Source organism: Drosophila miranda, chromosome XR (genome assembly GCF_003369915.1).
Source record: "Drosophila miranda strain MSH22 chromosome XR, D.miranda_PacBio2.1, whole genome shotgun sequence".
Classification (NCBI taxonomy): domain Eukaryota; kingdom Metazoa; phylum Arthropoda; class Insecta; order Diptera; family Drosophilidae; genus Drosophila; species Drosophila miranda.
Window position 1 is genome coordinate 19,615,536 of NC_046674.1, and position 144,179 is coordinate 19,759,714.

Below are 144,179 nucleotides of genomic sequence, written 5' to 3' on the forward strand. Positions count from 1 at the left end.
TTAATTTTATATTTAAATCAAATATTTTCGTATTAAATGTCAGTGAAATCCGTTTCTTATTCCAACTTCCAGTCCCGTAGCAAGTCTATTGGGATACATTTTCAAATGTAACTGCAATTTATAAGAGTATCAGTGTTTTTTTCTCTGAGTGTAGCTTTGTTGTTTGCGGAACAAGCGAAACAAATGTATTTGGTTACTTCCTTGCTGCTTCATAAACACCCTTGGGACCACATGACACCGAATAACAGTCCATTTATTTTAATTATTATTGCTATTATTGCCATATACTGAGCAACTACCAAAAAACAAGGGCCTGCAGCAGCAACAATGAAGCAGAGAATGAAAGCCACTCTGCATGCACGTAAATACCGAGAGTTCTCTCTCGGAGAACAGTCTACAATAAATAAAATTTCAGAGAATAAAATCTAAACAACTGAAATGAATGTTGCCAGGCGACTGAAACAATAGAAGAACGGAAGGGGAAGCGGCAGAGGGAGAGGGACAAGGAGAAGTAGAAACAAGCAAACAAATACATAATTCCATGTCACACAATGATGAAAGTTTTGTAATGTTTGATGTTCCTTTCCCTCCATGTCCTCCATGTCCTCCATAGCGCTCCTTCAGCACCATCCCGCGCTCTCGCTCTTTCTGCTTGCACTTGCAGAAAATTAAGCAATTTAATTTAATAGATACAGGAAGGGGTGTGTGGGGTGTGGGGTGTGGCGTGTGAGCGGAGGGGGGGAGAGCAGAGCATGTAGCTGTAGCTGTGCACAACTGGAGCATGTCCTCGCCATATTCTGCTGCTCCTTGCTGCTGCAGGACAATAATTCAACACGTATTTAAATGCATATCCCACTCCCTGGGAACACTGGAAACACTGGGAAGCGTCTTGCAAATGAAAATTTACTGTGCATGTACTATCCCCAGCCCCAATCCGCCAGAAACAGAAACGGAACCCAGAATCACAGCCAGAGACAGGGACCGAGCCAGAGCTCTCCTCTGGGCGGGGCACCGCTCGTTCTGAAATATTGTTTGAGCCAGTTGTGTGTGTGTGTGTTGGTGTGTGTTTGTGGAAAAAGTTGGGCCAACAAAACGGAACTACAATTGCAGGCAGAGAGTCCAATCGAAAAGCTAAATCACAAATGTTTTTGCCCCACCACGAAGTCCGACTCTAAACAACTAATTTCAGCTTAACCCAGTTTGGCCGCATTTCCAAAGCAATTACCGAGCTCGGGGGCTTGATCTCTGATTTATGAGCACAACAATACCGAACCGAGCACAATACATTTTTGTCATTTAATGCAAGTTGAAGATAAATTATGGCCGATTATCTGTGGGGGGCGGTGGCTGTCAATGGGTCGGAAATCAGGCAACATCCGCTCCATGAACGGATATCCGGTTTGTTCGCACGTTCACGCTGTACTGCGTCCCCGAACGAGGGAAAAATCAACTTCGGCATTGGCATTGGGGAGCTTTTCGCGATCTATTCATGCTTTCGTAATTTGTTCAATGAATAAACGAATGGGGTAGAATGATCCACAGCTTTAATGAATGATTCACAGCTGCAACGAGTAGCGAGTAGTGGAATTTGAGCGAGTAAAAACCAACGAGCGCAACGCGTGCAAAGAACGACTGCCACCCACACAGAAGGCAGACCACTTTCCCTTCTCTCTCGCATGTTTAATTCAATTCCATGGCAATTTCTATTAAGCCCCAACAACATGCTTGAGACGACACTCATTGAAGTCAGCATTCATTCATTCAGTCATTCATTCCCTCAGCTTGTCATTCAGCCAGGGAGACACGCCCACTCTCAGCACTTCAATTTTGGATATATTTTCCTTTCCTTTTCACCCAACCAAAATGGCAAACAAGCCCGAATTGCGAAGATACAGACTGAGACTCTGGCACTGGGGGGCTGAGTTATTACGCAAATTTAGCATTTGAATAGAAAATCGAATATTTCAAGTGGCTGGTAATGACATTTCTGCTCCTCGAGCATTCAGGCATTCCAGCAGAAGCTTCAGTTGTCAGTCAACGGCATTTTTGAGGTAAGCATTTGCACTGGGCTGGGCTGTGGCTGTAATTGAAGCTGGCATGTGATTTATTAACTCAATAATGGCACAGATAGCTCTCAGCACAATCCCATTCCCTCTCACCCCATCCCATCCCATCCCTTCCAATACCATCCAATACCATCCCTTGCTCTTCGCGACCTCCCACCTCTTCCTGTTGTTAATGCAAAGAAAAATTGATGCAAATTTTCGCAGAATTTCTCGCTCACGCCCCTCGAACCGAATTCCACTTAAATTCCGCGCATAATTCGATTTTGCATTCAAAAAGAGGGAAGCAAGCAAATTTGTATTAATCGAAATGTATTCAACTTGAAGGCGACGCGACCCCCAGGCATATGCCCCGGGATTCTGTTTTGTGCTGCTGATTTCTTTTGTGGTGAGGCGTAATTGAAAGATCTACAGGGGTAGTCTACGCTGCTGACTCAGACTCCGGTCCGACTCGCCTGGAAGGAGTCTCCTCCTTGGAGATTAGCATAGGACAACTCACCCGCCCCACCCCGCCCCACCCCGTCAAGGGATATAGCCCTGGACTTTCTGGACTTGTGACAATTTATGGAGCCCATAGCCCCTCGCATTGGACTCGCTTTTGTCGCTGCCATTAGACAATTACGCCATAAGCTTTTTGGCTTACTCTCCGGCTGGATTTTCTGGCTATTTTTGGGTTAATTATTTCTGAATGTCGAGGCGACTGACAGAGAGGCAAAAACATTTCCGTTTCCGTTTGTCAGCTACGATGTCGCCATCATCAATCTATATAAATGTGCTGGTACACACAGAGAAAAAAAGCCCCACCTCTGGAAGAGTGGAAATTGTACAAACAAAAAACAGTTTTCACTTTCATTTTAACATAAATATGAAAATATTTGATCAAAATAAACATATTTCCTACCAACTTACTATATTTGATTTATTTTATAGACTTTTTCATAGTTTTATGTTTAAATCAAAGAGAAATCTATTCAATTTCATTACGTTTGGGCTTATTATTGTTTCTTTTTGTTATGGGACTTTTCTCCGAGTGTAGTGACAGCGTCCTCCCACTGTCGTTCCCCTGCCCAACGCCATTCCTTAAGGCCTCGTCTAATATTTCAAATGGAAAGGCTTTTAAGTAGCTGTTGGCATTTTCGATTTACGACGACTAACATGTGCATTCAAGCAGCCCCATCTTGGCCCCTCTCTCTCTCTCTTCCTCTCACTATGTATATATATTGTATTAGCTGCAATAACAACCATAACAAAGCACTTCCGAATGTACACAACTGGAGGAGGGAACGGGAGTGAAGCCCTAGTGGAGGGCACAAGGACCAACTAGGACAATTGGTTAGCAGGCTGCACTTGCCCTGCACTTGGGAGAACAAATTACAAATAATTACATGGGAAAGGCCATGCAGGTGCAGGTTCAGGTGCAGGTGAAACTCCCCCCCAGCCCTGTTGCAGGTGTAAACTGGCCCGCTTTGTTGCATGTGTCGCTTGCTCTTAACGTCGGTGGTCCGCCCACTGATGCTGGTGATGATGATGATGATGACGATGACGATGATGGTGGTGGTGGTGGTGGTGGTGGTGGCTGCTCTTACGGCTAACTGGAACTGACTAACTGCCCCATTGGTTAAAAGACCCAACCTCTACCCCGGACACTCCCCTTACCACATCTCACTACCTCTGCTGCTCAATCTGGCCCTCACCTAATCATAAATGCAATTATACGGGCAAAATGATATTGCAGGCGGCCAGAAATGGCTTTCAGTTGAAATTAGATCATGGCTCTTGTAAGATATACGTTTATATGTGCATATAAGTGGGAGAACCAACCAGTCAGAGATCCCCCGAAAACTCACCCAAGCTGGATAGTAGATTTCCAAGGGTGTCGGCATTCTGCCAGGCAAAGAAGAATATACCAAAGAATAGCGTGATCACAGCGTCCATCTGGGAGGAGGTTATAATCGCATATATCTGACTGATCTGGGTGAGATAGGTGGCATGGGCGGCCCACATGGGGGCAGCAAACACGCCCAGCAAAATGCCCGCCGGAATGAGTGTGTAAAAGCTGCACGCAAGAGATCCCTCAATAAGTAATAAAATGATGGTTTTTCTGGGACCACATACCGCGAGTACAGCTGCAGGGCTATATAGGGTATGAAGCAGACCTGTCCGACGACCAAGGTCCACTTGCAGGTGACAAGACGTATCATGATGGTCGGCAGGAGCAGACAGGATATGCCCATGGAAAGGTAGATGCAAGAGAGGGCTATAGTGCCCAGCCCCTCCTTGGCATTCAGCGATGACTGTAGATTGAGAGTGCCCTATGGAGATATAGGGGTATAGCGAGTGTTACGTTACCCCATCAGATTGGTGTCTGTGTGTTGTTACCTGATAGGCCACATACTGTATCGTCATGGCCAGGGATATGACGGCCACATTTTTAAGTATGCGAAACTTCTCCCCTGAACTGACGATAATTTTATCACGATCCGCATGATCGGCTGGATGCTTTGCTTTGTAATATTTCTTGGGCCTCACTACAACCTCCAAAAACTCTGTGGCCGCGGAGGAACGACGCCTCTCGTTGCTATTCATTTCCAAAATATATTGTAGAATTGCCTTTTGTTATATTTCAAATAAAATTTTCAAACTGTTTAATCGCATTGTTTGTCGTTCGATAAAGTAGAATTCAAAACTAGCTTGATCAAAGTAATTTTTCTTCCAAATTTGTCCATGATTTGTACACATTTCTCGGCTGCTCGGCTGCTCGTACTCGGACTCGTACTCGTACGAATGCGAGTTTAATGTCCTGTAACCTGTGCCACACTTGCATTGTCTGCATGTGAGCTTCGTTCCTTCATTCGCTTCTCTGTTTTCTGTTTGATGATGATGATGTTGTTGATGATGATGACAATTTTGTCGTCCATTGTGTGGAGCCATTGTGGAGGCCCCTTTGTTTTTGCGCCTCGCGTGTCTAATAAAAGCGCATCACAATGTGGGTCATTGTACGGTCTACACGGACGGGCCAGTCGGCATCATATGGCTTTGCATTTGTCAGGCAGCATGGTGGTACAAACATCACCAACACTAACGAATAAAGCGCTACTAATTGCAAACACACACACAGACACACACACACACACAGACTGTGAGTGGTGCTCCCTCGTCAGAGGAATAGGCGCAGTGGCTCTGTCATCTCCATCTGCTCTTTGTGGCCCCCACAAGTCCGCAACAGCTGCAGGAGCCGCCGCAGAAGAAGGAACAATGGCTGGAAAATGTGTCAGTTATGGCAAATCGATATGCTGGGGTATGGTATGCGATTCTGCATAATTAATATTCGGATTAATTGTGGCGGTAGGCGGTGCCAAAGCCAGAGGTCCTTGCTCCTTTCAACCGCCGTTTAATCAATGGAATGCATATAGATTCGATATTGAATTGATAAAATATGATACTATATATCTATGCATCCAACGGAGAATATTTCTAATTAAAGATATAATTTAGAGTAAGCCCTCTACGATGTTTTTTCAACCGGATTTCTACCGGAGCAAACAGAAATGTTTTTCGCCAAAACCCCAAAAGTATGCCACAAAAAATATTGAAAGTTCCAACCGAAATCTATCTGTAAAAGAATGCATTCAGAATGCTGTTTGGGAGGGTGATGCGGTTAGATTTTATTCGGGCACTTCTAGTCATTGATCAGCTTAAGTTTTGTAACCAAATTTTTAAACTTTATAGAAAAAATTTACAACATAAGTGACTCTACAAGCAGGCTATTCTCTATGGAAATTTCTCTGACACAAAAATTCAAGATTGATGAAAGTCAAATGAAACTATGTATATGTGATAGCACCTTGATAGCAATAGTGTCACAAAACAGCAGTGTCCAGAAAATAAGTTAAGTCGGAAACCCAAGGAGCGATAGCTTACTAAAACAACTGATAAAGCATATTGTAATTACGGCAAAGTCCGAAAGTGGTCAGAGTAGATAGAAAGACCGAGTTAAAGATGAAGAGAAACAGAGGACAGAAATACCAATAGGACAAATGAGGGCAGTGGAAGAGAGAAGTTTAGCTTTCAAGAGAGTGGAGCTCCCTTAACAAGGAAGATGTCCAGAAGTGGAACCATTCCGCGAAGTCCGAGGAAAAACAAGAGAAACATAAAGTACTTTAGTAAATTCCATGGACCATCTAATGATAGAACCAATAACTTCTTTGGCTTTATTTGAAATAGCGGATAATGCCCAAAAAGGTAAGACTTGCTTAGATGGAAGGTCATTACGGGGACACGGGATCACTATAAGAAAAACATAGCTTGACATAATCAGCATACAGTAGGACTCGGGAATGAGTTATAACTTGGCGAAGATCATGGATGAACACGTTCAATAACAAGGGACCAAGATGCGAGACAAAAACAGGTTTAGAGAGAGAAGAATTAAGTGCCATTTTAGTGTAAAGATGAGGGAAAGATGACTTCACCAACCAGAAGAATGGCTGAGAATCGCATTTTAATTTAAGCTTGGACTTAGCCAAGTAATTACTGTAGCATCGAGGAGTAACTAGAGAAATTGAGTATTAACTAGAGATTTAAGAAAAGGGAATATTTCCGTCTTTGCACTTTTCACTTTTCGGCATTCTCACAGTCAAACTTTGACCTCCATTTTCCACCGAATGTATGCAAATGGCAGCCCCAGCAGTTCCCCGTTTTGGGCTGTGCCTTTCGGTCAGCCAGAGTATTCCCCTTGCCACTAATTAAGTGCCATTTCGAAAGTAAAATCAAAGACAAACGAATGGAGAGACAGACCGCGGCTGTGTCGTGCCGTGTCGTGTCTGGACTGAGTTCGCTGCAGATCTGAGTGCGGTGATAAATGCGTTTGGAAATTTGTCGAGCTTTGGCGAATGCAAATGTCGTCTCCTTGGGCGCTTTTGAGACAAATTTCCAATTTGTAATAAAACAGCTGCGGGCCATGGCTGCCTCTACTTTAGAAAGTATTCCGAAAAAAGGCTCATAAACAGAATGGGAGCTGCTTGCCGCTGCTGCCGCTGCTGCTGCTGGTCAATCAAGTCTTGGCCTTTTTATAGGCAGAAATGTGTGGCAAAAAGAAAGGCCCGCATGCAGCAGAAGAAGTGATAGATTTTCAAGCTCATTGAATCAGGTTACGGTTACCCAGGCCGGGCCAAGCCAGGCCAGGCCGGGCCAGGCATGCCAGGAGGACCGAAACCGAACCAGCTGCAAGTTCTCTTCTCCTTCTTCTTCCCCTTCTGCACTGTGCCTTTCACTCTTTCAGCTCCAGTTGCCGGACCGTCGATTTCTTGGTTACAATTTAATGGCAGGCAGTGCCAGCGACCGGCAACGGTCGATGCCAACAATGCATCGCTGATTTCCATAGCCCGAGGGGTTATGATTACCACAGAATCATGCTCATGTCAGTGTCTGAGCAATGAAGACATATTATGGCCATCAAATTGGTGGATTTAAGCCGTCCCTCCAGCACTGGGTTAGTTTTATCTGCTCTCAGACCAGGGCCTAGAGATTACCTGCATTTCAGGGGACACGACAAATGCCACGTCTGCATCTGAGTTAGAATTTCACCTTCAATAGATCGTCTACTTGCAACATTCTTGAACTATTCTGTTGTTTGGGTCTCTCCACAAGTAATTTCCATTCTTTATATTCTTTTTCTATTGCTACAGACAAGTTCTGGCCTTCGTAGTGCTGTAAAGCATTCCAGAGATATATCTACTGATGCAGAAATGGGGCACAGGCACCCGTATCCATGGTAGGAGGATACTACAAAAATATTAATAAAATAATTACAAATGCCTAGGGAGGCAGAGGATGCTTAAAGTCATAAGAGTCTTCCTGTTCACATAATAAAAAATATGTATAGACTTCTGATCGATAGGCTTATAGTTCTGTCCACTAGGCCAAACGATCCTTGGACTTCAATAGATAGTTCTTGATGGGTTCTTTCCCACATTTCCCAAAGAGAATATAATTTTCGTAGAAATGATTTTGGAATTAGTAAAAAAAAATCAGAAAATATTACTTTTTGCATCTTTTTGAATGACAATTTTCCATGCAGCAGAGCGCAAAAACTTTTCCACTGCGACACACACACACACGCACGCACACAAAAGTTTTCCCTTGCAGTTGGAGAATACTCGCAAGTTGATGCCACGCCCAGTTATACTCTCATTATCTTGGCATGTAATTCCCAACTCCCTTCTCTCTCCCTCTCCCTCTCTCTCTCTATGTTTCGCATGTGTGTCAGTTTGTTGCTCGCGGACAATGGCAAAAGTTTCTATTTCGGCTCGATAAAGTATCTGTTAGATACAATTTACAATATTTTCCGCTCAGCTCCTTTCCGCCCGTCCTTGCTCGCACACACACAGCGAAACAGTCACAGAGGAGTGAAAGTTTTTTGGCAGAAAAGTATGGCATGGCATGGTATGGTATGGCTTTAATGATAATGACTTTAGCTTCATGGGCAAAAAGTAGCGCCAAAGTTTAGAATACGCCAACGTAACGCTTTTGGGGATGCTTTTACCCAAAAATTCCAAGTGGTTGGCACAAGTTTTCCCCTCCCCTCCCCCACCACACCCCTTCCACTTCCACTTCCCCTTTCCCACGACTGTTCAGGCGAGTGTGTGTTAACTTTTTCTACGTGCTCTCCCGAAGAGTTGGCCCAACGAAATTGATAAGAAAAGCAGAGGAGGATGCGAGTATGTGGGACAAGGACAGACTATGTTCTGGCAGCATTTGAATCCAAAGTAATTTGATATCGATGATCTGGGTCTGGTTCTGGGTCTGGTCCTCGTTTTGGTCCTGGTCCTCGAGGGCCTGCCTGATCGTGTCTCAGTGCTGCTGCAACGATTTACTTTTATCACAATCTCTGCAACAACTTTCAGCAATGTCGGCGATTTATTGCATCAGCAACAGCCACAGCAACAGCAACAGCAAAAACACTTGGTTACGTTGTAATCGACCAGACCAGGCCAGAGAGATACCATGAAGAAACAAGCAACCTCAGGAGCCCATGGCTACCACTCTCGATCTCCCCCCCCCCTCCCACCATCTCCTTCTCTCATCAACGCGGCTAATCTCGTTGTTGTTTCTGCTGCTGCTGCCGTTGTCAACTTCTTTGTCGTCGTCTCCTCCTCATCAACATCATCAGCCAGCGAGCGCCCCGAAAGTCTTCTCCCAGCCGCAGCCACAGCCGCAGCCGCAGTCCCAGTCCCAGGCTGTTAAGAGTTCAACTCGTGATGTTTAAGTGGTTTAAGCCAAGGTAACGATTTCCTCATTGGTCTACAATTCTCTGGTTCAGTTTGCTGTAGTTGTGGCTGAGGCAGCAAACTGTTGTTGTTGCTGTTGTTGTTGTTGCCGGCGACATTCTGTCATGCCACGATCACGAACCATTCGTAACACATTTGTTGCAATTTTCGTCGCTATTTGTTAAGGTTCAAACGAGGTTGCAGCAGGAACCCAATGCAAGGGTCCGCAGACGGGGGTCCGAGGCTGTAAAATATGTACTAACTAAAGGATAAAGATTGATTTGGAGAAGCTGCCAGAAGGAACATACATTTTCCAAGACGAGTGCCACTCAGAGTTCTACAGAGGAACTTCAAGTAGAGCATAAACAATTCCGTTCGATGCACTATTTAATGGATAATTGGTCAATAAAAAATAATTGAATGGCTTAATAAATGAAATATTCGTTTTTTAAATGCAAACATATTGAAAATAAATATATTTTCCTTTGATTCAAACATAAAGCACTTTAAAGTAAATATAATAATATATTCAATTAATCGGAAATATATTTAATCGAAATATGAAAATATTTGATTTCCATATAAATGAATTTATGTGTCTATTTTTATATGAAATATGAAATATGTATATTTAGTTGAATTATTTTCGTATTAATGTCCACATAAGCCTTTAAATACAGCACACACATACATATGCATTTAGGTATATACATATATACATATGCACATGTGAATGGATGTCCTGTCTAAGGCTGTTAATGGGCTTTTGCTAAAGCGGTTATCCAAATTGCGTTCGCATTAAATTCACTTCCGCTTCCAAGAGGCAAGCACTTCCGGTGCGGACGCACAATGGTTTGTGGTGGTAGGGGAAAAGGGGAATGGAGAAGGGGGAAAGGGGAAATGGGAAAACAGGTGTAAGCCATGACGCCGCCAACGGGCGACACATTTGGCAGCTATTCAGGTGTGATAACAACAATGTGCCAAAACCGATAGAAAGCTACGCACACACACACGCACACGAACTCGAACAGACATACAGCAGGAATAACAAAGATATAGGGGTATAGGTATTGGTATAGCTATCGTGGTTGGGTGGACGGTGGGGGGGGGGGGGATAGGTAAGAGTAAATCAAATTGAATAATTGTTACATGGCAGGACAAGGACCGGAGATGGACAGCTGCCCGGGCCATATACACACAAACATATACATGTATGATCGCCTAACAAGCCCTTGCAACAATAACAATAATATCACTGAGAGGGCAAACGAGTCCTGCAACCACCCCCCCCCCCCCATCCCATTCCAGGCCATTCCAGTCCGTTTCGTTCCATTCCGCTGCGATGCGACTTCAATTCAATCAATTGAACGTGCCACGAATGGTTAGCAATAACAAAATACCCGCTGAAGAGGCGACGCAGACAGGAACAGGAACAAGGACACAGAGGGGAACTGGGAGTGCAACTGGGGGTGGCAGTGGGCCAGGGACAACGACAGCGACAGGGACAGGGACAGGGAGCAGCTGACCAGACCAACTGGCGTGTGAAATTGACAATGCAGCTGCGTAAGAGTGGAGCCGCCACAGGGGCGGGGAGGGGGGTGGTAGAGAGCCAGCAGAAACACTGCAAGAACAGCACCGAATATGGATCCTGTCCGCATTGTCTGCATTGTTGGCATTCTGCAATTTTGTATCATTTCTGTGTGTGTGTGTGTGACACAGTTATCGCTCAATTTTTGTCAGTGTATGGGAAATATTTTTGCACGCGACAAACGACCAGCATGCGGGATTAAGAGCCAGGCCAGGAGAGGCCACGCACACCTGCCTGTCCATAGACGACCGTTCCTGCCTGTTTTTACTCCATGGAGTCCGCTGTCCACTGTCTCCTCGTCCCATTGATTGACAGGAGCAGAAATACACACCCCCACAAACACACACACACACATGCACACACATGCACCTATCAATTGCGGACATTTTTGTATAAAACTGGGAGAAAAACAAGCATATAAAAGTTATTTAGGTTAAGGGAGAGTCCGGCAGGCGATGGCGACGGCGACGGCAGGTGATGTCAGTGATTTTCAATATTTGCTGCAGAAGCACTCTTCACATGCCACGGGGGCCACCATAACAGGTGTTGATATGTTTATAGACTGTCTAATGGCAGAACGGGGGTAGGGAGGAGAGCTGGTAATGGGAATAGGAATCGTTTCAATGGCCGTGCAATTTGCACAAATGGCAGACAGAGCCCATCGACTCAGAGCGAGTCAAGTTTGTGGTGGGACCCGCCTGGTTATCAATTAAACAATTAGAGGACCATTATTTGAATGGGCTCGAAGAAGGAGGCCCCCGCCCCCGCCCCCACAGACAACTGTTTGTCAAATAAACATCTCTCACCCCACTGGATGGTGCTTCCTGGTTTGCCTCTTGAGCTGCTGATTGCCACGCCCACACACACACGCACACGCAACACGCAACACGCAACACGCACACAGTGCAATCAGGCGGTGCATAGCTCAATATGGCACTCTTCAAGTGCACACGCCAGGCCAAATTACAAGGGATTCGATTCGATTCGATTCGATCCAAGGGGAGAGATACACAGGAGGACGTGGTGCAGTTTTTTAAATTAAAAACTAAAATCGATTGACATTCAATTTGAGGCAGAGGCAGCTCGAAGACTAACTGCGCCCCAAAGTCATCTTCCCAGCCGGGTCTCGTCTCTCCACACGTCTCTCTCTTGTCGCCTGTCTCCCGTCTCCCGTCTCCAGTCTCTTGTCTCTGCCTCACTGCTCGCTGTCGTATCTCGAGTCAACATTTGTCGCTATAAATTTGCCAGTGCACAAGTTTTGCACATTTCCTAGACTCTGCCACGGATGCTGGGACGCCGGGACGCCGGGATGCGTGTGCGTGCGTAAGATACACTGAGAGCTGAGAGCTGAGAGCTCTCTCAGATGGAAACTGGGAGCAGCCCCGGCTACTGCTTCCTTCCTAACGACAACCTTGGCAGCAGCAGGAACAGCAGCAGCCGAATACGACATTCAATACATGCTGACATGTGTGCCTGGCCCTGGAGATGGCTCACAACCGACAGCGAACCGACAGGGACAGAAGAAGAGTGAGATTCCGAACTGTGATCACAGTGATTACCGATTGTTTATGTACCACAAGCACTTTAAAGCATTGTGACTATACTGAAACCGAGCAATCTCAATACGAGCATGTGTTAGATATCCTCAAGATGATTTTTGGGATTCTCCATTTCGAAAAAGGTTGCTTTAAAAGTGATTTTGCCTATTAGAAAGTTAAATAATCTGTACTTATATCCCAGGGATCGTAAGTATTATAATTTCTTTTATATAAATGCTTGAAAACTATTAGCTCTCAGAATGAATTTGTCCTTTAAGAATATGGCATTGAAGTGTAGATCGAAAATATATATAATTTTTCGATAGACACGACTCCGTTCGAAATATATCTTTATCTTGTTCCTGTTCCAAGATGACGATTGAAGATTTCCGCCGTTCGCGTCCTTAATTATTAAGTTATAAATTATGATGGCTCTTTTTTGAGATCTCTGGTTCTATCCAATGAAAATTCCAAAGCATCTCTTGGATTAGATACTTGTGCAATTCATGCTGGAGGTTTCAACAGAGCACCAATGCATTTGTCTTCCGTCATCTGTGACTTGCATCCCGTTATTTGCCCAGCACTCATCTCTCGTGAACATCTACACCTCAGATTCAGCCACAGCCGGGGCGGGGGTCGGGGCGGGGGCCACAGACAGAGTTCGGCTTTGGCTTCTGTATCTCTGGCATCTCTGTATCTGTATCCGTGTTTCCACATAGCTGTCGTACGACGCGTCGTATCTGCTGCCATGTGGCTTTCCGCGTTCGCGTGCAAATTTTGTGACACTTCACCCACGGGAGCGTTTTTTGCTTTGGCAGCTCTGAGACTGAGAGAGCTCCCTTAGGGGCGGCTTGGCTCCCTCTCTATTAATCCTTGCTGACGCTGACAAACTGTGGCAAAACTGGCAAAAGGAGCGATGTGAAAGCTGGGAGTGGCTGCTGGCTGCTGCCTGATGGCTGATGCCTGATGGAGAAAGAGTTGCAGACATTTTTTAGCTACTTTGTATCTTTAAGATGCCACAGGAAATTGCTGATTAAAGTTCCAGCATAGCATCTAGCTAGTCAACCCTTCATTAAGTGGCACTCCCACTCCCCCCACTCCCCCATCCCCATTCTCATTCTCATCAAGCGCGGAGGCGGCCTGGAATCGCATCGCATCGATGGCGTGTGCATAATTTCCCCTCCAAAAAGAAACAGCGCCAGATGCAGTTGATGCAACAAGTTGCCATGGCTTTTAATTGATATTAATTTAATTGACACTCCAGCCGAGTTCTGGCTCTGGCTCTGCGCTTGCCTCTGGTCTTTGACTAATCGCGTGGGCTTAGTGCCGCTTCGCCTGTCGTGGCAGCTTGTGAAGTGGCAGCTTCAATGAGCCTGGTGGCATGTAAACACAGCTCGATATAACGGAGGGGATCTGGAGCTAGAGCTGGAGCTGGAGTGCAGTTTAAGAGTTTCCATTTAAGCGCAATTAGGTCTACAGTCGTGATTAGCCTTAATGAGAGTCTGGCAAGTGGACTCGAAAGGGTTCTCGAATGAGAGTTCTCCTCTCTCCTCCACTTCCTGGATATGCCACGCATTGACTGGCCATTTCCTTTATTGAAAACTCTGCCACAAAATTCAAATGTTCATCTGCTTCTAATCATAACGGTAAACGGCCTCCTATTGGATAACTTTTGCATCTCTTCCTCGCCGGCCTGTGTCGTGCCTCGACGCCATCATCGCTGGCTGCGAGACGCTCTAATCGCTCATTAAATGGCCACAATTTGCCTGCTCGGCATTGCATTTAAATTACTTTCCCATTGGCTCGGCTCTGCCAGCGTCTGTGGCAGACACACTCAAATTTGTTTATGAGGGCCAGCCAGAACAGGGCCTTTTAACTAAAACTAAAGCTCATAACTCTGGCCATGGCTTCCCTCTCCCCACTCTGCGACTCTGCGACTGGGACTGAGACTGGAGACTGGAGACCGGAGACCGGAGACTGAAACTGGAGTCTAGTCTGTTGGACAATCGAGTCGCGTGAATTTCAGCAATCAGGCCTAGTCCGAGGCTCCCAGCGCCCATCGCCCATCGCCCAGCGCCCAGCTTCCACCCACTGCTCCGATCCCTCGTTGTCGTCGTCGCATTCATCAAAAAACGCTAAAGTCGTGCAGTTTGCAGTTTCCAAATCTATGCCCCACCCGCATCTGCATCCACCACTTGGCCAGTTGCCTCCTCCTTGTTCCCTGTTCCCCTTATTGCAATCGGCATGCCATGCAAAAGTTTTTCCTTAGTTTTTTCTTTAGAATTTTCCATGCACTCTGGAGACTGGGAAAGACTGAAACGGGAAACGAGAACTGACCGACGTGATATTATAAATTTAACTTTGGCCTCGCTCGCTCCCCCGCTCCCTCTGTCTCCCCCTGTCTCCCTCGCGCTGCTTCTCAACTTCCTTGTGGGGGCCCTGGCCCTCCTGTCCACCCATGGGAATCTGAAGCTGCTTTCGTTTTGCTTTCCAAAGTTCCAAATCTGCCAGAATCTACCAGAATCTACCAGAATCTTTCCGAATCCATCAGAATCCATAGTTCGTTCATCTGTTCTCTTGTGGAATCGAGATTCATGTAGAAAATGTGCAAATATGTATCACAATTGTTGCTGGAATGTTCGTTTAAATGACAAAAATGTGGCTGAATAAATTCATCGTTCCAGTTGGTTGCCATGACCAGCTTCAATCGATTGAGGCAGAACAGAATCCCCCGAAAATAGATACATATATACCAATACAATCCTCTAGCCCCGACCCTATCCCCACTTCGGGGGCACTTCAAAAGGAATTTCAAATATTTATTAACCAACCCCGCCCCGGCCCGGCCCGCCCCGCCCTGGCCTCATAACTGTTGTAAATTACTTGGCCAGGTTGTAAATATTAATAACCAGAAAGGGGTGAAGCGCCACTCTGCCAAAGGGACTGCAGGGCGGAAGGGGGCAGAGCAGCTATTTCCAGCCGAGTCGAACCAATTAAACGCATTTCAAGTGCCACGAAAATAGCGCCACACAATCGTGAAGGTGACGATGCGCACACACAAAAGATGGAGAGCTCCAGAGCTGCCGGAAAAACGCCACTCGACGACTATTACATAAGGCAGATGCTGTTCAGGCAAAGGCAATGGCAAAGGCAAGGGCAAGGGCTCTCTCTCTCTCCCTGACATTGAAATGTTGCGCGTGCAGCGTGCAGCAATGCAAACAAAATTAAAAATAATCATTACGGAGAGTTGGGGCAAGGAAAGGGAGCGAGAGTGGGAGCTGGGCGTCTGGAGCATAAATTAAAAGTGCAATGCATCCCTGCCTTGCGCTCCAGAGTTGCCAGCATTAAGAGATCAAACACGAGCGAGGATAACGGCGGCGGGCCCAGCAGGAGGCGAATGCCGGCTGCCGGCTGCCGGCTGCATCTGCCCCTCGACCATTTAAAATGCTGTAAATTTTAATTAGACGAGATATAGTACGCGTACTCGCTGTCGTAGATGCAACAAAGCCAGGGAATGCACTAAAAGATTCCTCTATTTAATATTTAAATAATGAGATCAAGATCAGGAAGGAAGAAATGTATCTCCCATAGATGGCATGGATTTGAACAGTCACCATCAACTAGAAATAGAGGAAAAGATCTATGCCTTATGCTGTATCGTTGAATCGACAGCTAAAGATACAAATCGAAGCGGCAGACATTAGACCAACTTCCTGGTATCAATTTTGGCCGCTTCAGCAGTTCCATTACCGGCTTTCAGCTCTCAGGCTCTCGGACTGTGCCATAAATAATAATCATGACAATATTTAGCCCCAGGCAATGTGAACTTTTCGCACAAAAGACCCGAGTCTGGAGTGGAGTGGAGTGGAGTGGAGTCTAGAGTCGCCTTCAGCACTCTCCGCAGCTCAGCTTCAGCTTCAGCTAGGCTCGATTTGATGCCCGGTCGAGTCGAAATGAATCGCGACTCTTGAGGCTTCTTTTGTTTCGTGTTTGCCGCTTTGCTGGCGACTGCAGGGAATGCTGTTGACATTGGCTGGGTCGATGGGCAGACTAACACTGAGACTGCGACTGAGACGGAGACTCCACCGTCCAGCACTACCTCAAGCTCTATTTCCTACTTCTCTTCGTCCCCCCCCACCGCTGCTGAGACTGTCTCTGTGGCTTCCCTTTTGGCCGGCTGCTTATCAAAAATTGCATTGCCCTGCCCCTGAGAATGCTAGGTAGGAAGATTGTTTGGCTGCGCCTCAGCAATAAACGAAACAAAATGAAACTTACACTTTTCAGTGGTTCCAGTCCACACCCTCTCCAGGTCCACCGCTCCGCACTGAGAGTTGTCGGCATAGCCACAATTCCTGACATTCGTTGGCTGAGATTAATGCGCCTTTTGGTTGCAGCCGCCAAGACAGGGCGAGGGCCAGGACCAGGACCAGGGCAGGTCAAGGGCCCGCGGCAGCGTCTGGGGGCCGTAAAAACTTCTTCTTTGTACACTAAACAAAGTAGAGTTCAAGGGCTTGCTGGAGAGCAAGACGTAGCACACCATATGGGGACTGTTTGTATATCAAATATATCAATATCCTACTTGCCAAGATACATATTTGCACTCGTTTGAATAGTTCTATCAAAAGAATAATTATACTCTCAAAAACAGCCATATTTGTTTTGATATAGTGTATATCTTTTTAAAGGGTATTAAAGCCTCTCGATGCCTTAGCCCGAACCCTGATTTCGTGCTCTTTTTTGTGCCTTATTGTCTCAGTTCCAGTCTCAGATTGCGCAATAAGAGCCCAAGAAGAGGGAACCCAGCCAAAGGGGAATCTAAAGAGCGGGAGAAGGGGAAGAGGAAGAGGAAGGGGCAACAGCAAATTGTTAAAAATAATTTATATTAAAACGCAGCACAAAAAGACATTGCAATGAAAATTGTGCAAACAATTCGAATCCGGGGGAGCGGACAGAGAAAGAGAGATCCAGCGATCGCGATAAAATAGGAGGGGAGAGCAGGAGCAGGAGCAAAGGCAGGACTCAGACCAAGACCCAGGCACAGGCAGAGGCACTGGCACTGGCACTGGCACTGGACCCACAGCCAGTGGAAGCTGCAAACAAATGTCCAAATGATATTTTGTCATAATAAATGGCACAACTATGATTATTTATGACTCGAAATGCGATCGCTTCCTCCCCACAGCCCCACCACAGCTTGGTCAATTTGAGTCTCATAATCAGAGACGAGTCGAGAAAAAAAGAGCTTCAGTCATGATTTCGATTTCTTGCCCCGGCCATATAATTTATAGTGCCAAGAGAGTATTGAATACCGCTTCTCCCTGGTGTCTTTTGTTGCAATCAAACCGAGTCTGGTCTGCCACAATTCGAGTCGACTCTTAGTTCCCGATTCCCGGTTACCGGCTCCAGGTTGATTTGCTGGCTTTGATTTCCCTCTGTTTTATTGGTTGGCATTTCTGTTCTAGGTCTCAATTGCGGCTGATTGTTGTGAGGCATCATTAGAAGAACGTAAATCAAACAGTTTTTTTTTTTTGTGTTTTTTTTCGTGCATTTACGACTTTTTTGCTAAGAGGCTGTGATCCATTTATGGGGAGTACTCAGAACAGAGCGGTTGAATAAGATATTAAACCTGGAATGTACACTCATTTGGAAGTAGATTTGTAGTTTATGGTTAAATAAAGTAATCATACGAATTTTTAGTGATTTATTGGGCATTTTCAACTGGACTTTAAACATTATTGCTGTAACATTAAGGATATTACGATGGCTATAAAGTTTGTGTATTTTGTACACTTTAATGTGGGGGGAAAACATTTGAAAATCTTTAAATATGGGTATGGGTATTCGCCAGACTTTCTCCTGACTTTTCACCGATATTTCCTCCCATTCATTTTCATTCTTTCTCGGATCCATGCCATTTCCTTCCATCAGTTCGGTCGACTCTTTGTTTTCGTTTCCTCGAAATCCGAAATCCGAAATCCTTTTGTTTATTTGCCGTTGCTCGACTTTAAAGGATTCTTGTGGCCATTTATATATATTTTTGTATTTTTGTGTATTTTATTTTCATTTTGTATCCCCGTATTATTGCTGGTGCTGGCTGCCAACTGTCAATAAGTCTTTACTCTGTCAGCACACATGACACCCGTTGCCCGCCACCCCGCTGCCCCGCTGCCCCCCTGCCCCGATCCCGGCTCCGCTGCCATCACTTAACCTATCCCCCACCCCACTTCCTCCTCTTTGTCGAATGCTGTGGAGTTTTTTGTACTCTCTCCCTCTCCTCTCCGTTTTTTTTTTTGCGTTTTCAAATTAAACTTAAACTTTTTTCATTTCCATTCAGCACACACATAGAAAAAATTCCCCCCCGTCCCTCCGCTGCGCACATGCGTTTCAATTCCACTTTTTTTTTTTTTGTATCCGCTGGTGGGTCTGATTCCTGGTATGCCGCGTGCTCAGCGTGTTGTTTGCTTATTTGAAGTTTCCGCAGGGAACAGAACAGGGAGCTGGCTGGGCACCGTTCCCCGTTCCCCGTTCCCTGATCCCCGTTGCCCTCTTCAGGCGAGAGTCGGTAGTTGAGAATGAGCTGGATCGCAGGAGACCCCAGAGAGTGGCTGGCAGGGGGGAGGGGGGCACAGAGTCAACGAGCGCGCAATATTAAATCGTCTGTATTGTTTACAATCAGAAAGCGTTTTATAGACTTTATATAGACGAACGAGTCCATGGCAAACGAAAACCGAAACAGGGGAAACATATTGATTCAAGCTTCTCCTACTACTACAACATCGTATATTCCGCAGAATTTCATTTAGGGGGGGAGGGGCAATCGGAGTCACAGTTGAACAATTTTTGCCTCGGCTTCGGCTTCGCCTTGGCGCATTTTCTCTCTGAAAAAAGTCACGTTTAAACCGTCCCGTCCCGCCCCGCACCGCCCCGCTCCCACGTCTATTGCAAAAAAAAAAAAAAAAAAACCAAAAAATCATTAATCAAAATTAAACCATAATTATTTGCCAGAAATCAAAGTCGCAAGAAAGAGAGATATGTATTTTTTCAGGTGTTTTTTTTTCGCCCGTTCCGTCCCGTCCCGTCCCGTTCCGTTCCGTCGCTGTGGTGGGTGCGTCGAAGGCTATCAAAATGTAGTTTCTGTGTGCGGTTTTAATTGAGCTTTAATTATGCCTAATTAAGCGTGGAAATACTTTTTCTGTAGTCTTTGTGGATGGTTTTATTTTTGGCACTTTTTGCATATCACTTTAAGGTTTTTTTTTTTTCCAGCAGCAGCGTGTGAACACCATTAACAGCTTGTGGGCCAAGACTGAAGATAACCCACATAAAGAAAACAATTAAGATGTCGGGAATGATAATTAGCTGGTCTTCTGTGGACTCGACAGGCAATCATATGGGATTTCCCTAAGCTACTATTCTATGAAGGACCGGATATATGAAGTTATTTTCAACAGGGGAGGCAGTACTCATTATTGAAATTATAAATCTAAGATTTACAATATATAAAAATTAAATTGTAATATTAGTTACTTTACTGTCAAAAAGTTAATTAGTTTTAGTGCCTTTATTCTAGTGACCAAGAAAAAGTACCTTATTTAACACAGCATTAAGAAACTGTTTAAAAAACATCATTTTGCAACATTTCTTCATACTTGAAGAATCATTAAGCTACTGCAGAAATAACTGGGGTGGATATTGACATAATCAAAAAATTGGGTGTCATTTTAAATATTTTAAACTGCAAAGAAAAAATAAATACCCGCAAGTTTGGTGAATATGCCTCGAAGACTGCAGAGCTGTTACTGGAAAAATATCCTGAAAAGAAGCTAACTCCCACGCTTCATAAAATTCTGGCACATGGTCAAATTTTAATTGAACATCAGAGCCTACCAATTGGAGAGATGTCAGAGGAAGCCCAGGAAACAAGAAACAAAGACTACAAAAAATACAGGAATATGAATACGTGCAAGACATCACGAATTAAGCAAAACCAAGACCTTTTCAACATGTTGGCAGCCTCTTCAGATCCATATATTTCATCGGCAAGCAGTTATTCTTCAGAAATGATAAGTTTATTAGATATTCCTCCCACTAAACAGGAAGTGGAGGATTATTTTACAGAAACAACAAAATTAAACCAACTTTCAGATTAAAAAAAAAATATTTTTTTTTTTAAATTTTTGAATATTTGGTTTAGTTAAAAATTAATTAAAAAATAATATTTTATAGTAAAAAACACCATTAAAAGTAATTTTCGATAAAAAAAAAATAGAAATTGAGCATTTTACATTGGAAAATATGCACCGGCAACAAAGTTCAACTTTAACCCATTATTGTTAAGCTTTTAGACACTGTAGCATAATGTATTTAAGCAGATACAATTTTGAAAGATTTTTCTTTCAAATGCAGTTTGTTTCATGAAGTTATCTCTATTTTTTCAGAAGTTATTAATTTAGCAAGCTGAAACGGCGGAATTCGCCACTATGCGTCGAACCTACTGACGAGCAGGGCAGAAAGATTCTGGAATGACCCAGGCCTGGAATTCCTCAGAAAATTAATTTTGAGACTAGTTTTCAATTTAGTTCCTTTGCAATATATATATAAATATATAATATACGATTTATAAAGATTCAATTATCCACTATTCTTTGGGCAGCTGAGTCGGTCCCTTGAATCCAATAACAAAATACACAGTTCTTGTAGAACTCTACTCTCCCTAGTCCCTCAGATAATGTAGCGCCAGGAATAAACAATACAACACAGAACAGATGGGATTCAGATTCCTTTTCGAAGTGTAAAGAGTGGGGACTTTACCTCATTCTCTATTTAGTGACTGTCCTTGACAGTGTGGCCCTGAACGTTTCGCCTTGGCTGAAAGTTCAGTGCTGCGATATGAGTTGACTGCCACATAGCTGTAGCTGTAATCAATAGGGCATATAGCACATATCGCCAATAAAGAACAACATGAACTCGATTTTATTTGGTAAACAGAAAGAGAATTGCAAACACAGACACAGGGCGAGCGAGTGTCCCCCGAGGGGAACGAGACTGAACGAGAACACAAAGTAATTGATTGTTTATGGCCATACAATTTATGTGTGCCACAATAGCGGGCATGGAAAATATTGACCATTTGCTAAACGATAATTCAAAATGTTAAATCGACAATTTCAATTTGAAGCGAGTGTGGAGCCGAGATCCCCCCGGGGGCACCCACACTCGCACACACACACTCGCCATAGTTCACACATGTCTGCCCCTTCAGGCTGCCCCTGGCTGTTGTAATATAAACATAAACTCTCCACTTAATAAAGGCGAGTGGCATGCCCCCTGCCACAGACCTGCCCTAACCCCATCTGGCCACAGTGGAATCAATCGAACGTGTAATAAAATGCAATTTTTGCAGTGGTGACGCCTTCTCCACAACGTTGCCTTGCCCTGGACTCCCCCGCCTCTGGGGGGTCTTAACCCTTTGGCACTTTAGGGTTCAATTGCTGTGTAAATGGTACTACTCCTACGCCAGTCCCCACCCAAAACCAGATTGTAAAAAAAAACCCCCGCCCCATACAGTTACAAGTTTATCGAGCAGCAGGGCAAAAACAATGCCACAGAAACACCAGACCCGCAGGCCGCGACTGCAGATACCCTTCAAGATGGAACTTTGGCGACCATGGCAAAGGGTATCAAATATTGATTACTTTGTGCGTCACAAACGCCTGGTGAAAACTGTTATGCCCACACCGCAATGCTACACCGTATGTGTATGTAATTATGCTCAATGTTGCAGGCTGGTTTTTGTTGCTTTCGCTACTCGTTTGTTAGGTACTGTTTTTTTTTTTTTTACAAGCAATTTAAAAAATCTCTGCCCTCTCGCCGGGGGGCTACCGGGTCTCTTCTTCTTGTTTGAAGCGTAAATAAATGTTAACACAGCGGGGGGTATTTTGATTTTAAGTTAAAAATACAACAAAAATATGTATTTTCTCCGTGTATTGTTAGGTCGAGAATAAAAATTTCGTTTTGCAATGCCTTAAAGACAGTCGAATGTGGTTTAGCCGTGACTCGTCTACGGATTAATCTACAGTTCCAACCAAAGTCCTGGGCGACTTTCGATAGGGCGAAATCAGTTTATATTTCAACAAAGTTTTGGGCTTTCCACCACGCCCACCTCCGATCCCAACAAAATATTTAATCACTGTCCATTCTGCAACAACCATTTCGAGTATAAATAATTGCTTTTAATTCTTTAGCAACCCTCTGCCTCTTCCTGTCTCTCTCTCTCTCTCTCGACTCTACAATTTTGCAATAATATTTTGGCATATTATTCGTGTAGTCGTCCGCTTATATAATCGATTAGTCATGGTCGATTTCATACTTAAATTTTCGTAAGCAAATTTGTTCAAGTTCTCCCCTCCCGCCCAGCCCCTCCCCTGATTCTTGATTCTTTTTGGCAATGTATTGAAAAGTAAATAATGCAATTTGCTACGGAAAAAGAGGCAAGGAGATAGAGGAGGAGGGGGGAAAACGACTTTCGGGGGCAGTTAAGCAATTATGTAATTTTTAATAGTCGCCGTCGGCGGCGTTACGCATTTTACGAGCAGAGAGGGGGGGTAGGAGGAGGAGAGGAGGCGAGTAGGGTTGCCTGTAAAAGTCAAAGCACAATTTATTATTGTCAGTCGGGGATGATAAAATGATGGAAAACGATTAAAAATCCGTCAAAATTCCGTAATAAACGGAACAGAACAGAAACGGAAGAGCACAGAACCGTATAGAGAAGGGTCGGTGCGCGGATTAAAGAGACGCCAGAGGGCGCCGCTGTGAGGTGACACGTGCAACGTGCTTCCACGGATTTTGTTGCGCACTCACGTACTGCTGGACTGACTTATTTCCAGGTTCCAGGACTTTTGCAACAGCTCCTTCTTCGTACGACCCCCAAGCGCCGGTCCGCAGCCCCCGGCCCCCGCCCCCGCCCCCGCCCTGTAGTGTTAATTGTGGCAACTGCTCTGTGACTGGACTGTGACTTCTGTCAATTGTTGGTGGAGGTGGAAGTGGTAGAGGGCAGCGGGCGGCGGGCGGCGGGCGGCGGAGAGACCAGACCAAAGGACCTTGGACCGTTTTGTACGTGGCTCGAAAGGAAACTCGGAAATAAAATATGACTGGGGCGAGCACATGGGACAGCGGACACATAAACTAGCTGGCCAGCGGGCTCCCCCTTTTCGGAAGAACGTTTAGTGCTCGATGCTCCATAAACTTGTGGACTTGGCCCGCCTGACCAAAAGCGAATCAAGGGAAAAGGACCTTTTGCCTGTTAAAGTGTCGCCACGTAGGATTTTTTCGGTGTATTTTCCACCAAATTTAAACACAACTCCCTCGAAAGGGGAGCTCCCCCACCCCCAACTGTGCTCCTCTTCACTGGTCAGCAGCGGTAACCCTCGGTCATTGCCCCATATACATGGATGGGCAAACCCCCCAACCCCCCCACCGAAACGGAATCCTCTTCTGACTGGAGGCGGCTGCTCCACTTGAGTTGCGCTTTTTTAACTTTGTTCGCCCGCCGACTCCTTTATGATGATGGTCTCTGACCTGAGCGAGGGTGGGGGTGGGGTAGCCCCACCCTATGGGTGGGTACTCGACGGGGCTAACCCGCTCGGCACCCACGCAAACCGCAACTTAATAATTTTTGCTTCAGCGGCAATTAAAAATTTTTACCTTATTTGCTCCAGTTTTTTTGTTTTTTTTTGTTTTTTGTTCGCTCTGCTATCTGCCACTCGTTGTTCGTTGTGTTGTTGCTGGGAGTGCAACATTTTGTGCATGGTCATTTACTTTTGCCCCCCCCACTTTGCCCCGCCCCACTGTGACAATCCCTTCGAGCAGTCTCCTACGACTGGCAAAGTTGCGATGTTACTAATTAAAAACGCAAATGGGTTTATGATGTTGCACAAGTTGCGGTTGCCTTCGGGAGGGGATGGGGATGGGGGTTGGGGGATATTATTTTGTACTGCTGTCGCTGCAGAATTGTACATGACAAAACAAAAAGAAAAAGCTGAAAAGAAGTTGTAAAGAAAAGCATAAAAGAGTGCGGCATTAAAACAAATTTTTGCCCCCTTTTTTTGTGTGGGTTTTTATTTCGGAAAGGAAAGGAAAGGAATGGAAAGGAAAGGAAAGGCAAGGGACAAATACAAAACAAGTCCTGGGATCCCTCTGCGGTTGCTCGGTAGCTGCCCCACCCCCACCCTCTTGGACCTCCTCTGACTTTATCGCCATCTCCGAGAGAGACTGCAAAAGCTGTCTGGGACTGGGACTGGGACTCCTCCACGCTTTTCACGCTTTTCACGCTTTTCACATTGCTCTCTGGCATGTTTTGTGTTTTATTAGCGTGAAAATTTTTCAAAGGTGTCAGCACTTTTTATGTCCTTGTTCCTCGTTTGTGTTATTTTTGTGTGCTTTTCCCCGCTTTGCCCCGCTCACCCAGCGACTTGTTTTAAATACTTTGCCAAATTTGTATTTGTCACAGCAAAAATAAGGACAAGGGAATGCTGGAGCCCATTGTGGAGGGGGCGAGCAATTATCTGATCAGAAAACTCTGAAAATGGCTGCTCAAATATTCTATGAAATCCTTTTTTCGAACTCCCAGCGTAATCCCCAAGTGAAACAGAATTTTGCCAGCCTCTCATTAAAGATTCCTCTATCAACTATTCCCTTAATGGCCAACATACCGAGCCCCAGAAGACCAACCGAGCTGACCGGAAATCCCACGAAACAGCACGAGCCGCCGCCTCCCCCCCTCCTGCCCAGGCACTCGCCTTTTTTGACCACGTCCCTGGACGCAAAAGGACGCAAAGAAGGACTCCCAAGGGGCGGGGGGGAGAAGTCTGCCATTGTGTAATATCCGTTGACTATTATTCTAATTCATGCCGAAAATTAAAAAGCTGCCTATGCCCGGCCCCTCCCCCCCTGCCTTCGGTTGGTTTTTGTGCGAGTTCAGCGAAAATTTCATGCAAAATAAAATCCCAGAAAAAACCAAAACGCCTTTTTGAATAGACGTTGCTGTGGCTGTGGCTTTTGACGGCTCTTGGGCATCCTTTCCTGTTTTTGTATACAAAATAAAGCGACCGCATCAACGAAATATTGTATGAAACACTCGCCAGCACAACAAAAAAAAACAAAAATAATATTCGCTCTGTGTGGGGGAAAATATGAAAAAATTAACATATAAATTAGCACAGCAGACAAAATGTTGTGGGTCGATTCGGGGCAAACAGCGAGCAGAAGATCAGAAGGTTGGGTCGCTCCGGGTCGGAGGTCGTTTTGTTTTCAAAACAATTTTTGGTGGCATAAAAGCAGTGTGTTTTTTTTCGTCGACATGTTGCAATGTTGCAAAATCATATTGCATGAAATGAAATGAGATCAATTAGAGTACAAAATGATAGTAATAAATCAAGTAAATATTAAATCTACGGGTGTGAGAGTGGCTGCCAGAGGAGGGTTTTTAGGAAGGACTTTGACTCATCCGCCAGAGCCTCAGAAGGAAACACACAAAATATAGCAGATTCTTCCAAATGGCTGCCATCCGAGCTATAGGGAAATGGCGTCTTCTTTCGCTGATGTCTATTCATTCGACTGATTTCGAGTCCTTTGGAAGAAAACACACATCCATCTTCGCTTTCTTTTGGTGAGGTGCACATTCGAGGCCGCACATCCCTCGATTCTCTGCGTACTGTGGATGGGACTCAACGCTCGCCAATGCCACTGTCTCTGCCACATGACATCCGTCGAACCCGACCGCAGTGTGGGACAAGCACAAGGACGCGATGAGCTGACCAAAAGAGTCTCAACAAATGTGCCTATGTTGAGTGCCGAGAAGATGATGCTCCTGAGGCTCCTGAGGCTCCCGATGATCCTGAGGCTCTCGATGCTTCTGAGGCTCTCGATGCTCCTGAGGCTCTCGATGCTCCTGAGGCTCTCGATGCTTCTGAGGCTCTCGATGCTTCTGAGGCTCTCGATGCTCCTGAGGCCCTCGATGATCCTGAGGCTCTCGATGCTTCTGAGGCTCCCTATGTCCCTGAGGCTCTCGATGCTCCTGAGGCACCCGATGCTCCCGACGCTCTCGATGCTCCTGAGGCTCTCGATGCTCCCGATGTTCCCCATACTCTATATGGGACAAGAAAGACATTTGTCATTTCGTTGTGTCTTTCGTCTGACAATAATGCCAGAGGATGCAATGGCCAAAGCAATTCGGGATCTTGACCGCTCTCAACAGATTTCGATTCCATTGAAATAAAACGTATCGAAATTTGAACTATCTGTGCCGCTCATCCGAGGGCCTAACCACATACAAATAAGTTCCAAATGGAAATCACAGGATGGCACCTATGTCCTATGGGTCTTTTCCCTGTGTTATCTATTAGCTGAATGTGTGTGCTATGGCATTCCACCTTAACCTTAAGACCACGAAATGTGTTGCATCTTGTTGCAGCAACTTATTGGCTTCCTGTCGCCTGCCACCCGCCAGACGCCACTCTCCCCCCGCCGCCACTCATATTTATGGCCAACACAATGTGCGCCTTGTAAAACAATTTATAACTTTTGCGCTTTTGCCTAATAAGTTGGCATGTTGTGGCCAATAAGTTGTGGCAACAACAACCCAAGATTGGCCAAAAGAGGGAACAGGGTGGGGGGCAGCAGCGGCAACTCGCTTCGAAACTAAATTACAAGTACAAGAGCAGCAGCAGCAGCAGCAGCAGCAGCAGCAACAACAGCCGCCAGCAACGGGAGGGATGGAATGGGACTCTTCTCCAGTGCAGCACATCTTGCCACAAGTTTGTGCTGTTGGCTGTTGCTGCTGTTGCTGCTGCCTTAACTGCTGTTAATTCTTCTAATTGTGTGCACGTTGTTTGCGTGCGCTAATGTCGCATACGAGTATGCAAAAACAACAAGAGAAGCAGCAGCAGCAGCAGCAGTGGAGCAGCAGCTAAAGGCATCCCAAGAGAGGAAGCGACGGAACGGAGCATGCAAATGTGTAACTGTTTATGCCAGAACGAGCTCCCTCTCTCTCTCTCTCGCCCCACTGGGCATTGTCTAGCGGTGAGTGCGTGACGGCTGCCACCCACTCCCTCCTGCACGCCGCCCACAGCCCACCCGATATTGTGGCTCTTGGGTGTCGTGCTCGCACGCGTGTCACGCTACCTGTTCTAGTGGCTCACTTGAGATTTTTGTTCGTACGGGGGGAGTAGCAAGCATTGCATCGCGCATCGCTTGACAACTTGCATACATGGCTGAAGGGTGGCGTGGCCCGGGGGGTGGCGCGGACGACCCTGTCGCTTATTAGCGCAAAACGCTGCACGTACATGTGAGCCCTGCTTGCGTGTGTGTGTGTGTGTGTTTGTGCACGTGTTTTTGTTATTGTTAAATGTAATTAAATTATGCAGATGAGTGCCAACGATGCTGCCATTAACTAAACTGCCATAGAAAAGTGTTTTTCGGTATTTGCATTTGACACCAGCACAACTGTACTGCTCTGGAATCGTTAACAGATTGCCGAACAAGCCATTAAATAAAAGAATTCCACCATCTGGCAGCGGTGGGATTCGAACCCACGCCTCCGAGGAGACTGGTGCCTTAAACCAGCGCCTTAGACCGCTCGGCCACGCTACCCCCACACACCTGCCACGAAATATTTCTAGAAAAACTCGCCCCCGGCTGGGATGGTTATTGTATTGTTAAGTTTGTTCTTTATTTGATTTTATCTTCTAGTTCTTGAACATGGTTGAAATTTTCTTCTTTCGCTTACAATTTAGAGAAAGAGTTCCTTGTATGTGTTTTGTGTTATGTTTTGTCCTTTTAGTGATACGATTAGATGATGATCCACATATTTGGTTTGTTTCGCACTTTATGCTACGAGTATTTAGTTATTTATTCGCCAACGAAATTCAAAAACAAAAAAAAAGTCTCCTTAACTGTAGGTATTGTATGATTTACTCGTTTATATGTATGCCCCTTACTGGGGCGCCGCTTGTTTAACTGTGGTTGTCCCTTGTAATTTGCTTAAATTGTATTTTCAAATTGTTTTAATTTATTCATACGAGTAGATGTACATATTTTTCCTTCGTTTTTGCTAGATGGAAAGATCTGCTGCTTTGTTATGAAATATGAATATGAATTTTTACGTTTGAATAAGTAAGTTTTCCTCTTCCTCTTGCATTTCTGTTTCCATTTCTGTTTCTGTTTTGTTTTTAGGTTATTTTTAAACTCCCTTGTATTGGTTTTGCAATTTGTTCCATTAAATCGTTAAAAATATGCATGTATTTTATGTACAGTCGTTCGAATAGTGCTGCCCAAAACCTGAATCACAAAAACAATAATAAACACAAGCAAAAATCAACACAAAACTTTCAGTTTTTCTTTTTTTTTTTTTAATTTTCCTTCGATCATAGCTATGTATTTTGTTTTTTATTTACACACATAATTCTCATATATATATTTTTTATTATTTTTTTTTTTAAATGTACTTTCAATATTTATTCCGCATAAATTGCTTATTATTCATATTCTGTTTCTGTTGTGAATTCGTCATAGGATCTACAATACGATACGATACGTTACGTTACGTAAATATTGAACAGTTTTTCATAGTGTGGTGGCTATATCTTTTCTTTTGTGTCGTTTACTTTAGGGCATATCTTTATATATTTTACGGAGTTTATTAACTACAAAAAAAAAAGTCCATTTTGTTTTATTTTTGTTTCTTTTTTTTCTTTTTGCATATATTTTTAGCTGCTTCATTTCGTATCCTTTAATGCCGTTTCGATTACTTTTACGGTGATAGTTTAGTCTAGATACATACATAGTTTTAGTGACTGGTGCTTAAGCGCGTAAATTAATTGTAAGTATTTTTTGTGAAATTGCATTTTTCGTTTCTTGTGAAATTTTCTTGGATTTTCTTCGAAAGAAGCTTCTAATTATTTACACGAATTTTAGAGTGTTTTTTTTAGGTTTTTTGTTTTGTTTTTAATTTAAGCAGAACTTAATAGTTAAGATCACTGGATGCAAATGAAATGACATTTTCGGGAGAGCTGGCAGGGGGCCCTGCCGCTTTCCAGTGAATGCCAAACCGTGCGCGCTCTCTTTTATTTACACCTGGATTTTCCACAGTTTTTCCCCGCTGCTGCCGCTGCCCTTTCCCCCCCCGAATAATCACTCAACTAAATCCTAATTTATACAAAATGCTTGCGCCTGAATACACGTAACATAAGAATATACAATTAGATAAATTAGATCATAGAATGGATCCAAGGATCGTAGGTAGAATAACACACACAAAATTCGTCCCGAAATCCTCCGCAGAGACCTCTTTCTGGCTGTGTCCTGGCTGTGTCCTGTCCTCTAGCCCTTGTAGAAATGGTACAGCTCAATGTCCTGATTCGGTTTCGGCTTGATGGTGCGACCCAGGGTGCCGCACGTCTTCCCCGTATATCAGTGATAGCGACGCAGACTCCCGTTGTTGTTGCTGGATGCCAGGATCGCTCCTCCACCGCCTCCTGCGCCGCCGACACCTCCTCCATGATGATTGTTGTTCGACAGAGTGGCCACGTTGTTGTTGTTGCTGTTGCTGTTGAAGGATCGCCGTCCGGTTGTGTTGCCATGGATGAGGGCCATGCCCACCCCATTGCGCAGGGGCAGGGCCGGCGGTGGTGGTGTGGGCGTGGGACTGGGCGGCAGATCGTGGTCGAGGGGCAGAGAGTAGTGCGAATTGTTGTGTATGTACCCCGGCTCGGCCATCGCATCGCAGGGCTTGGCGTACACCCCCCCTCCATTGTGGCTGTGCGGGTGGCCGTGCCCGTGCCCGTGCCCGTGCCCATGCCCATGCCCATGGCCGTGGTTGTGATTGAAGTGGTCCTGGGTGAGGCGTATGCCGTTGGCAAGGGCTAGGGGCTGGCTGTAGTGCGAGAGGGTGCTCTCCTGCATCCGGTGGCGGGGCAGGGAGGCGGCGTTCAGGGTCTTGCCCCCGCCATTGGCCAGCAGGCGCATGTCCTGCTGCGAGTGGTGCATCTGGGGGTTCGGCATCGGGCTGGCGATCGTCTGGTTGTTGGTCATGTAGTGGATGTGGCTGAGCTGGGCGAACGAGGAGGCGGCGGCGGCATGATCGACGGGGCTGGGCACTTGCAGCTGCTGCAGCGGTGCCGCTGTGCTGCTGCTGCCGCTGCTGGTGGTGGTGGTGGTGGAGGCGATGCCACCCCTACCCCGCATCTGAGGTGGGGGTGGAGCTTCTAGCTATAGCTCGGTCACTGGTATCGGCCGGCTGCCCATATACTGCGACTGGCTGCAGGGATAGGCGGCCGCCGGATGCACTCCCCCGCAGCCGGGCGGCGGCCGCGTCATGTACTCCTCGTCGGAGAAGGTCTTCTGGTATTCGCGCTCCTTGCGGCCCAGGGCAGAGTGGCCCTTGAGCATCTCGCGGATGCGGCGACGGCAGGTGTACAGCACCAGGGCCAGGGTCGTGATCAGGGCCGCGCAGGCCACCACCAAAATGCCGATGATGGCCTGCTTGTTGGCCGCCCCGTGGGTGCAGCCGAGCAGCGGCTCCGAGAGCTGGGCGAGGGGCAGGTCGCGCAGGGTGGCCGGGTAGGCGCACACCACCGGGGCGTACTGGCTGCTGGCGTTCTTGCTGATCAGAAGGTTCCGCAGCCACATCAGCTGGCAGTCGCAGACGAAGGGGTTCTCGGAGAGGTCGAGCGTCTGCAGATCGGCCCAGGGGATGAGGCCCTCGGCCAGGGTGCTCAGCTGGTTCTCCTTCAGGATCACGGAGCTGAGGTGGGGCAGGCCGCCCAGGGCGTTGGCGTGCAGCTCGCTCAGCTGCTTGTTGCTGGACAGATTCAGTTGCTCCAGGTTCGTGTTGGCCGTGAAGGCCCCGCTCTCGACGCGCCTCAGTCGCTGGGCCCCCGTCAGCTCCAGCTGCCGCAGCTCCCGGAGTCCCGCGAAGGCGCCCGAGGCCACCACCTCGAAGTCGTTCTGCCCGATGCTGAGCTGCTCCAGACGGCCCAGACGCTGCAGGGCAGCCGTCGGTATGGCCGCCAGGCGATTGTCCGACAGATCCATGTAGCGCAGCGCCTCCAGGCCCTTGAGGGCCTCCCCCGAGATGTTGTGGAGTCCCGCGCCGCGCAGATCGAGGCGCGTGAGACCCTTGAGGTCCTGGAAGGCGCCGCCGGGAATGGTCATGAAGGAGTTGGTGCCCAAATAGAGCTCCGCCAGGCTGGGCAGCCCCTGGAATGTCAGCTGCGAGGGCACGGTCGTGAGGGTGTTATCGTCCAGATAGAGCACCCGCAGATTGACCAGGCCATCGAGGGCGTGCGGATCGATGTGGCTGATGCGGTTCTGGCCAAGATTCAGCTCCTCCAGCCGCACCATCGGCGAAAACGTGCGGAACTCGAGCTCGGCGATGAGGTTGCCCCGCAGATTGAGGACACTGATGGTGGAGAGGCCCGTGAAGGTCTTGTTGGAGACCTGGCCGATCTTGTTGTGGTTGAGATGCAGCTCCTGGAGCTTGGCGTGGTAGGCGAACGAGCGCTCTGGTATGGTCACCATGTCGTTGAAGGACAGATCGAGGAATGTCAGCTGAGCGTAGAACTGCATCGACGAGTCGATGGTCTTCAGCTTGTTGTTCTTGATGACCAGCCGCTGGATGGCCGGATTCAGGGCTATCGGCAGCACGTCCAGCCGCCCCTCGCCGCAGTTGACCATCAGGGTGTCGTCATCGCATTCACAGCCATTTGGACAATTTGCCAGGCCATTTGTTGGCTGCAGCAAGGCCAGGAGCAGCGCCAGGACCAGGCCCAGGCCCAGGCCCATGCCCAGGCCCGCAACTGGCAGCGACAACGGTGGTGATGGCGACATGGTAATTGCCCTGGCCGACGACGACCGTCGTCTGCTCATTACACGGCTCTCTGTCTCTCAGTCCTCCCTCGACTGGGTCTGGCTTTGGGTCTGCCTCCTACCCTTCCTTCCTTCCTGGTCGTCTGCTCTGTCTTTGTCTGTGTCTGTCTATCGCTCTGGTGAATGGTGGTTTTGCTGGTTCCTCGTCTGCTATGCTGTGCCCGCTTTTATTTCAGGCTAAATACGCTTTGGCCAAGTTTGCCAATGGCTTTCGTTTCTAGACTCCGACATTCGCCTGCAACGATAGAAATGAAGGAGGGGGGGAGGGGGGCATTAAATTGATTTTCCATTAGAGTTCGAAAATGCTTTTGGCTTGGCTTCGACTGGGGCTGGGGCTGTGGCTGCCGCTGGAGTTAATCGGTAGTTTTGTGGATTATTTTGCGCTTTTGCGCTTCTTTTTTTGCTGCTGCTTTGTTGGACAGTAAACAAATGAAGACAATTTAAATGGCCACGGCTCTGACATTAGGCCGTCCTTTGACCCGCTCTCTGCGGGCTCTCGGATGCGGATCCTCCTTTGAAGGACCTCCAACCCCTCAACAGCACACACACACACACACACATACCCCTCGTACACGTGTCAGACGACAATGGCCCTGCCCTAACCCGGGCCAACCCTTTGTGTCAACTGACAAGTCCCCAAAGTCAAAACCCCAAGTCCCCAACCCTCTCTGCCCGCCCCAAAAGGCCAAACGATATGCCGCAGCATAGTTTGGGGCCGAAACTTAAAAAACAACTTGCATTTTGTTTGCTTTGGGGACATTTATCAGCTCCGAGGTCTGGGGAGGCTGGGATGCTGGGATCCCGGGATCCTGGGGACTACGGGGCAAACAAAACTTAATTTAGCAGCAACTGCGGGAAGTTCAAGGAGGAGAAAGGATATCGGCACTGGGTCCCCGAACGGGGGCCATAAAATAAATAAAACAAAGGCAAAATTTGCTTTTTCCACAAAGGCAGCTTTCCCCCTTTCCCCCTTTCTTGCTCCTCTTTTTTTGTTGTTTTTGTTGTTGTTGTATTTTCAAACTTTACGCAACGTAGGCGTGGCGTCGGCCCCAAAGGCGCTATGAAAATAATCATAGATGTGGGTCATACTTCAGCGGTGGGCTGGTGGGATGGTGGGATGCTGCTCATCTCTCTTAACTCTCGCTTTTTATTATGTAAATAACACATAAACACCCGGGAGCATCATATGAAGAAGCGCCACACACACACACAAAAAAGAATGGCATTCGAGGAGGGTCCCAGGACCCAGGAGCAGAGCCAGAGCCAGAGCCAAAGCCAGAGCCAAAGCCAGAGCCAGGACTCCTCATCATTATCATGCATATGCCATAAAGCAACTTGTTGAAGGGAACGGCAGGAGAGGGCCGCCAACCTACTGACTTTTCCCGGAGAACAAACAACAGACAACAATTTCAGGGAAATAAAAACATAAAATTGTGAAGTTTTTCCGGAGCACAGCTGCTTGGAATGCACACGGAGAAGGGAGCGATCGCTGGATGGCTGAATGGCTGGATGGCGGGGGGAAAAATAAGGGGGAGAAAAATCAAATTTAAATTGCTAAAATCCTGTTAAATGGCCAACGCAGTGCCACAGGCCTGCCCTGCCTCTCGATGAGCTGTGAGCCCCACGACCTGTGGCTGGTTGCCTCCTCTCGGCAGAGGGGCCATATACTCGTACGACTGTATGCCTTCGGCTTGAGATGGTATCCTCTATGCCATGTTTTATTCCCTAAACCCTGGGACCTATTCGGAACATCTGCCATGAAGATTGATGGTCTTTTATGCCCCAACATTCTCGATTTCGATTTTGTACTTTATTTGGATTATTATTTTTAATACACTCGTACCTACGATTCCCTCAAGAGTTCAATTCGAATATTCTCTGGATTATTCTTTGCTTTCCTGCACTGAATCGCTTCTTTGGCAGGCCAGTGCCTGTCTGTTTTTAAACGAATACGCCTTCAGTCCACTCGCTATTTCTTGTCTTCACTTACGCACTCGCTTCCATCTCCTGCCTCACTCGCTCCCATCTCATGCCTCACTCGCTTCCATTTCCTGCCTCACTCGCTTCCATCTCCTGCCTCATTCGCTCCCATCACATGCCTCACTCGCCCCCATCTCCTGCCTCACTCGCTCCCATCTCATGCCTCACTCGCTAACTTTCTTCTTTGTCTGCACTCCTCATTCTTCTTTCCTTCACTCGCTCCTCATTCCAGCTAGTCGCTTCTCCTACCTCTCGGGCAGGAGAACCTGCCACTCGCTTCTCCCGCCCACTCGCTACTCCTGCCCACTCGCTCCTCCTGCCCACTCGCTTCTCCTGCCCACTCGCTTCTCCTGCCCACTCGCTTCTCCAGCCACTCGATCCTCCTGCCACCCGCTTCTCCTGCCACTCGCCTCTCCCGCCCACTCTCTTCTCCCGCCCACTCTCTTCTCCCGCCCACTCTCTTCTCCCGCCTCTCGCTTCTCTGCCCTTTCTCTTCTCCTGCCCACTCGCTCCTCCTGCCACTTTTCATTCAGTTTTTAACTATTCCCATTACACCGTTCAATGGTATTTGGGTTATTTCCTTTTAGTTGCAGCTATTTAAATTGTCACCCACACACTGCACCGTGCCCCACCTTTTAGCCGCTCCTGCAGCCAGGATATTGTCTGTCCCTCCCCCACCCCCACCCACCGAAAGTATGCTCTAAATATTTTATAGTCTCCCGTCGAGATTTTATTTTCGCTTTTTTTTGGGGGGTGGCGGGAGTGGGGGACATTTTTATTTGGTTTTGCTGCTGTTGCTGAAACTCATTTATTAGTTCCGTCCGTATCCGTGGCCGGGTCCGTGTCCGAGTCTGCACCACCCCCCCAACCCCTTTAGACCCTCTTTTTAGCCATTGTTATAAATGTTTGGCTGTCAGTTGAGCTCGAACTGTGACTGCGACTGCGACTGCGACTGTGACTGTGCAGCCTTTGCGGCCATGGCCCCAAAAATTGGTTACACCAAGAGGGTGGGGCACAACGGACACTGGCAGTGGCGGGGGGGTGTGGGTGGTGGAAAACCTCCTTTTATTATATCTGTCTGGTGGGCGCACTCCGGTTCCGTCTTGTGTTGGATTTTGGGTTCCCTTCGGTTTTGGTTTTGCTTTGGCTTTGGCTTTTTCTATGACTTCCGTCCCCTCCCCTCTGCCACAACCCTTTTCACACCCATCTATATTGTTGTTTTTCTTTTTTGTAGTCAAAAAAAAAAAACAAGAAACACTTTTTGCCACAACTTTTTCTGGTTGCAGTTTGGTGGAAATTGCTAAATAAATGCAAGTTTCTTTTGATTTAATGGCTTTTATAGCCCATTTTGAGAGGGGCGGTGGGGGGCGGGTGGAGCCTGTACAGTTGTGCCCAAAAGCGACGGCAGGGACGGCAACGTTTTCGTGGCAGCTTCCTTTTATCTGTTTGTGGGGCAAAAAGTTTGGCGCTTTTAAAAATAGCATTGAAGGAATGTATAAAAATTTGCTGGTGGATAATGGTTGCCAGGTTTCCCAGCCGCCGCTGCTCCAATTTCGCAACTTTTGCCCAACTTCTGTACCGCCAGGCAGCCAGGCAGCCAGCCATCAAATGTCAGCAATAAACTTCAACTTGTGCCTTGTTTGCCTTTCGGTGCCCTAAAAATGTTTAATATTTCAAAGCAGCCCGGCCAATATTCCCACGGACGAGCAGCGCCAAGAACCTTAAACCCGAAACCCCCCAAAGGAGACCCCCAACCCCTTCCCCATGATGTTATTTATATGACAATTTCGCTTGAGCGCGCGTTAAAATATCGCCGACAATATTTTATGCTCAATGCCTTGGCTCATGTTTTGCCAACAGCCAAAGCTCTGGCACCCCACTCTCCACACTCCAATCTCCGACTTCCCCCCGTCCTCTGGCTATGATAAACTTGGCAAATTTATCCTGCTTTGTGCCATACGTCTTTTGGCACAGTTTCCGCTCGAGACATGTACCACGAAACCTCCGGCTCTTCCGTTGATATCCTCCCCCGTATTTGCACTATTTGCACAGTTTACAGCTTCAGTTTTTAGCTACGACTTCGAGTCTTTGAGTCTGTGCATCTGGGAGATACTTTTTATTCCTGCTCAACTCGAGGCAGACCAAATATTTGCCATCAGAAAGAGACCAAAACAAAGAAATGCAAGCTCACGCATAGACTCCACCAAATTGGAAGCGGTATTTGGGGCACCCACCCAACCAACCAACCAACCAACCACCCAACCACCCAACACCCAACCAGCGTTTCGCGACGTGAGGCTGAAGGCTGAAGGCTGAAGGCTGTGTGCCAGAGTGAAAGTCGCTGTGGCAACATCCACTCGTCTGTGAAATAGAAAACGAAACAATGGATTGTGGACGGAATGGAATGGGTGCCACCGAATGGGTGGTGCTTAGGTGGGGCATATATCGGAATGGAATGAAATGGAAGGGAGTGGAGTGGAGGGGAGTGGAGTGCTCTGCTCTGCTGCAGAGTGGCCGCCGGGGGCCGCTTGGCAATTGCGCGTCGCCACACATGTTACTTCCAATTTTGCAGTAATGGTAATCGCGGGCAAAAGTTTCCCTCCAATTGAATTGAGCTGGGGATCTGGATTTCGGAGTACACGAATTGAACGGAGTTTCACTGGCAGTTGATTTGTGTTTATTAACCACCGAACGAGCTGGCCAAAAGAAAAAAGAGAGACGGAGACGGAGACGTAGACGTGGGGAATGGAGATTGTAATCATGGAAAGAGGGCAATTTTTAAGGGGATCCACGCAGTAGAGTCCGTTCTTTCTAATGAAGAACTAGCAGGACATTAATTGTTTGAGATTTGGTGACCCCGACATGGGAAGAATATCATTAAAAATTCCCCTTTCGGCTATATCCACGCATTTCTAAGTAAGAATTAAGCAGAACATCAAGTCTGCTTTTCAGTAGGAAGTTGTTTGATATTTGGTGACCCCGATATAAGAAGAATCTCTTTAGCAACTCCCCTTAGGTTATGCCTACGAATTTCTAATCAAGAACTAAGGATAACATCAAGTTTTCTGCTCAGTAGGAAGTTGTTTGATATTTGGTGACCCCGACATGGTAAAAATATCTTTAAAAACTCTCCTTTAGGCTATATCTATGCATTTCTAAGTAAGAACTAAGCAGAACATCAAGTCTGGTTTTCAGTAGGAAGTTGTTTGATATTTGGTGACCCCGACATAAGAAGAATGTCTTTGGAAACTCTATTTTAGGTTTTACCCATAAATTTCTAATCAAGAACTAAGGAGAACAACAAGTCTTCTGTTCAGTAGGAAATTGTTTAATATTTGGTGACCCCGACATACAAAAAATCACTTTAGGAACTCTATTTTAGGTTATACCTATGAATTTCTATGTAAGAACCAAGCAGAACATCAAATCAGCTTTTCAGTAGAAAGTTCTTTGATATTTGGTGACCCCGATATGGGGAAAATCTCTTTAAGTTACACCTATGTATGAGAATAGCTTCAGAATCATAGATTGTTTGGACAATCTGTAATTTTTGGTAAACCTTTAGCTGGCAGGACTTTGCTCCCCTTTTGCAAAGTTCAACAGCTCCAAAATGAACACTTAAAGAGGCCTCCCAGTGAGCTGGCTCATTTGTTGGTCCTGTTCTGGTTCAACTAGGAAAGCTCCCTCAACGGTAATCTCTCTGTCTTTCTCTCCCCCGCACCAAAGGACCCACAAAAACCAACAACAACAATGGCGCGCGGCTTTGGATTCAAAAAGTATTTTATGGGTCCCTTGAACATTGAGACTAGGAGACGGCGACAACGACGATGACGACCATGAGGAGCGTACGGAGAAGGAGGCTGGAGGAGGCTGGAGGGGGGGAGAAATATGAGGAAATGGAGAAGGTGGATGATGTCGACGACAAGCCAAGAATTTTGGCAAAAGTTGGAACTACGACCATGGCTTTTATGGCATAATTCCTAGCACCGTACTCGGTATTTTGGCTCTTTCTTTTGCTCTTTTTTTTTTGGTTTTACTGCCTTGCCAAAAACTTGAACAAGGAAGAGAGACAGAGAGAGAGAGAGAGAGAGGGAGAGGGCGATAGAGCGAGAATTGGCATTGGCAAGAAAGTAAAGAGTAATACCCAAAGCAGTCATAAAGTAAACCAAATATTTTACATATAAACGACCGCAAGCCGATGTCGTAGTGGAGGCCCCAGACGACGTCGCCATTTTAGCCATAATTTTCTTCTTTTTTTCTGGGGCTTGGCTCCCTGCTTAAGCCCCAGACCCCAGACCCCAGCAGCGGCGACAGCCAAAAGTAGGTAAAAAAGTTTCGCCCATCGACCTTGCCATCTAGGAATCTCCTCTCTGGCACCCGGCACCCTGCACCCGGCACCCTGCACTTCCGTGTGTCTGGAAGTTTAAAGCCCAAGACAAAGTTATATGTGGCAGACAATAAATCCCGAGCTATTGATCCTTGCTATATGTCTTAAACAAATTTATATGGCAAACGGAAAACTAACCCATATATATACTGGACTTATTCCAGCGGAGGTGGGGCCGAGAGCTAGTGGGGATTTTCTTTTTTGATAAACGCGCATATGGCGCCCGTAGCAGCGCATGTCGAACATAAACTCTCCACGAAATCTGCGAGGACTGCGAGGAGCTGACGGTGGGGGATTTTGTGTGTGGAGGAGCATTTAGTGTCGAGGGCTTTAAAATTAAGGCGCGATAGTGGAAATTCTACTACAAACACGGCTTAGCAAGTTGAGACATAAATTCTATGAATAGAGAATGCGAATGGCTGGATTGTGGAGGAGGCCTGGGTGGCAGGATGATGACCCTAAGTGGAAGAGGAAGCTTATATGTTATGGATTAAGGCCTTAGCAGGCAGCAATGGGAAGAATGGCAAGAATGGCAAGAGGTAACAGCTTTAAGAACTCGTATCGGATCAATCCTTCTCGTGGACCCCTGTGCCGGTCCTTGGACCTACATCTTTAAGAGATGCTTGAGGCCAACCGTTTCCGTTTCAAGTGAGGCAAAAGTTTGCTCAGCTCTAAGCCAAAGCAAATTAAATTGCCATTGGCCCGGGCACAAATGATTTTTTTTTTTTGTGCCTTTGGCTTGCTACGATTTTCCTTTTGGGTCGGGGAAAAGTTTGCCAACTTTGGCCATCATTTCCCCGCTCTTATCGGCAAAAGTCAGCAAACAGATCGGATTTGTATTTAAATTAAGCATTAAATAGTAAAAAGGTAAAGAGAGCGCTAAATGAAAACGGTCTTGGGACGGACGGTATGGGGATTTTCCTGTATGCCAGGCAGAAGGACGAGGCGGCTTTTGGGGCCTTACAGCGGCATTTGCTGACAGGCATTAGAAGTGGAGCCGTCGCGACACTACCTACCGGATGTCCTTCGCCCTCTGTGCCCCCCGCCCCCCCGTCGGCCACCCCTTTGTTGCTGACTCGACACGCCTCACCTGCAACAAGCAGCGGCAAATGGAGAGAGTGCGCGGTGGGGTCTCTGCTCTCGGCGAATGCCTGAACCTGGACTTAGTGGCCAGGACAGCGTCGTGGCCCATAAATCTTTCGTAAAATCGCGGCCAGGCGCAAAGTGCACCACAAAATGGTGAAAATTGCACGGCAAGGATGTAACAAAAGGGATAGCAGATAGCAGATAGCAGGCAGAGGGAGAGGGCGAGAGAGCGAGGAGCTTCTAAGCAGGCAGCTTACATTTCTCTAGTCCAGGGCTGGGGCCAGTCGGATGGGTGGCTGGGTGGATGGAGGGGCCGGGAGACCGTGTTTAAACGGGTGTGCGTAAATTTAGTGCGCTTGAAATTTAGTCTCACAGTTGCGCTGATTTACTTGGCCATGGCCCGTTCTCACCTAGCCACCGTTCAAGCACAGTGGCACAAAGGCAGCACGGTTGTGGATCTTAGCTCTTGGATAAATGATTGGAAGATTGAACAGCAAGCAGCACAATTATATAATATTAAATTATATACATATATTATTATAAATCATTATTATAAATACAATATACAAATTATATAATAAATCAAGAATAAAAGAATTGCTTCAAAATTGAAAATAAATAAAATGAAACAAAATAAATTTTAAAAAATAAAGAATAAAATAAAAATAAATAAAAAATTGTATTTTAATAAAACAGTATTTTTAAATCATTAATTATTCCAAATTATATTTATATTTTTTATATTTTATTTATTATATTTATTTATATTTGTTATCTGTTCCCCTATTATTATTTTTCCATTAAATTCATATTTTTTTGTTGGGTAATATATTTTTAATTAGTTTTATATTTTATTATTTTTATATATTTTTTTTAATATTTATTATAATTATATATTTTTTTTTTTGGGTAATATATTTTTAATTAGTTTTAAAGTACTTTGAAATCAGTAGTTATCCAAATCCAAATTATTATTATATTTTATTTATTTATATTTATTATTATTATATTTTATTATTTGTTCCCCTATTATTATTTCTCCATTAAATTCATATTTTTTTGTTGAGTTATAAATTTTTAATTAGTTTTATATTTTATTGTTTTTTTTTATATTTTATTATTATTATATTTTATTATTTTTTCCCCTATTATTATTTCTCCATTAAATTAATCCATGAATTTTTAGTTGTTTAATATATTTCTAAATAAATATATTATTTTCTGTTTCCTCTTTGGGATTTGGTAAATAAAATCCTAATGAGAATATTCATCTATTAACTCCCGATTCTCTTCAACATTTGTCCCAGTCGAGTCCCTCTCCATTCCCTTCTCCGTTTTTCTCGCTAATTCCGTCCCACTGTGGCCGCATTGAAAATGTTCCATATTGTTTGCATTTGCTTTTAAATTTCCACGCTCAACAAAGTACAGGGAAAAAAAGCGAGTGAAATAGGAATAAACTTTTGCCTACTGCCCCGCCAAGCCCCCCCCCCCCCCCTGCCCTGCTGCACTGCTGCACTGAAACGGAGGGACGTCACATGTGTGTGCAAGAGTTATACTTCGTGTGGCTGGAGGTGCGCCAGCAAAGAGCGTGAGAGGGGGAGAGCGGGAGAGAGGGAGAGAGCAAAGAAGAGCTGTGGTTTTTTTGCCTTAAACAGCGCCATTGTTTGTGCCCAGGGCGGGGAGAGAGAGCTAACCAGACTCATTTAAAGAGAGAGGAGCACCCCGACCGACCCCGAGACATGAGTTAAGTGCGATGGCGAAATTTATGCGAAGAATGCAGCGGCAATATGTACGGAGTACGATGGTGCAACAAGAACAGGCCACCAGCCACCAGCAACCAGCAACCAGCAACGGCAACGGCAACAAAACCACATGGTCTGCCAGCATTCCTCGTCCTCCTCCTCCTCCTCCTCCTCCACCTCTTCTTTGCTGTGGATTTGCACCCAAAAATAAAAGCGAGGAAGGACCACGGACACGGCAGCAGGCAGGACTCTCTCTTTCCTTTTTTTTTTCCTCTGTTGAATAATGTTCAACCAAAGGGGGAAGGGGGCGGGGAGGGGAAAGTGGGTGTGCGATGAGGCGATGGAGAATCATTTGCCAGTGAGAAAACCCTCGTCTCTCTGCCACTCCGCCTGCAATGTGTGAATAAGTGTAAGCTCTATAAGAAGTTTGTCCATTTTGTGTCTGCTTCTTACTCTCCTCTCTCTCTCTCTCTCTCTCTCAGTCTTTCGCTCCTTGGCTCTTCCCCCCGATTATCCATTGTTTGGGGCTGTGGCTAGGCATACAGTGAAACTTAATAAGATTTTAATTGAAGCGCAAGAATTTAATTAATTTAATTATGAATACATAAGCAGACAGCAGCGAAACAAAGAGAGATGGAGAGAGAGAAGCATTGGGGGGGGAGAGACATGATATATGTGAGAGGTAAGCCAGCAGAGACACAAAAGACTTCTCTCTCTCTTTGCGGCTGGGAATGCAATGAAATTGCAAATTTTCATTAAAGCATGAAAATATCCTACGAAATGCGATTAAGTCTTAAAGGCAGTCACTAATGCCTTAGAAGATACGATCTTGGGTTCCTAAAGGTTCGCTTGGGGGGGAAAAAAACCCCTCCCCTCAGTTGATCATTAACCCATTAAAGCCTGGCCAACACTTGCCACAAAAGTCACGTTCCAAAGTTCTTTTGTCAGCGGAAAAATTCCTCGCAACGCGTTTCTGGCGCTGTTTTAAACGCGTTGCGACATCGCTCCAGTTTTTTGTATAGGCGCGCGAGCGTTTCATGTGCCAAATTGGCTTCCGCATTCAGATCGAGAGAGAGTGGGGGGGAGGGGGGGTTTGGCCTGCGTGACATTTATTGAGGGGGCTGGAGATAGAGAGAGAGAGAGAGAGAGAGTCCGCCAGAGAGTCTGGCCCGGGAAAACAGTCATTCTTGAACTTAATTAAAGACAGAAGAGAGTTTTCTTTGGGCCGGCTTTCATTAATTGAATTACTGTTTTCAATTAAACGCGAATGAGAACTCATCAAATGCAGTTTCCAGCTGCATAAATCAATTGATTTAGCCTGGCATGCAGCGAGCCATTGAGTTGGATATCAACATCATGATTGAGCTTGATTCATTCATTCCCAAACACTTGTACATCTGTTCGTTTATGTTCGTTTATCAATTATTGCTTTTCGGAAAGGAAATGTCTTTCAAAGAGGGGTTCGGCGGCAGAAACAGCGACAGCGGCAGAAACAGCGACAGCGACAGCGACAGCGTGTTCCCCTGCACAGTTGACCGACTTTGAGTTATTGTAGTTGCTGCTTCGTTGTGTTTGATTTTCATTAAGTCTAGCCTCCATCGAGTCCCTTCCCCACCCCTGTGCACCATGTTGCAAGCTGCCAGTTGCCAGTTGCCAGTTGCAGTTGCAATTACTTGCGTCATTAAACGGGCGACCGTTCAACAGAAAGAAATAGCCTTCTCCCAATCTCCTCGGTTTACTGTTCTGCTCAACCCTTGGGTGATTTATATTACTTTGCAAAAGTTTCCAAAAACAACAACAACAAAATTTTCAATTGAGTCGCTTCGCTGTGCTTTGCCAACAACATTAACAACTTGCAATTAGTGTTCAATAGTTGTTGTTGTTGTTGTTGTTAACCCCAAGAAAGTCACGTAGTCGGAAAAGTCGCCAGTCGTAAGATGAAAAGTTCCAACGGACGTAGGTCTTGCAGTCAGCGAGGGGGGGTTGGGGGTTGCGGGGGGGTTCAACAAAATCACATTTGATAATCCGTTTAATCCGTTTGCAGCCACAGAAACCCTAACACAAAATCGCCTAGGTAAGCGGAAATAATCGCAGTGGCGGCAAAAACCGCGTGCACACTTGTCAGGCCGAGCGTTAAAAACCGCAGAGCGACAGGCCCAACAGAGGAGAGCCGCTGTGGCCCCAATTAATTGTTGTATTTAGCGGAAAATGAAATGAAATAAGTGACAACATCAATGCGAATTAAAATTATTGTCGCCTGGGTGCCCGGGTGCCTGGGTGCCAGGCGCTGTAACGCAATCAGTTTCGATTTGATTACCTTTAATTGACTTTTCAGCACTGGTAGAGCAGCACCGACGTCATCAGCATTTAACACTTTTTATTGTTGCGTTGTTGTTGTTGTTGTTTTTGTTTTTGTGGGCTCATTAACAATTCAAACAGAGTATTTGTCTGTCCAACTCCAACTCCGACTCCAACTCCAACTCCGATTCCGATTCCGATTCCGACTCTTTATTTATTTTATTTTAATTCAATTTCAATTTGAATGCCGGAACTTTGTTGTCAAACATATTGTTGTAACTGAAACGAGAATTTAATGTGTAAAAAAATCATAAATTATTCAAGGTAGATTTTTAATAACAATTCAAAGAGGTTCGCATATCGCCAGTTTATGATTCGCTTAAAATATTCATTCAAATGGGGTCCTCCTCCTCTTCATCCTCCTGTACGGGGTATCTTTTTCATAATTTTTAATTTATTTTTCAAAGAATTCTCTCTCTGGGTTTTTTTTTTTTTTTTAATTTTGAATTTTAATTATTTATTTATTTATGTTAATGCCTCAATGGTTCCAATCAATGCATCAAAGGAAAGTCCAGAGATCACTAATTGCGTTATATGTATATTTGGAGGCATCTATGGGGCTTCCCCCGAACGGGTGGAGGCGGAGGAGGAGGAGGAGGCGCTCGACTCCGTTTTAATTTTGCAACATTAATTACATTTTTTGCCTGACTTTTGATTCATTTTCCCGTGCAACTATTTGGCATAAATATACGCTGGATAATTATTTAATATTCAATTACTCAAATATCAATTTCGTATTTAAACAAAAAAATAAACAAATAAAAAAAATTCGCTTAACAAATTGTTCGAGAATAATTCATAAAATGTTTTATACTCTAGTTTTATTTTTTATTATTATTTTTTTCGAGGCTGAAATATTTCCTCAATTTAATATGGTGTAGGGGGGTGGGGGGAGGGGGGGGGAAAGCAAATGTGAACCGCAACACAGAAAAAAATATGTGAAAATGTGGAGGAAAATAAAGAGGAAAATGCAAAATGCTCGGAGGAGGGGCCCTGCCTAGTGCCACTGGGAACTGTCCCTCGTCTGGATCCCAGTCGCAGTCCCAGTCGCCGTCGCAGAGTCCCTTGTTCCTGTCCCCCAGTCCGTGGTCCCTGTTTGTGTCCCTTGTCTTTGCTGGGCTGCTGCTGGGCCACCATACATGGCAAGTGTTGTAAGTATGTGCTTAAATACGCATTTATTCATACAAATATGGCCAGAAGGCGTCTGCGGCAACCGCAGAAAGCATCAGCAGGAGCAGCAGCAGCCGGCAAAACAATAAAAGCAAGTTGGGAATGCTTGTGGCACAAAAGGGACGGCTGCCGACTATCAGAGGACCCACGGTTCCCACTGGAATATGGCAGATGCCTTTAGAACTGGGTTTTTCTTTGTCTCTGGCATTTAGCATATATATCAGGCTTCTGTTGGCCGTTTGATCATGCCCCTTGCTACCCTGTGGTCACTCTATATGGCAAAACGCAGAACGAACGAATTTCCATGTCGTCGTCGTCGTTGTCGTTGTCGTTGTCGTGGTTGTTGCTCGTTAGTTGCGCATCTGATTTGCCCACCGAGGAGGAGGAGGAGCAGGAGGAGGCAGGAAGCGAACCCCATGCTGGACCCCATCCTTGGCTGCCCCGCGGGCACCCGCCCCAACCCTCTCCACCATCGGCCAGGGCGAACATGGCGCAAATGTGACAAATATGGTCATGAAGTGTGCAAGTGACAAGTCTAACATACTTACAAATTTTCATGGGGACCCACGAAAACCCGCCCGCTGCGGGATGGCTGGCAAGAGGCAAGAAAAACCTCACTCGAGGAATTCTTTTCTGCGTTTTCAAAATATATGTTAATGATGCCCAACGACGGGCAAGGGCAGGGGCACGGGCAGGGGCAGGGGCACACAATGATTTCCAGTTTTCTCTCTTTCTTTCTTTCTTTTTTTCTCTCCTCTTTAGTTGGCCAAAACGTATTTCCTGTCTTTCCCGCTTTACCCAACACCTAGGCACCTCTTCAACTGTTTTTATTTTAATGATTCTCCCTCTCTCTCTCTGTGTGTGTGTGTGTGTGTGTGTGTGTGTGTGTGTGTGTGCTTTGGGGAATTGAATAAATAAAAAGTTGATTTGAATATGTGCAAACTAATGCCGGCTGATGACCGAAGCCCGGAGTCTGCAAATTAAATTTCAATTTCAATTTTCAGCGGAAATACGAGTACAAGGTTTTTCTCTCCTTTGGGTGGCACGAAGGGGAGGGAGAGGCTCGATCGGGGATCTTTTTCTTTGCTGTTTCCCCACAGGAAATGCGTGTCTCCTCCCTACCAAAACGAGAACATCTCTCTCTGTGTTTCTCAATAAGGTAAAAACTGAGGACAGGCCATTGACAGGAAATGACAAGAAGTTGCCTCAGCAACTCTTCTGGCATGCCACATGAGGCGGGGTCCGCGGGGCACGCACTCTGTCTCGACTTGAAACCGTCACGAAAATTACATAATTACCCACAATAAATTGTAATTTTCGCTTAGCTAAACGCTTTTCCATGTACCCACCACCCCCCCCGTCCCCATAGAAGGCCTATTTTCCACTCTGTTGTGGTTGGGTTTTTTTTTGTTGGTTTCCATTTGGAAACGACATTGACTTTGCTTTGTGTCCGCCTCGCATAAATTAGTCTAAACAGTAACAGAGGTGACAATGGAGAGCCAGAGAGCCGGAGAGCCAGAGAGCCAGAGACCCGTAAAGCCTCACTGCTAGGCACGTTTTTCAGTTCAACAAAAGTACGCGCATAAATTGATCAAATGAGAGCACGGACGGACGCCCAACGCTCAAGGCAGTCCCACAGTCAAGTAATTTATACCGATTGCTGGGTGGAGGAGGAGTAGGGGGGCAGGGGGCTGGGGGGCCAGGGGGAATAAACATAGTCCGAGTACACTGTAAATTTATAATTTAATTTCTAGAGAGATTTGTGTGCCCCAAAATCAGAGACTGACAGACAGCCTTAGCCTGAATGTTTTTAGCCAGGACACACCAGCAAGGGAGAGAGCGAGAGAGCACATATGTACATATATCTTTGACAAATTGACTTGGAATCGATAAATAATAATTGAAGGCCTCAGAGAAATGATTGAGGCTGACTTTTGATAAAAGCAATTTCAATAAATAAATGAATTAGGTCAATGCAGGGCCCCCTCTCTCTCTCTCTACCCCTGCAGCCCCTCATTAGGGCTGACACGCCCACTAGACCGACTAGTTTTTGACTCTTTTGAAAGTCGTGCCCAAAAACACACAAGATTTGCATATTTAAACGCACAAAAAAAAACAAAACTTTGAACTAAATAAATTTCCGTGGAAATAAAAACAGCAACAAAATAGTTAAAAATTCAAAATCAATGGCAAATAAATGCGCATAACGTTTAGCGTAATTACGTGTCTATATATAAGCCACAAAAATGCATATAAACACCCATTTAAATATATATATATATGAATATATGTATATATGTTATATAGAAAAGTGTTTTCCTTGATAAGCTTTAAAAGTGAATTTATGAATATATATATTTTTTGTATAGATTTATTTCAAAGGTTAATTGACTGCTGATGACATAATAAGCGGCTAAGATTAATCTTTATAAATGGTAGATTCTTTTCAAAGTCTTGGCTTCCACGCATATGATTTATGCTAATTATTTCCCCCCCATTCGCCCTTCCTTCCCTGTTGGCTTATCAGCGGATTTCCTTCATTTCCTCTAAGCATTTTTTTTTTTTTGCCTGCCTGCCTGCCTGCCTCCTGCCTTTATTTGCAGGCCATTAAACATTTAGGGCCTGGCCTCTTAATGTCACTAAAAGCGTTGCTGGAGGAGGAGCGGAGGAGAAGAACCTTTGCATAAATCGATCTGAGGTCTGAGCCTGTCTCCGGCTGCTAACTTATTTATCACAATGACCCAGCCTCCCTTGGAGGCCATTCCCATTCGCACTCCCTGGACCACACACAGAACCACTATTAGTTCTTGACTGGTCTTTTTTTTTTGTCCTCCTGCTGCTGCTTCTGGGAGGCCTCCATTATGCCTCCTGTTTGCCCCCCAGATGAAGAGTGCTCCTCAAGTTGGTCAAGACATTGTCAGGGGCTGGGGCTGCCCTTTTTGTCATTTCAGTTTTGTTTACTAAGCGGAAATACACAAAAAAATACAAATACAAATACAAATATATATATATATATATTGTATATTGTATATTGTATATACTATATTCGTACAATCTCCCTTTTGGTTGGTTGGGGGGGGCCTCTAGCTCCTAAGTAAATAATTTATTTATGTGCTTGTTTACTTGTTCCTGGCTCTGGCTTTGACTCTGGGGCTCCTTTGTCATGTTTGCCCAGAGCTTAGAAGGTGGCAGTGGATGACGACGACGACACGGCTCTGGTGTTCCTTAATACCAAATGTATTTTGCTTTATAAATAAGAAATCAATTGATTTTATTTACAACTCTTAAGGCGCTTAACAAGCCCCGCCCCTCCACCCTTCGTTCCCCCCCCCGTTTCGATTTCAATCTGAAGTTTAAGTTCCACGGAATGCACTCCAAAAGTTGCTCATAATGTTTTCTTTCGATTGGTTTTTTGTTTTGTTTTTGTTTTTGCTGAAGGCAGCACTTTGCCCAGCAGTATTCCATTTTATAATCAAATTTCGAGCTGGATGGGAGATCTTCTCTGTTTATGTCAGATTTCCCTGGAAAGAGTTCTGTCGAGGCATGCAATTTTGCGGACCAGGCACAGGCTTTCCCCTCTCCCCCCGCCCCCAAAAAAAAGGGCCCCAACAGTTTCCATTAGCAAATGCAACCACAGAAGCTCCTCCCCCACTTTCTGTCTCTCTCTGCAAATGTATCTATCGGCTCTTCCACCTCTCGCTCGACTAATTTCGAACCAATAATTTGCACTTAACTGGCAGTAGTGCTCCACCCCTCCCCCCCCCCCTTCCCCTTCCCAGTTTCGAGTTACTTTCATACAAAATTCCCTTTGAAAAGCCACAGTTGCTTTTTTTTTGGATGGATGGATAGATGGATGGAAAACTATCTTCCGGTTTTGTTTTTATTTGCATTCCCCTCGTTTTGATGTCCGGCAAAGTATTTCCGTTTCTGTCATGGTCTCGACACCACACATAAGTTATTATTTGCTCTGACAATAGACCCCCACGCCCACCCCCACCCCTCGTATCAGGATATTCCTCGGCTCCACTTTGCCACTCAATCGAACCGGTGGGGGCCTGGCCAGCATTTGTCGTTGACTTGGCTCTGGCTCTGGCTCTGGCTCTATCCATCCATGACCGCCCCTCCCCCCCTGCGCCAGAGGGCTGGTTCGTGTTCTTTTTGGCTTATAATTTGTGGAGCCAAAACTTCATAGCGTCACTGGGGCCAAAGCTTTGTATTTGCATTCGATTTTCTCTGGATTTTCGTTTGTTTTTCCAGGGCACTCCTCTATCTCTGGTTTCGGTATAAATAATGGTTGCTTTTTTGATTTCAAACTATAATTCAATGGCAAAAGGCAGCAGCAAACGGCAGGGGGACCCACCAGGGGGTGGGTGGCAGGGATCTCTCGTATCCACAGTCAATTTAGTGGCGCTATGTTGACCATTTTTGGGTGGCCATGGCCCCCAACCAACATGGACAGCAACGCCTCTTCGGCCGTTGAGCCAGGACTGCGAAGCAGACCCCAAGCACGCGTTGAAGCTGTTGCTGCTTCTGGCCATAAAAAGTAAGACAAGTTCCAGAGCGACGCGTTGCCAAAGCTGTCCCAGTCGCTTGCCTCGGCATCTTCTCTGGCTCTGGCTCTGGCTCTGGCTCTGGCTCTGGCTCTGGCTCTGGCTCTGCCTCCGACTGTGGCTCTGGCTCCGACTCTGCCTCCGACTGTGGCTCTGCCTCAGACTCTGACTCCGACTCTGGTTCTGGCTTGTTGTCAAACGTAGCTGTTAGATACAATTACAGTTAGCCGCAGATATGTAGCTGAAGCTGTAACTATACAGCATCGAGACCTGATCGGCGGCACTTGTGTTTGATGTCTCCAGCAGTGCCTCAGGTTCTCTCTCCTCTCTCTCTCTCTCCTGCCATCTCCTGCCATCTCCATTTTCGTCTTAGTCATGTGCCGGTGGTCTCTATCTCCGTTGCTATCTGATACAAGTCGAGACTTTCAGATTTTTATTGTTCCCCCCCCCACCACCCCACCGCCCGATAGATGTATCTGGTGGGCATCAATCTGTATCTGTGTGGCTCTGGAATTTGCTACATATCCAAATACCTGAGGGGCGTGTGAATCATCCGATACGGCTCTGACTCTGACTCTGACTCTGACTCCAATGCTGCCCATTAAAGTGCGACAAGTGTTCCAGCGGGGGAGAGGGGTTTGGGGGTCAGTGGAAAATTGCATAATTGCCATGCTGCGGATAATTGCTGCTCCGATGAATCATCCAAAGATCCGCATGGCACGGCCCCAGCGGATGACCTGAAACCGAGCGGAGAGCTCGCTGCCGGATTAATCGGTCCGCCACAAAAAAAACAAAAAAAGGGAGGCAACCATTTATTTTTTTTATGTTTTTTTGGGTAATTGCTGTATGCGATTTCATTATATACCATCGTACATCGCACATCGCACATCTCACTCTACATCCAAGGCGAAACCAGTTTGGTAGCACTTTCAGAACGCGGCTATTGAAAGCAGTGCAGAATCTAGTTTTCGAGGCCCAGACCCTTTCAGCGACGGGCACATTCCTCGACAGAGCCACTGCACAAGTTTGCCATAAGCGAATGGCCTCATGAACGGGAATTCAGAGCGGGATTCAGAGGTTTTTGTTGGGATATTTCTTTAGGTCGAGGGTTCACCATTTGATGGGAAAAATACAACCTATACTATTTTCCCCGATAGTATTTTCTATCTGGTATCTATCTGGTATATATCTGGTATCTATCTGGTATATATCTGGTATATATCTGGGATCTATCTAGTATTCTATCTATTATATATCTAGTATATATCTAATATCTATATAGTATCTATCTGGTATATATCTAGTATCTATCTAGTATCTATCTATTATATATCTACTATCTATATAGTATGTATCTGGTATATATCTGGCATATATCTAGTATATAAATAGTATATTTCTAGTATCTATCCGGTATATATCTAGTATCTATCTGGTATCTATCTTGTATATATCTGGTATCTACATATATAGTAACTATTTAGTATATATCTAGTATCTATCTATTATATATCAAGTATATATCTAATATCTATATAGTATATATCTGGTATACATAAAGTATCTATCTAGTATCTTTCTATTATATACCTAGTATATATCTAGTATCTTTCTAGTATCTGTCTAGTATCTATCTGGAATATATATTTAGTATCTATATAGAATATATCTAGTATATATCTGGTATTTATCTGGTATATATGTAGTATCTATCTAGTATCTATCTGGTATCTATCTAGTATCTATCTAGTATCTGTCTAGTATCTATCTGGTATATATTTAGTATCTATATAGTATATATCTGGTATATATGTAGTATCTATCTGGTATCTGTCTGATATATATCTGGTATCTATTTAGTATACATATATCTAGTATCTATCTGGTATCTATCTAGTATCTATCTAGTATCCATCTAGTATCTATCTGGTATCTATCTAGTATATATTTAGTATACATATATCTAGTACTACTTTTTACTTTGTCAGTACTCGGTATGTAATGTGGTATTTTATGGAATTACTTTTGTTTTTTTGGTATTTTAGCGGTATTTTTGGTGTGTTTAAATACCACTTTTGCCTTGATTATGCTTGCATCCCCAAAAAAAAGATGTTCCAGAATACAATTTCACCCATTGCTAGATAATTCCATAATCTTCAATCTGAAAACCCCTTTTAAATCAGCAAAAGCTAACTTTTTCGGTATTTGGTATGTTGGAATTTATTTCGTATTTTTTGTATTTTACTGATATTTTTGTTTATTTTAAATACCAATTTTTCTTTGATTACTATTATATTCCATAAGAAAGAATTTTTGTAATTTTTTTTTTGTATTTTTGGTATTTTACCGGTATTTTTTTGATTACGTTTTTCTTGATTACTATTATATTCGATAAGAAAGATGATTCAGTATGCAGTTTCTTCCCCCAAGTCTCTCTTACGCCTAAAAAATAATTCATTTTTTGGTGAAAATTGCAACCATTTAATAAGAGACAGTGTTGCACAATATACCAAAATTAGTCACATCAAAATACTGTCTCGGGGTTGGAATCGTTTTTATCTTCCAAACGAAAAGTTCCCCCAAAACGTAGCCTTTGGCCGTATCTATTGGATCGCTCATCTCTCTTCCAGTTATTCCCAAAAATCTCAACCGCTATCAATCCTCACAATCGCAGTCGATTTCCCCCTACATATTTATACTTGAAAATCTTTCCCTGAACATAAATTAAACCCAAAGAAACTTTCGCAGACCCGCCCCATGGCACGGGGCACACACAGAGCACACGCATTCTCTGTTTGTGGGAGAGCAATTAAAGATTAAAGTCTCATCCTCCACTCGGTCTCTGGAAATGGAAGACCAACACGTGCTAAGCTTATTAGAAGCCTTGATTTCTCATCGGGCGAACAACCTCTGGGCCCCGCTCTTTGTGGCCAAAATCAAGACATAAATCCCAGCCATGGATGGCAAACGGCAACGGCAATGGCAACGGCAATGGCAACAGCAATGGCAACAAACTAATAACCAATAAAAAGTCTTAAGCCATCTTAAGCTCATAAATGTTATTTTCAAATACAGAAATAACTGTACGAGAAGGCGGGATGGGGCTGGGGCTGGGGCTGGGGGCGGTGTCAAAGGGTAGCTCTACGAATATATGTATAATCCCAGAGCGTGTGTGTGTGTGTGTCCCAAAGGAAACCATTCAAGTTGAAAAGCCCTTTTAATAAGCATTTTGGCCAGAGTCGAGGAGCGAAGGAAAATGCATTCTGACTGGCAACAAGTGGCAGAGTGGCACAGAGTGGGGCCTGGGGTTAAGGAGAAGCCACTTCAGTTGATGTTTGAGTGAATGAATTCGAAAGATGAGGAGCAGCGGCAGCCGAGACCCAGACACAGGCCAGAGTGAGGCCAGAGGCGGGCCAATGATTGGCATTCGTCAGCAGAGCAGAGCAGAGAAAAGAGAAAAAGATAGGAGAGAGGAGAGAGGGTAGAGGGTAGAGGCTGCAAGGCTGTAAAATAGAGCAGCAACAGTTGTTGCCTCAGAGCTGCCGTTGCTGCCGCTGCGGTCATGTTGCATGCTGAAGATGACAGGCTGGCTGCCAGTCAGCGAGGGCTGCACGAGGAGTAGCCCGTCTGCCAGATCTATCTTTTGTGGCTGGAGAACTCCTCAAGCCACCCATTTATCAATTTAGCTCCACGGCTCACGGCAGCGGCCTCGCTGCAACACTGCAACGCTGCCAAGCAGTTGAACTTTTAATTTGATGAATGATATACATTTGTCTCGAGTGCGAGACTCGAGAGTGAGGCAACCCTCTTGGTCTTCCACAGAGATTGCCGCAAGTCAGCCGCCAGTAATTGCAGCTGGGGACTGGGGGACTGGCGACTGCGATGTCCGAGGAGGATCGCATCGGATCGGTTTGCCTGGAAATATTTGCACAGACAAGCGGGAAACCGAAACCTCTCTCTGCCTCTCTCTCTCCCTCTCTCTCTTTCCGTCTCCCTCTGATCTGGATCTCGTCTTGGGCTATATAATTTTGCTTAGCTGCAATTATGAGATGTTCAGGGGCTGATCTTCAACGAAAAAAGCAGAGACGTCGGGGGGCACATATGAAAACTCCACCGGAAGCTTTTGCTTGTGTGTGTGTGGATCTTTTGTGAATCAAAAGCAGAGCAGAGGCACTGCAGAGGCACCGCAGAGGCACCACAGAGGCACCGCAGAGGCACTGCAGAGGCACCACAAACTTGTTCTTACGGTTATCTGGTGGTGCCCCCTCCTTGTGCCCTCTTGCGGTGCGTCGCCGTCTGGCAGATGCCAACATCCAACAGCCAACAGCCAACATCCTTAATTATGACAATCATCTCAGTTGGATGTTCATTTCTTGACTCGGTTGTTGTTTTTCTCCCCCTTTTGCCTTCGACTGATCTCTGATCCAGATCCAGATCCAGATCGGTTGCTGCCCCTCTGCCACTCTGCTGCTCTTCTTTTGTGTGCTGGTATGGGGTCATTTCTCGATATAATCAGTTTGGGAGACACCACAGAGACAGAGAGAGAGAGAGGGAGAGAGAGAGATCTTTGGCACAGTTTTTTCGAGAAACACTTTGGAATGTCTTGGTCTTCGGTTGGGGGTTGATTTAGTGCGAGGGACCGCCGATAAGGCAGGCAGTCGGAGGAGCGTACAGACCGTGAGAGCTTTATTCGGGTGGCCCCAAAGGCTATTTGGGATCCTTTGCCATTGGAATGAATCTTGGGGGTGCTCTCCAGAACTCCCCCCGAGAAAGAGAGATCTCCCCGGTCCCCGGTTTGGCTGAGAAGTTTCTAGGCGCTCGGCAGCAATTAAAAGCTCGGCTTTCACCCCGGGGGCAACTAATTACTTTCACTGGTCCACTGGTCCAGCGCCGTCATTGCAAATAAGGCAGAGCCGCACAGTTATTATCATTTTCATCGTCATCGTGGCGCGCCGTGTCTGTAGGGAGGGGGAGGGGGGGCGCCCCCCGCAAGGTTAATATGGCAATTAGCCAACTTTGCCGAAAGAAAGAAAGCCAAGAGCCAAGAGCCACAGATACACTCGCAGATAACTTTCAAATGCCATTAGGGTCGTCGAATCGACAGGTTCTAACAAATGATGATTCTCTGGCCCCAGTGGGGGGGGGCATCTGCTGGATACGAATTTCAACAGATTCACGCCTCTATCGAAATCTCAGACACACATTAAATATGTAATTTTTGAGGAGCTCCACAGCTCTACAGCTCCACTTGTACATCAGTTTTTTCAAGTGTTTATGACGGTTCCAAGAGGGGCAAGGGGGGGGCAGCTGGAGGAACGGCTGAATGGTTTACGAGTATCTGTATCTGTATCTTGGCTTTTGTTTCTCTCTCTCTCTTTGAGAGTCTCCCCTACATTCGTGCCTTGGTTTGTGCATTGATTGATTCGATCTTTCCTTTAGAGTAGAATAAACCCACCCCCCCCCCCTGCGTGCCCTCGTGAGGGCAGCAATTTACATAGAATTCCCATTGAGATTAGTGTATATCATTTTGCCTATCGCCGCTGACAATCTGTTGGACATAAATCAGCCACATCTCCGCTTAGATCTTGGATCTGCAGTCTATAAATTTAAATTAGTTGGGGCGGCGGGGTCTGCAGGTGTTTTTCAAATGCCAAAAACGAGTTTACATTCGGATCTGGCTTATTTGCCAGCTAATTTGTGGTCTGAAACGACTCGGAAACGACTCTGGCCAGAAAGACAATGGACAGCTTTCGGGTGGGGCTCTCTGTGGAGTCCATTGTTTGACAATTACACGTTAAGAAAAAACAAATCTGAGGCCTTGAAGGTCGTCAACAGCTGCCATTTTTACGGGGCAACAGCCTCGCAGGGGCAGGCATGTTTTTCATGTGTGAATTTTCACATTTTTTGGGGGCTTTTTGCTCCCCCCACCCACATATGTTACCGATCAAAGCGACTCAAGCTAAGCTCTTTAATCCAACATATTGAGACCCTCGAGGGCCACTTACCCCAATGGAAAAAGAAACACATGTGTTTCCAATCACTCTCTTCGTCTCCGTCTCTCTCTCTCTCTCTCTCTCTCTCGGTGAATAATCTGTAATAAAGAGCAAAACATATAAATTTAATAAGCTGTCACATAAATTTTCCACTCTCTCATGAGCACTTAAAAACTCTCTGCTACACGTACCGCGAGCGGCATGCCACTGAATTAGAGAAAAAAAAAAGTCTAAAAAAAGAACTAAATGAAAATGTTTTGGCATCTGTTTCGATTTAAAGGCTTGCCAGCGACTTTCCCCCCCCCCCCCACGACTAGAATGCAGACTAAGTGAAAATTAATAGAGGGGTGGGGGGTAAACTTTCACTCGAATCGGTAACAAGAAACTTGAAATGACTTTTTGAACTGTGAACCGAACATGGAGTTATGGCGTGGAGTGTGTGGAGTGTGGATTGTGTGCTCATAAATATTTGAAAAGTGTCTCTGTAACTGACACGTTGATGGTTCAGAGAGGGCGCACAGCCAGCCAGCCAGCCAGCATGCCACATGGCGAGGCGGCAACAACAACATTTTGACACACTTAAGTGTTGGACAGCCCCCATCATCAGCGCAGTGATCTTCCGTGGAGAAGGGAACCGCCGGGAACTGGGAACACAATAAATTTGAAAATTATGAACATAATTCTTCATTAACAGCGCGCCTCCGTGTTGCCATTGATAAATTGAGAAAACTCAATGGAGCAGAGGCGGTGGCGGCGGGAAAGTCTCTTCCCCAAAAAACCGAATGTGAAATGGTAACTTCCCACATTTTGCTTTCGTTTTATGAGTCCGGTCTTTGGATATTGGGTGATAAATTGGCGATATTACGGCAGCAGATTATTCAAATATTTTTTTTTTTTTTTCGTGGGCGTTAACCCACACACAAAAAAAAAAAAAGGCATTTGAAGAATGCCAGATACCAGATACAGAGAGCAGAGAGCCATTTCTGATTGAAATAACGTGATTTTTGTGGTCCACTGGTCTGTAGATTGTGGCCATAAAAACTATGCCATCGATTGTGCCGAAATGGAGCGGAAAAAACAAAAAAAATAAGAGAAAAACGAGCACTCCCCGACGGGGAATTGAACCCCGGTCTCCCGCGTGACAGGCGGGGATACTAACCACTATACTATCGAGGATGTGGACTTGCCAGCGTCCAAGGGGGCATAAAGAGGGAGGGGGATCTCTCCTAGACAAGCCCAAGAGTGCCCTACAGATCTGTAGATTTATTCCGAGGCTCAAAACCCACTTGGAACCATTTAAAATTGTCTTTTTTTTCCGCTTTTTCCCTGTAAAATTCTCTTGGCTTTGCCTTTGGATGCACACAACAATCTCCAGTGTTCCAGTTTGTGTGGCGTGCCACACAATCCCACAGCGATTTCGAAATCATTCCCACCTCATAACAGTCATCAGAAAAGCCGCTTCGCTTCGCATCGCTTTGCTGCGCGCCACTCTGCCCCATTCCATGCCACATGCAGCGACTGCGTTCGGCTTTCACAGCCCAATTCACTTTGCCGCAAAAACCGCAAGGTGCGTCGCCTCCAAAGCAACAACAACAAAAACGTGCATACCAGAAAAAAGAGAGCAACAATTATGCGAGCTGCCTGCCACACGGATTGCCACACTCTCTAGAGCGGCCGCAGCCGAAGGTGGAGCTGGAATCTCTCAAGCCTTTTGCCTTTCGCCTTTCGTTTCGTTTTCCATCAAATTCTAGCAAACATTCGCCCCCGTTTTTTATTTTTTTTTGTTTTATTTTGGAACCTTTTGAATTGTGAATTTATTGAAAATTGAATATGCAAGGGCATGGGACGGTGTCGGGGCATGGGCTGGGGCATGGGACGGTGTCGGGGCATGGGCTGGGGCTGGGGCTGGGGCTGGGGCTGGGGCTGGGGCCTGGCCATCGGCGGTGCGTGATCTGCGGCATGGAGCCGCACGGCGAGCTGGACGCGAAGGGCAACGAGAGGTACACGTACCCGCAGTCGGCGCAGGAGGCGCGCATCTGGCAGCAGAGCATGGGGGCCAAGGACGTGTGCGTGGAGAGCATCCAGCAGAGCTGCTGCGTCTGCGTCGAGCACATACCGGAGTTCGTGCGGCGCTCGAAGCGGCTGGCCAAGAAGCAGCGGACGCACGAGCGGCACGAGGAGCTGCGGCGCCGCAAGATCGGGGAGGCGGGCATCGACGGCTGCGAGTGCCCCGATCTGGAGCCGCCGCGGTGCTCGGTCAACGTGCTGCTGATCAACGGGGCCTCGCTGCCCTCGTACTGCGGCCGGGGCCAGTCCTGCGTCGAGATCCAGGCGGAGGGGCGAGGAGGCGAGGAGCTGGACGGCGGGGCCCCGGGCACGCCCAAGCGGCTGTCGGCGACGAAGCGCTTCAATCCCGACGACTCGGACACGGAGATCTTTGTGCAGGAGTCCGAGTTCCAGGACATCGGCGCCACCTTCCCGGACATCGACGAGACGGAGGTCACCGTCCTGCGCACGCCCGTCCAGGAGGACGAGCAGATCGAGCAGATGAAGAAGCCCTGCCCGACGGGCGGCGAGGGCCAGGAGGACGGGGAGGACGACCGGACCGACCGGACGCCCGTCTGCATGCCCGGCTGCACGGACGTGCTGGTCCTGGGCCGCGGCGTCCACCCCACGGACGTGTGTCCGTGCAACTGCGAGCAGTGCACCAAGCAGCCGACGGCGGGCCTCCGGGAGGAGGACGCCTGCTGCCGGCCCCCCTGCTGCCCCGACACCCAGGAGCACTTCGATCAGCCGCCCTGCGGCTGCGAGTGCGAGGAGCAGGTGCGCCGGGTCATGGGCCAGGTCATCAAGACCCAGAAGCAGCGCATCAACGAGCTGGAGTCGATGCTCTGCAAGCAGAACAACCTCCACTCGGCCCTCCAGCGGAAGGTGGACGAGCTCTACTGCGAGTTCGGGCGCCTCGACGACGACGACCAGGTGCGCCTGGCCTGCTGCTCGAGCGGCCGTGGCCCCCCCGACTGTGGCGAGCTGCGGGACCAGGCCACGAGCACCGCGCGCTCCCACCACCACCACCAGCACCAGCATCCGCATCGTCCCCAGCAGCAGCCGGACAAGCGTCGCCGGCCGGAGCGCCTCAACACTAAGGACACGCTGCCCGAGGAGCTGCCCCCCGTGGAGGAGGTGCGTTACTCGGACGACGGTTCGTCCGGATCGCCGGATTCACGCGTGCATCACTACAGCGAGAAGAATCCGCGAAGGTCGAACCAAAGGAAGACCCGCAAGCCGGGCTGGCTTTGCTTTGGCAAGTCCTCGGAGACGGACAAGGCCAATCAGAAGGAATAGGATGGTCTCTCCCCCCCCCCACACTGCTCGGGGCCCTGTGCAATCATGCAAATAAAATATATATACAGTTTTTCCCTCTCTTTCGGCTCTCTGTGCAAATGTTTTTAACCCAAATATTTTTGTGGACATGCAATATTTATGTAGACAGCCAGCAAACACAGCACAGGGGGGTGGGTAGTGGCGGGGGGTGAACAACCCCCCTGTGGAATGGCTTACCACTCGAAACACCCCTCGGCGACAGCTGCCTGCAATATTTTTGTTGCCATTTTTATGGCTGTCCCGCCACACCCCCACCACGCACCCGCCGACACCCCCGCCAGACACCCTGTATGCCGCCCTGCAATTTAGGGAACAATTTTCGCGCACAATTCCAAATGTTCATAAACACATTAAAATGATAATTAAAAGAAAATTCCCTCTTTTGAATTTTTCGCACATCAGCGGCAAAGTTAATGCGGCAAAATGTTGCCGCTGTTGCATCTGCATTATTTATTTATTATGTATGCAAATGCATTTAATTGCAGCAACAGGGGAAAAGGGGGGACACGAGGGGGGACAAGGGACGGTGGACGGTGGACACTGCGACGCTGGGGGTTTCGGGGAAGTTTCGGTCTACAATTTGCATATTTTAGCATGTAATGAAATTTGTAATAATTCTGCAATTAATTGCGTACGTGTCCTTGTTCGTGTGCGTGTGTGTGCGGGTGTGTGTGTGTGTGTGTGTGTGTACACAGGGCCCACGTAGCAGGCACTTGCTGGGGGAAGGGCGAAGGGTCCGCCCTGGGATTGCCTCGGCTTCTGCTGGGTCTGGCTTTGGGTCTGGCTTTGGCTCTGCCTCGGGCTCTGGCTCTGGCTCTCGCCCTGTCTCTGGCTCTGTCTCTGTCTTTAGCCCTGGCTCTCGCTCTGTAGCTGGCTCTGTCTCTGGCTCTGTCTCCGCCTCTGTCTCTGGTCCTGGTCCTGGCTCTGGCTCTGTCTCTGGCCCTGTCTCTGGCTCTGTCTCTAGCCCTGGCTCTGGCTCTGCGTCGGGCTCTGTCTCTAGTCCTGGCTCTCGCTCTGTCTCTGGCCCTGTCTCTGGCCCTGTCTCTGCCTCTGCCTCTGTCTCTCGCTCTGTCTCTTGCTGTGGCTCGCTATTTTCCCCCAAAGAAAGCCATCTTTAGACACTTAAGAATATAGGCTACTCAAATCAAGCTCTAAGCATCATTTTTATCCATTATTTGTATCGATTATTTATCGATTACTCCTCGGTAATGTCCCAAATGCCCATCAAACACGTTCAACGCCACAAACTCTACCCCAAAAGCCCTCAAACCCCTTCAAAAAGTCAAATCTTTGTGTGTTTCGATACATATATCGTATATGTATATCGTTTAAAAGCCGATAACTCGACTGATTAGTCAGCGTAGAACCGTTTGGAGGTCTATATGTGTTTTTCCACCTGGGAAAACGATTTAAATGGACATGTTCCATCGATTATTCATCGCTTACTTATCGGCAACGTCTTAGGTGCTCAACAAATATGTTCAACGCCACAAAGCCCACCCCAAACCCCTCAAATAGCCAACATTTTGGCCATAGAACCTTCAAAAAGTCAAGTGTTTGTCTTTATTGAAACCTATATCGTATGTTTATCGTTTAAAAGGCGATAATTCGCTGAAATAGTCCCTTTTTTGTAATATTTCATGACTTTAATCCCTCAACAGCCATCATTTATCGATAATTATCGTTCCAGCACGTTCCCTTTCTCTGTAGGTTCTTGGCATTGCCACATTCGAGGGCAATCATGTGGCACAGACCCCGACTTTGACCTGCACTTGAAGCCGCCCTCTAGGGCCGGTCGCCCTGCGTTGCCATGGCGGCTAAACCACCCCTCCCCCCACCCCTAAACCATCATTGGTGGCTGCTTTACAATTTGCATGTTTACAAGTACATTTTCAGCATGAATATTTATTTATTTTGCCATTGCAATGGAGTTCTGGCCGCTCGTATACCCTTTCCAGAGGGTAGGCCAAGCCCTGGATATTTCGGTAGCAAATAAATGTGGATTCTACACTCTGGAATCTCCTTCTGCTTGGGGTTAGGGTATCTGCTGCTTCTGTCTGCCACCCTGCCACGTTCTGCTTCTACTTCGTGTGGCTGCTGCTTGCTGCTCGTTGAAGCTTTTGTTCATTGTTGATGGGGCTGCTTCGATGTGGTATACCTTTGGCTAGGTGTTCGACATGGTCTTGTTATTTTAATCCTTTCCGAACACCCTGCCACACCATCACCCCCACACCCCACCCCACCCCACCCATTGGCCGTCCTGCGTTGTTATTGCAGCCACTGTGGTTGCTGTTGTTTTGGTCATTTTGTTGTTTGTTTTTAATTGTTTTGCATGTTTTCATTTCATTTGCAATGACCGAGAGACACAGGGAGTGTGGGCGGGGAGTGGGGGGGAGTGGCTGGGGGACCATCATTAAACCAAAAACAACATCAAAACAAATAGCCATTGAAATTGTTATGTGAATACTGGAATCTGATTACACAAATTGAAGATGCTCGATGCCAGAACTCCTTCAAAATTCATGTACTTCGGCACTTGCATTGAGAGAAAATTTTAGGCATATTTTTGGTTGATTTATGGCAATTTACCAACAAAACAAATACAAAATATTTACTGCAAATTTTAAATTATTTGTTGAGCATATTTTTGTTTGGTTTTAGCGCGTTAAAAAAAATTATAGCAATAATTTTAATTTTATTTTTTTAAATTATTTTTTTGTATATTTTTAATCATTTCAGATATTTCCAGATAATTTTTCTCTGTGGATTGCTAATTTAAAATATATTTTTTGTTCGTTTTAATTCGTTTCAATAAATAATATTATTCATAAAAAACTACTTATAATTTTGTAATTTTTTGATTACGTTTTTTTTGTAATTTTTTTTAATCATTTCAGATGAATTTTCTAGGTCTTGTGGAAATTTAATGTATTTCTTTTTGTTTTAATTCGTTTAAATAAATAATATTATTCATAGAAAATAAATTTTAATTTATACTTCTTTTATTTACTTTTTTGTATATTTTCTTAATCATTTCACATATTTCCAGCTGATTTTTCTCGGTGCAATGGAAATTTAATGTATATATTTTGGTTTGTTTTAATTCGTTTAAATAAAAAATAATATTATTCCTAGAAATCTAGTTATAATTTGTATTTATTTTTTTATTTATTTTTTTTTTTATTTTTTTAATCATCTCAGATATTTTCAAACGATTTTTTTCGGTGCAAATGAAATTTAATTTTTTATTTTTTGTTCAAATAAATAATATTATTCCAAGAAAACAACTTTTAATTTTTATTTTTGTTTTAATTTTTTTTAGTCAGATACTTTCAGATATTTTTTTTCGGTGCAGTGCAGATTAAATAAATTTTTTTAATTCGTTTAAATAAATAATATTATTTCTAAATAAATAACTTTTAATATTTATTTATTTTTTTTTTTAATCATTTCAGATTTTATCAGTTGATTTTTCTCGGTGCAGTAGAAATTTAATATATATATTATTTTTTTTAATTCCTTAAAAAAAACTGATATTATTGTTTGAAATCGACATTTTTGTTTTACTTTTAATTTTTATTTGTTTTTAATCGTCTCAGTTTTTTCTAGATGATTTTTCTCGGTGCAGTGAAAATGATTTTTTTTTTAATTCGTTCAAATAAAAAATATTATTCCTAGAAATTTAGTTTTAATTTATTTTTGTAATTTTTTTTAAACATTTCAGATTTTATCAGTTGATTTTTCTCGGTGCAGTGGAAATTTAATATATATTTTGGTTTGTTTTAATTCGTTTAAATAAAATATATTTTTCCTAGAAAACTAGATTTTTGTTGTACTTTTAATTTGTATTTGTTTGTGATCAAATTTTTCCAGATAATTTTTCTCTATGTGCAATGCTTGTTTCTTATTTTCGTGGCAAATATATTTTGATTTTCATTGGGTCTTCTTCTGATGTTTTTCAATTATGTTAAGGGTCGTCCGCTTTTGGGAATTTCCCTTCATTGGTTCCAGGCAGCAGCATTTGGTTTTTTATTTTTATATATTTACTTTTGTAGCCGCTTTTTTTTTGTGTTGTTGTTGTTGTCGTTTGTTTATTCCGCAATTGTCTGGACGGTGCAGACAGACAATAGATTTCAAGGATGGTTTCATTTCAGCTGCGTCCATTTCTGCTTGTGTTTCTGTTTCTGTTTTTGGTTCTTTTTTCTCTTTTTGTGCTTCTGTTTCATTTTCATTTTCCTTTTATGGCGGGGCAATAATCGTTTGAGCGAGGAAGGAAACGGAAGCAAAAGGAAAAGTGCCAAAAGGAAAGCATCATAAAATTAGTAGCAATGGCTTTAAAATGCCATGTTTTGTAGACCCATCCCCCCCAACCCCAGTCCCCCACCCCCACCAGACATTGCCTTGGTTTTTTTTTTCTTTCTGCTGTTCTTTGATGATGATTTTTTCATTAGTTTCGCGCCGTTTGAGGCTGCCTTCGCACAGAGCCAATTAAGAACCAAATATTGGAAATATATTATATTTTATGGGGAGGGGGGCTACAGATGGACAGAAATGCGTGCTAAATGCCATAATTGCCAAAAATCCAGCGTTTCGAAATGCCTCGAAATTAGCGGCAATTTCGGTTAACAATTTTTGAATATTTTTCCAATTTTATAGCGATTTTTGATTTAAAGTAAACACAAATATTCGGTCATAAAAATGATTGAAATTTAAGCATAAATTTTGCCATAATTTGGCAATTTCCCATCCCCCCTCCCCCTCTCCTTTTATCTATATTTATCTGGGGAAAAACGTAGGAAAATTGCGCAACAAAAATAAGTGTGTGTATCGAGGAAAAACAGAGCCAAAATAAACCCTTGAAAATATACCCCAAAGGACCCTGGGAGCACTCACAGACAATGGGCACAAGGACGTGGCCAAAGGGGGGGTCTGAGTGGGACGGCAGAAAAATAGTCAATAAAATATTTGCACGAACCAAAACCAAAAGAAATCATTCAAGCGCAGGCCGGGACTTTTATTTCAATACAACGCATAGATATCCTCTCAAAAAAGGATGCACGTGGCGCAAAAAAAAAAAAAAAAGTGGCCCAAGTGCAGCCACAGAAAGATGACAAGGCACAAGATGGAGATCCCTCCACAGGGGCGGGGCAGGGGGTGGTGGTAGGAAAACAATTTTCAATGTTTTCTTGCTTCCAGTTGAGGAAGCTTTATTCAATGCCAAATGCGGCAAAAACTAACTTGAGAGACTTTTCTTTAGTCACAAAAATGTTCACCCATGACTGGACACAGTGGCAACAAAAAGTGTTCGACCTTTCAAAGGCGAAGGCGCGACGAAACAAAGCAGGAAATGGCTGCCAGGATATTGACAATGGCAGAGGCGGGTGGGCGGGGAGGGGCAGGGACACAGGGGACACAGGGGGCCATTGAAAAGTTTTAAATTTACTTCTTCCACTTGTGGATCGGGCACCTGCCACGCCCCCCCCAGCCACTGAGCCCACAGATTTCCGCATCGCAAGGGAAAAAAGGGTCAAACACATTAAATTTATAATGCGATTGGAAAAAAGGGGAGGAAAACTGAAATGTGGTAATGGAGAGGGGGGGGGGGAGGGGGGGTTGGTAGTGGCGAACATTTGAGTGTTGGAAAGTGCCTTAAGTAGGTCAGTTTGGTCTGTCATAAAATGCAATTGGAGCGCATTAAAGTGCCCCGCGATTCGCAAGTGAAATGTCAAGCAGGACGCCACCAAGGGGGGGCAGCAAAAGGTTTCACATTTCCTCTCAACCGTATGATACCCACTAGATCATTTTTGAAGCACAGAAATCCTTCGAGACGTCTGCCACGAACAGCAGGCACTTCTGGGGGGCCAGAGGGGGGCCCAGATAGGGGAGGGGGCCCGGAACGGGTGCCTGAAATTGATATTCATATGCAGCTCAGCTCGAATGCTGTTTGCATGCATCTCATTAGCGGCAGGGGCATGTGGCATGCGGCAGCTATCCTTATATGTACCTGGCGGCTCTTATAAATAAGCACATAATCAGGCGACAAACGCGTTGCATAAATAAATAAATAATTTGCAACAATCACCAGTTTGCCAGGGGGGTGGGTAAGGGGGGGTGCGGTGCGGGGGGGGGGGGGGGGGGGGGGCTATATCTAAGGCCGTGACTGTGGCTCTGCTGTTGCTGCTGCTGATGATGATGTCAGTCGTCGTTGGACGGCGTACAGCAGTCGATAATCATAAATATCCCACAGAAGATGCTCTCGCTGGCTCGTTAAGTGTTTGGCTTTATGGCCCCCGAAATGGGGGAGGGGGAGGGGCAGGGGCAGGGGCAGGGGAGCGGCAGCGGCTTGGACTTTAATTAGCGCCTGGCCTCACAATTAAATAATATTTTTGCCAACTCACAGCGCTCTCTCTCTACCCCCCCTACCCCCCCTGTTTCTCTCCCCCTCTCTCTCTCTCTTTCTCTCTCTATATATCTGTGTTTATCTGTGAAGCCGCCGACTTGTTAACTCGCTGCCTGACAGTCTGCCAACAAGTTTTAATTACAAGCCAAACGACACAAAAAAAACAACAACACACACACACAGAGACAAGAGAGAGAGAGAGAGAGAGAGAGAGAGAGAGCAAAAAAGACAAGTGTAAAAGGCAGCGACAATAATTAAGCCACGAATTGGGGATACCCAGGGGTTTGTCAAGACCCCAAAAAGTGCCCCCCCCCGCGGAAGGCTAGTTTTTGGCACCTCCTCGGCTCCACTCCATCTTCATTGGCGATGACACATTTTGTGATTTGTTGCTAATTTTTGAATTTTCTAGCGGGCCGCCCTTTTATTTTTATTTATTTATTGGCCAGCAATTGATGGACACACTCGGGCGTTGATTGAAGGTCGTTTCTATCAGCGAGCAGCCGTCCAGCAGCCAGGAAAAATTGCAGTAGCCGTGGCCGAAGCTGAAGCTCAAGGAAGTGGCATGCAACGAGCCGTGTGGCACGACAGGAGCATGGCCCCGAAGCCATGTGTGTGCATGACTCGGAGAGACCCAGGGATTGGATTTCTAATGTGCATTCGTTGTCGGCCGTCAATCCATTAAAAATGTGCCACGTACGATTTTATTTGAAGCGATTCCTCCGACTCTGGACTCTGGAGTCTCTGTGGAGTCTCTGTGGAGTCTCTGTGGAGTCTCGGCTCTGTGGAGAGCCCACAGATAAAGACACTTTACGGATGGCTTTTGAATGCAATGCTCCAACCGGTTGGAGTCTTGCCACAGTCTCTCGGCCTTCCTGCCTCTCTGCCTCACTGCCGCTCTGCCTCTCTGCCGCTCTGCCTCTCTGCCTCCCTGCCTCCCTGCCTCTCTGTTGCAGTTTATCGGGAGGCAAATCTTGAAGTACCGCCCGGTTACAAGCCGCATGTCAAAATGTCAATTTTTTGTTTCGGTTTTTCTTTTTTTTCTGTTTTTTGTGTGGCACGTCCTCTGCTTGTGGCATGCAAAATTGCCACATGTTGCGTAAACTAGTTTCGTGAGTCGTGACATATATCACCTGAGAAAGAACCGCCCCCCTCCCCCCTCTCCTAGCCCCTCCCCCTGCCTTGTGCATATTTGAGGAGATCTCTGGCTCTCTCTGTGGATCGGCCAGGCTTCCATTAGTTCAGAATCAGTTCTCGTTCTTAGATTAAGCATTGGTAAGAGACTCCCCCCCCCCCCTTCCCCCACCCCACGCACAGGTGTTGCCTGCGAATGCTTTATGGCCCGAATTTCTGGCAAAAGTTTATTACGTTCTTCGTTTTTTTGGGCACAATTAAGCACACTTTTTAAATATTTTAACCTATGCGGCGGCATCGTAAAAACAACTGGAGTACCGCCGCCCGAGTCGTAAATGAGCCAAAGACCACCCAAGACTGGGAAAAGCCTGGGGAACGCTCGGGGAAAGCGTGTGCCAAAGGTCAACAGTTTTATAGCCATTTGCCGCTTAGGTTTTTTCTCTAGGTGTTAAATAATAAATACGTAACTCGCTGGAGGGCCAGGACGGCTCCCAAATTGCGTGTTCTTACAGTTCGTGTGGCAGCCCCCCCCCTCCACACCCCCCTTTCGCCCCCTGCATGATGACATTTTAATGGTCTCAACTTCAATCCAAATCCAAAAGGGGAAGAATATTTTCCTTTTGCATCATAAAAAATACATTTTGAAACATTGATGGCAAGTCCTGCCACAGGGTTGCCACCCCACACCACACACACCATTACTGATTATTGAACTAGTTCCGTTTTGGAGCTAACCAGCTTTAAAGAGCCGTTTGGGCCAAAAAACAGAGCCAATTGGAGCCACTAAAGTAATTTAATTAGTTCTGGTGGAGCCGAAGGGGGGGGGAGGGGGGGGGGGCGAGACAATGCCACACACACACACATGGACACCTTTCGAGCCATAAGCTGCGAGAAATGTGTGTAAGGAGAGGGCTACAGGCCTATGCCTTGGGGCTGCCCCCCCTTGTAGGAAGTGGCAAAAGTTTCATTTTGTTTTCTCGCATGTCATTGACTCACACATGAGAGTGGGGAGGGGGGGGGGGGGGGGCCACATAAAATTTGCGACAATTTCTAGGGCGTCGCCGTCGTCGTCGTCTCGTTTTGTAGGTATAAATAAATATTATATTACCCCCACGGAGGAAACCTCTGGAAACCTTAGACCCAAGACGGCTCTCTCTCTCCCCCTCTGCTCTCCCCCTCTGCTCTCCGCGGGCCTGCCTGCTGAGTTGTTAATTAAATATTTACTCTGCTTATTTGCAAAATGAATAATTTTAGCATTTTATTTCCACATGGCGCAAATGTCGCTTCAGCTTTAATTTTTCCCCACTAGCCAAGAGGGCCCCCCCCCCCCCCCCCCCCTGTGCCCACCCCATTTCATCTTTCAGCTGTATTTTACTTTATTTATTTAAAGCATTTGGTTACGAAACTTGTTTTGCAAAATGCCATTCAAAAGCGCCTGTTAATGACTTCATTCTTCTGTCTGTCTGTCTGTCGCTTCTGGCCGCTTGATTCAAGGTGATTCAAACGTTAAAAAGGAAGGGGGGGGGGGGGGGCTTAGATATTTAAATCAACTGCAAGCCCAAAATCTAGTAAACTCTCTCTTTAAAAAGGCTTCAATCATCGCTTCAATCATCGCTTCAATCGCATCTCTATCTGATAATTTTTTTGTGATTTGTTTGTTTGTTGATTTTTTGATTTGGGTTACGGCAACAAGCAGCGAAAGCAAAGAAAAACAATCAAGAAAAAAGCGGCAACCGAGAGGCGGTATTTTTTTCGGTATATAATGATGAAATATTGACTGGATTTGTACTACTTCTGGAAGCCCACAAAGTTTTTCTATTATTAAGCACCCAAACACCTGACTAATCCAATAAGTTCTTGTGGCACGAACTTTTCGGGGGCCCGGGCACATGTCAAAGGAATCGGAATCCCCACCAGAGGAGGGGTGGGGAGGGGGGTGGGGAGTACAGTACATATTTGCTTAATTAACTGGCAAAAAGTTTCAGGACAAAGCATGGGGGGGGCATGGGAACCCTTTCGGGCCACACGGCGTATGCGCAATTAACATTTATGGCAATTAATTATATGATTATGCATACGCCCCCCCCCCTCCTCTCCTCTCTAATGAAGGCATCAAAACCAAAAGGCAATGTGGCACCATAATTATGGGTAATCAAAGCGTTTTATTTAATGGCTCCAACTAATGATCTTTTTGTGTGAAGGTCGCAAAACTTAAACGAGCCACTCGAAGCGTCTAATCGATGGCCAATCTTGAAGCAACCCACTAGAGGGGGTTCGTTGATCCCTTTCGGGTGATCTTCTAGTGCTCCCAGTCTCGGATATATGTATTTCCCAGAAACTCTACAAAAACTGACAGCTAATTCGTTTTCATTATCACATTTCCCCCGCCACGTCAAACAATTTGTTTTGACATATTTTTGCTCGACTAGGCAGAAACACAGAGAAAGAGAGAGGGGCAGAGAGTGGGGCAGAGAGTGGGGCAGAGAGAGAGTGGTAGGTGGAGTGCCTGTCAGACAGAGGGCAGACAGAAGCTAAATCATTTCGTAGAGAATAAATTTGTACAGATTGCGGTTGGGGCTCTCGGCTCTCGACTCTCGTCGTCTCAGTTGCTGATAAAACACACAACAATTTTAAGTCTCACTCTGCCTCAGTTTGGGGCAAGTATCAATAAACCCATAAATTTAAAACACCACCCCACAAAATATATATATATATATATTCTCTGGCACTCTCTTCTAAAAAAACTAAAACAAATAAATTGTGTTGTTGTCAGAATTGTATTTTTTTTATTTTTTTTTTTTTGTGGGGGCGAGCGGCCACAATATCATCTATCTATCTATCTGTAGCCATTTGTATCTGTGTGTAGTTTTTTGCATATTTTGCTGCCAGTTTTTAAGCCATTAAACGGTTCAACATTATTTTAATGAATTTTGATTGCCAGTCGTGTCGTTCGATTTTTCTGTATATATTTTTTTGCAGCGTCTTAACCAATCTGTAAATTATTTCCAGCGCCAGCGCACCCTTCACCCTTCACCCTTCACCGATCTAGCTCTACGGCTGGGACTGTCTTTGTGGCTCTACAAATATTGACCAACATTGAGGGCAGCGGCCCATAAATAAGCAAACAGTCCATTAGCCCCAGAGCTCCATCTGGCAGCCGCTTGCACAACAACAGAACGGCAGAACAACAGAATGCAGCAGTTATTCAGAAATCGAAGCCAAAGCACAGTCACAACACACCTTCCTTTCCTTTCCGTATTGCCATCGACCCTATCGAGTCATAGAACAGAACAGTAACTCTATCTTATCGCTGGCGCCTTATCGCTAAGGTAAACAAAAGATAAGCGGAGCCCCGGGCCCCGGGCCCCGGGCCCCGAGGCCCCAAACTCATTTGCCAAATGACGCATACGATTCGTTTGGTGAGGGATTACAGGGCAATAGGAAATGGAAAATGGAAATGAAACTGAAAATTTCATTTTATGGCCTCATCAAATGGGTTAAACTAAAATACACATCACAACATTGACAGACAGATAGAAAAATTCGATGGGAAATTGGGTCAAAATTGAACGGCACTGCGGTGGGGGAGGGGCAGGGGCAGGGGAGTGGGAGTGGGAAGGGGGAATGCTGCGATTTTTGGCTAATAAAATATCAGGGGAGCCTCTAGTAACAAAAGAAAACGTTGGATTTATGGGGCAAACAACATAATTGTATCTGTGATAGTATTTTATAATCAAATACAAATAACATAAGAAATTGAGAATACAAAAAAAACCAAAAAACAAATAGAGAATTTGATTTACAGAAAAATATCTTGTTTTTGTTTTTTTTTTTTCATTTACTTATAGTTGATATTTTATATATTTTATATTTCCTATGTTTTATATCTTATATTTGATATTATAAAACAATTTATATTTATTTTATTTTATACATACATATAATATATGTTTCCTATATTTTATGTTTTATATATTTTATAAGTTTTATTTTTTTTATATTTTATATATTTCATATCTTTTTAAACATTTTTATTTTTTATACTTTACATATTTTAGACTTTATATTTTTAATATTTTCCACTTTAAATTTGACATATTTTATATTCCTTTTTTATATGCTTTTTATATTTTGTATATTTTATAATATGTTTTGATATTTACAAAATTTTTGTTTTATATATTTTATATTTTTTATACTTCATTTTTTTTAATTTGTACTTTTTTTAAACTTTTTATTTTATATAATTTCTATCTTCTTTTTTACATATTCAATTCTACTTTATATATTTAATATATATTTTTTGTTTTTAATTTAATTTTTTGTTTATATTTTAGAATTTTTATTTCTAAAATTTTAATTTTTTATATTTTATATATTTTTTATTTTATGTATTTGATATTTATTTGTATATATTTAAATTTAAATACTGTTGTAAACGGAAATATGGCTTAAAAAACTCATTTATTTTGTTTGTTATTTCCAACAAAATGTTGGCTTCCCTTTCCAGTTTGTTGAAAGCCTTTGAGGGATATTCAGTGGAAAAATCAGTGGAAACCGGAGCCACCAATTGGTAGATACAATGCTCAAAATGGTGTCGTTATCTGCAGGAAACGACCTTCATATAGTCCTGAGGAGCAGCACTGGGAGGTCTTTCACACACCCCAAACCACGTCTCCAGTTTATCAATGTTATTGAAACATATAATGGCGCATAATTGGGGATTTCCCCCTAACGAAGTCGACTCCTCAGCGACCCCTAAGAAAATTCAAGTTCGACTCTGGGAAGTTCTCATTATTACGCCCCATATATGCCCCAAAACAGATTTCAATTTCAATGGAAATTCTACAGATTTTTAATTGCCAAAACGTGAGCGAAATTCTAAAAAAAAGAACATCCGCCCCAATGGGAATTATGTTGATTATAAATTTATGATTGAGCAGATAGTTATGGCCCAGTCGGGCAGATAATGCCCAAATAATGGGCTCCACCTTCCCCCCCTGCCCCCCTGACCACACCCCTCTGGCCCCTGCCTCAGTTTCATTTGCAGTTTGTTTGTTGATTTAATTGCAAAATATATATAGAGATATTTATTTTTTAATGGACTTGCCCTGGCCGAGGCCTGGTTATTAAAATAGAAATTACTTTGACTTTGGCTCTGTTTCGAGTTTCGTGTTTCGAGTTTCGTGTTTTTGTTTCTCAGCATAATTGTTGTTGTTGTTGTTGTTGTTGCCTAATGGGTGGTAATCGTGGGGCTGCTCTCGGAATCGTAATTTTATGGCTTTTTAGAGGCATTTCGCATAAATGTCAAGGCAGGGAAGGTTTTTTTCTTGGGGGGCTAGAGAACAGGTACCCCGGCATATTATTGGTAATACTTGTGGGTGCCAGTGCTCTGATTTCCCCATCGACTAGAGGATTACACAAGCTCCCCCGCCCCCCGATCCCACCCGATCCCACCCGATTCTTGCGCAATATTCTTTAATCGCATTAAAGCGTAAGAAATCTTGGAAAATTTCGTCATATGTGTACGTTTTGTTTATGTTTATCCGCCAAGAAGTCTTCAATAATTACAGCATCAAAAGAAACAGAATCGAAGCTATAATCGAGAGAGTGGAGAAAGGAAGAGGGTGGGGTGTGCAGGGGGGAAGCAGGGGGGCACGCCACATGCTTTTTAACCTTGATTAAGTTGACGTTCTAATGATGCTGCTAATGGTGGCAATGATGTTCTTAATGATGATGCCCCCAGTGGCAGTGGCAGCCGCGGCAGCAGCGGCGGCGGCAGCAGAAAACTTCTTGGGTATTTTGTTGTTGTTGTTTTTAATTGCCGCCTGGCACTTAGCTAATGTAATTTATATTACATCTTCAGACATCTTATGCTGGTGCTACCTTTAAAAGCCCCAAAGTAGCTGAAAGTAGCTACAAAATGGGCGTGGCACCGACCAGGGGATACCCAGTGCCCCGAAGCCCTGGCCAGGGTATGCCCCCCGCCCCCCCACCGCAATCGAGGGTATGGAAAAACCAGCAGCAAAGTGCAGCATCCAAAGCAAGCTCGTAAAAAACTAGAAGGAGTGGGGGGGGGGAGGGTAGAGTGGGGGTTTTTGTTTATATTTACCTAACATTGTACTTGAAAGATATTTTGGTATCTTTTCTGCGGCTCACCTCTCACTCGCTCTCTCTCTTTCTCGCTCTCTCTCTATCTTTCCAACTCTGTTTCTGTTTTGGGCTCTCTTCTTTGTTGTTTGTTTATCTAATGGCTAAAAAATATTTAAGCTGTAAAATGTGTGGCCATAAGACGGCTAAAAGACTCGTCTTCGCTTTTGGTAAAAGTCATAAATACTTTTTAGAGCCCCTCCCCCCTGCCCCCTGCCACCCTGCCCCCCTGCCCAAGGTCCATCGAGAGAAAACGAGAGAAAAAGGTTCAGTTAGAGACACATCCAAAACAGATAAAGTCTCGCATAAAAAGTTGCTATATTTTTCAATTTATGTAGCACCGCCCCCCGCCCCCCCACCTGCCGCCTACCCGCCTCTGTGCTATCTTAAATGTTTCGTCGGATTTTTTTTTCCTGTTGGTAATTAAAAAGTTTTCTGTTACACCCCCAACCCCCGACCCCCAGCCGCCCTTAGATTAGCTAATGCAGGTGGAAAATTCTCAAATTTGGCCTTGCCAGTGGGGAATATGATAGCAGGCGAAGCTTTGAGTGGGGCGGGGGGGATGTATCTCTAGGGTTTACTTAAAGATTTAATTTCGAGGCTACACTTTGGAAGGTCATTCACAACGCGATTACGGTAGATGTACGCCCTGGAATGCCTAGAAATTGATGGAAAATCATAATAAACCCAGGCAGGCATTGTTTTTACTTAAAATTTCACTCGAAAGTACAATCTGGTAGGTGGATTTTCACCGAAACCCACGACTCCCGACTCCCAACTGATGCCACATTCCTCCAAAGAAGTGTCAACGAGAAAAGCCTACCCAGACGAGGCCTCCACCTCTTTCATTCATAAAGATTCACATCTCCATCCGCAGAGCAGGGGGGGGAGGAGGGAGGAGGTGAAACACGACAAGTTCTTGGAATGGCACAAACGTCTCTCGAAATCTTCTTGGCTCTAACGAAACCTGTTCTGGGAATGGAACCCAAACGGACAACCGAGGATCCCCGAACCCAGGGCGGACATAATTAATGATTTCACAACGAAACCTCATAAGACCCATTGATTGATCTGGAAACCGCCGCAAAGTCACGGTCTTAGGGGCTAGTCAGAACTTACGTATGTCTCGGCTGTCGGCCAGATCGTCGTAACTCTAGCGGCACGCACAGTAATCAAAAAAAATAAATATTTCGACGACACATGGGTGTAATAAGGTCTTGGATGTTGTTTTTTTTTTTTTTTCTATGGGAAATGCTCGCGGTTGCAAATCATTCATAAAGCGGGTCGAAAACAACAAAAAAAATATATATATTTATTTCATTTATATTTGCACACACGCACGCGGGGACCGGGGGACCGCTGACTATTGCGGACGATTGTGGTGGCTGGCGCCCCGCCCCGAAAACAAGTTCCTCTCTCGCCAAAGCAATGATACACCAGCGAGGGGGGGGATTGGGAGGGCGAAGAGGCACAGAATTTGCACGCGCGCGAATTGTGGTTTTTTGTTTTTTTTGTTTTCTTTTGGCTCTGGCTGTGGCTGTTCCGCTCCGACCCACTCACGGCAAAATTTCAAACACGAATGCGAACTAACGGATCCGACGATGGCAACGGCAACGGCAGCGACAGCGGCAGCGGCATCGGCCAGCTGTCGGCTGCTGTTCGTGCCGACGGTGCTTCAGTGGGGAAGACAGAGAGAGAGACGAAACACGAACATCACAGAGAGCAAGCGAGCGGCGGAGAGAGAGCGGCAGATAAATAGCCGAGCTCAGATTGGACTCTCATTGAGTCAGATAAGTGTCTGATGGGCACTGGGAGAGCAGCTGCCCGCAGCACAGGTGTGCTGATTGGAGGCTTCGAAGATCGGTGGAGAGTAGTTTTTGTAACAATCGCTCAAAAATGGCCAAATGCTTGGAAGTGTTTGCCGCTTTGTTGCCTTCCTTCAGGGGTTCCCATAACAGCCCACAATTCCACATTTATTTGGAACCCAATGGAAATTTTTCCCCCCTCCCATTGCCACTCCGATTCCCATCAGACTAAAAGTACAAAAATCGGGGCATTTTTTTGGGAGCGGTCCCAATAAGCAAAGCCGAAAATTCAAGAAAATGCATTAGAAAAAGATAAACAGAGAGGAAAAACTCACAAAACGTGAGAGCGGTGGCCAGCGAGGGAGAGAGAGAGAGAGAGAGCGCGAGAGCCGGCATATATTCCACTCAGATAAAAATGCAAACTAGAATTCCGCTCTCTCTTACTCTCTCTCTCTCTCTCTCTTTGCTTAGCTAGTTCCCCTAACTGCGGCTAGATGGCGTCTTGGTGGACTGAACAAGAGAAATGCAACGAAGTCGCAGCAGCAGGCCCGTGGGCCTTGGGGAGGGGCGGGGAGGGGGTTAGCAACTGCTGGCTGCATTCTTGGAAATGTTGTTAGCAAAAAGCGTCGCCGGTTTGCCGGTTTGCCGGTTGCTGCCACAAATGCCGCGTAATCACTTTTTGTCGATTCGCAGTTGCTGCCTCCGCCATCATCGACGTCTCCGGAAGTTGCAACACGTCTACGCATATGCCGCCCATAAGCGAACCTGCCACACCCCAACAATTGCAAATTTCAGCCAACCCAAAAACCACCCGCTCCCCCGTTGCAAATTTTCAAAATAAAAAAAATAACCAAAAGAAAACCGGTTTCAAGGCCGAGGCCTTAGATACCCTTGGATCGCATGGTTTTAAATATTATTTACCGAATTTGCGGCTTATCCTCGCTTAATTTTTCAATATTTATTTTGAAATCAAATTGAATTTAAATTAAAAATTGTTTGTTTTTATTTTTAAAGATCCTAGAACTTTGGGAAATCAATATCGGTGTAAAATAAATTTAAATAAAATTAATTGATACGAAAAGAAATTTATAATCAAATAAATATAATTAATAAAGAAATAAGAAATAAATAAATATAATTAATAAATAAATAAATATAATTAAAAAAATCAGAAAATAATTCTATATCTTTTTTCCAACCAAAGAAATTTTGTTTCTAAATTTATTTTTTCGTTGTTTTTTGAATCGCACGAATCCTGGCATCTAATACAAATCAGGATCCCTTCGGAAAGAGTATGCCTCAAAGAAGAAGGAAACTTGAAAACCTTTTGGTGGAGTTGAGTTATTGCTCGGGTGGTTCCTGGTTCCTGGCTCCTGGTTCCACCATTGTTCTCCCCAGAAACCCCACTCAGGACACACACTTTTTTTGTGAACATGTGTGAACAACTGCAGTCTAGGCTCGGGGGCGGGGGCGCTGGCGATGGCGGTGGCGGTGGCGTTGGCTGGTGAAAAGCCACCCCCAAAAACGGTCGTCGTCCTACCCTCAGGGATGCGATTAATCATGGAAATTCTCACAGAAAATATCCATTAGATACGAATTAAGACATAATTGAGAGTGCAGGGCAGGCCTCGTACACGTTTCGAGTGCAGCCAACGGGCTACGGGGGAGGACTGCTTGGTGCCCGTGTGTGGGCATAAATGCTGCCTCAAGTGTCGGGGACATATTTATTATCCATGTTCGGGCACAAAAAAGTATGCCTCAAGGCTCGCAAATTAAACAGCCATTGTTTTCAGGCTTCACGAGTGATTCAGATACGCAAGGCTTTGGCTTTAATTACAGTTTGAGTGGCACTGCTCAGTGGAGGGCTCAGACGGCTCTAAAGCCCCCACAGGACGAGGGTGAAAAGTCTCTTAACGAATATGAAAATGTACGCAAAAATTGCCCAGCTTGCACATAGTATTGTTTAAAGACTTTAAAAAATATCTCATAGAAGAAGAAAATAAATTTTAAAAAATAATAAAATAATACCCACATTTAAATTCAGGGTTTTTTTTATAGTAACTTTGAATAACTTTAAAGCCTTTAAAATATAAACTAATAGAAGTAGAAAAATAACTAAATAAATAAAAATATTTAAAAATACCCATATTTAATTTAAATTTTCGATTTACAAGCCTTTGAAGAATATAAATAGAAAGTCATAGAAGAAGAAAAATAATAAAAAATCCCCACATTTAAATAAGACTTTTTAAATACAAACATTGGGAAATTAATAAAATAAATAAATAAGCATAAATGTTATAAAAAGTCTTTTGAAGATGGCCCATATTTAATCTAGATATAAAACATACTAAAACATATACTAATATAAAATTTCTCAAATTTCAAATATGTTGGAATTATGTAGATTTAATCTGAATATGAAAATATTTAATTTGGGCACTTTAACTATTTATTTTAAATATGAAACACTAGCGTGCCGGTTTGAAATATATTTTTTATTATTATTTATTTATTATTATTATTTATTTATTATTATTCTTTATTTATTACTATTATTTATTTATTATTATTCTTTATTTATTATTATTATTTATTTATTATTATTCTTTATTTACTATTATTATTTATTTATTATTATTATTTATTATTATTATTTATTTATTACTCGTTATTATTATTTATTGTTTTAATTTATTTCTTTAAATTAATTTTTTTTTTCCATTTAAATATGAAATATATACTTAATGTATAAAACATACATATATAAATCAAATATTTTCATATTAAGTTTTAATATTGAAATTTTTACAATTTACACACAGAGAAAAATGTATTATATTTACATATATTTGATTGGAAACGTATTTTCGTATAAGTTAACATTTTTAAGGCATTTATTTTTCATAAAAATTCAAATTTGACTGCAGCCAAAAAAACGATATCGATTTCGCAAAAATTCTACAAATTTTTAAAATTTACACGTTAAGTTTTTTTCTTATATTTTTAATAAAATTGATTTATTTTTTATGATTATTCGCAAAAGTCTGTTAAATCCTTTGGATATAGTAGATTAAACCCAAGCCCTGGGCCCCTGCAGTGTTGGTAAATGCCTGCCAAGTCATCGCCACCTGTTGGAATGCACTTTCAAAGCCCCCCATCCCCCCACTCCACCCCACCCCAGAAAACACTGGCTGCCAATTTGTCGTTACACGCGACAGCTACAAGAATTTTTTAAATGCCAAATAAAAAACAACAGAAAAAAAACCCGTATATACAAAATATGATGGGACGGGGAGAGGGGCTGGGGGGGGTAATTGTGTTGTGCTGTAGATACATATTTTGCTATGCACAAGAAAATGCCCGAACCGAAACGAACAAGTGTTATATGACAGGCCCCTCCGTCCGTCTGTCCGTCCTTCCGTCCGTCTGACATCCAACTGTGATTTTTTGTGGCTACAAAAAGCCTCGTTGTTGTAATGTGGAATGTAAGTCTGTATGTTAATTTGATTTCGGTGTCAAATGGGTTTTGGTTTTGGGTTTTTTTTTTTTTTTTTTTTTTTACGGCCTGCACTTGGGCTGCGCTTTTATGGCGAAGCGGAGGCCATGGAGACCGAGTCCCATTGTGGCTGTCCCCCCCGCCCGCCCGACATCAGACCCCCTCCCTATCGGTGTCAATCTTTTTGGAGGCGGGGAGGGGGGTTTCGCTTTTGATTGTGCGCACTTATGTCTTTATTGACAACGCCGCCCCATTGCTCATAATATAAATAATTTATTACTCTCAGACATTGAGCAATTTGTAAATGGCCAAAAGGAAATACACCCGAAACCTCAAAGACACTTGTGCATACTCGTACTCGTAAGTATCTGTCGGACATCTGTAGCCCCCCACCCCCCACCGCCCACCGCCCCTACCCTGTTCTGTGGCTGATTTGCATTTGATCAAGTGCATTTGAGGTGAATGAAATGCAAAAAAGATGTAGAACTCAAAGCCGCTTCAAGGACCCTCTAGGTTGAGTGCTGTATGGGATTTAATTGAGGTAGTTTTTGAGATATTTTGGGCTTTCATGGGGCCTCCAGAGCTCACCTCTGTGAAAACTAGTTTTCTGCATAGCATATAATCCATTATTTTCCCTTGGACAGGCCCAAAACAAAGTCATTTATTATGTTGGCCAGCAAAAAAAATAAAAAATTTGTCACTATTCTGCACTTGTTGGGGGGTTTTTTTTTTTGGTTGTGCTCTGCTTATCGGGCCAGAAACGAGCCTCGGTTTGGGGCCATAATTAATTTGGCCGCACACAAACAAACAAACCAAACGAAACCAAACCAAACCGTGCTCCCAAACAATGCCAAACAAATTGATTAATGACAGCGTATTAAACAATAATCGAGATAGGCCTCCGGTCCGATCAGGGACTGGGGGGGAATGCTGTTCGCCCACGCAAAAGGGGGGAAAAGGGGGAAAAAAAACACAAAATGTTGGCCGTGTTGTTGGTGGCTAAAAACAATTCATTTAAATAATATCTGAACCACTTTGCTGGCCAACAACAGGAGGAAACAAATCATTTTTCATATCCTTCGTGTTCATCGCTGTCGCTGTCGCTGTATCCCCGAGCTGGCAAATTAATAATGTGTAATTAATATTTTTTGGGGCCGGTCGAGCACCAGGAATAAAACGGTAGAAGGCCTTTTAAATCAGAAACTTCGAGTGCGGCCAAGGCCCATCCATGGCCCAATCCAGGGCCCAATCCATCAATTGAGTCCGTTTCTTCGAGCTTAACTTCAACTGTCAACCGGTAAACTATTTAATTAGGTCCTGACAAAGGTGCTGGCCAAAACTATTTCCCTTTCGACGTGAACCGAACATAACGTAACGCAACGCAACGAAACGCAACGCAACGCTTAACGTAATAGCCTTTCATGTTTGCTTAGTAACCCACATCAATTCTAATCGCCTGAAGCCTGGAGCCACCACGACCCCACCAGGCGATGGTCCAACACTCACCAGAGCTATCTCATTCCCCCATAGTCCCCCCGCACACCCGGCACACCCCTGCAGTCCACACCACGCCCCCACAAGGCGAACGATTTATGGCATGCTTTCACATACTTTCACCTGGGGAATATTCTCTCTCCATCCTGGCCGTGCACATGCCCTTAGTTGTGGTTGCCCTGGCTTTTGGGCGTCTGTCTGCTACCCACAGCAGCCCCCGCCCACCCAACGACCGACCAGAGCCATCCACGAACGAATGTAGTTTATGGGAGCGTATTAATTTTGGCATTGAAATGGAGTCCAAATGCATTCGCAATTGTTTTAATGTCGAGTGGCTTTCGTTGGCCATTACGTTGAGGGCTTGACCAACACTGGCACTCGGAGCGGATTTTTCAATTATTAATGGGCGGGGAAAACTAATGTACACGCACATACACACACACATACACACAGTGGGGATGCTTATTAGTGGAGCAGAATAAAAGTTATCACGGGTTCAGTTCGGAAATGAGGCATACAAAAAGAATTGCTCACAATTCAGCCATAAACTAATTTTAAGTAAATAAAATGTAGTACAAATATTAATATTTATAATATATGGTATAATATAATTTAGTTATTTCAAATATTATTTCCCAAGGTATTAGGGTTTATTTGAATAATAAAATGAATAATAATAAAAAAGAGTAATAAAATAATTATAATAAAATAATTAATAATATTAATATAATAGTAAAAATTAAACTTTAACTTTCTTTTTTCAAATATTATTTCCCCAGGTATTTAGGTTTATTTAAATAATAATAAAATAAATAATATTACTAAATAAAAATAGTAATAAAATAATAATTATAAAATATAGTAATAATAAAATAATAATATTAATATAATATTATGTAAAATATAATTTAAATATTAATTCAAATAATTCAAATATTATTTCCCATGGTTTTAAGGTTTCTGTGATTGAATAAATAATAAATGATAATAACAAAAAAAATAAAAAAATAAATAAAATAATAAGAATATACCATAATAATAATGATATAAAAATAATCCAATATAATAATAATATAATAATACAATTAGTATTATTTACTTTGATATTACTATTTACTTTATTATTCAAATAATAATGAAAAATAAAAAAATAATAAAATAATAATGATAATAATATTAAAATAAAAGTAATAATAATAAAATAATAAAATTAATACAAGTAAAAATAAATACTATTAATAATACTAAAAATAAAATATTAAAAGCAAGTACGAAATTTCCTTTTTTGCCCTTATGTACATTTTAGCATTAATATGCTAATATTTCATTTCATGTATAAAATATATATATATTTTATATCTCTCATATATCTATAGCAAAATAGCACACTTGACCATTTCTGCGCTCCACCGGGGGTCTTTTATAGTTGCTCAAGCAAGTGAGCCCGGGGTTGGCAGGATTCCTGTCAAATTTATAGCCTGTATAGTCCTTTCGGTATGCCATTGTTCCACGAGTGCAGTGGATTTTCCTCGACCCCTTTGCAACACTGTTAAATTTGTATCCTAAATTCTGGAGAAACATGGTCGTATCCTGGCATCCGCAGGGCCACCTGCTGTCCGAACAAAAGTTCTCTATTCTCCATTCCGAAAAACTTGTATCCCAACTTTCGGGCGTTCTGTGTGTGTGTGCGTGGAGTAGAGAGAGTGCATTCCATATGGATTAGCCGGAACAACCTGACAATCTTTATACTTTTGTCATTAGCAAGATTCTTTTTTGTAGCAGCTTTACACGGATCCTTCTAACTACCATCTAACATTCCCCCCCATCTCTCTCTGCCTCGTGGGGGAAAGTTTCTCATGTGAAACTATCAGAAATACAAAAAAAAAAAAAGTAGATGAGAAGAGGAAAATGCTGCTACTATGCAAACTTTAATTTCTAAATCATAACTTTTTTTTCCTGCTCTACTTTGGCAGTGGGGGGCGGTGGGGGGCTGCCCAGCAAAACTCTTTCGACTTTGAGTAACTTGGAATTTAGTTTGCCTGCGAAAAAGCGAAAGCTCTTCCTAAGTAAATTTTATGTTTTATTATATTTGGGTCAAAGTTTTTAATAGTCCGGCCTGCACTCTCCATGCATTCCCATCCGCCCGTCCGGTGGACGGCCCGTTCCGACCTCCACTGACCCGCTGCAGGCACGTGTTTGCACGTGTCCTCCTCTGCTGCAGATAATGGAAAAGATTTGTTTATAAGAAATTTAAATGTTCGCCAAGACCGTTCGATATCCGCTCCGTTCGGCTTCATTTCAGGCCGGCCTTCGGTCTGGGCCTGAACCAATATTTAATTCAATTTTGTTCAGCTTTTATTTACCTACCTACATGGCAAATCAATTACAAGAGACCGGGCCAACCAGATATATGTACATATCTTCGGTTTCGGTCTCAGCCTCGTTCAGAGTTCTTTGGGCCTGAATATGAGCCGCTTTAAGCCACCATTAAACGAGGGGATGCTTCTTTTCATTCGCGGGAGTAAATATCTGGGGTAATAAGCCCAACAAAAGCAGAATTATACACGGTTGGAAGTATTTATCTCTGCGGATACCAGATTAATAATAATAATATTATTATATTTTTATATTTACACTCGTTTAAAACATGCATAAATGCTTCAAGGCTGGAAATTGTAAGAGGAAAATATTCGCACTTAAATGTTGATATTAATATGAAAATATTTAATTTAAAATAATTAATGTATTTCATAATGAAAATATAAATATATTTAATATTTAAAATAAATATATTTAATAATTAATATAAAAATATATTTTATATTTAAAATAAATATATTTCATAGCTAAAATAAATATATTTCATATTTTAAATAAATATGTTTTAAAATACATTTCACATTTAAAATAAATATATTTAAAATAAAAATATATTTTGTATTTCAAATACATATATTTCAGAATTAAAATAAGTATTTTTCATAATTAAAATAAAATATATTTCATACATAATTCACAGTTAAAATAAATATATTTTACATTTAGAGTAAAAATATTTCAAATTTCAAATATTTCAAATATTTATCAACAGAAATATATATTTTTTTTAATTTAAAATCAACATATTTCATAAAGAAAGTAAATATACTTTATATTAAAAATATATATATAATTCATAATTAAAGTAAAAATATATTTTATATTTAAAATACAATATTTCAGAATTAAAATAAATACATTTCATATTTAAAGTAAATATATTTCAAAATGAAAATTAATATATTTCATAATTAAAATAAATATTTCTATATTTCAAATAATTATTTTCCCCAAAAATGTATTATATAATATTTCTTTTAAAGTGGTTTTGATATTCAGATTAAATACAAAAATGTCCTTTTCAGCGAGCTGTGCTCCTGGAGCTCAGAAATGTCCTAAAAATCCACAAGCTCAAAAATGAACTGAGTTTTGCTTAGGGCCAAAAACATGTTCTTTGGGCCTTAAAGTTCGGGTCTTCGGATTGCGAAACAAAACCGTTGAAACCCAATGCGAGGCCCCTCATTATCCATTAACTCTGACTGGGGGGGGGAGGGCCCTCTCGACGGCTGCCTTCAGTATCGCTTTCCCCTTTTCCTGGCCAGAAAGGAGGAAAAAAAAATAAACTTGGTTGCCAGCTAATTTTACGGTAATTTTCCAAAGCATAGAAGCCAATTATTCACCTGTGCCGTTCCGTTACGTTCGGCTCCGCCTGCCATGAGAGCCGTGTGGCTCATTCGGTGTTGGATCTGTTTAAATTGAAAGGATTACTTACGCTCCAACGGAGCTCAGACACACACACACACAGAGAGAGAGAGACGGAGAGAGAGAGGGAGAGAGAGAGGGAGAGACGAGTGGGGGGATTGTGTGTGCTGTGTCCTCTTTGTACTCATTTCATTTACACATTCATTTTGGTATTGGGGATTTTTTTCATTACGCCTGACATTGAACGTTGAACTGGGAGCTGAAGGTGATGCCGATGCCGATGCCGAAGTGGCCAGGTAACGGCGTCACTCAGGGAGCAATTGAAGCGATTTATTGGTGTGATATGACAAGCATCGGGGTCACCATTTCCCCCCCCTTGCCAATCAGAGGTGCCCTGCGCTGTGCCCTGCCCGTCTTCTTCTTGCGTAATAAAAAGTTCAAACATTAAAAGCTGACGATGCTCACCTCTCCTCTCCACTCCACTCCTTGCTCTTCTTTATCCTCCTCCAGCTGGCATCACAAGTTTCAAGTGTCATCGGTGGAAAGTACGAGGAAAGTAGCAAGTGCCTTGAGCGAGGACCCTCCTTCGACTCCACCTCCCCGCCCCTGCCTCCTTTGTGTGCCAATCAAACAGTGGATGGGATGGTGGATGGGGCAGCTACAGCCTGTGGCCAGAGTTTAAACATATTGAATTACTTAAAAAATAAACGAGACCCAAAGATAGATCTCTCTCCCTGCCCTTACCACCGTCCTGGCCATTCTAGCAATTTGTTAATTTCTTGTCAACACGAGCCGAGTCACCCCGCCCCCCTCCCCGCCCCCCTGCCAACCCTTTAAATCATCTGGCCATACTTAGCCTCTTGCCACTTTTAATATTTTTTTCATTTAACATCATTTTTCCTTTACGTCTTTTTTTTTTCTCTCTCTTTTTTTTTGTTGTCATTCTTCATTAAACTTTGCGGCGACTCTTTGGCCTCCCCGGTGGCTCCTTTTTTGTTTGTGCATTGATTTATTGGCCTCGCCTACCCAGCGACATTAATTTTTTATCGATCTTTGGTGCGGCTCTGTTTGTCAGTGGAATAATTAAATTTTCGCATAAATTCATCAGCACCAAGGCGATTGGAGGGGGAGGAGGCCTCCCTAGGGTGGTGGGGTGGCTCTCAAATGTTTAATTTTTAAATCAAGCGGGGTGGCCCCTACCCCCTAGCCCCTAGGCCCCTAAAAATTAAGAAAACTCTTAGCAAAATTATGAAAATTCTACAAAAATTCTACAATATTCCTCTTCGATCCGGGGAAACCCATGCGAATTTTGTATTTAATTATGGATGTGCCATGCCATGAAATATTCAGGCTTTATAGCCAAAGGCTTGCATTGCCACCCCAGCAATTAGTTGGCCGGCAACCTGAACATGGGTATTAACGGTTAACCCCCCGCCCAACGCCCAGCGCCTCTTTAAAACACTAAATTAAAAACCAATCAAGATATGGGGCTAGTGGGGGGATTTATTTGTTTGCTCGGCTTTGATATCTTTCGGGTTGAGAGAGAGAGAGAGACAAACTGGCAATTAGTTTACTTATGTTGAAAGAGAGAGAGAGAAAGAGAGAGGGGGAGAAGGTTGGTGGTGGGGTGGTGGAGTTCCATGCAATAAACAAACGACAAATACATGTTTTCATCGTTCCCGGTCCCCGAAGGCAGCAGAAAAACAGAAACAAGTCCATGTTGCAGTGCCGCAAAGGCCGCAGGGGGGGGGGGCATTGCGACTAGCAGATACCCACTAAACAGGCCTGCAGTACTCTCGATCGACTCTAGACAAGGGGTAGAAGCCTGTGGCAGGCCTTTTTTCCCCGCGTCAGGGGGGAGCAGGGACTTCCACCAAGTGGGAACCAAAACATTTGTTGCAAAGATTTTCACGAAGCGACTAGGGGAAAAGGCAAGTCAGCCCAGCGCTCAGGAAATGAGCGAACAACTGTACACGGGTGGCATCAATGGGTGGGTGGATGTGTTCAAGGGGTCGGGGTACACTGCTTCACATTCATATAATCATTAACAGTGTCACATGCAACATAATGAGAACAGGGCGCGTCTGTGCCTGTCCTGGCCACACTCACACACACTCACACACACATGCTGCCAGTCCGAGAGTCTTAAGTAGTTTACATTCTGTGTATAAGACCCCATAAAAGGAAACATTCGCTCCATTAATGGAACATAATTTTCCGTTTTTCGGCGGGGGATTTTTCGTCAAGTTTATGGAGATTGAAGCAGCAGCTAGACTCCAACTTCTGCGGGTCCCTGTGCCCGTCCCCGTCCCCATCTCCATCCCTGCCAGGCCATAAAAGAGTGCATCAAATGGGATTTTAAGTTGTCGCATTTAACAGGCTGCTCGAGGCATGATGGGGGAGGGCCGCAGAGGGGGAGTCGGTACATCTAGAGAACTACAAATAGATCTATCAAATTCGTTGCAGCAGCTGGAGCTCAAGAGCCGAGTGCCGAGTGCCGGCTGGGGCATGAGGGATTGGACTGAGGTTTTGTCGGGGTTTTGTCATTAAAGCGACGACTTCTTCATCATCTCCCAGTGTTTTTTTGGGGGGTAAACCTTTTCTGTTTTCTGTTTTTTCCGATGTCATAGCTCATTAATTTGGGGACTGTCTGTTGTGCTGGTCTCAGGCTTTGTAGAGCATCCCATAAGCGCTAATAGCTAGCATCTCTCTGGCATACGAGTATTTATGAAACATTTGTCGACTGTCGACTGTCGAGTGTCGAGTGGGCTGCAGATCCACCGGCAACGGATATGCTTGATGGAGCGTTTTCGAAGACAGGAAATCGATTAAAAACTTAGAGGAGAAACTCATTTCGGGAGGCTTCAAATGATCAAATGGAAGGCTGTACAATAAAAAATTATAATAAAAAAAATCTATAATTAATTGATTAATTCCACAGATAAAAAAGAAAAGTAAGGAAATATTTCATACATAAAAATCGATTCTCTCAAAATAAAAAATAAATCTCTCATAAAAAGAATCCAAATAAACATGAATTAATTAATTTATAATTAAAATAAATATATATACAGTGTAAAAAAGTATAGAAAAATTTTAAGTCGATTCCCTCAAAAAAAAAAAATAATAATAATAATAAAAACATACAAAAATCGTAATAAAAATGAATTTAAAGTAAGAATAAATATATACACAGTATTCAAAAGCATACAAATCTATTCCCTCAAAATAAAAAAGTATAAAATTATTTAATTTAAAATATAAATAAATTAAAATTAAAAAAATAAATATATGTAAATACAGTATAAAAAAGTATAGAGAAATTTAATACATAAAAATCGATTATCTCAAAATAAAAAAGAACATACAAAATCTAAATAAAAATGAATTTATTATTTTAAAGTTAAAATAAATATGTATATACATGAATAAAAAAAATATCAAACAAAATATTAAAAAAAAAAATAAAATTCAAATAAATAATATATAACACTGTATCCATTAGATGAAATTAAATTTAATTTCTGCTTTGAAAATAGCAATGGAAAATAATCAAAATAATATGCGAAAAGACAGCTGGCATCAGATCCATGGATTGCCGCCTCGATAGTTGCGATAGACAGTCAAATTTCCATCGGCAAGCCATCGATAAAAGCAAAGAAGGAGCCACTCGCAAATCCCAATCGCAGTCCCAATCGCAGTCCCAGTCCCAGTCCCAGTCCCGTGGGCACTTTCCGGCTCATAATTCGTATTCCCTTTCTGTCTGCATTCCGGACTCGACTCCCAGTCGAGCCCATTAGGCCTTCACTCACATCAGTTTAATATCAATTACTAGCGGAAGGAGGGAGGGCGACCGAGAGACCGAAAACAAGTCTGTTAATATTTCCAATAGTGCCCAAAGGCCTATTAATAACCCAAGTGCAGGCCCAGGTCCAGGTCCGGGCTGGGGCTGGAGGACACAGGAGGATAAAGCGACAAATTTGCACTAAATGCAAGTGCAAGCCATCTGGTCGGAGTCCAGCAGAGACACAGCGGTGGAGGAGGTGGAGGTGGAGGAGGAGTCGGAGAATCCATCGAACCCAACCCTTAAATAGCCGCCAGTCGGGCGCAACGACTTAACGGCAATTAATGCAAATGAAGGTGGGTTGATGATGGTCACAGAAGCAGCCAGTGAAGCAGCCCCCAGCCAAGGGCCTGGCATGGCTTGGGGTTGGCTGCACTTGTGCATGCCTAATTATTGGGACAATTTGCTCTCGGAATTTGCCTATTAATTAGACATTTGCACACGGAGACGCACGCGGAGACGGAGTTTGTCCTGCACGGATCTTTGGCTCTAATGCACTCATTGATTATAATGAAATCAGACTGGATATATGTATCCATCTCTATGCGGTGTACGCGGGTGTGCGTGTGTCTGGCCGCATCTTTTAATTTGACCACGCACATAATTAATAGTCAAAGCCTAACCGCAGGCCTTAATAGGCCAAGACAGGAATTCGCAACAATACGGCCCACATCCTGCAGCCTGCAGCCTGCACCCTGCTGCCTGCTGTCTGCCCTTTGATGGTTCGAATGGGATTCTGCTTGATTTATGCGACTGACAAATTAATGGGAATTATGAAAAGCCACGGAAAAATGTACACTACTCCACAGTACACCCAAAGAAAAAAAGGGGGGGGGGCCTGAAATTGTATAAATGGTTTCAGAAAATGTCTACCCATGGTTTTTCAACGAGTTTCGAACTCGGCATTAATTTACAAATATTTGATTTAAATATATTTCTTGGTTAAAATAATGTTTATGTAAAATAAATATTTGTAGATTTATACAAAATATATTTCGAACAAATGAATAATGAATAAATATTATTATAATTAATAATAATTTAAATAGTTATTTATTAATATATTATCCATACAAAATATGTGTGTGAAATAAAATAAATTTCATATTTAAAAAAATATTTCTATTTTTACTATTATATTCAAAATATACTTCATATAAATTTAATATATAATATTTATTATATTTAATTATTTAAATAATTTAAATATTAATTAATAATTATATATTATATTTAAAATACAATTTTATATGTGTTTAAAATATATTTCGTAAAAATTTAATATATTATTTTTATTATATTATTATTAATTAAAAAATTTAAATAATAATAATAAGTTAAATCTTCATTTTAAATATATGTATTATATTTAAAATAAAAATGTTATATTTATTTAAAATATATTTCGTAAAAATTTAATATATTATATTTATTGTATTTAATTAAATCGGAAATTTAAATAATAATAATGAATAATAACAAATTAAAAAAATATATATATACAAAATAATAAATAAATAATAATACTAATAATATCAATAATTATTTATTAATAATTTATCCATATAAATTGGTCTGTAAAAAAAATTTAAATATTGATTTTAATATTTAATATTTAAAATATTACTTATATTATATAGTATGTTTAAAAGAAAACATTTATATTTGTTTCAAAAATATATTTTGTACAAATTTAATATCTATTATTTTTAAATTATTAAATAATTTAAATAATTATTTAATAACTATACTATTATATTTATTTATTGTTTGTTTTTATCCACATATGTAAATACGGTTGGGTTTCCCTTTTCTATGCCATTTTTCTCTGAGTGTAGCCGACAGTAGGCACCGTTTCCTTTTCATTTCAACAGGATTGTCGCATTCTTGGGGCCAAACGATTTTTTTTTTTCCCCGAGTATCATTAAAAAAGTGGCCACCAAATAATAATAATACTTAGAAAGCAACAACAACTGGCAGTCGTGCGTATTTCTTGATAAAGCAGCGAAAATCCCCTCTACAGATTATGTACATCTACTTACACATATATACTTACAGATATATATATATATATAGAGGGAAATGTAAAAACATTATTAATCAATGTCCAGAGCAAAGCAAAGCAAAGCAGAAAAGCGGCAGGGGCACGCGGCCTCCATGTCTTTGACACCGAAGAAAGCAATGCGACTGCGGCGCCCCAAGGGGGATGCCAGGGCCCCCCAAACACCACTCCATCCCTTTCATTCCATCCATCCCAGCCACCCCTAAGCGCTCCAACAGTAAAAAGCAGCTTAAGGCCGAAAAGGAGGGACAGAACAGGACACTGGCTCGGGCTCTGACGCTGGAGAGAACTTTTGCTAATTTTCTTTCCTGTCACGTTGATTTTTTGTTTACCATTATAGCTGAGCTGTCGTCGCTCCCCCCCCCCTTGTTGGCCAAGTTGATTTACGTTGCAAGCGAACGGCATTTCAATTAAATTTTATTTTCTATGAGTCCTGCTCGGAGTCCAGGAGCCCGTCTCCAAATCAATGAAATATAATCGAATTAATTACGTCTAGCAGAAGGACAAGAATCCTCCTGCGTCCCCCCTGTGCCCCCCCCTGGTCCTAGGTGCCACATAAATTTGCGATTCGATTGCGTTTCATTGGCCACAGAGATTTCTATGGATTTGGGATTATTGTTAATGGCCAAATTCTGTATTGGCTCCATTTCCATTCATTCGGCTGGCAAAAGGCGGTCCCCTGGCATCGTCCTGGCTAATGTCAAAGTCCTTCAGCGTCCGCCCCACCTGGAAGCAACGCTGCCGCTCTGCCCCCCTCTGCCCCTCTCTCTCCCTCTCTCTGCTCTTTTAATTAGCATTCAGCTGGCATTCAGTCCTGACTCTTTGTTGCGTAATTAGCTGAGTTTTGATTTATTGCTGGACTGAACTTTTGTGAGAGGGACAGGTGTTGGGGCCAGCGGCCAGTGGGGGGGGGGGGGGAAGAGACAAAATTAGTTATGTAAATATTTGCGGAAAATTAAAATTGTCAAGGGGGAAAACTTGAGCCAAAGAGCAAAGTTTTCTAATGATTTCAAAGGAAAGGAAAGACGGATACAAGGACTTTCCTTTGCCAGATTGGATGGGAGCCCTGCTTTTAACCCTTTCCAGCACGATTTGCAGCTGGCCACGCCCACAAATTAAACAAATGAATGCCCCCCACACACACACAGACAGATCGCATTACAAACACGCAAAGGCTCCATCGGACCTCCTACACTCGCATGCCACAAATAGGGAATGAGGTTTTGGGGTTTTGGGGGGGTGGACTTTGGTCAATCACACGCATGGCACCCCCTCCCCCGCCCTTTGGCCGCTTTTCGACCAAATTGGAATCGTTAGCGCAACAAATTGAATCGATTCGAGCGTGGAAGGCCTTCCACGACGTGCTCGCATTTAAATAATAGTCAAAGATTATCAATTAAGCCATTGGCCAAATTGATAGTTGACCGCCGTGCCACGCCCAGCGCGCCAGCATCCCATCCCGGCCTCTCCGCAGGCAGCACCATCATCATTATGGCATTAAAGTGATTTAATTAACGAATGTTGCCAGTAATTGAACCCTTTGTGGTGTTTGTGTCAGGGAATGGAGTCAGGAGGCCTGATTAAATAAGCCATAATAATGTATCTGGCTCTGCAGATTTCCCGCAGCTATTCCCAGTGTCTGGGCAGGGGGCAGGGGTCCTTTAAAGGTTTCAAAATATCTGATCAGAATCTGATCAATTTTTCGTTTAAAAATTGTTTAAAAATGTGGCGTTTGGAAAGTTGCTTAATTTATGGGTGAAAACTATTTCTTTTCTTAGGAAAATCGGGAAGAAAAAGCTTTAAAAACGGCGGAAGTCCACACTTTATTAGGGCACTGTATACGATCAATCTTATACGGGTTGGCTTTACTCTTATACGCTTCAGGAATCCTCAGGGATTTTACTACAAAATCTGTTTGTAGAGGGGCAGATCGAGGCCTAGGGGGGTGGATCTGGTCGAATAACTCCAAGTCCTCGTCGTAATAACAAAAGCCTGCGGGTATACATATGCATATGTATATGTGTGTGTGTGTGTATGTGTCGTATATTTGCTAATGCGTGTTTGATGTCGGCCGCTGGACACGGGGGTGAAATCGTCACATGCTAAGAAAACGATGAGCGACGCGTCGCGGATCGTGAGAGCGCCGAGAACCGAGAGAGCGAGAGCCCGGGAGAGGGCGATGTTAGCTGGCTGTTAACTGAGCGCGGTACCAAGCAGCCATAACAGACTGTTAGCTAGGCTGTTAGCCAGGGCTGTTAGCCTGGGCTGTTAGCCTGGGCTGTTAGCCTGGGCTGTTAGCCTGGGCTGTTATCCTGGGCTGTTAGCCTGGGCTGTTAGCTTGGGCTGTTAGCCTGGGCTGTTAGCTAGACTGTTATCCTGGGGCCTGCTAACAGCGCTGTTACACCAAACAAAATCCTTTTCAGCAGCATGGATTCGCACGAATTGGTTAATTTAGCAACGGAATTAAATGTTTATTGGGTGCTCGTAAAACATAAAATATATAGAGGGAGCGAAGGCTGTCCGGATGGGCTTAGATCGCCTCAAGGACGATGTCGATGGCAGACGCGGGGCTGGCCAGGGTCCAATTGCCCTTAACCCACCAAAAACCGTTCTGTTTTCGATTCCCATACTCCCAGTCCTAGTCGCGGATATCCCTGGCCTTATTTTGGATATAAATTTCTGATTATCTCAGATCTTGAAGCCCTTTTTTGGGGTGTGTCCAATCTTGGCAATTACTTTTCATCTAAAAACCGAGAAACCGAGAAACCGAAAAACCAAAAAAAAACCCATGTATTTTTAGACACATCTCCATTCCAGAATAAATAAAATAAAAAATGTTTTTTAAGCCAGAAAGATCTCCATTTTATCGAGAGAGAGGGACCGCGTTGCGCTTTACTTTCGCTCGAAATTTGCTTTTAATTTAATTAGGTTTTTATTTGGTCTGAATGCATTTGGCCTCCCTTCCCCTTCCCCCCTTTCAGCTGTGGTTCTGCGGCCTTGCTGGGGCGAGGGCGAGGGGGGCGTCGCTTAGTTGGGTATTTATAGGCGCATTCACAGAGGGAGGAGAAGGCATATAAAAAGCTTTCAAAACACTGAACCAAGCGATGGCTAAAAACAAAAAACACATCCCAATGGCAGAGCCACGCCGAGAGCCAGGACCACTGCCAGGTGAATAAGGATGCGGGTGGATCACTGAACTATATAGGGGAGTGGCTAGGTGGGGGGGAGTGGCTGGGTGGGGGGCTGCTGCCTGACCATTTCCATTCCATTTCCTCCCCTTCTTTCAGCTCCAACTCGATTGTGCAACGCTTTGAAGTTTTGCCATTTGAAGCTGGAACTAATTTGACGGAAAGGTCCTGTTCCGGTGGAGGGGCAGGGGGACGGCCGACTAACGGGGGGGAGTTGCAAGGCAAATTTAAATGAAAGTTGAGCTCTTAAAACCCGTACTAAACATAAACCCCGAACATCTTTGATGTGATGGCTGCGAATAAAATTTAATTGATGTTTGAAAATGTCAAGGACTCGTTTATTTCTAGTATTTATTATTCCAGGATTTGTGTGTGTATTATTTAACTAATTTTAAATAGATTTTCATTGGGATGCCCGGCCCCCTTTCGGGCGCTTCTGTGCGCCTTCTGTGCCCCTTTAGACTCCCTTCTGTGCCCCTTTTTGCCCGATTCTACCCCTCTCTGGCCCTTAGTACCCCTCTCTGCTCTTTAGACCCCCTTCTGTGCTCCTTCTGTGCCCCTTAGTACCCCTCTCTGCACCCTTTGTACCCCTTAGTACCCCTCTCTTCCACCTTCCACTCCCTTCTCTGCATTTTATTTACCAATTTAAGAAATTAAATTTTTATTTTAATATGATAAATGCCACAATATGCTCAATTTATTCCCAAAGTCTTTAGTTTATGGGGTTCTGGCCGGGACTGCCGCCTCCGCCTCCGCCTCCGCCTCCTCCACCTCCTCCTCCTCCTCCTTTTTTTATAGGCGGCCTACAAATTGTGTGTCCACCAGCCATCACAACCTCCCATTTGATTCAGTATTATCCCCGCCCACTCCATTCCCACCCATTCCATGCCGTTCCATGCCGTTCCGTCCCGTCCGGTCTCGTTCCGTTCAATAAAATAATGCCCGCTGGGGAACATATGGCAGTGCAGAATTTTATTACGCCGTTTATGGCTTTTCAGCATTATGATATAGGGGGGAGTGCAGAGGGGAGTGGAGAGGGGGCCCACAAGAGGGAGCGAGCCACTTTTTTGTCCGCGAATATTTATTGATGTCAACAGGGGCGGGAAGAGGGACATGGGCGGGGACAGGGGCTGCGGACAGGGGCGGGGACTGCGGACAGGGCCTGGGACCGGGCCTGGGACCTATGCGTGGGCGTGTGGTACGTGCTGGTATTTAAAACGCGGTCATCGCCTATCAACGGCCCGCCATCTAAGCGCTTGACACGCTCCGGCGACGCCTTCGACCGCCGCGACGGGGTGACATATGTCACCCAAGAACCCCCGGCCAGGCTAGGGTTCGGGCAACCCTTCTTTCCTTTCGATCAAAATCTTCAAAATGTGTGGAAAATTACTTAATTTTTTAGCCACGCAAGCTCCAAAATCCAAAAGGGGGGAGACTAGAGGTGGGGGGCACCCCTAGGAGAGGTATTTCCCAGGTCGTATCCTTCACTGGATCTCAAGGTATTATTACGTGTTTCACCTTCATCACGTAGCAGGAGCCGCCTGGAAAGGGGGTGGAGGAGGGGGGAGGCCGTTGATGTACCTCCCACTGCTGTTCCGTTAAATTTGTTTATTGCGGCACTTGAGCACAAGTGGCATCATCTTCATATCCCTTTCCCGCCCCACCATCCCACCCCTCTCCCCCCCCCCCCCCCCCCCCCCCCCCCCCCCCCCCCCCCCCCCCCCCCCCCCTCAGACAAAGCGCCATTACCAGGAGGCGACTTTTGGACCCAGAAACGTGACTGAAGCTCCTCCCCCGACCCCCTCCCAAGTTTGTTTTCTGCTTTGCTTTGCAGAAAAATCCTTAAAGATGACAAATACCTCGTCTGAAGCTCCTCCGCGGAGTCCTATTTCTCTACCTCTCTCTCTCTCTCTGTCTCTCCCTCTCTCTCTCTCCATCAACTGTCAGCGCTTTGGCGTCGCTAAAAGTAAACTAATATTTCATTTGAAAAATACTATACCAGAAATGTCTTTTGTACATTTATTTTTTGACATGTTGTTTTGTTTTTCGCTCTCTCTGTCTCTCTCTTGCCACTCTTTTGGTCTGCTTGAAAGAAAAGTCCTTGGGAAATGACTTACTCTTACTCCTCTCCCCTCTATCCCCCCCTATCCGAGTCCTAGAAGTGGCTTTCATTTGAATAACAAGCCAGGGGAAATATCTTTTTGGACAGCCTTTCTTTTCCTTTCCTTGCTTTTCTTTTCTTTTCTCAAATGTTCTCATCGCTTGGCTTAGGGGTCAGGGGTTGCAGCACTCTGTGGCAGCTACAATGAGGTACAAGTATTTCCTGGACTCCAATTCGATTCGAGTTGATTCAAAGGACATTCCTCGAGCACCTTGAACAAACGTCTTCAGAGAGTCCTTCGTTCTTTCGTTTTCAAATTAAAACTTTAATTTTTTAGCTAATAAAATATAAAACCACAAAAATCGTATATATTTCGACTTTTTCGATTAAAAATTATTTCACAAAAAAAAAACTTAATATTTTCCAATGCCACTCATTTTTGTTGAGGCCCAATTAAGCCCATTTTTAAGCTTCTCAGTGCTGCAACGCGCTTCAAAAGCTTCTGAAAAAAATTATTTTTTAAAAAAATACAAGTTTTCCTAGTAAATTTTTGCACAGCTGCAATGCTCTGCAAAAGAACATGTGGCATACTCAAGCTTTTGAAAAAGTCGTAACAATAAAAAAAAAAAACTAAAAATAAAAAAAAAACTATAAATAAAAACAAATTCTAATAATAATACAAAATCCTAAAATAAAAAAAACCTAACAATAAACAAAAACATAAAAATTAAAAAAAAAAATCCTAATAACAAAAAAATATTAAAAATAAAGAAATCCTAACAATAAAAAAATCCTAACAATAAAAAAAATCCTAACAATAAAAAAATCCAAACAATAAAAAAATCCTAGACATAAAAAAATCCTAATAATAAAAAAATACTAAAAAAAAAAAAAATTCAAACAATTAAACAAATTTTACTAATTAAAAAAATTATTGAAATAAAAAAAATCCTAAATAAAAAAATCCTTATAATAAAAAAGGTTAAAAAAATCCTAAAAATAAAAAGATCCTAATAATTAAAATAAATACTAGTAATAAAATTCTTCGACCATTAAAATTTTTTTTAAAAAGGATTGTATTTTGATTTTTGATTATAAAATAATATCACTGATGCTGTTAGAGCAACTTAGAAAACAATCACAAGAAAAAATTACAATAATATACAAAAAAATGAAAAATAAATCAATAAAAAAAATTTTGAAGTGTATATTATTTGGTTAAATTATCTGTCTATGTTTCTAGAGTAGGGCTCCTCTTAGATCATCCTGTTGGGCAGATCGACTGGGCCTACGGCGGTATCTGTGATAATCAAATAAAAAATTACATACAAAAGTTAAAAGAAAAAAGGAATTTGGAAATCTCCTACTGAATGCTCCGATAACCCAGGTATTTTACAAATATCCGTTTCCGTATTGTTTTCATAGATTCCTTTCCCACAATTCCGATTTTTCCCAGATATGGATTCTCTCAAGTACTCGTAAATGTGGTACCAACAAGTGCTGGAAGCCTCTGTCCATTTGCAACCTGACCTTATCAAAGAGGCGGAACACCCCTCCCCGCCACCCTCCCGGCTACCAGGCACCACCCTCAAGGCCTCCCATCAATTGCAACGTTTTTTGAGGTTGCAAACTCTTTCTTTTTTTTTTTTTTTTTTTGTTTTGTGGTGCGGTGTGGTGCCTGGGCACTGCCGTAATAAACCTACTAAATTCTATTTAATTTTTCCCTCTCTTTTGAAATATTTATAAATTTTGTATGTGGAGGTGGAAGTCTGTTTAATTTTTTTATTTTTTTTTTCTTTCTGCAGAATGAAATGCAAGCGAAAAGGTTATGCTTGGGTGGCTCTGCACATGTGTACAAAGGAAAATTTTCTGGGAAAAATTCCACACACACGGGGGGGAGAGAGCAGGGGGGGGGGAAGCTTTTTAATCAAATTATGTGTGCAACTGTACGTTAAGTGAAAAACTGCAATGGAAAATGCTCTGCAGAGTGCAGGAAAATTATGCGGTAAATAAAGCACAAAGCGGAGACCCTGGACAGTGGTCCCAGGAGCCCAGGAGCCCTGGCAATCGCCCTTGGGTCATTTCAGTTTCATTAATTTACCAAAAATGTCAACAGCTAATCTGCCAATTTGTTACTGCAGTTGGCGAGGGGTCAAAGCGGGGGCGGGGGCAGCGGCATTAGCATCAAAATCCTGTTTACTTTGTCAACATGTGTTAATGCCAGGCACAAATCGAAGAACAGCCAAGCAGGCTGTTGGAAGGACACTAATGCCCGCTCTCCCTCTCCCCCTCTCCATCTGCCCTTTTTTTTCTGCAAGACTTTTCCTGTCGTCACTTGGCAAAGTCCAAGGCGAATCCGAGGCGATTAATATGTCACGAAAATATCAAAGCTAATTGATCAGAGAGCCAGGACACAGCCAGGACACAGCCAGTACCCGTCCAAGGCAAAGACTTTCTCAGAGTTTGGGTAATTGGCAGAGGCTCCAGAGCTGAGAGGTTTTCTTGGTCTCACAAAATATTCACGGGCTTCGGGACGGCATTAATGAATGTATTTCCAAGAAAGTTTTCCCCACTAGGAATATCGAAAAGTAGTCCCAGGGATAACATTTGCATAGCCCTACACTGAGAGAAAAACGGCAGTGGGAAAGAGGAGACCCCTAAAAGCCATGGCAAAGGCAGTCCGAAGAAAGCAGTTTGCGCCCTCAAATGCCACACCCAGCGGATATAAAAAATCTAAAAAATCTACAAATTATCCAAATATCATCCATCAAATATCGAATACCATCCCTAGCTACCAAACTCCTAAGATAAGCAAAAAGCCCGTGTAAATATTCGATTTCAGTGGCCACGCATCTCCCTCCAAGCGCTCCCTTATTCTCTCTCTCGCTCTCTCTCACACGCCACCTCGTGCCGGGTGCTTGCTTTGATTGAGCATCGCCTATGAAGGGCTATTCTCCGAGTGTACGACCCCTATCTTAGCACTAACTGCCTCTTGCCGCATCAAAGAGGGTTTTCCTATGGTCTGGTTCCAAGGATATGTTGTACAGGCCTCGAAAAGAGCAATTGAAAAACACCTTTCGCCTCCACTCTATGCTCTATGCACTATTCCCCTCATTACCCGTCTATTTATGTGTCAGTTCATTGAGTCCTCCCCTCTCCAGAGCACCCGCACCTCTCCTGATGGGATTGATCTCCAACAACCCCAGATCCGAGCCTCAGCGGGCGAGCGTCTGCCCTGAAATAACATTTTTCCCTTTGGGTCTGGGTCGGAGGTATATATTTTATTTCATGGGTGTTTAAATTTTTAAAATAACAAGCGACGTCTCACTGACACGTGGCGTCTGGGTGGCAGGGGGGCCGTGTAAGCGACACCAGGTGGAATGGAGGTGGGGGGGGCAAGTCCTCGGTTGTTTATTGTTTTGCTGGGGGCATGGGCCGTGGCAAGTGTATTTGCTTATTGGCCTCATTGCCGGGGTTACGGGGACTTGCATTTGCCATGGCCCGTGGCCCCCGGTGGCACACGCGGCTTCCTGGGCCCTCGTCTAATGCGAGTTAAACTTTATGGGTTACCGAAAGGGCGGGGCACTAGACAGTGCTTCACCTGGAATCGCGGCCCAAAAAACTATGCGTTTTCAATCTACAAACCGAGGCCTCCATCATCTCAGGCCCAGGGTCCCAAGTGGCAGCCTCCTTTCCAGTGAAAAATGAGTCCTGGCGCTGAGTGAACGACGTTTTATGGAAATTTTCATGGATGCGGTAACCATATGCATTCCTTTTCGTAAATCCGCATCTGTTGTCAGCCACAGTGGCCATTACTCAAAAGGCAAGCCGGGCCGTGGCAAGAAGTGGCCAAAAGCACTCTCGCTTTCAACGGGGGTGGGGGCGGGGGCGGGGGCGGGACCACAAGGATCTAAGACCATTAAATGCAACAGCTTCTTAAGAGGGGTTGGGTTCCCGGGTCTTGGTTCCCGGCTGGGGGTGTCCTGTCCGGAAATGCTTGCACAATGCCAAATGCCGACACGCGCACAGGATTTCGCTGTCAGCCGGGACGAGGGGCACGGGGCACGGGGCAGGACTCAGCTGCAACGCATCCAGCCACCCCCAGACTGGAGTTTCATTTCCGTCCGTTGCATAATTATCGTTGTGAATGTGAGGCCGTAATGAAGCATACGCCGTACGCAGTTTTTGGGCGTAAAATATGACAAAGGATGTCAAGGATTTATAGGGAGATGGCGAGGGGGTTGGAAGGGGAGTTTGGCGAATTTTTCTTTGGCGATTCTGCCTGGACCATTATGTTTATTATTGTCTTAGCAGGGGGGGGTTGGGGGTTGGGTGATGGGGGGGGACGAGGGTTGATCCGGGTCTAGCCAGATCTTAAATGTTTGCACACAAGCGCGTTTATAGTCACAGCTTCCTGACGTTTGCATTCATAATCCTAATGGAATTGATTTCCCCTCCCCCTCACCACCCCTCGCCACCCCTCGCTCTCACCCCTCTGGCCTGCACTGAATGGGCGGAAAATGTAGGAAAATTGCCATCGATGCGGTTAGTCAGGAAGTTGTCTCCATAAGACAGAGCTCTCTCCCCCCCCTGCCACCCCTGATCCCCTGCCCCGAACTTTGTCCAGAGATCTCCAAGGGCCACAAATGAGCGCGCGTATAAATCAAACGAAAATTATATTCATGCAGTTTTAATGAGTTTTTCCCACTGCTTCTATGGGGGTTGCCTTCGACTGGGGGGACGGGGCGGGGGGGAGTCCTATAATGCGCCAGACGACGCATAATTGGTTATCCTTTGGCACTCACAGGCATCGCGCCTCGAGGTCATTGACTCCCGGAGTCCATCTCATTCCATCTGTGTCTCTCATGTGTGCCCCTGTGTGCCCCCCTGTGTCCCTGTGTGTGTCCCCCTGTGTGCGTGTGTGCGTGTGAGAGGTTTATGTTGGCCATGTGCAAAATGCTGGTCAATGCGGGGGTTCTCAGAGGCCTGGGGTGCGTTTCATGCTAGATTGTTGGGGGTTGGGGGTTGGGGGTTGTGGGGCTGGGGGCTGGGCCAAAGGTGTACAATGTACATGGAGAAGCGCTCTCCATGATTGCTGACAGATGGATTAGTGGCAGCACGGGAGACGACTTTTAAAGTTTCGAAACTGGAAGCCACAAAGCCCTCACGATTATAGGGATTATAAAAAAAAAAATTCAATTTTTTGTATTTTTTAAGTCAAATATTAAAAAAAAATATTATTTTTCTATTTAGGTATTTTACAAATTAAAACTGCAAAACGTAGGAATTACTTGTTATACATATATTAAAAAAAAAAAAAAAAAAATTGAACAACTTTTTTATAACAAAAATACTTTAAAAAATTAATTTTTATTGTAAAAATCAATTATTCATTTTAATAATAAATATAAAATATTAATTTTTATTGCAATTACTAATATTTTTTGTAAAAATCTATAATAAATTGTAAAAGTCAATTCTTTTTATTTTGTATTGAAAAAATCAATTATTAATTGCTTTAATAAAAATCAATTATTAATTTTGATATTCAAAATCAATAACTAATTTTTATTGTAAAAATCAAATATTCATTTTAATTTAAGAATCGTAAGAGCAAAGGACAAATTGTATTATTATTTTATAATCAAATACAAAGCTTTTACTAATTGAAAAACAAAGAAAAAATCGTAAGTATCAATTATTAATACTTATTGTAAAAATCGATTGTAAATTTTGATATTAAAAATCAATTGCTAATTTTTATTTTAAACGCCAATTAGTTAAATTATTCATTTTTATAATACAAATAAATTATTCATTTTTATAATAAAAATAAATTATTCATTTTTACAAACAATAATTTGTACTAATTTTTTATAATCAAACACAAAGCCTTTACTAATTGAAAAACAAACAAAAAATCGTAAGAATCAATTATTTATATTTATTGTAAAAAATAAATATCAATTTTTATTGTACAAATAAATTTTAATTAGAATTAACTCGGATATATATTTTCTATTCTCAAAAATTAAAATCCTTACGATTCCTGGCTTAAATATTAAAAAAACTACAAGCTTCCAGTTTCGGAACAATTTCGAATTCAGCTCTAAGAAAATGGCAATAAAAAGGCACCCTGTGCCAGGATACTCTTTAGAAAAAAAAAGAGGAGTGCATTTGTATTTTGTTTAATTTTTGTGTATTTTTTGATCAAATTTTTTTGGGCTTTATCACGGAAAAAATAAATAAAAGAAACCTTTAAAATAGTTGAATAGGACTTCTCTTTAAACGTATCCCCAATTCTGTGGCCAATCCCACAGCTCCCTCTGAAAACTTTCTTCTCGAAAAGGGGGGCACCCCCCTTTTAATGGCCACAAATTTAAATCCCAAAGACTCAAATGTTTTGCTACAAACTTGAGCCGGGGCTCCGTTCCATCACCTGTAATAAAAATACAAATAAAAATAAAACCATTCACATTCACATTTCGGTCAGCTTTTAATTAAGGAAACTTTGCCGTAGCCACACTCCGGTCTCGGGATTCCCGACTCCGGACTCCACATTCCAGATGCGAATGAAGATACAAGCACACAGAAAAGGTAAACAACTGAGAAGAAGGACTCGCCAACAAATAAACTCCTGGGGGAGTTCCAGTAATTAACATTGAGAGCAAGTAGGTGCCCGCCCGGATGCCGGTTGCGGGTCTGGAAACTAAACACAATAATTTGCTTTTAATTTAGCATTTTCTAATTCCCCAACTGGAAGTCAAATAACTTCACTTGTACTATGCCGGGATATGCCGGGATATGGGCCCGGGTCCGGGTGTAAATGAAATTTTCCAGGCCCTATATCAATGGAAGGTCCCTACTCCAGCCGAGGGGGGGTGGAGTCCCATCAACAACGGCAATCGTCATTAGCAGTAACCGAGGACACCGCAGTCCCCATCCCCCCATCCCCTCATCCATGCCTGGGCATGTCATTCACTTGTGGTTGTGCTGGTTAGGGGTGGGGGGGGGACTCTCTCTCTCTCTCTCTGGCAACAAGGCTTAGGCGGGTTCGGTTTTGGTTTTGGGGTTTACTAGGCTTTCGGTTTTCGGTTTTCGGCACAGCACCCCAAAAATATTTTCCCAGCTTGGTGACAATTGAAAATCCAATAAGCTACCCCCAGCCCCCCCACCACCACCCCCTACTCCTCTCTCGGTAACCACTGGACCCATGTCCGTTCTCTCGTGTAGCTATTTTAATTTAAACGAGGTTCCCGCCTAATCACAAAACCGGCGACGGACCCCAATCCCAGCCCCTGCCCCCCCAACCCCCTCGCACCAACGCCTCTTTGGGTGCATAAAAAACAATGCCTACAGGGAGGCCTCCTGTGTGGCTCTGAAATATTGAAGTAATGAACTCTCGCTTTTGGGGCTCGTCTAATCTATGTGGGGGGGGGGCTGGCTGTGGGGGGGCTGTGGGGAGCCTTTGAGTTAATGGCACATAAATTTGTGCTCTCTGCCATAATTTTTGATTACTTGGGCGTGGCCAAAGGGGGAGGCCGAATAGTAGTTTCTCTTGTGGATTTATGATATGGTCTTGGATCTGTTTGCTTTTATATAAATAATTAGTCGCTGTCCGTTATTCGTTTGGGGCTGTTCTGGACTCAAATCTCAGTTTTTGGCTCCATTCACAAAGGATCCCCATGTCACCATGTGCTTCAACAGCTTGCAGGGAGACATGGCGGGGGGGGGCTCAGACAGAGGGACTCTGTGTGTGGGGTGGCAGAGACAATGGAAACACACCACAAAACAAGTGTCGAGCAGTTAAGTTTTTGTCCTACCCGCCACCTGCCCCCCCACACGCCCCACAAAAAAGCATAGCATGCAGGATGCGTGTGTGTGTGTGCGTGTGTGTGCGTGTGCGTGTCAGTAGTTACAGAATAGCCAGGGTCCGTTTGGGGTCCGTGTCCGTGTCTCTGGCTGCGTCTCCTTGGTGTCAAATGCAAAAACCGGATGCGGAAATGCAGGCGGAGCAAGCCAGTCAAGCGGCCAGACAAATCAGCTTTAGACGCAAACACACAAGCCGCACAGACAGAGAGAGACAGGGAGAGAGCGACAGAGAGCGACAGAGAGGGGCAGAGAGACAGAGAGACCTACAGTTGAGTGATTTTTCGATTATCATTTGCACGCCTTGGGTGACAAATCAAATGCCCAGAGCAAGTGCATTGAAATCTGTTCTCCACCCCGCCCTCTTCCTCTCTCCATGCAAGGGCTGTCGTCTCTGTTGTTTGCTAACTTGGCCGGTAACATTTACAGGTGTTGATAAGCAAATCGGACCCACAGACAGGCCAACAAGCAGATTTTCACTGGAGGAAATGCTTTTTCCTAATTGGAGTTTAACTTCGAGACTCGAACAATTCAACGATGGTTTATGGCATCAAATTGGTGTGCCAGGAGGCAGATCTGTCCCTAAGAGCTTCGAGAGGAAAAGCTACGAAAATTGTCACTAAAAAAAATATGAGAGGAAAAACTTAATATGGAATATATTCATGTTTCCCTGTTTTGGGAATTTTCTGGGCATTCATAAAACTTTGCTAAAAGAGTATTTTCAACTTTATAAATATTTAAAAAAAAATATATATCATATATAAAAAATAATACATGAATAAAAAATATATATAAAAAATATATAAAAGATATATAAATATATAATACATAAATAAAAAATACATAAAAATTATATAAAAATTATTAAAAAATAATATATAAATAAATAAAATAAAAATAAAACAAAAATATATATAACATAAAATATTAAATTTAATTCTTTATTATTATTACTATTTATTATTATTATTATTTATTATTTTTAATTTTATTATTTATTATTTTTATTATTATTATTTATTATTTTTATTATTGTTTATTATTTTTATTATTATTATTTATTATTTTTATTATTATTATTTATTATTTTTATTATTATTTATTATTTTTATTATTATTTATTATTATTTATTATTTTTATTATTATTTATTATTTTTATTATTATTATTCTTTAAGTAATAATCATTTTAAAAATATAAAACGCAAGCTGTTGTGTCAGAATTGTAATAAAATTCGTTTAGAATTCCGCCAAATAAGTGGACTTTGAGCGATTAAAAAAAAATGTTGGATGCTCCTTAAAAATGTACAAAAATACTATTAAGGGGCTTTGAAGTTTAATGTATCCAATTTTGAAATTTCGAGCAAAAACTACATTTTATTTGTATAAAAAAGTGCACTTGGTGACCAAGCCACAAATTGGGGTTAAAATAAAAATCAAATAAAATTAAGAAATAAATTAATATTAACTAAAAAAAGCTCAGAGATCGATAAGGCTTAAACACAAATCCATACAAGGCTTAAAACGCAGATGGTCGCAGTTTGAGGGCCAAGAGATCTAGTCCCGAGTCCCGGGCCCGGCCATCTGATCCACTTCCAGTGCGGGCCACCACAAAATGTCCTTGTGCCACATGACGTATGCGCGTTATTAATGCGATCAGCATAAATACAGAGATACATGGACAGAGGCAATTTATATGCGCAATTTTATGACAATGCCATATGCATATACGGCTGCATGCCGGCATATAGTCCGTATAACTATGTTTGCTTTAATTACAAGCCCGGGCCCAGCCTCTGGAGCCGTTTAATTGCGGTGCCGTTGAAGGACAAGTTAAGAGACAGAGAGAGAGCCAGAGCTGGTTGGATGGATTTTGTTGATTGTATGCCCAAAGAGAGAGAGACAAACGATTGACAAATTAAATTGCTCATTGATGAGAGGCCACACACACACACATCCCCCTTATGGGATGTATATATATATATACCAGTATATATATACATGTGTTATTTGTATAGGATGGCCTGGAAAATTGCCTACGTAATCGTTGGCGGCGTCACCGAAAATGAAATAAGTGCATAATGGAAATTTGCGAAAGCCAATTTTGTAATAATTTAAATTGAATATTTATGTTGGCCCCCCACCCGCCCCCGACCCCTCTACGACTGTGTGTGTGTGTGTGTGGCACTCCATTTACGAGTATAATCGACTGCAGGCACTTTCAAGTGGAGTGGCATGGTATCCTGTGGGGGGGAGGGAGTGTGGAGTGCTGCCGTTTTTGGAGGTGAGAGACAGAAGGATCCATCTGCATACTACATTAGTTTTCGAGTGGTTCGCATTCTGCCTATTTGCATATGTCTATGTGTATTTGTACACCCCCAGCCCCCCACTCCCCACCGCCCTGGGCCCCTTCAAAAACTTCAACAGTCATAACACTACTGACAATCATGATGATAGAGGAGGGCCAGGAAAAGCCATTTAAATTAGAGCTTTGTTTGCCTTGCATTAGGCCAGAAACAAATATGCAGAGCATTCAAGTCTGAGAGATGCCAGCAGCCCAGCAGCCAGATACCAGGATAAATGATACACTCAACGACAGTCAGGCAGTCATCCATTCAGTCATCCATTCACTTGGTGAAAAATCGAAAATGAAATTCGACATAAAACCAACGAATCTGCATTGGAGGGGGACGTGGGGGGGATGTCAAAAATGCTCAAGTGCCGAGTGAAAAATATTTAACAAAAATCGAAAATCCAAATTAATGCCAGCCATAAAAAGCTTTTCCCTTCCCCCACCCCCGCCCCTCCCGCCCAGCAAATGGCTCTTAGTGGAGCCAATGGAAAATTGCATTTTCTGTGCAAATCAATGAGACTGCATCTCCGTCTGACTTTTGCTTCTGCTTCAGTTTTTAGACGGATAAACTCATTTTCCACCCACCCAACCCCCCCTTACCCCCCTTAGTGTGTGGCTGAGTGGATTTCCTTTAGTCTAGTGTAGTGTTGCATTTCCTGGCACTGGACTTTGTGTAGATTATTTTTCGGTTATTTTGTTGTGTTTTTGCTTGTTAAATTTTAATTCCACTGAAGAGTGCTTGAATCGGTTGATGGATTGGAGCCACGGCCGGGTGTGCAGCACGTGAGCTTCACTGAAAATCTTTTGAGTGCCTAATCTTATCAGAATTATGGGATTTCAATGTTTCCGATTCTCCGGATACGAGAAAAACAGCAAATTCAATTTTTGAAGCTCAGCGAAAGCAAAGAATCCACGAAAATGAATTGATTTTCAAGTCGGAATAGATATATAAGCATTTCCAGGTCTTAAAAAAACAAAAGTCTATATTCGAAATTGTCGAAATTGTGGCGAAATTTATTGAAACTTGAAAATAATTTAATCAATTAAAATATTTATATGTATCTTCAATAAATATTTAAATCAGCGAACTTTATTTTTCGTTACTTTTTGGAGTATTTGGTATTTTTCGGTATTTTATTTGCTATTTTTCCCTTTTTATTTGGTACCTTTTTGGTATTTTTTGTGCAACTTCTTGGTATACTTTTGTGTGCTCTATGGTATTTTTCTGTATTTTTATTTGCTATTTTTGTCCTTTCTTTGGTACTTCATTGGTATTTCTTCGGTACTTTTTGGTATACTTTTGTGTTTGTTTGCTGTTTTTATTTTCCATTTTTGTTTCTTTTCATTGGTATTTTTTTGTATTTTTTGTGCTATTTTTTGGTATACTTTTGGGTTTGTTTGGTGTTTTTGTGGTAGTGTTATTTTTCTCTTTCATAAGAATTTTTCGGTACTTTTTGTTGTACTTTTGGTATTTTTTTGTTTGTATTTTTTACTTTTATTTTCTTTTTTTTTGTATTTCTTTTTGTATTTGTTCGGTACTTTTTGGTATACTGTTGTGTTTGGTTGGTATTTTTGTGGTAGCTTTATTTTGTTCGTTCTTTGGTACTTTTCTTTGGTTTTTTTGGTATTTTTCTGGTATTTTTTCGATATTTTTCGTTATTTTTTGCTCTACTTTTGTGTTTGTTGGGCCTTTTTGTGGTATTCTTATTTGCTTTTTTTCTTCCTTTCTTTGGTAACTTTTGTGGTGATGTTGCTTGGTATTTTTGTGGTTTTACTTGGAATTTATTAATTTATTTCTTTTTTTGTTATTTTTTCCATTTTGTTGTAGTTTATTATTATTTCTTATCAGAAAAGTGGCTCTTCACCTTCCACACTAGAAATAAAAAAAAAAAACGAAATATCCAGACAAAAACTTCCCTTAGCTTTTCCATCGATGGAATCCCAAAAGCCTTCGCACAGCCTTCGGAATGCCGACATTTTCATTAACTCATCAGCAGCTCCTTTGAGCAGAGCCATTTCCCATGAAAAAACCTCTTCAAAATCAATGCCCCATTGAACACCACGAGCCTCCAACCCCACCGCCCCACCACCACCCCATCGAAATGTCAACTTTATTTCAATAAATACGAAGCCGGGCCGGGCCTCAGGGTGAACTGAACCTTACTCAACCCATTTAAATATCCATCCAGGAGCTTAACACCTGAATTCGGGAGAAACCGAGGAAAGCGAAAGGGAAAGGAAGAATGGGAGCCCCCTATTGGGGCCCCTCGCTGAGCTATAACTTCTGCTCGATTTGGCCATTCGGCGCACATTTCGAATTCTAAGCAATTTCCTTATCTGCTTAGATTAAAATCCCGGCCGCAAGTGCTCCTCTCTGCCGGGTCCTTGCTGAGTGGCCTCCCTGGCCTCCTTCCATGCAATAATAATTAGCATCGGAGCTGCCTCGAAACTCATTTGGGGCGGGAGGACCACTCTGAAATTTATCATTTCCACAGTCCATGAAACATATTGCTTTTATCCTTCCCTCCCCCCCCCCTTGCCACCCCCCTCATCACCTCATTCATAACTTTTGTGCATATTATTAAAGTTTGAATGAGAGTCTGCGAGGACTGTCAATGAGAGAGCATCGTCCATCAGAGAGTCAATGACTGCCTCATCCTGTTCGTGCTCCTGGGTGCTGGGTCCTGGTGTCCTGGTGTCCTGGTGTCCTGGTGTCCCTGTTCCTGTTTCCCTTTTACAATTGTTCAGCTGGAAGCAATCAAAAATGTTGATAAAATAATTTCAAATTCCATTTATATCCTCAAGGACAATTTGCCATTCACCGGGCACTAATAATATTATCAAAAACGCTCTGTCGTTGTCCGCCATTCAATGATTCCACTTCTGTCCCCCACCCCACCCCCCTCTCTCTCTTTCTCTGTGGCAAAATTTGTCAGCAATTGAAATTCACCAAACATTTTTGAATTTTGTTTGCCTCGACGGGTTTTGGGGTTTGGCTGGCTGTCTGCCCAGCAGGCACATTTTGCATGTTCCACCCAGCGATTGCCCACTCCATCACTCCTCTACCTTGCCACTGCATCTCTCACTGGCTGGCTGGCTGGCTGGCTGGCTGGCTGGCTGGCTGGCACCCACTGCTTTGATTTCTATCCACAGCGTGAATATGCAAATTGCCAGCTCTCCGGAGGAGCCTCAAGTGGCATCGAAACCTCCAAAAATGCTCTCTCCGGCTTTAGCCAAACAAAGGAATCCGCTGAGACCGAACCGAAAATGCGGAATATGTTGAATGAGCGAAATTAGTCGAGATATTTTAATCTAAATGGAAATTTCCGCCAGTTCCGCCCCAGCAACCAAAAGTCCATCAATGCATCGTATTCACTGTACTTTGGAGAACGTGAAACAAAATGCAATTGCATATTCAAGTTTTGCACTTGAAATTCAACGATTTGTATCGACTGTGCCACCGCCACCGCCACCGTCACCGGCATCGCCATCGCCACCGCCTCCCCAAAGGCCCAAAGAGATCGCAGGAAAAACGGGAGAAAAAAAAAACCCCAGCACGAAACGGAAGCAGACGAGGCAGCCCCCAGAGGCAGCAAGGAACCAACCGCCACCACCACCACAGGGTGTCTAGCGTACAACAGGCGATACGATATAAATCTTCAGCCTCTCTGAACAAATGTTTTGTGCATATTTGAACTTGAGTCAGAGCCCAAACCCAGACCCAAACCCAGACCCAGACCCGAGCCCAGAGCCAAGCCAATTTTAAATTGGCAAAAGGTTAAGCCAAAAAACTAACAATCCCCACGGCGGAAACAGTGGTAGGCGGGATCGAGGGGGGGGGGGGGGGCTGGGGCAGGCAGAGGGGCACGGCCTAAGCAGCTGGCACGTCGATGGCATGCATAATTAGATGGAATCCGCTACTTTTTGGGGAAATTGTCTTATGTGCATTGATTTAATGATTGAAGAGCGGGATACGAGTATATATAAAGTATTCCTCCCCCTCCCCCTCCCCCTCCCCCTGCTGCTGGTTCCCATTTCCCACTGAGGAAAGGCATAATTCTGAGAATTTTACATTCGGTAATAAATGGCATTAAATGAATGGTTTTAAAATTTTTTAAAACTTAAAATATAAATATAACATAAATATAAATTAATAATAGAAAATATATTAACCTTCATATGAAAATATTTTAAATATATTATATATTAATTTATTTTATATATGATATATGTATATGTATATTAAATTTAAATCAGAAAATATTTATTTTAAATATTAAAATCTTTATTTTAAATATGACAATTAAAGAACTCCATTTTTTAATGCGGACCATTTTTAATCGAAATATACATAAATAAATTCACTTTAAAATAAATATAGTAGAAAATAATAGTATTTTATTTGATTTATGAAATACATTTATTTTAAATAGGAAAATATTTATTTTTAACAAGAAAATATTTAAATATGGAATAATAATAGCGAATATTTTAATCTAAATTTGAAAATATTTTAATTAAATCAAAAATAAATTTATTTTATGTAAAAGAAATATTAATTTTAAATCAGAAAATATTTATTTTAAATAAGAAAGTATTTATTTTAAATAGGAAAATCTTTATTTTAAATATGACAATTAAAGAAATCCCTTCTTTTGCACAATTTCCACTCCCGAAAAACAAAACCGAATGGTATAAATGTTGAATCTTAATTAAAATATGAAACTTTCAGGGTTTTTCTGGCACCAAGGATCAGCGTGAAAACTTCAAGAGCGGCGTGGCCTCTCACCTGGCACTCCCCAAGAACCCAGTCTATGCCCTGGCATTGTCAACACTTTGCTGAAATGAGACGTTAATGCTTATCCTGCTTGTGTGGCTGAGTGTTTCTCTGTTAAATTTCATTTTGATGGAGCCTCGAGATGGGGCACAAAATGAGCTTTTTGTGTTCCAACAGAAAGAAAAGTGGGAAAAAAAGGGAATAAGGCAATCAGTCGAGGACGTTTGCCATGTGCTGACATTGATGTTGTCATCGGGCAATTCCATCTCATCCTCCGCCGCCCTGCTGGCCGCATCATCAACAGGCAACAAACGGACGCATGCCAAAAGGCGAACAAAAGCAACTGAAAAAGAGGAAGCCGTATGGACAGCCACGATGTCCGGCTGCCAATAATTTTCCATGGACAGGACCAAAGAGAACAGCGGATCGAGGACCGAGGACACATATGCAACTAATTGATATTATATGAATGATATGTTAAATACAAATGGCAGAGGCCCTTGGGGGCGGCACGTCGCCGCTTGATTTGCATAAACAAAACGTAGACAAACGTCAGCTAATCTCTGAGCAGCCTTAAAAGTGCACTTACCTGCAGAGCGAGATGGAGCTCCTTAAATGCCAATTAGTTGCCATTCGGGGGCCTCCTTTGCCAATTGGAAAAGTCCGAACAAAATGCAAAGCCAATCGGCCAACAGTGAGGCGTCTAATTAGTCAGCTTGAGTTATCCCAGGCACGTTTTTCCGCCCCCTCCCCCCGGGGGGGCTGTGTGCTCCGAATTCACGCCTCTGGGTCGGGGGTCTCTGGGCATTATAAAATATTTCTCGCTGCTTTTCCTTGTTCCCGTCGACTGGGAATTAAACAAATTTATTTGCAAATCGAGCGCAGGGGGGGGGGGGGGGACACGAGGCGAAGAGTTAACTTAATTTGGGGGGCCCCCAGTTCCCCCCAGACTTTGGCCTGGAAATTTATTAACACTTTTCCCTGTCGCTCTGCCCCCCTCTCTCTCTTTGGGGTCTGCGTGACTGTTGCGCTGTGTTTTGACCCTTCGCCTCCAGACATTAGATAACCAAAAGCGATTCCTGCCTTGGCCGTTGCATGCGACTGCGGCACGAACTGCTTGCAACCGAGGCAACGGTGGCCCAACTTTGGCTTTTAATTAAAAAGGTCACTTTCGACATTCAGTGGGATTAAAGCTGGCGCAGCTCTAGGACTGCCAGGATTCGAGTTCATTTTTGTGACATATTGACAAATGCCCTGCCAGCCACGCCACAAATCGTTAATAACACATACCGTTCGCCGTTCCCCGTTCCCCGTTCGGTCAATGCCAATTAAACGCCTGCCCGGACGTGTCTCCACAGCCTCCCCATCCACCCCTCCCCCTCCCCCTGCTCCTGCTGCAGCCCTTTGTTTTAGCGGCTATTTTGCATTTGTTTTTGGGCTTTCGGTTCCGGTACATCGCCCGCTGGTTCCATCTGGCTCTGACACGATGTGCTTTGGGGCCCAGCTCCAGCTCCAGCTCCAGCTCCTGCTCCATTCATGCAGAGCGTTCTGCGACCATGTTTTGTTCACGTAATTGACAACAACAATCGACAATTGCCCCAGAACCCAAATGGTCATGTTTCTGCCCCTGTCGATAGCTATCGCAACGGTGTACCCTCTCTAGGGCCACCTGCGGCTCCATAGAGAGCTCTGCTGCTCTAAGCACGCCCGGTGGTTCCATGGAGATCTGTTTCGGTTGTTGCAATGCTTCCGTGCGACCATTTAAAAGCATTACTTATTCAGTTTTATGCTGTTGACATTGGTTTTGATAGCTTGTTAAATATTTAGTGCGCGACAACAGGCTTTGGTTTGGGGGGTGTGGCACGAATAGAGGCTCCACTCCGGACTGCATTCGTTCAATATTTTACAGCTGGGGATCAGGCAATTGGGAAGGATATATGTAAGCCCAAAAAACAGCAAAGCTCCGCGTATTCCCTGTTCTGCAAAAAATATGAATAACCATTCAATCAGCCCCAAAAGAGCACAACAAAGGGACAGGCCTGGACATGGGGTGGGGGGGTGTGGGGGGTTTGCACAAAAAATATGACCAGTCATTAATATCGATGGATTACATGCGTTCAACATTTTACGATATGAGCGCAAAATCGTTTTAAAAAATACCAACCAAAGGCATATTTTTTTTTTTGCCTGTCGCAAAATCTGGAAACACTTTACAAATGGGGGGGTAACGGGTATCTGATATCTGTGACAAAAATCACCTCAATTAATTTAATTAGTCTGCGGTTCTGTCGGGGATTTGCCAGGCAGGTCCCCCCGCCCTCCTTCCCTGCCAGGCCGTACCGGGGGCCACCTCTTCAATTCCTGCTGTTCTTTTGGTTTTCTGTTTCTGTTTCCGCACTACAGGGGGTCTCCTCTCCCCACTCTCCTCTCCTCTCTGGTCTCTGGTCTGTCAGTCAATTTCAAAATGGTCACAGCATGACGAACCGCACTTTCATAAACAAAACAAAGTTGTATCCAGTTGATTTATGCTCGAAAAGTTCGTTGCCTCCACGGTATAGTAGTTGTAAAATCTGTTTCTGTTTCTGTTTCTGGGTTTTTCTGTGTGTGTGTGTGTTTTTTTTTCCATGGAACAGCAAGAGACATTTGACAGTTGGAAGCGATCTGCATCTCTGGGTTGCATCTCTCTACTGCTCCTTCCATGGGGAATTTATGGTTTCAAAAAAATCTTTTTAAAGTGTTGAAACTTTATTCTACCTGTACCGTTTTCTCTTTGTTTTGGCCCCATAAAAATGTAGACAAGTCTATTCTGAAGGGCGCTTCCCCGCCCCCCCCCCCAGGAATATTGAATTTCAATCTTTTTTATGACGGCTGCTGCTGAGAGACCTCGGAATCCATATATCTCTGGTATTTTTCGATAAGATGCGGCATTTGCATTTATGACACTTGATGGGGGGGAAGGGGGGTATGTCCAGCTTTTTGTGGAAAACAGTAAAATCTATTAGTGGCTGGCTAATAAATTAGTTTGGATTTTTTTCCAGTTTCGGTTATCTTTAAATTTACATTTAAATATGTGTGTGTGTGTGTGTTTTCTCTTCCGGTGCACAAAATAAAGAAATTAACGTTTATCAATTTTGTGATACACATACTCGTTTCCACTCAAAATGCAAATGATTTCCATGATTTTTGGGTTGGGTTTTTCTATAACTTATAGAGACATTCCCACAGCGCAGCACCTGCTCTGCTACAGATTTCCTCTCCCTCACCCTCTCTGGTCTTTGATTTATTTTAATTTGTAATAAATTACAACTTTCGTTTGTGGGCAAAACCATCCATATTTACACGCATTTTTCTTAGTGTAGATCTTTCTGCTGCGAGGCTGTTTAAGATGATTTCTTATCAATAAATCTGTGGCCTCTAGGGCGCCTGCCACGCCCTCTCAGCCATAATGGTTTTTCAATGTTAATGTGAGAGAAAGGCAGAAAAAAGGCGAACAAAAAGACCAAAGAGATTTCGGATAATTTTCGTACTGCTCTTGAAGTAATGCAAAAACCTTGGGACTGGGGCCTTGGAGGCACATACATAGACAATATCGGTGTTGGATTTCGACACACACACAATCAACGCTGCATACTAAACATCACTTATTCATTGATTTTTGTTAATATTCTACAAAAATATTGAATTTTCTATGTTTTCTACATGAAATTAGACTTCTACTACATTAGACATGACATTCTACTTGATTTGGACTTTGACCTTCGCTCTAACACTCAACATCGGAGGACACTCCATCCCACTCGCACCAACGGCCACCTGCGACCACCGCAACAAACGTTCGCTCTCGATTTTGGCAGATTCGCTCTTCTCCTTTGCATAACGATGAGAGGAGAAGAAGGAGAGCAAGGGCTGCGCTTAGTATCCCAAGAAAACACCTATTTTAATGCACTGCAATGTTATATTGGAGATTAAATCGAAACAATTAAATATTTGTGAGCACCAAAAGAATTTGCCTTGGAAATATGTATAGCCAGTGACTGTCTTACGCCGAATGAATGTGTTTCTCGACTTCAATTTTCTCAGCCCTACGCAATACCTAGCTGCATTTAAACAGACTCCCAAGAGACCACGAAATTAAGACAAAACCGCAAACGAAACGCACAAAATGATTTCTAATAAGAGCACAAATGTAAGGCATATAAATTTGTTCAGTTAAGGTGAGGCACTAGAGGGCGAAAGTTCGTGTCAACACACTAAACAAAAGAGAGTCAGATCAGCAGTAAAGACTCACCCTTTTATGAACTTCACTTGGATGGAGAGCATTCATTCCTTTTTGACTCTCTTCTTCGCTGCATCCTACTACTACGAGCGATGGGAGTGGGAAGGAGACGAAACTTGACGAATTTTCAAGCACGCACGCACACACCCACACTGCTGGAACTCACGTGATCCAACGAAAAAAAAGGCGAGACAACGAAACAAAAACGCATTTTAGATTTTTCACATGAAAAAAATGGATTTACAAAAAATTATATGTTTATTTACATATACATATATGAAATATATACATATGCATATATCACAAATTGCCGCGCTTTTCCTTCGTCGGGCTGCATTTCTCTCACCACTTTTTACCCATTTCTGCGCTCCACCCTTGAGCAAACATATTTTCTGGCAATAAAACACATTTTTTCCATCTAATCACGGCATCACTACACTCAACATCACTTCACACACCTGCGCGACAATTTTCCCGTCGAATTTTCCACCATTTTCCGAATTTTCACGGATTTCAACGCGGAGCCGACTTACGAGCGCGCGCTTTGGCCGGGTGAAAAAAGTGGAGTGAGAGCGGGGCAAATGAGTTCATTTTTTGATCTCCTGTTCCTCTTCCTATTTGCTCTCTCTCCCACGCACTCTCTCTTTAGCTACTTTTGCGAAAACGAAAAACGGAACGAAAAAAAGGGACACAACGAAATAGACACACGGCACTTTTCCTTTGCCGAACTGCATTTTTGTCGCCATTTTGCCTTTTCAGCGCCACCGCCCATGATCAAACATATTTTCTTGCAAAAAAGAACACATTTTCTTGCACCAAAACACTTTTTCTTTACAGCAATCTTCACTACACTCCCGCGCGACATTTTTCCCGTCGAATTTTCCACCATTTTCCGAATTTTCACGGACTTCAACGCGGAGCCGACTTACATGCGCGCGCTTTGGTCAGGTGAAAAAAGTGGAGTGAGAGCGGTGCAAATGAGTTAATTTCTCGATCTCCTGCTCTTCTTCCTATTTGCTTTTTCTCCCACGCTCTCTTCAGCTCTATTTGCTTATGTTCACTCCTTGCCTTCATCCTCTGCTTCTGCAAATAGTGATCAATTAATTGACTTAAACTAAGTCATTTCACAATGAGAGATCAATTAATTTAATTAAATTTAGTAATTTTACCAAGCGCTGCACCTACACCGCGCCTCTCCCGTGTAACTCTCCCACAAGTCACTCCATCTCACTCCCACGCACTCTTTTGATCGCTCTTTTCGGCAGCAGAGGAAAACGACAAGGAGCATGATGACGTTATGCAAGGTGGTCCAGCGGACCAGCGGACAACGTACGCTCCTTTCGGGTCTTGGTTTGGTCCGTACCACAGAAAACTTCGAAAGAGAGCTGAAGACCAACCACCTTGTATCATTTAATCATGAGCCAAAGTAGCCGAATAGGGCGTGGTGGAGTGAGAGCATAGGAAGAGGAGCAGGAGATCAAAGAGTCAACGCATTGGCATTGCTCTCACTCCGATTTTTTCACCCGGTCAAAGCGCGCGTTCGCAAGTCGGCTCGAAGTTTCAATCCCTGAAAAACCCGGAAAATTGAGAAAAATCCAACGGGAAAAATGTCGCGCAGGTGTGTGAAGTAGAGTTTGATTTGGTGGTGCAGAGATTATACACAAAAAATGTGTTTTATTGCAAGGAAATGTGTTTGTTAAAGGGCAGAGGCGCAGAAAAGGCAAAAAAAAGCGACAAAAATGCAGTTCGGCGAAGGAAAAGTGCCGTGTGTCTATTTCGTTGTGTCCCTTTTTTTCGTTCCGTTTTTCGTTTTCGCAAAAGTAGCTAAAGAGAGAGTGCGTGGGAGATATAGCAAATAGGAAGAGGAACAGGAGATCGAGAAATGAACTCATTTGCCCGGCTCTCACTCCACTTTTTTCACCCGGTCAAAGCGCGCGCTCGTAAGTCGCCTCCGCGTTTCAATCGGTGAAAATTCGGAAAATGGTGAAAAATCCAACGGGAAAATTGTCGCGCAGGTGTTAGAAGTGATGTTGAGTGTAGTGATGCCGTGATTAGATGGAAAAAATGTGTTTTATTGCCAGAAAATATGTTTGCTCAAGGGTGGAGCGCAGAAATGGGCAAAGTGGTGAGAGAAATGCAGCCCGACGAAGGAAAAGCGCGGCAATTTGTGATATACATATGCATAAATATATGATATATGTATACATATGTAAATAAACATATATAATTTTTTGTAAATAATTTTTTTTTCATGTGAAAAATTTATAATGCGTTTTTGTTTCGTTGTCTCGCCTTTTTTTCCGTTGGATCACGTGAGTTCCAGCAGTGTGTGTGCGTGCGTGCTTGAAAATTCGTCAAGTTTCGTTTTCTTCCCACTCCCATTGCTCGTAGTAGTTGGATGCAACGCAGAAGAGAATCAAAAAGGAGAGAGTGCTCTCCATCCAAGTGAAGTTCCTGAAAGGGTGAGTCATGGGTGAAAGAGAAGAAAGGAATTTTCTTATTCTTTACCAATTATGTATACTTTTTTCTTTCTATTTATTATAAGAGGATATGCACTTGATTTTTTATTTATTTATATACATATGTAATTTTGCATTCCTGCTCAAATTCTCGTAAATTCCAGTAAATTAAATCCCCAAAAAAATTCCCTGGACCTACCTTTCCACCCGAAGCGGAGTGCACCGCGATCTAGTGCAGTGCCTATCCGACGGGCGGCTCCTGAGAGCAGGCCACAAATCAAGGGATGCCTTGATGCCTTGGTAGGAGGTGCTTTGCAGAGCTTTAAAGCTTCTATTCCGCGGATGCGGAATGGCAGCTGTTAGACGATCAGTGGCTCCTGTGCGATGAGTTGCCGAATCGTGGCTGTGAATTGCATCAAAACAAGGTCTGCGATGCCCAATCTTCAGGGCACAGGTCTTACTTTTTTTCCTATTGGCAAGTTCCTTGGGGGAGTCTGACCAGAAGGAAGCAGCCAAGGTTGAGTGGTTCTCTCTAAGGAATACGTTGTGTTCCAGCGAAAATCAACTATAAATAAATGTAGCTCATAACTCGACTCATTTCGAGTAACGGTTGTAGAAAGTGAGAGTCTGGAATTATGAAATACGAACCCATCGGATCCATTGGTTTGTTATTGAAACTCGAGTCTTGCGGGCTTTGTCTGAGGTTGGGTTTTGTTGGCCATTGCCAGAAGCCGGGAATGATGGATGTGAAAGCGCGGTACACCGTCCGTCATCACTATATGCTCTGCATTGTTGTGTGCACACAAGTATGGGAGAGGGTAAGGCCCTCTTTTGCTTGTGGCATGCACTATACCCATGAAGCGACTTGGAAAAGTGTCTCCAAAGCTAAATCCAATGCGGTTTGTCTAATGTTTCATCGAGGGGGTTGCACAGGGGCAGAGTGGCAGCAGATATCGATCTCTGGCCAAAGATAGAAGGAAGCCCCCGTCATGGCTTCATCCTTTCTGCATCCGTGGCTTATCTGCCAACTTCCTAGCCGCCCGCACCTGTCCCCTTGCGTTAACGTTAACGTTAACCCTTTGGGCCAATTAGTGGCCCTCTAATAAAACCAATAAATCAAGACAGAATTAACACCGAGACTCGGCCATGCCAGGCAGTTCTTTTTCTTCTTTTTCTTCTTTTCTTCTTTTTTTTTGAGGGTGAGTCTGAAAATGACATTAGCCAAGCGCCAGGGAACATTTCCTGCTCTGCTCCGCTCCAGACTGCGGCTCGGCTAGACCTCGGCCAGACGCTACACAGGGTGCTGTGGCAGGGGGAGGGACAGGCAGGGGGGGGAGGGGGAGGCGTAAACACGCAAAACCACTTTTAACTCGTTTACTTTATTTATGGCCATAATTTGTTGAGCAAAAGGTCGAAAACTAAGCGCAAAACTCAAACAGCGAAGCGACCAAAGGGCCGGCCAGAGGAAGTGGAAACGCGGCAAGGTGCGATGCATAATTAAGATAATAAAATATTAATTAAAATTAGGTTCATGCATATGCAAACACACAGAAGAGACACAGTACAGGTCCACGTTGGGGGGCAGCTTAGGGACAAATATTTGAGGGGGGGACGGTGGACGGGGGGTGGGGGCTGTGACTATGACATTGCCGTTGATAGCCTCGTTATTGGCCCAGCGACTTGCCTTTAATTAATTAATTAAAAATTCAGAACAAAGTTCCACACCTGCGCGCAAACAACAAAAAAACAAACACAAAAAAATTAATGCAAAACCCCCAAAGGGTTGGCCGGGGAGGATGTCAATCAAGGAATGCTCCAACACCAGAAAGGGGGCCTAAAGCAGAGGCGATCCATAGAGGCAAACAATCCCGCGAGCCTCCGATGGAATCTCTTCTGCCACAAGATTCCCGGCCATTCCATCATTCATACATCTCTCTCTCGAGGGTATTCCGAAATTTGGCTACAGATCCATTTAACCCTTGTTGGCTAATGGATATCTGATGTTTGGCCGTAGGCTTAGGGGCGGACAGACAACCGCAAAGCGCGAAATGTGATACATTTGGCTTTGACTCTTTGGCTCTTTGGCTGTTTGGCTCTTTGCATAATTTATTTTGGATAATTTTCGGTTTGGGCCAAGCCAGCAGCCGCTTAATCACTTTTACCTGTCGCGGCACAGATATGTGGGCCACTAATTTGTGAATATTTCTTCCCTGGGCAATTGGAACTGGGGACCGACCTGGCCATGGGATCGGTTTGGCTTTGTTTCGAGTGAAAGCGAAAGCAATCTACGGGTCGCTAGACCAAAAATATTTGACACACGCATGAGGCGTCTCATGATTGATGGTTGACCCCGATTCTCCTCCCCTCCCCCCTCTAACGCTCCTCCTAGCATGTTGGCATGCATTAATTAACTAATTTAATTTTGGTTTTATTTTTGAGTTCTGTTTTTCGAAGTTTGGAAAATTTATGCAGACACATATTTTGGGAAATGCGTGTGTTTTTCGCAGGGAAAGACCCTATCGTTGGCTTTCACTCTTGTCATAATTGACGCATGGCCAAGGGGGCGTGTCGTGGTGGTCAGTGTATTGGGGAGGGGGGCGGTGGGGGATAGATAGCCAGAGCCGCATTCCTGCCATAAATTCATCTGTTTTGGCATTTTAAAATGTTTCACAATTTTCCATGCGTTTTATTTGCATTCCTAATGATATCCGGCGGCCCCTTGGCCACCCCCCCCCCAGCCCCCCACCCACCAAAGCTGGCAAACAATCAATTTCTAGCGGATCCCTGGACATTTCGATATGGACATGGCATTATGCTCGCGTTCCCTATCGCCATGATTAATGCAATTTGTGGCCACCAAAAATTGACTAATTTCGCATGGAAAACAGAAAATCATCGGGCGGGATGGCGAAGCCAAAAACCCATTTTAAAGAGGCACAGAAAATATTTTAATACGCTCAGACATTCCACATTACCTGCTTTATATTCTTTCGAACAAAATATTTCATATTTCTGTGGCTCTGCTGGGGCCTGGGCTCCTGATGCTTGCCCAATTAAATTTTTGGGTACCGAAAACATTCTCGACCGAAGCGCAGACATGGACAATGACAAGGATGTCAACGTTTGCCGCCTTTTTAAAACGCAAATTCCATGAAAGCAGTCAGCATGTCAACGTTTTGGTAGCCCAGGTCCAGCCAGCAGCCAGCAGCCAACAGCCAGGGGGGGAGAAACCATCTCTTTCTGGGCCTTAGAAAAACATGAAAAATTTAAACAAGGCGGCGAAGACGGAACAACCATCGGACATCGGTTCTCGGTCCTCGGTCCTCTCTCTGTGTTTCCGTCTCTCTGAAAAAAAAAATTGCAAGTGACAGGCAATTCATCATTCATTTGGTTTTAGACCTGACTGACTGACTGACTGACTGACCAGCCTCGGATTGGGGCTCCGACTGGGGACTGGGCGACTGGTCGATTGGGAGTGGGACTGTGGCGACTCCTTTTTTGTCTGTGGCATGCAATTTTATGGCCAGCAGCAAACTTTTAGCATAGCCAAACGCTTTGACAATTTAATGCATTTAAAGCTTTACACAAGAGCAGATCCTGGTTCTGGTCCTGGTCTGTCCAGCACTTTGCTGGCTCTGTCTCTGCCCCAGCCCCAGCCCCAGCCTCTGCCGTTACCCCTGACCGCCCATGGTACAACGGTGGCGATGGGTACGGTACAGTGGGTGTGGTGGCTAAAAGATATGACAGATTTATTAGCCAGAGCTCACCTCTGGAACTCTGGCTTCGGTCTCTTTTGTCCCTCACTGGGACTCTCTTACTAGATCCAAAATTCTTTAAAAATTACTGATACTACTGAAAAATACTAGAAATAACAACCACAAAAATACCAGAAAATATCGAAAAAATACCACTTAAAGTGGTAGGTAGTGCTGATTTTACCCCACAAAAATATCAAAAAAATACCAAAACAAACCGAAAAATGTAGCGTTACCCCAAAAAATACCAGAACATAGCAAACAATACCAAAACATACCACATAAATACTGTAAAATTCCCGAAAAGGGTAGCTAGTGCTGATTTTACACATAAAAATACTAAAAATACCACTTAAATACCAGAAAATATATAAAATATCGAAAAATGTAGCTTGTGCTCATTTTACCCCACACAACCAGAACATACAACAAAATACCAGAAAATACCGAAAAATACCACTTAAATACTAGAAAATATCTAAAGGAAAACTTAAATACAAGAAAAATGTAGTGAAGGTCGATTTCACCCCACAAAATTACCAAAAAATACCACTTGAATAGCAGAAAATACCAAAAATGACCGAAAAATTATCTTTACTCCGCAAAAACACCAGAACATACCAAAATATTCCACTTACATACCAGAAAGTACCACAAAATACTACTTAAATACCAGAAAGTACAAAAAAAGGAAAAATGTACCCCACTTAAATACCTGAAAGTAACAAGAACCCCAAAAAACCACTTAAATACCATAGAATACAAAAAATAGCGAAAAACTTTTCTAGTGCTGATTTTACCCTATAAAAATACCACAAAATATAAAAAAAATACCACTTGAATACCAGAGAATACCAAAAAACCGAACAATTTTGAAAGTGCAAATTTTGCCCTACAAAAATACCAAATAATACTAGAAAATACCCAAAAAAAATACCACTTGAATACCAGAGAATACCAAAAAACCGAAAAATTTAGCAAGTGCTGATTTTAGCCTACAAAAATACAAAAAAATACCACTTGAATACCAGAGAATACCAAAAAATCGAAAAATTTAGCAAGTGCTGATTTTACCCTACAAAAATACCAACCAAATACCACTTAAATAACAGTAAATACAAAAAAGAACCGAAAAATTTAGCTAGTGCTGATTTTACTTTACAAAAAATACCAGAACATAACAAAAATTGAACTCCCAGAAAGCAACCTTACATTTAGGATCCCATGAAAGCCTCCACAATGCCGCCCGTTGCCCGCCGCCCACCGCCCACCGCCCCATTCGCCCAGCAGATGCCACCCACTGTAGGTCTCCGCCTAGTGTTTTGGGTCTTTGGGAATTTTAAATTGTTTTAATGCGTGCGACCACGCCCCGTCTCGTCGGCTGCCTCTACGACAACGTCTACGTCTACGGGATGATGTCGTCAAAGTGCCCTTGCAGCGAGGCAGCGAGGCAGAGAGGAGGTGGAGCTGCCCCCCACTTCAGTGGCACTCGCAGGATCAATCAATTTTTTAGCACACTCGAGCCCGAACCCAAAGCCGAGGCCGAGGCTGATGAAGTGCCGCCGCTGGGACTGGGGACCGGAGACGGGAGACCTGAGACTGCTCCCCGAGTGTTCTCAAAAACTGTTTAATATGCAGCGAGTGACACCGCCAAGCGCGACGACATTGAGCAACTGCATCAATTTTGGAGGTGGTGGAGGTGGGAGGCGGAGTGCTGCTACTCCTCATGGACTGCATTCAATCCCATCCATCTTTTATCGCTTGACTGCAGTTCATAAATTTTTAAACAACAAACAAGACGTGGAGGAGAGACCGGACACGCACACACACACACACGAACACACGCACACACGCATGTAATCAATTTTTATATTTTAGAAGAATCCCCCCGAGTGGGGCAGGTGCTGCAGCTTCCATTATAATTGGATTACCCGTTGGAGTGGGACCGGACCGGCCCGGACTGGACTGGACCGGCATTAAAATAAATGTTCTCGCATTCTCCCATACCCAACGGAAAGTTGTCTGGACCTGTCTTCGGTGTGCTGCGGGGGGGTTGAGGGGGGAACCGAGGCAGCTGCATCCTTCTTTGTCTGGCTGATAATCTGGCGTCTCTCCGAGTCAAGTCATAGTAAGCCCTGCCCGAGTAGTGCCTGGATAATGTTTAATCTTCTGACAAGGAAAATTCGGCAAGCGATTGGCCTGCAACCGTACAGGCCACTGTACTACCTGCTGTACGGCCAGGAGTCGGAGGACGAGGCCTGGCTGAAGCCCGTGCGCTATCTGGGCAGATTCGTGGTGGGCCTGGTCCTGGCCTATCTGCTGTGGGCCCTGGTGGCCCTGAACTTCAACCTGAACCGCTGGTTCGCCCACATCCCGATGCGCTTCTCGGTGTTCGAGGTGTTCATGGTGCTCAACGTGCTGGCCTTCACGCTGGTGCGCAGCGTCCGGGCCGTCACAATGCTGATATTTGTGGCGCTGGTGGGTAAGTCGGGACGCACCTATCTGCGGGCCATCGCCTTTGCGTTCGTGATTGCCGGCCCGATCGACAACCTGGCCCTGAACGCGGGCGAGGTGGCCCGCGTGTTCGCCTGCACCACGGTGCTGACCTACAACCTCACCAAGACGCGGTTCGATCTGATGGCCAGGCCCTTCACGAACACGCTGCAGCACATGCGGGGCGACATAGCGGAGGTGCGGAACGCTTTCCAGGAGCTGGAGGACGTCCTGATCGACCTCAAGTATGCCGTCGAGGAGTCGCCCGACGAGGAAGAGTCCGGCCAGTCCGACCAGTCCGGACAGTCGGAGCTGCCGACGGCCGAGGCGACGCGCGAGAATTTCCTGCACAACATGAGGATCCGCTGCGAGCAGCAGCTAAGCAGCGGCATCCGCGTCTGCGAGGAGGTCTTCCGCGAGGGCTACGACAAGTGCAGCACAAACTTTCCGGACTTCATGGCCCCCGCCATCTGCTGGCCCTACCGCGTGGACATCATCTGTCGGCTGAATGTCTTCGGCAGCCCGGACAAGATATGCGATGCCTCGGAGGTGGTGCCGCCGGCCTTCGGCCAGACGTATGTGGATCTGCTGAGGACCGAGCGGGAGCTGTTCGAGGGTAGCTCCGATATCGAGATCACCTACGAGCTGAGGAACGAGACGGCCACCGGGCAGCTGCTGACGGCCCAGCAGACGTCGGAGGCGTTCCTGAGGGACTTCAACCACCGGCGGCGCATCTTCACGGCCACCATGCTGGTGCTCGAGAAGTTCCTCTGCCTGTTCATCCTGCGCGTGATCTACGCCTCCGTCCGGTACTACTGCCAGTACCGGGGCAACGTGGAGTTCGACAACTTCTACATCACGGACTACTTCAGGCACGTGGACGCCGTCCGCAAGGAGAAGGGCAAGCGCTCGATCCTGCCGCTGCACAGACACGAGCGGGCCAACTACGTCGACGTGGCCCAGATCTGCAGCCGCACCGCCGAGGAGTCCCGCACGGTGATCTACCACCTGCTGCAGCTCTCGCTGGAGCTGATCACCGCCGGCCTGTTCCTCCTGCTCGACCACATGGTCGTCAGCCTGATGCAGATCATACGCCAGCGGTCGCTGGTCACCTACCAGCAGGAGGGCGAGCACGAGATCCGGTTCCATGTAAGCCCCCAAACATCCTCCATCCGATCTCTATACAGAAAGGGACTCCCCGCTCCCGCAGATAAACGGCACCGGCCTGATGGCCCGTCTGCTGCGCATCACCATGCGGAACTTCAACATGCACGAGCGCGTCTCGACGACGCTGAGCAACGAGGAGTGCCTGCCCCAGGCGCACGTCCTGCCGCCCGGCTTCTACTACCGGCTGCTCCTCCTCTACCTGGGCATCGTGCTGCTGATCTACCAGAGCACCACCTTCCTGCGTCTGCGCCGGGTGATCTGCAGCTACTTCTACCACAAGCGCGAGAAGCAGCGCATCCTCTTCCTCTACAACGCCATGCTGCGGGAGCGCCTCACCGTCTTCGCCAGCATGCGGCGCAGTGCCGAGATGAATCTGGCCACGCGCCGTGTCCACGACAATCTCAATGTCCTGCTGCGCCTGCGGCTGCGCTGGCCGGGCCTCTGCGGCTGCCTGCAGCATCTCAACTGGGCCAAGAGGCGCTGCCTCATCTGCGACGCCATCGAGGATCGGGACTTTGAGCTCTGCGCCGGCTGCGGCCTGCCCTACTGTCGCGAGTGCCGGGTGGTCCTCAATAACGTCTGCATCCAGTGCGGCCTGTACATCAGCCTAACGCCGCCGCCGCCGTCGGTGACCTGGTCGAATGAAAGCAGCGTGGTGCTCTACGACTTCCGGAAGGACGAATAGATGGGGGGATAATCATATCTACAGCATAATTGCCATTTTTCCAGTCTGTCAAACTTAGTTTTCCCCCCCCAGTCCCCCAGACCCCCAGTCCCCCCAGTCCCTTGTGCCTGTCTGCCGGTTGTCTGCCGCAAGTTGGAAAACATTTCTTTGCAACAACAAACATCGCTCAATTAGTGTCCACCCTTTTGTCTGTGCCACCCTTCGTTGGGGGGGGTGTAGAGGAGGGGAGCAACATAATTATGCACATGTCTGGTATCCCCCCGGGTCCCCGGGAACCCCCGCCAAAAAGGGTAAAAGTTTTTTGTCTTTGGACAAACTTTACTCAAGCGGGTCTGATTCGATTATACGATGGGGGGGCGCCACACTATGCGGCAAGGATTAAGTTACAAAATTGTTAATTAAAAATAATAAAAAGCGCTAATTGAAGAAAATGCCTACAGAGATGCTGCGCAGAACAAAAGTTTTTCGGTTGCAAATTGTCTAGACCGGGGAGAGGGGGAGGGGGGTGCGCAGTGCCTTGGGGCACTGTCTGGCTCTGGCTCTGGCTCTGTTGCAACAAAGTCTTGGGCCCCCCCCCCCCCCCCTGCACGTGGGCGTGGCCTGGCAATAAAATAATTATGCAAACGTCGCGCCGGGAGCTGCGTGTTCCAATGAAAACTCACACGTTTCCCTGTAATCGACAAGGAAAAACCAAGAAAACCAAAGGAAATGCGCAAAATTTTCCAACGAAAAACAAATACCAACAAAGCAAAGACCGATCCCGGGCCGGTGGGCATGCCGTGTGCAGAGGTGATTATTTGAGGTTCACACCTTGTTGCAGCCGAGCCCCCCACCCCCAACCACCCCTCCTCCTCCCCGCGGAATGGGCGAGGTCGTCGACGCTCGTCGGCGGTTGTTGTGATCAGGCCACAAAAGTGACAGGTGTGACACTCTCCCCGACAGCAGTGGGGGCCAGAAACCAGCAACCAGAGCACCCAGCACCATCCACTCCATCCTTGTGGCACGGACAGACGGATGGACGGACGGACGGACGGACTATGAAGACGCAACTAGACGAGACGAGACAGCGCTTTGGAAAAAACAGAAAAAGAACTGCAAAAAAACAGAGAAACAGAGAGAATTATTTCCTAGAAAACTGCAAACGACGGATGAACGAGCAGTGTAAAGACCTGCAAACAAAACGTACAAAATGAGCGAAAACTGGAGCTCCAGCAGCGGCCACGACTAGGGAATACCTTCTGAAACAGACCAAGAAATAGCAGATGGAACAGGATCGAAGGATATACGAAAAATTAGGCGTCTGGAGAGCTCTGGAGAGCGTCTGTATAAAAAAATAACTGGAGAAATTAGTGCAAAAATTAACTGGAAAATATAGAAAAAATAACTGAAAAATAAATAAAAAAATACTGAAAATATATTTAAATTACAGAAAAAATACTGCAAAATAAATTAAAAATACTGAAAAATATAGAAAAACTTGGGGAAAAAAATAACTGAAAAATAATGTAAGAATTTGTTTTAAAAATAACTAAACAAATATAGAAAAATGGTTGTAAAAAATAACTGAAAACTACAGAGAAAATTAGTACAAAAAAACATCTGAAAAATGTTTAAAAACCGGGGCAAAAAATAACTGAAAAATAAAGTAAATATTAGTTTAAAAAAATAACTGAAAAATATCGAACAAATTAGAGAATAAGAATAACTGGAGAAAAATATAGAAAAAAAGGTGCAAAAAATAAATGAAAAATATATAAGAAATGCTTGCAAGAAAAAACTGTACAAAAATGGTTGCAAAAAAGAATTTAAAAATCAAAAAAAAATTAGTGCGAAAAATAACTCCAGAAAATAGAAAAAATAAGTGCAAAAATAACTGAAAAATATAGAAAAAATGGTTGTTAAAAATAACTGAAAAATATAAAAAAATGGTTGCAAAAAAGAACTTAAAAAAAAAAAAAAAATTAGATGAAAAATAACTGAAAAATATAGAAAAAATAGTTGTACAAAATAAATGAAAGATATAAAAGAAATGAGTGCAAAAATAACAGGAAAATATAAAGAAAATGGTTGTTAAAAATAAATATAGAAAAAACGTTTGCAAAAAAGAATTTAAAAATGTTAAAAAAATGAGGGCAATAAATAACTGAAGAAAATAGAAAAAATAGTGAACAAAATATGTGTGGAGAAAAACGAAAAAATTAATGTCAAAAAATAACTGAAAAATATAGAAAAAAATGGTTTAAAAAATAACTGAAAAATATAGATTAGTGCAAAAAATAACTGTAGAAAATATAAAACATAAGTGCAAAAAATAACTACAAAATATAGTATGAGAAAAATGACTGCAAAAAAATCTGAAAAATACAGAATGAGAAAAAATGAGTGCAAAAAAGAAGTGAAGAAAATATGTATAATAGAAAGATGGGGAAAGATGCTAAAGTGTTGGGAAATAATCGGGTTGTGTCGCTCAACTGCTTTTATCATCATGAGCTCCACTTGGCGCTGATAATGACGACGACAGCCATCGGATGGGAAGGAATGGAGGAATGCTCGTTGTGGCTGGTCAGTTTTTTTATATGCCGCTCCGGTGCAAGCCCATGTCCATGTCCATTGCCCATTGCCCATTTGCCCAGGGACTGGGACTGGGACTGGGACTGGGACTGGGAGTCCCTGTTTCAGAGTGAACTATTTAGCAAAGGAGGGAAGGGCGCGAGGGGGGGGCTCCTCTGAGCCAGCCAGCAGGTGGTAAAGCGTAGAGAAATATGGTGCGGAACATTTCAATTAGAAAAACGCGGCGGCGAAACGGCACCCTGAAGAAGAAACCTCGAAACGACGACGACGACGACAGCCTGTCGTCGCCCCCAATCAGTTGATGCCTCTCTCTCTCTCTCTCTCTCTGTCTTCCAGCGAACGGTCGGTCTTCCGTTCCGCCTTTGATGTTCGTCTCTCGCCTGACACTGACGAACCGCGATTCGCGTCTGCCCTCCCCTCCCCACCCCTCCCACCCATCGCTCTCTCTGTGGCTCCGGGACGAACGGACGGCCACTACCTGCATAGCTTGCTATTATTTCAATAAAAATTCTTTAATATTATTTCAAGTTTGTTATGGCAGGTTAGTGTGCTCTCTCTCTCTCTCTATATATTCTCGCGCGCTACTCTTTCTGCCCGTGTTTAATCTTTATAATTACAATTTTAACAAAAACTGAAAGGCAAAAAAATCTGTGGATAGCTGGGACAGCGGCGCCTTGGGTGTGAAGAAGCGCAAGCGTGTTAAAAATTGATTAAAGTAATTGATTTGTGGTGCACCCAGAGAAAAGGCCCTCAGAAATTAATAGCCATCGAATTTGATGTGTAAATAAAAAAATATATATATTTTTATGTTTGAACTAAATTTATTTCATAATTGATTTATATATATTTTATAATTCGTTGAAATAGTTTTTCTTTTTAAATAAAAGTTTATTTTTATTGGTAATTAAAATTTTTATAATTAATTTGTATATATTTTATGCTTGGTTTAAATATTTTTTATATTTAATTACAATTTTTTCCTATTTAAATTACATTTATTTTATAATTGATTTAAATGTATTTAAATCTTTTTTTTTTTGTAATTTATATGTAAATTAATTTTTTTAAATTAATTAAAATATATGTTGTACTTCGTTTAAATAGTTTTCCTATTTCAAATGAAAATATTTCATTATTGATTTATACATATTTTATGCTTCGTTTAAATATTTTGAATACATACAATAAAATTATTTGTATTTTTTTAAAATATTTTTCATATCTGAAACACAAATATGAATTACATTTATTTCTTAATTGATTTAAATGTATTATATAATTCGATTAAATATTTTTCGTAATTTATATGTAAATTTAACTTTGCTTAAATATTTTTCCTATTTAAAGTAAATATTTTTCCTATTTAAAGTAAATGTTTTTCCTATTTAAATAATATTTTTCATATTTAAAGTACAAATATTTAATATTTAAATTATTTCTTAAAAAAGTAATATATTATATTTATTTTAACGTATTTTGGGCCTGCAATCAATGTGAATTCCATTTTGAAGCTTAATTTTTAATTTCCATATGGCTGATTGTGCCTATTTTTCTCTGAGTGTACGTATGGATAAATAGATTGTTGCGGATTATGCTTTAGCCGCCTTGGGTTTGGCGACCGATTATAGCCCGATTGATTCCCGCACAGTGAGCGGTGTTTATACAGAGAAATACATAATATAATATTATTTCGTTTCAGAATGTTCCGAATGGACAGAGAATCATTCGAGGCGAGATCTGCGGATACCTAATTGGCGGCTCATGCATGTGAGTATTTCTCGCTTTCGGATACGTGTACAAATCCCATTGAAACCGCTTTGAAATCTCAGCTTTGTCAAGTCAAACTTCAAACACCAGACCCAATTTTCCCACACAAAGAGGAAGGGGGAGAGAGACAGAGAGGGAGAGAGAGAGGCGACCCCAAACCCACTGCACCACAAATCTTTCACTCGCTTTTTTCACCCACTTTTTGCCAGAAACAAAACCAAACACGAAACTCCATAGACAGTGGGGGGGGGGCGGTGGCACCACTGTACCACTGTATATCCCACTGTGCGTGCTGAACTCTCGGACTTTTGTGTATTTGTCGGTGCGGTGCGGTGCGGTGCGGCAAGAGAAGGGAAGTCGGAGTCGAGTCGGTTGTTAGCTGAATGCAATGCAAGCGACGGACGACGCCTTTTTGGTCTTTCACAGCCAAAGCGCGAAAGAGTTAAAAAGCGAGGCAGCCCAGAAAGCAGCAGAAAGCTGCATTTTCACCCTATTATTTCGAGCAATTTCATCAAAACTAGACGGGGGCCCGGCCCATCCCATCCCATCCCGTCCCGGCTTCTGCTCCAAATTGTAACCGCAAAACATCCCAGTCCAGATCCAGATCCAGCCTAGAGATGGTCGAGCCACTCACGAGCTGAAGAGCCGCGATATATTTTCGCGATAGTCGCTGCAGAACGAGCTCTATACAAACTATCGCTAACTATCGATGCAATGACTACCATGTCCAATGCGCTGTGGCTCTCTAGCCTCGTTTTTTGTCCAGTTCTTCTTCCGTTCACCTCCTGTTGTTGCTCTCAATAGGCGGCAAGGCAGACAGCACCAGCAGCAGGTTTGTTCGTTTTTCCCTCTTTTCAAATGGCCAGCAAACGGACTCTGTGCTGGCTGTGTTTCTCCTATTTGGTTTCCACTTTTATGTAGATTGGTATTTATTTTCCACGCGAAAACTAGCGAAAAAAAACAAGAAGAGAAACAGAAAAAAAAAGCAACGCGGAGAAGCAGCAGCAGTTCTCACACTGTGGGGCTGTGGTTGGGACTGGAGACTGGGGACTGGAACTGGGGTTCCTTAACTCTCCTCATCGCTCTTATTATCGCCCAACAGTGCAACTATTTTGCGGTCTGCTGCCTGACAAATGGCAGCCAACGCCAGCGGAGCATTTAGCCAAAGTCCAAGCCCGTCCAGGCCCAAGTCTTGGCTGCTGTCGGAAGTGGCACAAAACAGCCAGCCTCTGGGCTCAGGAGGGATCTTGGTGGCCTTTCTCCGCGAGGAGAGTTTCATTCGAATATGGATTTATGTTTTCCTCATTAGAATAAACTTTTTTTCCTAGACCATAATTGTTTGATAATGGGCTGGCTTAGCGTCCTGATTTTGACACGCTAATTGCAAATCGCGCCAGTGCTAGGTGCCCCATAATGGAGCTCGAGTGGAGTGCTGCCCCCCCTGCTGCCCCTCCCTGCTGCCCCTGGCCAGAGCTGGTCTCGGCATTCCGCTTTGGTTTCGCTAAATCTGCTCTCCATTCTGGCGTGAAGAAGACAAATGCCTGGCATTCTTTTCTCAAGCCTTTTGGCTACGCTTTTGATATGCGACTTGCAGTCGGAGCCGCCAGCAATTAATGTGCAAGCAATTGTTCGTCGTCCGAGAGGCCGAGAGACCGAGATTCCCACGTCGAAACCATAGCACTTCGGCGGTGACTAAGAGGCGGTGGAATTTCGCCTAAATTATAATCATTAAAGGCTAATCGAAACGTAATTGAGGATCTCAATTCATTGGGCATACGCATCCCTGCTGCCTGCTGCCTGCCACCATAATGATCCCCATTATCCTTTTTTGGCAGTCATATGCACATCCCTCCCCCTGCATCCGCTCCACTTTGCCACACTCTGCATTTCGCTTTCGCTCTACATATAATAGGGCCAAATTATTGGGCTCCCTTTTGACCCACGAGTCGCAGCCGAATATCTTAAAGATGATGAAAACCTGTTGCCCGCTCAAATCCCATTAGGCTTTGGATTTTATTTTTTGGGCCGAGGGTCGATCCAAGAGCTTGCTTAAATCAGAATTATTTGGTTGGTTTTTTTTTTTAATTTTTAATAAATTTAATTTTTTTTGTAATATAATTTTTTGTTTTTTTTTTTTAAACAGTTTATTTTAAAGTATTTTTTTGTATTTAAACTATTTTTCAAGTTTTAAAATGGGAATTTATATTTAAATTTTTATCAACTTTTTTTTAGACAAATTTTAAATTGAAAATAATTGATATTTTCAAAAATTTGTATACTTTATTTGTATTAAAAATTTTTTTTTCAATAATATTAATAAAGTTTATTTTAAAGAATTTTTCTTTATTTTTTTTTTTTGGAAAAATTTCATTTTTTAATTTTTTAAATGGAAAATTTTATGAAAATTTTGTAAAATTTGTATTATAAAAATTTTAAATTGAAAATAATTGCTGTATTCAAATTTTATATATTAGATTTTTATTTGAAAAAACATTTTTTAATATTTTTAAAATATTAAAAATTTCAAAGAAATTATTTTTGTATTTGTTTTTTCAACTAAAATATTTTTAAAATTTTTTAAATGGAAAATATATAAAATTTAAGTGCAACTTTTTTATAAAAATTTTAAATAAAAACTAAAGGAAAACCTTTTAACAGCAAATTGAAAATAATTTGTATTCTTAAAAATGTATACATTTAATTTTTATTAAAAAAATATTTGTTAAATTATTTTTAAAACAATTTATTTCCAAGAAATGTGTAAGAAAAGCTTATTCCATTCTGAGGTCGTTCTTGAAAGAAAAAGTGTGGCTTGGATATTGATTTTTGTAAGCTCTTTTGCAACTCCCATTTTTGATCCAAGAATACCTTTAAAAAACTCCTTAAACGCCCATCGCTGCGATGACAAATCGCTTGAACGGAACCCAGAGCCTCCTTTGAAGATAAAACGAAACTCGCATTTGAAAATCGGCCCAAAGATGCACTTTTGACCAACTTTAATGGGGAGAGAGAGGTTGGCCAAGTTCCAGGAACTCTGAAATTATGCGATTTTCGATTTTATTAAAGTATTCTCCACTTGCTGTCCGGCTCTCCGGCTTTCTGGCACAGCGATGGCACATTTCCCCGGAATACAATAACAAAAAATTATCATTGTCTCCTACATCATCCGCTTAATGTGGGGATCCATCAATCTGTGTTCGTTCCCTTGTCCCTTGTCCCTTGTCCGTTGTGTCCATCGGCGGCTGTCAAACACCGCCGAGACTCTGAAGCTCTGAAGCCCAGACGAGACGAGACGAGACGATGGACCATCAATCGCATTAAGACCATAAAAGGATTGCTCATACGACTGACGATTCTGAACTGAAGCATCGATGTCGTTGTTGTTTCGCTTTCGGACCTCTCTTCCCCTTTTGCTGCTTAGCCCTGAGAGGGGGGGCGGGGCGGGGCTATGGAGAGTGTTGAAAGAGAATTTTTAAGTCCATTGTATGGGTATCCGTATCCGCTAAAAGTGCCCGAAAAAAGCAAAAGTCTTGAGTGCAAAGCGGAGTGGAGTGGTGCAGAAAAAAAAAGGACAAAATGTCACAAAAGCGTGACGATGTGTCGTAAAGTACTCAGACAACACTAACCTCAAAAAGGGGTCTCTCTTGTATGGAAAATGTCGCCTGTCGAGACCCAGAACTTGTCCCTCGGCCTCGAATACCCTGCAGTACAGCGAGCACGAGAGGAGCATGCCCCCGAAGAGTATCCCCGGCTTCGTTGTGCCATCCAGCCGGCTGTCAACAGTCTGTCAACCTTGGTTCGCAACAAGAGAAATATTTATATGTAAGCAGCAACAACGCGCGCTCCAATGCGGCTTAATCAGTTCAGAAAGGTTGTCGGCTGAAAGCTTTGTTGGAGAGCCAACGAAGAAGAGCTCACGGCCCAGATGCAGAGGCACTCGACTGCGACATTCCAAGGCAGATACAGATACAAATACACTCGTATATCTTTGCAGACGCTCTGTTGTTTGGGAGCTCTTTGATTTTTTCATCTGTCCAATTAGTCATTTTCATTCGGGATTCGTTATTCGTTATTCGGTATTCGGGATTTTTAATGCAATTTTAACTGCTTCGCTGCTCCGCTGCTGCGCTGCCATAAAAATCATAAAGACTCTCGAGATATGGTTCCAGCTTAATGGCTGCCATATAGGCATAAATAGTTTCCTATAGAGGCAGGACTCTGATCTGATCCGATCTGATCCAGTTCTTTATGGGCCAGGTCTAGACTCTGGCTTTGCGCTCCGGTCGTATATTTTTTTAATTGCTTGTTTTGTGGTCTTTCGCCCAGCGGCCATTGCGGGTGGGTGGGTGCTGTCTTGGGCCATTGGCTTGGCTGATTTGTGGGCTTATAATCTGAAGAAACGACCTGCAGCTCTTGGGAGTTCTTTTGTAGGACCTTTTTGAACCACGAGCGAACGAAAAAAATCCACACATTAAACGTCCCCAAGGGCATTTCCATATAATTCTCTGTCGGTATTATTTTCCAAATTTATTTAACAAATAATCGAAGAAATTTACACAAAAGTTTATTTAAATTGATGCAACAAACTTATTTAATTATTTTAATACATTTTCTCTATGGCGTTTTATTTTTTTTATTCTAAATTTTTTCCTTTTTTTTTAAATTATGTTTTTAATTTTATTATCTGTTAATTTTTTTATGTTTTTATTTTTGTTATGTTGTTATTTTTATTTTTATTATTTTTTTTTATGTGTTTATTTTTATTTGTATTACTTTTTAATTTTTAATTTTTATCATCTATTTTTATTAATTTTTATATTTATTAGTTTTATTAGTTTTTTTTTATTATTTTTTGTTTAATTTATTTATACAAATTATTATTTTGTTATTTTTATTTTATTTTATTATTTAATTTAATTTTTATTTTTATTATTGTTTTTATTCTATATATATATTTTTTAACAATATATTAATAGGTTTGTATTTGATTATAAAATAATAATAATGCAATTTGTTTTTTGCTATTACTTTTTCTGATGTTTTTATTTTTCTAATGTTCTTATTTTTATTATTTATTTATTTTTATTATGTTTTTATTTCATTATTATTTATTATTTTCATTACTTTTTTTATTTTTATTTATTTTTTACTATTGTTATATTTTTTTATTATTATTATATTTTTTTATTATTATTATATTTTTTTATTATTATTATTTTTTAATGTTTGAATATTTATTATATTTTTATTTTTATTATTTAGTATATATTCTTTTCTCTATATAATCTTTTAAAAGAAAAATAATTTTTGATGAAAAATCTTCCACAAAGTCTCTCCTATCAGAGAATGAGACCCATATCGAGTAGGGATATAGTTACAGACTTTTAGTAAGCCTCTTGTTCGGCTCAGAGCCTGCCCATTGCACAGTGCCACAGTGGAGCCAGTCTCCATGGAATTACAAATCGAAACAAAGGTCCATAAAGCCCATACTCTATCGAAATCTTTTTGTGGCTATGGAGTTACGCCTCAACACCTGCCTTTGGGATTAAAAAAAACACAAAAATAAACATATTTCGTACATTTCCTCAAGGGGCACTGCTTCGAACCCGTCCGAACTTCTGGCTGCACATAGATGTTTCTGCGTTTATCCTTCACAGGCATATATATCTTTGTCTTGAGCTGCACGCGAAATTCGCACAGAAATTAACACAATTAACAGTTTAATTGCAAACTTCCGCTTGCGCCACTTTTACTCTCTTCCGCCAGAGCTCTCTTTGGGGCAGGCGGCGGCGCCTCCCCATTTTTTGCACTCTTCAACGGAATTGCATCTTGCTCGCTGCTTTTTGTTGCTCTTGTGTGTGTGTGGGGGGAGGGGAGGGGGGAGTATGTGTTAGGGGAGCAGACCCCGCCTCGAATGGAAGCAATTAACACTTTAATGACACTTTGAAGTGTGTGAGAGGCACAAAGTTTGTGTCTTTGGCTCCGGCCTGGACCGGGGAGTTGCATTTCCTGCCGCTCCTGCTGGGACCAGAGCACAAGACTTGAATTGAAATGGAGCCCAAAGGTTTTGCCCAGTGCCTGGCCTCGGCTGGGGGCCAGCTGGGGGCCTGGGACTGATTATGACATTTGCTCATTTCGAAAAAATTGACCAGGTCAGGGCTCTGGGACTCTGGGGCTCTCGGTCTGTGGCTTCATTGTTTCGGCATTGAGTCTTAGTCTCGGATGCTGTGCCTCTGGCTCTGGGAAATATTATACGCTTTTCCTAATTAGAAATAAAAATGAGAGCAGCAAAAAAAAACTAGAGGCAAATTGTACAAAAATTTGTGCAGGAAATTGGCAAACGTTTCTGGGCTCTTGAAAATCTGGTTTTTGACACCTTTTTGGGCCAGAGAGAGGTCCAGGCCCGAGAGAGAGAGGAAATTGTTGCCCGAGGATGGAGACCGGAGACCAGAGACCAGAGCAGGTCTTTGATAATTGCGGACGCTGATTGAGATTCATTTAAATGAGTTCTAGAGCGGCAGGAAGTGGCCAGAACTTTAAAGACGATTGAAAGGCGGCCTGTGGGATGGCTTTCAAATATATATTTGCACATTCCGAATGTGAGATCATGCCACACCCCCGCCCCCCTACCGCCAATGGGAAGTACTTCAACTTCAGTGGCGGTGAAAAGCCTTGCCTGCCTTTCGTCTCCTTGTGCTAGGATAAACATCAAAAGGCGAACTCGGAACTGGGGAGTCTTGTTTCCTTTCGCCCGCTTTTTCTGTAGAAAAAACATCTTTCATTTAAGGCAGAGGGTAGCCTTTGTTGCTACTCCGGGGTGCCCCTGCCCCTGCCCCTGCTCCTGTTGCTGTTGCATCCAGCTCCAGCTCCATCCTGGACCCAGGCTTGTCCTGTCAATGCAATAAGCGAGGCAGCCAAAGGAGCAATGGGAGCCCCACTCCTCCACTCCTGCACTCCTTTCTCATGTTTATAGCAAGTATTTCAGCAGCCCCGCCAGCTGGACACGGTAAAAAAATGTGGCTCCTCTTTTTCTTTCTTTTCTTTTCGTTTTTCTTCTTCTATTTTTTTGTGTGCTGTTTGCTCCTCTTTTGCATACACTTTATATTCCCCAGGAGTCGGATCATATGGTGGACTATATATATATATATATATATATATATATTGTATATATATTTCCTTTCCTTTCCGGCTCGGTCCGGTCCGGCCGTGCACGGAGGGGGGTGGGGGGGAGACACGCCCACTAGACGACCCGCCGTGCTGTAAGTAATTTGTGGTTTCAGGCAAATACTCGGAGATGATGTTTTTCTTAAATGTTTTTCTCGCTCTCCCTCTCTCTCGCTCTCCCCCTCTCGCTCGCTCGACTGCTGGCTGCCTCCTTCTGTATCGTTAAAAATGCCCTTAAGGCATTTAATTTCTTTTGTTCATTGGTCTCTTCCCTTTTGCCTTTTACGGCTCAGACCCCCCCGCCCATCCCCCCTCAACAGCCAAACACATCGCTCTTGCTCTTCTATTTGGTCCTTAGATCCTTCTTTTAACAATTTTCAATAGAAAATTAAAACGCTGCCGCAGTTTTGGCAAGAAAAATTGTTCTTTCGGGTTCGGTCCGAATGTGTTTGTGTGTGTGTGGCGGGGGAGGGGGAGCTAGGGGGCCTGGCCATGTAAATAGGCGTTCCAAAGGGGTTGCGGAAGGGGGTACAGAGGGGAATACAAATTGCATGATGTTGTTTGCAACTCCGAAAGAGAAAAATTTGCTCTTTTCTGTAAGCTTATTGTTTGAGAGTTTGTTGAACCGCCCCTCTCCCCACTCCCCTCTCCCCCTGGATGTGGGAAAAGAACAAGAACTATCTAAAAATTCTTAGCAGATTTAACTGCATATTTAAGTTTGCAACTTTCGGAGTGCTAGAAAAGAAATCAAATTTCTTACAAAATTGAAAATAAAAACATGAAAAGGTATTTGCTTGTTTTATCTCAAGCTTAATAACGCTAGAACTGGTTGAGAATTATAATTATTTGAGCTGAAATCTGTTATATTTTGTATTATTTGTTTATTAGTTAATATTTATTTATTTATTATGTATTTATTTATTATGTATTTATTTATTATTGAATTACTTTCTTAATAAAGCCTATAGTAGCTAGAACTGGTTGGGAATTATAATTATTATTATTATTATTAATATATTTTATTATATATGCATATATTATATTATTATATATTATTATAATCTTTTATATTTTTTATTATTTATTTATTATTGAATTACTGAATATCTTAATAAAGCCTCTAGTAGCTAGAACTGGTTGAGAATTATAATTATTATTATTATTAATATATTTTTATATATATTATATTATATATGCATATACCATATTATTATATATTATTATAATCTTTTATTTTTTTTATAATTTATTTATTTTTGAATTAATGAATATCTTAATAAAGCCTATAGTAGCTAGAACTGGTTGGGAATTCTAATTATTTGATCTCAAATATATTTTATTTATTTATTATTATAATTTATTTGTGTACTATTTTTGTATACTGATTATTTGTTATTATTTATTTGTTTATATTTATTATCTATTTTTTTGTATATATTTATTATTTATTTATATTTATTTATTATTTATATTTATTTATATATTACTTATTAATTTTTGTATTTAATATCTAATCAATTATTATTTATTTGATCCAAGGATAAATCTTAATCAGAAAAAATGTAGCTATTTTATGCTCTTATTTTGCATCTCTTCTTTTAAGTCTTGGAATCGATTATTATCAATCTCAAGAGGCAAAAAGATTTGCCAATTTGTCTACCCGTGTGTTTGAACTATTTCTTCTGGGTTCTATTCCCCGATATCCAGCGGTCTAAAGAGTACAATTTCAAAAGCGTTCCATGGAAGGAAGACCCCTATTCCTTCTCTATTTATTTGATGGCTTTGCCAGCGCTCATTCGCTCATTTTGAGCTGTTCTTGTCAGTGTTTATTAATATTTGACTTCCACTCACCCTCCACTCTCCCCGAGCCACACCCCCCCGCCGACGGAAATGTTGCCAGTCTTTGTCCGGCGGCACCCCAGAGCGAATCTGGAAGCCGCACTATTCAGATCCCGAGCTGAGACGCAGCAGGAGGGGCTCAGCTTAGGAGGATGGGGAGGGGGGAGGGGAGCCGTGGGGGGTCGCGAGACATTTTTGCACAATGTGCAAAACAGGAAGCGGGAAATGAACCCCGAATCCGAGACCAGGGGCAAGCATTTTAATCGGCTATAAATTGCAACCCTTTTGCGCACACACAGAGAGAAAGGGGAGTGCCAGGGACACTGGAAGGTAGAAAATTACAGTTATTAATGCTTTGGGGTGTCAAATACGGTTCGAGTACCCCTCCCCCTCCCCCCTTTAGCTAGAGTTTCGCTATTTATTTCCTTTCTACCCGTTTTTTATTGTGCAATGCGACAATATAATTTACTGCCCCCCCCACCACACAGCCCCTCCCCTCATTGTTACTCCTTTTCCGCAAAATATATAGCACAATTTCGAATGGTGTTGCCATGTCAAAATAATCCGACAGCTTAATTATACACGCGCGCGGGGAGGCATCATCCATACGGGGCCGCGGCATGCCCCGAGCGGACCATTTCGCATCGTTTAGCGATTCGTGGTTAAATCAATTTCGCACACTTGGTTTTTTTTTATAGACATAGAGCCCCCCACCACCCCTAGCCACTCCCTCTGCCCCTCTCTCCCTCGAAAGTTTGACAGTTTTGGGTCAGGCCTGGTCGTGGCCTCGCGATTCTGGTTCTGGTGAAAGGTGTCCAACGTTTTTGGGCCTCTCCTTTCTTTTTTGTGCAGGGTGGAGGGGGGGGAGTAGTGGAGATTAGAAATAAGGGAAATCCCAGGCGGACATCCACTTAAGAGGTCAGACGTGGGGCGCCCATCTCACCACCCCCCCAGGGGCATGTCTAATCTACATGGGGGGAGGGGGTGCTATGCCCCATATGGCCATTTAAAAGCTTTACGCTGTTGTTTCAGCACTTCCTCTGGTGCAGGACTCGCTTCCGCTTCCATTTGCAGCTCAAAAATTCGATACATCATTCATCAAAACGCGTGCCGGCCATGGGAGTGCCAGTGGACCGTAATCATAAGTTTTGAAGTTCCCTTGGACCATAATCCCTTTCTAATCGAATTACGCTCAAATCCCCAGAGACCCGGGCGGGGAGGGGGAGGGGGAGGGGGGAGTGTGTGTGTGAGTTAAGGAAAATTCAAGCGTAAGAAACTAATTTCAACGGCAGTCCCAAATCCGCGAGGATATCGTCGGGGCCGCTCATTCACTAATTTAATAGAAATCTGTCTCATAAAAATGCTGCTGCGGCCAACAGATATTTAACAATTGATAAAAAAAAAGGCAGAACCCATGAGAGGCAATGGAAAATGCACTGAGAGAAACGCAGGAATGGAAATGAGCGCGGAAGTGAGGGCTTGGGTGGAGTTGTTGCCCCCTTTTTCTGGCAGTGTAGATCTCAGGTTGTGATGCCGCAGAATACTTACCCCTAAGTGTGTGCGTGTGCGTGTGTGTGTGGGCTTTCCCACAGGACCAGAGCCACCACCGAATGCCCCGGCCGTGGCCGTGGCCGTGGCCACCCTGTTTGAACACATTGTTTTCCCAAATCGGATTTTAGTTTTACACTAATTTCTTTGGTTTAAGACTCGTTCGCTGCTGTTTGCTGCTCCTGGTGGTGGTGCTGGTGCTGGTCCTGGTCCTCGTCCTGCTGCTGGTCCTCGTCCTGCTGCTGGTCCTCATCGTTGTCTGGTATTATAAACGCTTCGCTGGACACTGCCAGCCCGCGCACTGATGAATCATCTTTGATTGCACTAAACTGCAATCGAGACGAATGCTCAAAACGTGCAATGTCATGCGGCAGGCGGCTCGCGGGGTGGTGGGGTGGCGGGCTGGTGGGGGGTGTTATCTCCTGGCTGTGTGTGATAAAATTTCATTCACTTGCGTTCCAGGCTTTTTATCGCTCGCCCACTGCCCCTGCTGCCCCCCGCCCACTGCCCCCGCCCACTGCCCCCCGCCCACTGCCCCCCGCCCACTGCCCTCCGTCTTTGGTTTTAGTTTTACCCAAAGATATTCCCCTCCTTGGCAGGATTTTTTCCCTAGCTGCACATTTTTATGGCGAAAACAATTTAATTGGCTTGCGACAAGCATTTTCCCTTCTGCCGCTTCTCCAGGGGGCTCTTCGATTTGGTTCCTTGACTACATTGTCCCTGGATAAATCCTCCGATAACATTCGGATTCCGGATGAGTCATCTTCGGGATTGATTCCGTGGCGTAGGCGGACCAACAAAATGGCTGCAAGTAACCAAAAAGTTGCAGCCACCGTCGGCGAACGGATATCGAAAAAGTTTCCAAAGTAATCTGGAATGATAGCGAACAGAAATAGTTTCAGCCCAAAATGGCACACGAAAACTTGACAAAAATTCAGCTAATCCCAAGAAATATTACCTTTATTAAAACATTTTCTTATAACGAACAGGTCCAACAATTAGATTATTTATATATTTCTTAAGTGCAAATTGCAAAAAAAAAATATTTATTTATTTGGTTGGTTGGTCTACGATCCGTGCGTTAAAGGATTTATTTATATTTAAGGCAATAGTAACAATAATTTATTTAATAATCATATTGTTATTTGGAATACTAAAAATATACGTACATCGTAATAAATATTTGTTTATTATATAATTTAAAGTGATTATTTTGTCTTTGTTTTTTATTTTTCCTTTATTTGTTTTATACCTAACATTTGATTAGATCGTGATTCAATTACTTTAATATACAATTTAATGTAAAATATTTTTGATTGTAATTTATCTTTATTTTCAAACACACCCTTTTTTTGTTCAAATTTTGTGTTTATTTGTATCTTTAAGTTCATTTTTATATATATAACTGTTTCTAATTTATTTTTTATTATATAACTGTTTCTAATTTATTTTTTATTATATTTATTTTTTGTTTATTATATTTATTTTATTTTTATTATATTTTTTTTTTATATTTATTTTTTTTTATTATATTTATTTTTTTTAAATTTTTTATTTTTAATTGTTTTTTAATATATTTAATTTATTTTTTATTATTTGTATTTTATTGTATATTATTATACATATTATAAAGTATTTTTTATTGTTTTATTATCTATAATCTATTTTTTTTTGCGCTATTATATATAGTTTTTTATTTTTTATAATTTATTTTTTTATTAATTCTATTTGATTGTTTATTATTTATATTTTATTGTTTATAATTTTTATTTTATTGTTTATTATTATTATTTATTACTTATAATTTATTTTGTATTATTTATAAATAATATTTTATACATCACGTATAATATTTTATATTTCATTTATAATATTTTATATTTCATAAATAATATTTTATATTTTATAATTTATTTATTTTTTATAATTTATTTGTATTAGTTTTTATTATTGATATTTTCTGCTGATTTTCTATTATTTATAATTGGTTTTTTATATTAATAAGTTATTTTTTATTTTTTATAATATATTTGTTGTTATGAATAATATATTTGCTACTATTTATGTTTTCTTATTATGTATATTTTATTTTGTATGTCAATAATTTATTTATTTTATTATTTATAATATATTTTGTATATTAATATTTTATTTCTTTTTTATTTTTAATTTCTTATTATTATTTATAATTAATTTTGCATTATTTAAAACCTTTTGTTTTTTATTATATATGATTTATTTATTTATTAGTATTGTTTCTGTTGGTTTTGAAGGCCTGTGTCAAATGGCGCCGATCTTTGCATAAATTTGATATAATTTAAGAGCTGTTTCCACAAAATCGCTTCTACTATTCCGGAGAAAAGCAGTAGTTCATTGAACAAACGGCGGGCCGCAATTAAGACTTGGTTCTCGGGCAGCCGAAACTTTGTTTCAATCTCTTGTAATTTGTGCATTAAGCTGCTCCTCGTCCACCCCACCAGCTGATGAGTCAGTTGTCCAAGCGGTCCAAGTGGACCCCGCCTCCTCCGCCATGCCGTCCCCCTTTCGGGCTGCTTCCAGGCGAACATCTTGACGTCGTCGTCGTCGTCGTTGTCGTCGCTCCAATGGCACTTAAAATGCCAGAACTTATTTCCATTTGGTTGGGCAATTATAATATTTTGTGTGTCTCCCTGTCTCCACCCTGGTTGCGAGGGGGGGTGTGGGGGTGAAATGCGTTTACCTTTTTACTGCTGATTTGTGTGTTTTGCTTCATGAATTTTTTGCAACGGGTTGAAAAGACGAAAGGAGAGTGGAGCGAGGAGCGACGGGACCCAACATTGCGACGTCTTAAATATAATATTGACATTTCTTTTGCAGCGTTTTTCATTTGCTTCGCGTGGGTCTGGAGTGGGTCTGGAGTGGGTCTGGAGTGGGGGGGGGGGGGTCTCCCAGCGGCCTGCAAACTTTGACTTTTACACAGTGCAAATAATTATAGACATTTTGTGGTCTCTCTGGGGGGAGCGGGGGGGGGCCCCGAAAAGGGTTAAGTGCTTACCCAAACGGTTTTTTTTTTCACATTTTCTCATTTCAACATTTCATCTTTTGCTTCCACTTTTGGTGTTTGCTTTTTTGCGGTTCTTTGTGGCAACTGTCGCATAATTTGCTTTGAATTATTTAAGAGCACTCTTGGGCAAGGGCTGGCTCCTGGCTCCTGGCTCCTGGCCCTGGCAATCAATCAATTAGCAGAAATCCCCCACACGTTTGCCGATGACTCAGCGAGCACTTTCTGTCAATAAGTCTGCTCTCTCCTCCTCCTTTGTTATAGTTTATTCAATCGATAATTAGCTGGACGGGCGGCCGCTTCAAATTTATGCCTGAAATTCAAAATGATTTTACTGCTTCACCAGAAACTTGTCCAGCAGCCGGCCATCCAATGAATAAGCCATCCCAAGAAAGGTTTCGCACTCCAAGATCTTGAATTATTGTTATGATAATTGTGCGACACTGGTCTGAGGGGGGAGGGGGGACCAGCGTGAGTGTTAATTTAATAAACACATTCGTTTTGGTTTATTTTATTTGTTGTTCATATTTTCTGTGCCACGGAAATGCCTTTGAGGTGATTCAGGCTCTGGCAATTGCAGCACTTTTTGTGCCCCCCCCTTCGATGCCCGGCTGCTTAGGTTGTTATCCCTGTCGTCTGTGAATCTCTGGACTCGTTTGTAGAGGGATAGCGAGAGTTCCAAAGCCAATTGTCGGGATGACAGACATGTTTCTTCTTCTGTTGTTTCTGTTGTTTGTTGGCTGTTGCTAGTCCCTGTCCTGTTTGGCAGGGGGGAGGGTGTGGTGTGTGTGTCATGTAGCAGATTGTGTTGCCCCGAAATTATTTACAAATATTTGTAAAAATTCTTTGATAAATTATGCCACTGTCCTGGTAGCAGAGGGGACGAAAATGATTGATTTATGTGGGGCCTGGGTGACCCACCCCCCCCCCCCTAGATGTCCTCTAATGCCCGGCTAGTCGCAGTCCTGTCCGGCCCGGAAAGCCCCACCAGTTTTCGGTTCGATTCCATTCAGGAGTCCCAGTTTGCAGTTTCCGTTGAGTCCAGAACGACACTGACACTCTGTTGACAGCAATCGTATGTTTAAAAAGCATAATCCCAGACGAATGATGATGAATGGACCCGGGAGCCGGTCCCGGAACCCGGACCCGGTCCCGGGAACCCAGAACACAGCCAACCATTCAGATGGGGCAAAAGCAAACGCTCGACGTCGTTTAACTAAATCCTTGATGAATGATGTCGCCTCCCAACCCAGTTTCAGTTCCAGTCCCAGAAATCCTATAGCCCTCCCCTATCCACCCCCCCTCACCGCTTGCTGCGTTTTCATATTTGCACGGAAAACTCCCAAATGCCAGCGACATTATCCCAAAAAGGGGGGGGGAGGAAGCTGCTGGGAACGCAATTTTCATTTACGCTTCATTTTAATGATGTTAAGTGATTGTGCAGAAAATGTCCTGAGCCTGAGACCAGACCATGCACGGGGGTTCTGTTCTGTTTTTGCATTTGCCAACCGAAAGTTTTGCGTAAATAGATTTCTCTGTGCTGTCCTGCCACTGATGCCTGCTGCCTGCCACTGCTGCCTGCTGATGGCGTTGGCCACGTTGAAAGCAGCTTGTAATCCATTTCAAATCATTTTTCACTCTTGTATTTGTGTCTGCACGGTGGCTGGGGGGCGGGGTTCTCCCTGTTTCGCCATGGTTTTAGTTTGCCCTTCTACGTGGCAGCGTTTTGATTTGTTTGGTTTGTTGATAAATGATGTCTGCACCGCAGCCTAGACAGGTCTCTGTGCTGCGAACCCCAGCCAACCCAAGGACTGGGGGCATCTTTAAGGATTAACAAACGGTAGAGATTCCTTGAACTTTCTTCTTCCTCGCTCTCCACCAGAAATATATTTCAATTTCCTGGCCTCTACGGAAACATTTACTTATCGACTGGCTATGCCGTAATGAATTTGCTGGAAATTAATATCAGAGGGAG

General features: G+C 43.4%; 5 protein-coding genes and 2 non-coding genes across 7 annotated transcripts in view; 3 read left to right on the forward strand and 4 right to left on the reverse strand.

Moving 5' to 3' along the window:
- Positions 1–4,747, reverse strand: part of LOC108150782 (UNC93-like protein) — an 11,295-nt gene extending 6,548 nt beyond the window's left edge. The window contains exons 1-3 of the mRNA XM_017279081.2: positions 4,443–4,747; positions 4,179–4,375; positions 3,911–4,119 (exon numbers count right to left, since the gene is read on the reverse strand). Of these exons, the coding sequence (XP_017134570.2) occupies positions 3,911–4,119; positions 4,179–4,375; positions 4,443–4,649 (613 nt within the window). The 5' untranslated portion in view covers positions 4,650–4,747. The remainder of the gene's footprint in view (positions 1–3,910; positions 4,120–4,178; positions 4,376–4,442) is intronic.
- A 19,272-nt stretch (positions 4,748–24,019) lies between these two features.
- LOC117186692 (IgA FC receptor-like) lies at positions 24,020–26,695 on the forward strand. Its single transcript, XM_033387777.1, has 2 exons — positions 24,020–24,041; positions 26,313–26,695. Exons 1-2 carry the CDS (start codon positions 24,020–24,022, stop codon positions 26,693–26,695), a joined length of 405 nt encoding a protein of 134 aa, XP_033243668.1.
- A 1,325-nt stretch (positions 26,696–28,020) lies between these two features.
- On the reverse strand, positions 28,021–28,102 carry Trnal-aag. Its single transcript has one exon. It is a non-coding gene; the product is annotated as a tRNA-Leu (tRNA).
- A 1,071-nt stretch (positions 28,103–29,173) lies between these two features.
- LOC108152433 (chondroadherin-like protein) lies at positions 29,174–74,288 on the reverse strand. Its single transcript, XM_017281765.2, is given in 4 exon segments — positions 29,174–32,612; positions 43,890–44,149; positions 55,656–55,741; positions 73,828–74,288. A coding segment is annotated over 1 exon segment (2,457 nt). The 5' UTR covers positions 32,378–32,612; positions 43,890–44,149; positions 55,656–55,741; positions 73,828–74,288; the 3' UTR covers positions 29,174–29,920.
- Trnad-guc lies at positions 56,748–56,819 on the reverse strand. Its single transcript has one exon. It is a non-coding gene; the product is annotated as a tRNA-Asp (tRNA).
- On the forward strand, positions 57,474–59,054 carry LOC108152434. The gene has a single exon (XM_017281766.2). The coding sequence runs from the start codon at positions 57,474–57,476 to the stop codon at positions 58,986–58,988; it is 1,515 nt and encodes a 504-aa protein (XP_017137255.1). The 3' UTR covers positions 58,989–59,054.
- A 47,721-nt stretch (positions 74,289–122,009) lies between the features above and the next one.
- On the forward strand, positions 122,010–124,711 carry LOC108153764 (protein sneaky). The gene is made up of 2 exons (XM_017283903.2): positions 122,010–123,572; positions 123,634–124,711. Exons 1-2 carry the CDS (start codon positions 122,088–122,090, stop codon positions 124,273–124,275), a joined length of 2,127 nt encoding a protein of 708 aa, XP_017139392.1. The 5' UTR covers positions 122,010–122,087; the 3' UTR covers positions 124,276–124,711.
- The last annotated feature ends 19,468 nt before the right edge of the window (positions 124,712–144,179 follow it).

Bases quoted from the DNA above. Each gene is read 5' to 3' on its own strand.
- LOC117186692 (XM_033387777.1), top strand. From the start codon at position 24,020: ATGGTCTCTGACCTGAGCGAGG. The intron at 24,042-26,312 runs GTGGGGGTGGGG...AGTGCCGAGAAG, and splicing joins GGTCTCTGACCTGAGCGAGG to ATGATGCTCCTGAGGCTCCT.
- LOC108152434 (XM_017281766.2), top strand. From the start codon at position 57,474: ATGCAAGGGCATGGGACGGTGTCGGGGCATGGGCTGGGGCATGGGACG.
- LOC108153764 (XM_017283903.2), top strand. From the start codon at position 122,088: ATGTTTAATCTTCTGACAAGGAAAATTCGGCAAGCGATTGGCCTGCAA. The intron at 123,573-123,633 runs GTAAGCCCCCAA...CCGCTCCCGCAG, and splicing joins AGCACGAGATCCGGTTCCAT to ATAAACGGCACCGGCCTGAT.